This window comes from Apteryx mantelli, chromosome 12 (genome assembly GCF_036417845.1).
Source record: "Apteryx mantelli isolate bAptMan1 chromosome 12, bAptMan1.hap1, whole genome shotgun sequence".
Taxonomy (NCBI): Eukaryota; Metazoa; Chordata; class Aves; order Apterygiformes; family Apterygidae; genus Apteryx; species Apteryx mantelli.
The window spans coordinates 11,696,262-11,840,440 of NC_089989.1; the positions used below are offsets into that span (position 1 = coordinate 11,696,262).

At 44.1% G+C, this 144,179-nt stretch overlaps 2 protein-coding genes across 4 annotated transcripts; one reads left to right on the top strand and one right to left on the bottom strand.

Moving 5' to 3' along the window:
* Nucleotides 1–31,843: 31,843 nt before the first annotated feature.
* Nucleotides 31,844–99,194, bottom strand: POC1A (POC1 centriolar protein A). 2 transcript variants are annotated; one of them, XM_067303194.1, is made up of 11 exons: nucleotides 99,130–99,194; nucleotides 97,143–97,227; nucleotides 93,979–94,150; nucleotides 89,910–90,089; nucleotides 88,560–88,667; nucleotides 87,003–87,118; nucleotides 81,462–81,595; nucleotides 66,899–66,967; nucleotides 63,574–63,672; nucleotides 46,327–46,464; nucleotides 31,844–32,132 (listed from the first exon to the last, which is right to left on the bottom strand). In XM_067303194.1, the coding sequence occupies exons 1-11, from the start codon at nucleotides 99,145–99,147 to the stop codon at nucleotides 32,034–32,036; spliced, it is 1,218 nt and encodes a 405-aa protein (XP_067159295.1). In that variant the 5' UTR covers nucleotides 99,148–99,194; the 3' UTR covers nucleotides 31,844–32,033. The 2 variants fall into 2 exon arrangements, with proteins under 2 accessions (XP_067159295.1, XP_067159296.1); XM_067303195.1 differs by lacking the exon at nucleotides 88,560–88,667.
* A 33,783-nt stretch (nucleotides 99,195–132,977) lies between these two features.
* ALAS1 (5'-aminolevulinate synthase 1) lies at nucleotides 132,978–140,410 on the top strand. Of its 2 annotated transcripts, none has more exons than XM_067303197.1 (11): nucleotides 132,978–133,059; nucleotides 133,214–133,446; nucleotides 133,877–134,089; nucleotides 135,074–135,229; nucleotides 135,303–135,543; nucleotides 136,042–136,226; nucleotides 136,858–137,037; nucleotides 137,239–137,403; nucleotides 138,502–138,770; nucleotides 139,278–139,440; nucleotides 140,014–140,410. In XM_067303197.1, the coding sequence occupies exons 2-11, from the start codon at nucleotides 133,239–133,241 to the stop codon at nucleotides 140,172–140,174; spliced, it is 1,941 nt and encodes a 646-aa protein (XP_067159298.1). In that variant the 5' UTR covers nucleotides 132,978–133,059; nucleotides 133,214–133,238; the 3' UTR covers nucleotides 140,175–140,410. The 2 variants fall into 2 exon arrangements, with proteins under 2 accessions (XP_067159298.1, XP_067159299.1); XM_067303198.1 differs by having other exon boundaries at nucleotides 135,321–135,543.
* Nucleotides 140,411–144,179: the final 3,769 nt, after the last annotated feature.

Below are 144,179 nucleotides of genomic sequence, written 5' to 3' on the forward strand. Positions count from 1 at the left end.
CCTCTATCACATACAAGAGCAGGCAGCTATAAATTTGTCTCGGGCATCCTGGCATAGGCAGGAGGATATGACAAAAAACAGAGTCGGCAGTCTGGGCAGGGTGAGCCGGGATGCCAGCAAAACTGACTCTCTACCATCCATGGAAAATCCCAGTGTTGTTCATCTGCAGTGCACAGCACCCAGTCTGTGTGCGGGGCCCTTCAAAAGGTGTGGGGGAAAGGACTGCAGAGCCTCGGCGTTCCTGCTAGCAGGAACGAGACAGCTCTGCTCAGGTGCCGGAGTCGGAACAGACACCTATCGTGCCCGAGCTACTTGATCTCCGTGAAAGCCTGGCCTCGCTGGAGTCAGCAGCAAACCCCACCGTCTGCCATGGAGCCGGGATTATATCCATGCAGTATTTCAAAGAACCACCTCTCCCCCACCCCCATCCACACGCACTTACCTTCTTCTGCAGTTTCCAAGTGGAGCATTTCTGGCAAATAAAAAAGTTTTAATTAGGACAGGACGAAATACCTCAAGTGAGAAAAAAATTACACGCAAAAAGTGGAATGTTTTCCCTTATTCCAGAAATTAACATGAGGCACTTCTTTAAAAAGTTCTTATGGGATTAACTGGAAAATGAAACATTTGGCCTTTTCGTTACTTTTCCTCCTGTTTTCTTTCACTTTTCAGTGACAAAATGGGGAAATAAAAACACAAAAAAAGAAAAACTGTTGAAACCATTGGAAACCATTTAGGAACCTTTCACTTCCTTTAATTCCTAGAATACAGCACAGGGGGAAAACTTTTTGAAAAGATTCAGGGAAAAAAAAAAAGCTGGATACCACAGATCCTTGCCCCTCATGTTCTAGAGAGATTGCCAAAACTTACTGATACTTGAAGAATAGCTATTAGCACTGAAACTGTATCGGTAGTGGGAACCTTCAAAGACTTTTTTAAATACTAAGTAGGTTTAATTTGACTATGTTTGTACCTTTTTATGTTCACATTCATGCCATCGAGTTTCATTAGCATGGCTGAAACTTATCATTTTGGCTTATAGCTCTCAAGAATTAGAATTAGCCTCACTCCTCCCTATCCTCCCAATAAATAGAGTCAGTAATATTCCTCCAGGCTGGGGCCAGCAATGAAGCCATGTGATCACTTGCAGCAAAGATACGTAACTGGGAGTTGTCATTTGACTTCCAAACAAAGAGAAAGTGCAATTTGAGAATAAACTTTCACTGAGCGACTTTCCATCGTGACTAAATCCTAGATAATCACGGATCTGTCTGCGGAGGCTCCGCTAACAAAAGAGGATGCATTCATCAATTACACGATTTGTTCTGATCGTTCACTTTGTTAGCTGTCCATAAATTATTTGGACGGCCAGAGGATACCAGCTTCAGAACAAGGTCTCCTCACATACCCCAGACCTATGCAGAGAAAACACATAATGTGAAACATACAGTTGTTGGCATGAATTTAAAGGGAGAGGCCTGCTAAATCAGCTGCATTTTCAACAGCAAGTTAGTTGTGTGTAGCTTAACGTGCTTTAAAGGCGTGCTTTAGGGGTCCTCCAAGTTCCTGCAAATCAAATGCACCTAAAACCAGAATGGATTCCAACCTAATTCCAGAGGTAACACCACCTACTCACATGCCAAAACAGGGAGCAGACAGCTCGCTCATGAACGTGTCTCCTTCATGAATATTGCAATTCCAGAGAAGGAATTTTGTGCTTGGGTGAAAGACTGCTGAAAGTGATCCAAGCTAAATTGAAAGCGAACCCAGGAGAGGCTTTGAAACTGCTGAGAGCAAGCTCCCTTCAGCATGGCTGATGGTGAAGCCTGCTTCTGCTTTTCACATGAGCTGAGTGAGTCAGTGTGTTACCCAGGTGATGTGTCAAAAACACACAGACAACTCATGGCTGTGGCACAGGGAACACGGAGAAGCGGTGGCAGCAGAGGGGGAGAAGTGCAATCAACCACAGTGTATTTTTGGTCCCGAATCTCCACGACATTTGTCAGTACTAGGGGACTGACCTTTCAGCTCCCTCCGAACATAGTGATGCTGTCTGGGTAGGGTGGTATTCACCCCCTGTGCTTCAGCCCCGGATTACAGACCAGATGAGGTCAATGGCCTTAGACTGGGGTTTGGCATCCGCAGCCCTTCATCGCCTGGAACTGGCAGCTAGTTACAAGCAACACAAAATCGGCTCCTTCGCAACAAAACAACATTTATTCATGAACAGGTATGCAGCATGATGAGCAAAGGTCCCCGACGAAGGGCCATAGGAATGAGTTTTACCAACACCCGAATCCTTCCCTGAAACCTTTTGCGAGCTTCCCTGAGCCACGATACTCCACCTGTGCTAGCCGTAATTTCTGCCTCTCTCCGTAAGCAGCTGCCCCAGGCAGTGACCCACAATCCCATCCGCCCACCGTAATTACACACACTATCGGAGGTTTAGCACAACCATACGCTTTGTGCTGGGAAGAATCAACTTTGCCAGCTTGACTGGAGCCAGAAAGGTGGGTTTCCCTTAGCCAGGGCTCCTGAAGAGGCAGTACCTTTGTCTCTATTTGTTTCCCCTTGGCCCCCACTGGCAGCTTCCTTTGATGTTACCCTGTGTAACAGGGGAAGACCAAAGAAACTTCATGGAGATGCATTTGGTATTCTCAGAAAATAACAATCATCCCTCAGTGTCCTCCCCACCGCTGACTGTACCATCTGTCTTCCCTGGTTCCACTTTGGGATAGCTCAGATGCCCAGTATTCCAAAAGCCACGTACACCCCTAAATCATCGGTCTTCCGTAAAACATAGGTATTTAAGTGAAAACTATACTTCTAAACCCCTTAAGGGATCTGGGCTTGTAACTAAACTAGTCAAGGAGAGTCAAGTTTGACTGTGTTGAAGGGGCTCCTGCCTTTAAAAAAATGTGCTAAAACCACCATGCTGGGGTCAGAGGACTCGTCATTTTGGGTGGCTATGAACTCAGCTGCTATGTTGATGGTGCTGGATAGCAAACAACCAACAGTCACGTCACAGCTTCATTTGAAAGACTTCCAGAGATACAAAACAGAGCCCTTGGACTTCAACACACCCTCCAGAGGAGGGGACCAAGGTCAGGACGTCGCAAAGATGTCATCTGCCAAGCAGTGTAACCCCTGACATCAGCCGCAGCCCCTATCTTACTAGCATAACACGTGCCATACGCTCTGCCTCTCACACCTGATCCCCTGGGATGTTAGCGAGTCCATGACAGTGGGAACATGAACCATGCAAGTCCTGTGGTCCAAGGATCCTTTAGGCTTTGTCTTTGGTCACCTCCCATGACAGAGGGTATCATCTCGATTACTCCAGCAGAGAGGCAAAGGATGGACCAGGGTTTGCAGAACAAATGGACCTTTCTATTCTCCACCGAGTCAGCATTGCTTGAAGGATGCTAGTAACCCTGCTAAAAGTTAACAGAGCAGCTCTGTACTCCAGCCTGGCCACAGCAAGAAAGTAAGCGAGCAAGCACGGTCTCATTTTCTTCACTGGCCAAGCCAAAACACAGTACTGTACAGCTCTTGTTTTCAGAGGATCAAATTCAAGGACTGCGTGTGAGCTTTTCCCATACCTGAGTGCCTGCATTTGGCTCATGACAAACAGCTGTCCCAGGAGTAGACTCCAAACTGGATCCCACAGCAACCTTTAAAGCCACTTCTAAGAAAATACACAACCAGTATGATCACCCTGTGGATCAGGTAGAAAGACACTCTGGAAACCTGCCCTGTAGCCCTTTCCATACAACCTCCCTTTAAATTTAGCTCCTATTGCAAGTTTGTAAGAGATCCACTTGGCAGAGCAAAACATCACAGAAAGCTCGCCCAAATAATCATCATTAGCATTTACAGCACTGCACAAAAGGCATCCCTAGCCACTGGAAAGTCTGCCTTTCCTGAGCCAAAACGCTCCTCTGCAAGTCATTTGAGCCCTTACCTCAGAAAACTCCTTTCCTGTCTGCACACACAGAGAAGCAGCTGTAATCTGACATTATTACAGTCGAGCACGTGCCGTTGCCATGGAAATGGCTGCGATGCTACGGAGGCGACTGCGGCACGGCCAGGCACAAGAAGGGAGCACAGACCGGCTTCACAGAAGATTGCTGCAGGAAGAACCCGCTTGGCCAAGTTACTATAAAACCCCAACCAACAACAGCAAAACCCTGACCCTCTCAGACCAGAGACAGAAGGACTTCACAGCCCTTCTGAGCCCTCTGAGTAGGACCAATGGCGCATACCTGGTAAACCCTTGGAGATCACTTGACATTATCTTGGTAGCAATATGGCTCTTGCCATGTTGTTATCAACGCACCTGCTTAATTGGTTCCATCAGAAAGTCATTAATATCCCTTATCTAAGTGAGCGAAATGAGAAACATTCCCAAATGTTACTACTTCTTCAGATGATTATTTTCAAGCTCTTGGTCCCTTCAGTCTCAAGGGTTTGGCCAGGCAAGTCATTCGGGGCAGTCCCACAAGGATGTGATTTCACACATCATGTGGAAAAAGGGAAAGCTCCTGCCACTAAACAGCAGGATTTCTCGCAGCCCAACACCTGCTGCCTCCTCAGTTTTGAACCTGCAGGGTGGAAGAACAGGAAGAAATGGAAAGGTCTAACTGCCATCCTCATCCTGCTACAGTGGGCAACCCTTGGATCCCAGTCCATCGGGGATATAGAACAACCCACCAAGAAATTAACAGCTGCCTTGAAGCGACCAGGGCATTTCCACAGAGCCCAGAGGACATGTTGAAATGGGGGCAAAAAGGGAGGACATACATTCCAGAAGAAACCCTGCTTTCTTAAGCATGATGCATTGGAAACCACCTGTGCTTGGGAAGCACAGCCAAAACCACAGATTGCCAGTGGCTGAGAGCAGGGAAAGGACTCATCTACAAATGCCTTTATTCTTCTATTTATCCCCAGCCATCCCTCATGGTCACTGCTGAAAACAGGATAATGTGCTGAGAGACTTCCAATCTGACCCATGAGTGCAGTTCTTATCTCCTCCCTGAGGACAGGGCTTAAGCCCTGTACTCGGTAGGGCTGTGGAGAGCTGCACAAAAGGGTCACAAATGCAAAGCTTGGGCCCTAGCTGTGTCTCAGTGCCGAAAGGGACCATGCGCAGTGCTGCGAACTGCTCTGTGGGGCAGGGATGGAGAAAGGCTGCCCTGGAGCACTCGCTGCACAACAGCAAGAGCTTTGTCAGCAGCGAGAGATGCAGAGACAGACAAGTCCTGCAAACCTAAGGGGAGACCGGCCTACTAAGATGTCAAACAAAATGAGCTCTATTGCATCTGAAGCAGACTGTGGAGGAAACTGAAAAAAAAATTTGATTCACTGAAAACAGAGAGAGAACAAAGCTTCAGCTGTCATGTCTAGGACACAAGCAAAAATTCTCCTCTAATGCAGAAGGAAGGAAAGGCATCACAGTTTCAACCTGCCCACTGACATCCAACTACTCTGTCATCACAGGGTGTAGGGTGTGTGGGGGAGTAGGAAGCATCAACGCTCCAAACCCCTCACCCTTGAGCAGCAATGCAAATGTGCTGGCTTGGATGCACCCGGCGCCACGTCATCATCATTTGTCTCTTCATCTGGGCAGGAGTGCTTTTAACATCCTCCCATTCTGGAGCCAGCGAGAGTTATCTTCCAGGCTGGGGTTTGGCAGGCAGAAACAGTGGTGAAGGTAGAACCCACATCAAGCAGATGCCTTGCTGCTGCACCTCTGTGCCTGGACTCCCAGACCGCACGGCTGGGCACCCCACTCGCAATTACAGATCCTCCAGTTTCTTTGGCCCTTTCATCATCCCAGACATGCAATACCAAGCAAATCTGACAACTGCTTCATTTACCTTCAGGAGAGTTGAAATAACCTGACCAATATTTATAGCAGCAAATTGAGCTAGTAGTGCACTGACTGCTTTGAAAAAAACAGCTGAGGCTTTTCTGAGCCCAAGATTATTTATTATTCATCAAATTGGATTCCCCTTCCTCAATTTTTTGCATTTTTTTCTTTTCCTAGAATACGGATTTTCCTGTATTTTGAGGTTTTGCTTAGGGATAAAAAGGAAGATGCAGAAAGGAAAAACAGGAGAAAGGAAAAAGGAGGATAACAAAACAGAGCATTTTTAAAAACTGGAAAATTTTCAGCAAACAAGATTTACCCTCACAGGAAACTGCAGAGGAAAGGACATCAAAAAAACATTATGCAAAAATGTATTTCCTTTTTACAAACTACTCCACAGATAAAAAACTCAGTTTACACCAGAACCTCCACCAGAACTGAACTGTTACAGCTGATACAAAATGATGTCCTGAACTGGCTGTGGGAACAACTCCCCCACCTCCCACACAGACCAGGAGGAGCCATCTGGAAGGGCTGGAGTGAAGCATGAAACGCATGAGGAGGCAGTCACAGCCTGCCTGATGCAAGCTTCCTGCTTAGAGGAACTTGCTCCTCTGTCATTCATCCAGAGCACATCAACAAAGCCTGTTGACCACAGAGCTGTGAGAAAAGGATGGGATCTGTAACTGAATTGCCACATCTACTTTCTCCAGGGTTTGCCCATAAGTGAGTCATGCCAAGAGGAGGCTTTGAGCATGGTCTGGACCTGGGCAGATAAAAGTAGCGTTATTTGTGTTCATTTGCTTGAATTAGCTAGAGAGAAAAGTGCACGACGCATCAGTCCTGCAAAACAAACACTGCACCATAGAAGACTGGCTTACCCAGAAGAGATTTCCTGGGAAATGATCTCATTCATGTATCATCTGCCCAGGGAGGAGAAAACACAAAGCAAGAACCAGCCACAGCCCTAGGGAGCCTGCAGCCAGCCAGAAGAGAAGTGGCAAGGCATGGGATGCCCTGAGAGACCTGAACCCCATAGTGGCAGCAGCCCAGATACACTGGGGTCTGATCAGAGAATCAGGACTGTCTCTGTGGAAAGAAACAGGGCCAACCCCAAAGGAAGCTCAAAGCAGAACTACAGGATCAGTTCTTGCTGGGATAGCTTTTCCCCGATCTTCATCCTCTTCCTCAGGGAAAGACAGACCCAAAGCAGTATGCAGCATCTGTCTTTGAGAGGTCAGAGAGCAATGGATGATCCCCCTTCTCCAGCATCCAAGACACTGGAGGGTACAACACTGAAGACTGAAACCAAGGAGATGTGCTCAGACCCTCCTGCTCATCCTTTTCGAGGTTTCAGACGTTGGTGGTGCACTGTCATAACAATATCCCATGGAGGAGATATTGTGTTGATCCCTGCAAGATCTGCATGAGACCTGGGGACCTGCTGGTGTCCAGGGGATAGTCCAAATAGGGGGCGTTGTGACTAGCAGCTGTGGGGACACAGTCTCACACAGAACCCCTGGCTCCACCTGCCACACGGACAGGGTGAAAGCTGCAGCCCAGCAGCTCCATGGTTCCCCCCATCATCCCCAGCATCTACCCTTAGATCAGGCTTGGCCCAATTGTGACAGAAGCAGAGACATTCTCTGACCCCATCAGCTCCAAAACAGAAGGAAAAGTGCCCTTCTGCCCTGTGGAGCCAGGCATGGAGGGCTCCTTCCCAAAGCTTCAGCTCTCTCTGCTTGGCTAGCAGGGATGGCCAGGCTGTTTGCATTGACCTCAGCTTTCTCTCTAACAGTTTCAAGCTGCCTTTGCCTGCTTATCTCAGCTCTCCTTCCCCACCTCCTGCCAGGGTCTCCGAGTTCTCCTTCAATCCCAGGCTCTTCCTGGGGAAGAAGCCCCTTCCTTGCTGAGACAGCCATTACTATTCCTTTCGAATCTATCCTATAGGAGTGCTTTTTTGTTTTACCTCTCAGGCTTTCTTCGACAACCACTTTTATGGCCTCCTCTGATTTCTGCAATGCACCCAGGTCCAGAAGAGGGAGCCGCAAAGAACAGAGATACAAAAGCAAGGCAAAACCTACTACAAATACTTCACCCCTTGGCAACTTCCCTACCCAACTGGCCTGACTGCCTTGCTCATCTGTAAAAGGTCGTGATGGGCACACGGCCCCTGCACTGGGGACTTGATGCCATGGGACCAGGGTAAGGATTACCCAAGGAAGCGCAAGCGTACATTACTACAGTGCTTCCTAGGCTTGAATGGAGGAGAAAAAAGGCTTGTTAATGCCAGGAGAATTTCTTCCCTGACTGGAGCCCTTTTGGAGAGCCATCAAAAGGGCCTGCATACAGTCAGTCAGGCACTTTCTCCTTCCCTGCTTACTTTGGGAATGAATACTTTTATCCCTGTGTTAGAGGTAAGCTCCTCTGTGTTCCACGCACTAAGGAAACATGTCAGGTCAAATTCTCCTGTCTCTGGGGCTTAAACAAGTGGAAGTTAGAGAGGCATGACCTGAGTGTCTCTCTCTTGCACACAATCAAAGAGGAGGGAGAGAGTAAAGGAAGACAAAAGAAGTGGCTGAATGAGGAAAAGTGAGTTCTTGAGAGGGAGCTTCATTTCCGTGAATGAGTTTACTTCATCAGGGATCAAATCCACCAAGAAAAATCAAACCCAAAACCAAGATACAAATATGTTGGCAGGAAGAAGGCTACAGAGTAGGCTTAGGATGGAAAACTGAGGAGAGGGAAACAGCAGCTATTGCAGCAGGGAACATGAGTGGAAAATGAAGAATCAGGCTGAGACAGATGCCAAGAAGTGCAAGGAACAAGCAGTGGAAACAGACAGCCCAAAACGACAGGCAGACCATAGCACATCATGTCAGACACGATCAATAAATAATTACTGATGTTTTACACTTACACAGAGCTGTATTGTCACATGTCAGCACCCAGCAGGTGGCACAACACCTTCACTACACTTGTCCCCAGTGCCAGCAGCGCCAGGTCCTCCAGACCAGATCTCGGTCACGTCTCCGTGTCAGAGCCCCTTCCCTGTTCATGGAGATGCACCCAGAGGCAGGCCCTATCACCCATTTTTCCCTTCAGACACAGCCAAAAGAACGACACTTTCCTTGGCAGGGGCTACCAAAGCTCCCAGCAGTATGAAATTCAACAACTCTATGCAACACAGATTGATCTACTATTAAGTGGGCCACTGAGGGAGTTGAAGGTCCCAAACTTCAGACAGACCAAAACTGATGTAGAAAAATGCCTGATGATGTATTCCACTATTCCCTGCAGAGTCTAAACAGAAGGTCTGTACATGATGGGAAGGAAGTCTGATTCGAACGGTTCATTGCTCTGAACACAGCAGTGGCAGCTGCAGTGCCTGAGACATCTCTGCTCTGGAGCTCTCTATCTGATTTATTTGATCAATTTTCCCTTGCAGCTCAGTCCAGGGCAAGAATTTGCTTTTCTACCTGAAACTCACTCACTATTTAACAGCTCCATCAGTTTTTATCAAGGCAGAGAAAGAGGAGAAATCTCTCCTGGCTGCAGGTTGAAATCGCTGGGGTCCATGCCTCACTTTGGTCTCTCTGATACCGAGAACCCCTTGGTCGGAGGGCACAGTTGGAGACTGCAGACATAAAGCATTTGTCAGAGACATCCAATTTGCACTGCCAGCTGGCTGCCACACTCGCCTTGCTCAGAACCTCCCCACCTACCTTATCACCTTCATAAACCTGTTTTTTTAGGAATCCCCAGCCTGGCTGTTCAAACACAGGAATGGCACTGCACAGAACAGAAACTCCCTCCGTTTGCAAGGAAAGCAGCCCATGCCTGGCTCAGGCAGCCAATAAAAACCTGCAAATGGTATCAGGTTCCTTCTTCATCCTTCCCAGAAATCCACAAGACAAACCACCCACTCCAAGATGGGAAAAAATGCTGGAGATGGTAAAGAGCTGATAAAGTTAGGGATGAACAAAACCTTGGAAACCTTCCCTCCTCCCAGCAGGCCCTTGTTACCTGATCTTACCCGACAAAGATCATCCCTTACACAGGAAAGAAGAATGTGTCACAGATCCCCACAGTGGGAGAAGGGCTCCACTGTAAGAGATGCTGTTCTGCAGCAAACACATTCATCTGGCCTCACAAGGAGCCTACTTATGTGCTAATAAAGACAGGAAAGACCCTGACCGAATTCTGATTTCCATTCTGACCAGAAGGCTGCATCAGCCTTCCAAAACTCTTGATGAAGGGCCAGATCACTTTGAAAGGGACATCACTAAAATTAACAAGTGGTTTCCTCATCCAAACCCAAAGGGGAAGCACATAGATTTGGTTACCTGGGCAGGTAACGTCACAGTGAAAACTTTGCAAGGCTGCGATGTGTGATTTAAAGATACTTTTCCTTCCTGACATTTTAAAAATGAGCTCTAATGTCTAATAGTGCAATCATTCGGAGTTTAGTTCCTTCATCTCCATGGACTTCAACACAATACAAACCGAGTAGCTTCACACTTGACTAAAAATGCACTGTAAACATCACGAGCAGGATTTAGGAGTTGGGCAAAATCGATTCAGATCTTGTCAGAAGCAAGAGCAATTTGAACCTGGATTCAATCTCAAGGGTGCTCTGGCCAAAAGGGAGAATAGGAACGACCCCAACACTGCCCTAGCAAAGTAAGCCCAAGCCTATAATGGTTTCAGGATAAAGGTAGGGACGTTTTTCTGTGACTTTGCTATTCACCAAAGTCATTCACCTAACTTCAGTCTCAACTGTAAAAGGCAGTAGAACCTGGCTGGCAGAAGATGCCACCTTGATAATGTTACAGAACAACTCCCACTAAAGCACTCACACACACCCTTCCAAAATTTCCACCTTTGGAAATGAAAATTTTTCCCAGTGCTATCCAATGGGAAGTCTTCTATTAGGCTTCAACAACAAAAACAACAAAATTTTGCCTTTTTGGAAAGCTAAAAACAACTAATCAATAGCAAAGAAAGCAATACAGAGAGTGAAATTTATCTTAAAATTTGCCATAAGCTCTAAAGAGCTGTGTGCCCCTTTGTACACAGTACAACTAAGGATGTCCGCCACACTGTCAATACAGAAAATTGCTGCTTGGAGCATCCTCCATAATATGCCTCTCTGAGTGTATGAAAAAGTCAGCTGTAACATAAAGAAGGGAGATCAGAATTGCCTTTAAAAGAACAATTAGATTCAGATCGTATATATTACACCTTACACTTAGATTTCAAAATTAACTTGCACTAAAGATGATTGATTATCCCCCCAGCCCCCCAAAATTTCAACCAGATCAGAGTCCGCAGTCAGCTGAAAAACGAAGGCAATTGTTACTGCAAAAGTTCCACAGTGCTACAAACCCTCTTCTGTCCGCACATGTCAAAATTTAGGGGAAATCAGAAGAGACGACTAATTGGGGAATGCAATATTGTAACTATTTCCACCAAGATGCTACCTCTTCTTTGCCCCACTGACTGTGTAGCCCTGCGCTGTTCACAACCTACCTGGATCCAGGGGAGAGGGAAGTTTTTGTGCATAACCTGAACTTTAACACCTCTTTGGGCACTTTCCTGATGGAAGGACATTTCATTTTCCACCTACAACGAATATCACACATTTCCAAGAAGTGTCGTTTTTGTTCGCTACGTATAACTACTCTAACAGGGCTGGTCCTTGGTTTCCTGGGTACCACCGGGAGATAGCAGTAACAGTGCAGTGAAGTGCGAGTATCCTACTGCCAGGATACAATACGAGCATGTAAAGAATGGACCTCAAAGACTGAGCCAATAAGGCAGTCAGGAAAAATTCCTGTTGCCCTCTGCTCTGGTTCTCACATGCTCAGCATGAAAATAGCAACTTAAATCTGCTTCTTTTGGGATATCGTTAGTTCTGCCTACATTTCTCAACTGTGTAAGAGCTATCAACTAATGTTTCATTCTGATCTGTCTCTGTACCTGATGGGACTTACGCTACCACAGCCCACAGAGCACTGCTCCCAAGGACACTAGCTCCTTCAGCCTAGACCAGCTGAGTAAGCATTTGATAAATGCTGCAGAGATCTCTTCCAGAAAACCAGGGCAAAGCTGAAGGGCCACACTTCTTTCCCTTCATTTACCATATTCTCACCGCCATTTTCTGTTCCCTGGTGTGAAACAGAGCAAATACCACTGGGGCTTTAAGAGTACACAAAGACCACAGTCACAGGGTCCAGGGGAAATTAAGTGGTGAAATCAGCAGGTCCAGAAGCTTTCCGGAAACATCATGCACCAACGACAAGTACTTGCAAGCTTTTCTACACAGCCAGTTGTCTGTTGCTTGCCTAATCACACCACAGCAGCCAGCTGGTAAACTCATTTCTACTCAAACCCTGAAGCTTTTGTTACAGAAGACACAACTGAGGACATTTAGATAAGAGATAGCATTTAGATAAGAGAAGGTATAATCATCTTCCAGTTATGCCTCCCAACTCCATGCAGTCTTATCTGCCTCCACAACCAACGTACCAAACTGATCACAGAGACCACCAGAGCACTGCTACTGCTCTGCCCCCAAGGGTCCCACTGCCCCAGAGCCAAGGCACCAAGAGGCCCCAAATTAACGCAGGGCCCAGTGCTGAGAGGGGATCCATCCCTCTGGACATGGTTGCTTTTTGCAGAGGCCCACGGACTCCTAGCACCATGTTCAAAGCATGAACCAAAAGGAGTGCTGCAATGTGTGCACACCACTTAATTGACTTAATCTGCCCTTGATCTGTAGTTTATTGTCTTGGGGATGGTTTAGTGAACTAATTCTTCCCCATGGGGGGAGCGAATGTGCTGACCTCCCCTGTTTCCTTCCAGCTCTGTAGCCTCACACAGTGATACAGGCTCTGGGGGAAACTAAGTTGCCAGTTTAGCAGGTCAACATCACAGACACAGATGGAGGGAAAGCACTGCACGTTTTGTACTCCTCAAACGATTAAAGGCACCTCCTCAATCCCTCTGCTTCACAGTGGTCAGCTGGGGGTAGCGGACACACTGCAGGTCCAGCTGGAGAGCCTGACCTCTTGGGTCCTTCTCCTTGCAAATTGCAGTGGACTCTTCTCATGCCCTGTGCCACCCTGAGAAATGGTGAAAGTTTGGGTATCATCCCAAACATATTAGAGAAGGAAATAACACTGCCTGAGCAATCCACTTCGTGCAACTCAGGGCCAGAGGCGTAACATGAATAACCACAGCAGATCCTATCAAGCACGCACTTATCTCATCAGTACAAGCTAGGTGTGTTAGGCTTGAAAGGTGATTTACTACTGCATATTACCAGGCAACATACTGCGTGGCAGAGCTTCAACCATCAGCAGGTTTAAAAAAAATGCATATTTGCACACTGTTTAACAGCAGCAAATGAGTTTCCTTTAAAACATTGTACTGCACAGACACAGTGTGAGAGGAAACCACACCAGGCATTTACCAAACACATCTACATCAGTTTCTCATGCAGTGCTTTTGGAGCCTCTCTCATTCTGCCACTGCTAATGCAGAATCTGAAGGTAGAAACAACCCCATCAGGGTTCAAAATAGATCATGATTGGGTCCATTTCTACAAGGCCTTATTCTTTTTTGTCCTGACTCAGCAAAAGGCCTGTCCACCTTCCCTTTTTCAAGGAAGGAAGGGTGGAGAAGGGGAAAAAAGTCCGTGTCTGTACAGCAGCCCCCACATAAATCCTTACCCTGTTCACAGGTATCTCCTCTGTGCTGTTACCTGAGCTAGGCTGGATTCAGCTCCCGGTACCTGAATGCACGGCAGTAGCTTTTTTTGGGCAATGAGAGAAATTGTCTTCTGCATGACAACCTAAGTACTAAGCTAGATTGTACTGGTTGTATGGGATCTTGCTGCCTGCCCCTCATCCAGTCACTTGTTACCTGCTTGGGGTGGCTGATTCTCACTGGGTTTGGCTGAACATAATCAATGGGTGGGATAGAGACAGGAGTGGTGGGAAGGGAGATGTGTGGAGGAGGGACAATGATCAGGGATTTTTAGGATTGACAGCCTGAGAGAGAGTGATAAAAGGCTGGGAAGGGATATTTAAGTTTGTGATTTGTGCCTAAAGCCTGCAGCCAGGAGCACCGAGGAAACAGTTCTCAAAGTGGTACCAAGTAGTCCATTCCACATCTGCAAATGCTCAAGGAAAGGGGTGGCTGTCAGGAACAAATCCCATTAGCAAATCATGAGCATCTCTGGGGTTAGTCAAGAAAATTGATTTGAAGAAGGGGCATATGCCTGGTGAGTCACCCAGCACAGCATTTGGCGGGGAAAAGGCCTTCGCTCCTTGGATCAAAGAGAGAAAACTTCTGTGACTCTCAGAAAATGAAACCAGAAAAGCACCATAGAGAGATCTCAAACAATCTGACCATGACCAAAGGATTCAAAAATCTATCCTACCCTCAGGGAATACCACTGAGAAAACCAGTCATGTTGCACACAAAAGGAGAGGGAATGAGAGGGAAGCTGTTTTCATGTAGGACAAAGAGAGAGATGGATCCATCCCTTCTCAGAGATCTCTAGTGAAGCCATTAGGCAATGTCAAACCACTGGGAGAAAAGGAGGGAAGAAATAAGTCATAAAATCCAAGTGTAGAAACCAGATTGCGGAGAGTCAATAAGGGAGGAGGTTCAGTGTGGGAGACAAGAAGGTCTCTTGAGAAAGCATTTGAGAGATGAGCCATAAGGTGCACAGGAAATCAAACAGCACATGCAGCTCTGCACCTGGACTATGGCCCAACCAAACATGTTTCAACATGGCCATGAACTATTTCCTCAGCTAAACAAGGACACTGGTGAGGGATGCGGGTGACTGTGGGAACCTGTCTTCAGAACACTGTTCTGAAGCCTTCAAGGAGACTGGCTCACCCTCAGAGCAACCCCTATTTTAACATTCATTTGCTCCTCCTGGATTGTGTTAATGGAGATGGGAACATCACCACAGCATGGACTTCTTGTAGCTTTCTGACAGTTGCAGGCCTTCAGCATTACCTCAGCTCAGCAGGTTCTGCTCACTTCGATTTGACTTTCACACCACCCCTTTAATAGAAATATTATCCCTATCTTTCTATGGGAGAAAAAGGCTTAGCTCTTCAGGGCTCAGTTCAACTCAAGGCACGAAGTGCAGAGCCAAACCAAACTCTCCCTGCAGCATCGTCTCTCCATCCAGCGCCCAAATACTGGGGCGCCTTCCAGAAGGCAAAGCCACCAGGGATGTGCAGGATGGCCTGGCCAAAAGAAATAAGAACACAGGTGTTGATCTTGGCTCAGCCTCTAGCTAGCTCATATATTGTAGCTGCAAAAGCACAGAGCTCCACACAGGCTGCAAAAGCCATCTGAGACAGCGGCAAAACAGCTGGATGGTCCAGCCATGCTGCAATTCCAGTGCCAGCAGCATGCTAGCCAGCCAATTTAAAGCAAACCTGGGTCTCTGCATGCAAGCTGGAGATGCAGCATGACCGCATGGGGACAGACCTTGGTTACACAGTCTTAAGCAAGTCACTCCGCCTTCCAGTGAGTCAGGACTGCTGTCCATGGGGGGTGGTTAAAGTATTCTCTCTCTCATCTCACAGGGCTCTGACAAAGATCTCAAAGATGCTTGCACAATGCTGCGATTATTTGACATGCTGTCTACGTGATGCTTTTCATCAGACAGTAAGGCTGAGAAACCTACCAGAAGAGAGGTATATGTGGAGATCTGTGAAGAATCCCCAGCTGGAGGAAAGGACCATTTCCAGCACTGTCCAAGATTTTCTCAGGTAGGTGGAAAGAGAGCTATAACCCAGACTCACTGGTGAGACCAACAATCCAGCATGCAAAAGTCCCTCCAGCCCTGCTTTGTCAGGTCCAGCTCACGGGACTGGCCTCCAAAGCCTTTTGCACAGGGGAATGGCAGGAACCATGCTGATGATACAAAACTGGGAGGAGTGGCTGATACACCAGAGGGCTGTACTGCCATTCAGAGAGACCTGGACAGGCTGGAGAGCTGGGCGGAGAGGAACCTCATGAAGGTCAACAAAGGCAAGTGCAGGGTCCTGCCCCTGGGGAGGAATAACCCCATGCCCTAGGACAGGCTGGGGGTTGACCTGCTGAGAAGGACCTGGGAGTCCTGGTGGACACCAAGTTAACCATGAGGCAGCAATGTGCCCTTGTGGCCAAGAAGGCCAATGGTATCCTGGGGTGCATCAGAAAGAGTGTTGCCAGCAGGTCGAGGAAGGTGATTCTCCCCCTCTGCTCAGCACTGCTGAGGCCACATCTGGAGTACTGTGTCCAGTTCTGGGCTCCCCAGTACAAGAGGGATGTGGCACTACTGGAGCAAGTCCAGCGAAGGGCTACAAAGATGATTAGGGGACTGGAGCATCTCTCTTATGAGGAAAGGCTGAGAGAGCTGGGCCTGTTTAGCCTGGAGAAGAGAAGGCTGAGAGGAGATCTTATCAATGTGCATAAATATCTGAAGGGAGAGTGTCAAGAGGATGGGGCCAGACTCTTTTCAGTGGTGCTCAGCGACAGGACGCGAGGCAACGAGCACAAACTGAAACACACGAAGTTCCATCTGAATATGAGGAAAAACTTTAATGTGAGGGTGACAGAGCACTGGAACAGGTTGCCCAGAGAGGTGTGGAGTCTCCTTCTCTGGAGATATTCAAAAGCTGCCTGGACGCAATCCTGTGCAATGTGCTCTAGGTGACCCTGCTTGAGCAGGGGGGTTGGACTAGATGATCTCCAGAGGTCCCTTCCAACCTCAACCATTCTGTGATTCTGCGAACTGACTCTATTCCCAGCCAATGAACAGCCCCTTCCTCCACAGGAGGACTCTAACAGACAAAGCTCACCTAGAAAGGATAAGAAATCCTCATCCATTAGTACAACAAAGAGAAGAAAGATTTACCCCTCACATCTGTAGAACAGGCAAGGATGACCCCAATGCCAGTGAGCACATCTGGAAAGTTAGGGTGCTCATGTGTCTGGAATGGCTCCTAACCAACGTCTCCTTCTTCTACACACTGATTGCCCTGCACCCATCTACCAGGGTTAAGCCTCTAGGCAAGGACCTCAGCCAGCAGGCCTGCAAGAAGCGCATGAATGCCAGGCTGTGAGAAACAAAAAGCACACAGTTCTGATAACATGATTTAGCCAGACTCAGTTCTTAGCAGAGGCCACAGCCCAGTAAGTAGGAGCAAACTCAAAAACCAGACTGAGTTGGCCCCTCAGGCAAAATCGGAGACTCTGCTGGGCTGCCAACTGTTAGATGGGCTATGACTGTGCTTCCTCTCTTAAGGTTTCGTGGCCATTGCTTTTCTTAGCGTTCCTCTTTCCCTTGTTCACAGGGGGTTTCTGGTAAAACATAGCTAACCCTTCAGAAAAACGATTGTGAGGAACAGCACCTACACAATGGACTTGGTCCCCAGTGGAAACGCTTTCCTCCAGTGAGACTGGTATTCCCACTTTAGGGTGAATGATCCCAAATAGAATCCAAACCCCAGCAGCTCTCCAAACAGCCCAGCCACACACAGCTGCTGCTCTGTGGCACAGGTCTCAGCCTGTCCTTTACACTTTCTGGGCCTGCATTCCTGCTCTGCCCCCCAGTCTGAAGTCCGCATGATTTCACCGCACGATTTCCCTTCTCTTAGGCAAGGACCCCATCAGCCAATCTGACTACTGTTTCCCAGAACTGTTTTCTGGCTTTACCTGGTTGTTGCACTACAGAGTGGTGAGAACTTTTCTATCACACGCCCTTGCTCTGAGACACACACATGCTGTCACATCGATGGGCTATACTGGCTTATGGACTTCACCCCTGCACAGCAAGAGAACAAAGAGCACAAAATTAATCCCACAATCCCACAAAAAGCCTCCTGGAAACATAATGCATCTCCCACACTTCACACTGGACTGCAACCAGCCCCTCCATCGCTTAAACACAACAGGACCCATCTGAACGCTACCAGCCTCAGGGACAACATACAACTTGTCTTGCAAGGATACTAAGCAACTTTATTTCCTGCCAGGATGTAAATTTAAGGAAAGATTCAGGCAAAAGAAGAAATCAGTGTCGTGGCTCAGAGGAAAGAAGGCACTAAAGTTTTTCTAGCACAACAGTCCTGCAAACGATTGCAAAGATACTGCGTTGAGTCAAAAGAAATTTCACTGCTGTCTTTTTGCACACACTTGTTTTACATTTGGATCCCTGCTCATAGCTGATAACCTCTGAAGGGGCCTCCTAAGTCATCCAGCCCCAACCCTAGCCCTGCACAATTTCCATATATGTACCGGATTGCCGCTCCAGTGAGGTAAACTTTCCAGGCAGCCAGCTGGGAGTTCACTGCACACTCTGTGCCACTGGGAAAGGAAAATAAGGGGTTAAATCCCTTGTTGTAAAAACCCTTTGGTTTAGACTTAGTGCTTGCACTACCCGCACAAGGGCTAGTTTTGACTAACATCAGAAATTTCAGCTGATTTATTAGTTAAACTGGTGCAGATCGACTTTGATGGACTGTAGCAGTCTTGCTTAGAATGTGCCAAAGAATTCACTTCAGCTGAATCAATGTAAGTCTTTTTAAGGAGAATTTCAATAGAGGCTGAAAGTGAGAGCAAGAAGAATAAAAATCTTAACTGAAATACTTAAACCATGTAAAATTTCTCAGGGGATGAAACCAGGATGTGAGCGGGAAAAAGCCAAAGGGGTCCTAAGAATAGATGTGGCTGATGCAGGGCACACATCAAGGTGTCTGAAGAAGCCATGAAACAAAGACAGGAAAACAAAATTCCATTTTGAAAATAACTGGGGTCACTGAAGATACTGTCTGTCTTCCCAGGTGAAGGAATCCATCCTCACTGCATCCACACCTGTGCACACCTCCCTCAGCTCTGTGCAGGATCAAGGGGGTCAATTCAACCCCACACAAGTGAAGACAGTGTAGCTGACACAGTAGTGACTGTGCCCTGAAGCTCATATGCTCTCCTCTGCCAGCAGAAACTCCCTGGAGCAGGTAGGGGCAACATGATCTTCAGGTGGTCTGTACAGGTCCAGAAAGGGTTGTCCAAGAGCACCTGGAGAATGAGCTTGTATTTTGTGGCTGAGTAATGAAAGAGAATGTGATGCTGTAGCCTGTTAAGGAGTGACTGGGAGATTCAGAGTTGGACAGAACAATGAAGCAATCCCATTGATAACCACAGAACACAAAGAAATGCATCTACCACTGGAGGAAAAACCCAAAATACTAATGACAAAGTGCAGCTCCTGCTGTTAGATGACTCAGGCGCTAAAAGGCCACGCTCTAGCCAAGGCTATCGAGCCTTATTCAAAAACCATGGAGACCTCTCTGCCCTCCTGTCCTAGGATTCACAGCCAACATCTCCACCCAACCTAGGAATGAACTGCAGGGAGATGCCTCCAAGGCTGCAAACCTAGAGCCTCCTAGGAACCTTAAAGAGGACTGGCAGGGCTGGCATCTTGGCCCAATGCATCAATACAAAGCAGGATTAATAAATAGAGGAATAATAAATAGGGGAAACTTGGCCAAAACCTTATTTCTAGACTGGAATCTTGCATCCCAAGCCATTTCGCATCCAGCATACCTGGGACAGAAGACACACGAGCTTCATTTGCCTTAAAATGATACAGAGTCACCATTTCCAGGCTATTCAGAAACTATAAAAATACATGAATGAGAAGAAAGTCAAATGACAGTGAAAGAGGCACACCCAGCTGCCATATGTACTACACAACACACAACAGGACTTGTGCGATGCCCAGGGCTAAGAGCATCATGTGGCTCTTCCCCTGGCTCCCAGTACTTCTGATAGAGTCAGGTACATACAACAAATTCTTCCAAAGCAAGAATGAAAGATAACAAGTGTAATCAGAAACAAGCAGCAAAGGAGTGTGAAAACTCAGGTACCTCATCTCTCTCTCTCACCCTTTTTTCTGGCTTCTTTATGATTGGGAAATATAGCATAGAGAGCAGAGCATCTATTCCATTTTATTTTTGATTGTTTTTTACTTTAGAAATACAGTCTGCTCTTTCTTTCTTGAATGAGTCAGTGATGATTTCTAACTTAAGGATTTAATCTAGTGACTCTCTTGGGACATAACCAAAAGGGCAGCACGGAGAAGACTCAGCAAAGCCCCCAACCCAGCCATTTGTTGCATTTCAGAATTTTGTGTCACTAGCAAAACTAGATTGAAACAAAAAACTCATTAGTTTTAAATTGCCTAAAAATCTCTTCCTGACTCAGGTCTTGTGATTCCTCATCTTTTAGCACCACACATTCTAGTGAATTGCCTATCTGCTTTTCAGTGCAACTACACTGGTCTCTAAGTTTCTGAGGGCTGGCTCAGCCAAGACACCTCATACAGACACTGCATTTCACAGTCACATCAGCTGACCCGCTCAGGAGCTGCAGCGCTGAACAACACTCTCAGACTTCATCATGCAAGAGAAAGGAGCCAAAAAAGACCAGGAGATCTGTTTGCCCATCACCCTTCAGCTCCAATTAACAGGGCAGGGCTAGGCCACTCAGCCCTGAAATCAGCTCAGAGGAAGCAGGGCAGCTCTGCCAGGCCAGTCGGGTACCACGCACATCCTACACGGTTGCCAGAGAGCCAGGGCTGACAGAAGGAGCCCTGGGACTTCCTGGAGGACCACAGGAACCATCAAGCCAGGGCCCTTGGCCTGGGCTAACCTGCCTTGCAGTCCAGCTCCGCGGCACAGCCTGGCAGATGAGCTGTGCTAGCTACAACTCTCCCTGATCCAAAAATACAATTCACTGAAAGCCCTGGGGCAGTTCCTTTCTTGTGGAAAGCAAGGACACCTGGGGAGGAGATGCAGTCCGGACCCGACATTTCTCTTCCCTGAAGGAAAGAAAAGTCTCACACTGGCCTGTCCAGACTGCAGGTTTTCAGGGCCCTGGAGCTGGCAGAGTAAAGGTAGGTTACAGATTGCCACATCAGACAGATGAATATGCCACAGGCCATTACCAGGTAATACAGTCAGGCTGATATGGTTCCAACAGTCAAAAGCTTGTACTCTGGTTGCAAAGGCTGAGGGAAGCTGCCTGCAGTGAACAGTGTTTGGTTCAGGGCAGTGGAAAATTTGATACAGCCTCTAGCATGCTGTAACTGAGCCATCGCTTCAGCACTCAGACAAGGAACCTGCTATTCTCCAAGGACCAACCTTTGAAACAGGGTTATCCACTGCCTTCTTTGCCTCAGCTGGCCAATCTATTTGTTTCCTGTATTGAGGCAGACAATGATCTCTCTGGAGTACTTGCCAACTTCCATTTCGGATTTGTACAGTCCCTAGAGCAAAGATGAGCGTAAGTACAACTCCAGTTAAAAGGCCTGGCTCATGCCAGGGACAAACACCTCGCTTTGCAGGCTCAAGTTCTCCTACCAATGCCCTGCTTTCTTGTTCCCTTACACCCCATCGCAGACCACCCATGCAATCTGACACATTTCTGGGCTGCCCAATGCCTGGATCCCCTTTCAGCCACAGGTTGCCTCACTCTGACTGGCCAGTTAAGCATTTTAAACAATGGTTGGTTATTTTGGCTTATATTTACAACTGATAAATTAAAACCAAAACCACAAATATTGGCTGGAAGCTCTAATCTGTCCCCCACTTGCCTACAGTGCTCCAGAGCTAAAGTCCTCTCCTTGACTCAACTCACCAGATCCAGCCACTCTGCGCATTCCCAAAGCGACCAGACTTGGGTCTGAAAGCATCCTCAGGGTGGGGGGGAGGAATCAAGTATCCTGAGAATAAAAAAATCGAGGAGGCAGAGCAAGAACATGGTCCCTAAGATGCTTTTGACTGCCCTGGGATGCTTTCCAAGCCCACAGGGGAAGCTGCACTCCTATGTGCATTTTATGTTTTGCTCAATAATCAGCTTTATGGACTCGAAGCATTTGTAATTTCGCCTCTCACCTGCTGAAATCCCATCGTCGGTTATCAGGTCCATATTAGATCTTGCTCTCTGCATTGGTCTCTCTTTCCGGGTTAGGAAACAACCACACACGGGGCATGTAAGTGCTGCAGTCTGACTGCTGAGAAATTCCTAGAGGATTTAGATGCCGAGGCCTGGCAGAGGGGAAACCTGCAGGCCACCAAGTACTGCTGTGGCACTGAGTCCCTGCTCAGCATGCTGGAGCTCTCCAAACACATCGTCTGGATTCTCCAAAGAAGTTTCCTGCATTGGAATGAGGAAAAGGGAAGGAAAAGTCTCCCGCATTTCCAACATGTAGCTTTCTGTTAGCTGTCACCTAGAAAAGCTTGATGCTGGAAGTCAGCTGGTCAACAACCCCTCCTCTGCAGGCTAACTCACTCTTTCCTATCCCTGCCTGGTCTGTAGGGGGAAAGGGAAGTCATCAATTCCCTTGCATGGAGTCTTGCTGGACAGCAAGGGAGAAGACCAAGTCCTAGTATAGTTGTCCCCCTGGGCAAATCACAGACTGGCTCAGGGAGGGGACAGCACATTAAATAAGTACTGAAATAAGAATCACATTCATGCTTGTAAAGAGGTTCCTGCAAGGCCACACTACGCACTTACCTCTGGGGTTTACGTTCTCACTGCACCGGTGGCCTTATTAGCCGCTCTATCAAGAACAGACACGCTGGCTTGATCAATGGTACCACAGTCGCCATTCTTTCGCTGTTTCCTCCACTGTCAAGCTCTCTGGACAGCACCTGCCATGCCACAGGATCCATTTCAAATTGATCTTCCAGGTGGGACGAAGCTTTTGCAATGTCTGCAGTGGAGATAGACAGGCATTTCTGCACCTCTCAACACAGCATGCTAGACAAGAAGGACACACACAGATGCCTTCCCTCAGTCAGGCCTCTCATACACCTTGTGTGCTTTGATTCTTTGAGACATTCAAATGCAATAAAAGTTAGAGTGCTGAGAAGGTCTAGAGAGGCAGCACCTCCTATTAAACCAGCAGATACAGGTTGGGAGGCAAAAAAGAGGCTGTTAGACACACATACCCCTCCGTCCAAGTCCAAGATGAAAGCAGCACCTTTCCACATGAAGACAGGCTGAGAACAATCTCTCCACCCTTAGCAACCTAGTGTTGATCAGCTGCCCAGTGCAAGAGAAAGGGCAATGGAGCCTGGAGCAAGTGCAGACGTTCTCCAGGGGGTCACTAATTCCTGTGGCACAGGATGATCTCTGTGGGCCATCCATAGGCTGGCTATAGGTACAGGCTTTTCCCAAGTAACCTGAGCAGCAGTAGCACTGCAGCTGCAATGCCTATCCCAAAGCTTTGGGTCCCAGGGCAATACCAGAGCAGCTTGTTGCAGGATGAGGAGCAGCTTACCCAGCAGCTTTTTAAGCAGGTCTGTGCAGTGCCATGGTGGATTAAAGAAAGATGGTTGTAGCAGACCTTGATTTAGCAGTCATCCACTTTCTGCTGCTCCTTTCCCATCATAGTAAATTACCAAGATATTTACATCTAAAAGGCATCCAAGTGTTTTACAGCTAGCCTGGCCCCTCCTCCCAGTTCACTAAGTAGCCAGAATGCTGGGGCCAGAGCAACATGCTCACTTGCAGAAGCGGGCAAAGGGGCTTTCTACTTAAAAGAGGGGAAAAAAAGCTACTTTCCTGACCACCGGGGCCAGGCTGGAAAGTCCAGCCGGCACAAATGCACATAGAACATGCCGCCGTCTTTCCACTCCCCGCTGCTCCCATGGCAGAGCATGGCACAATCCTGGTGAGATGACCGCATGCCATTTCCAAGTTCCCTCAGAACTTTAATAGGTGGGAGAGAGGGAAGGAAAACAGCCCCCAAACACCGTGCCGATTTTCTTTGCTATTAAATATAATCATCGCTGCTCTCTTTAATCTTTGCTTCTGCTCAAAGACCTGGCCACAAAGGAAACACAGTAATGAGAGGCAGGACAGAGGGATAATTGCAGCAAAGAATGTAACCTCTGAAACACGCTGCTGAACTGCACACTGAGCAAACTAGTCATAGCAAAGGGGCAGGGAGTGCAGCAAAATCCCCTGGCCACAGGGAAAAGAACAGGCTCATCAGTATCAGAATGGTGGGAAAAGGGAAAGGGAGCAGAGCCAGAGATCTGCCCACATTGTTTCTTGAACTGAAGCAAGCAGACCTATTCCTTTTGCAGGGAAGGACTCAGCACTAATCCCAAGCTCTAGATCTCACTCGAGCAAGTTTCACTAGATTAAAACATCTTTTAATTTGTTAGTAAGTGGGTGGCAAAGTTGGCTCTAGGCTTAGGCAAAGCAAATAGCCACAGCTGTGCTGCCTGCTGGGCCCACACCAGAGCCCTGGAGAGCCAGTTGCTGCGGCCAGACCCTCACCCACGGCCTGGGAACAGCAAAACCATTGCTGAATTAGAGAACATTGAACTTCACTGCTGGCTGCGGCCTTTCGCAGCACTGGGGAGGTGATGGAGATAACTCCAAGCAGGTAATCATTTCTGGGTAGTGCGAGTGCCAGAGGGGATGTTGGCACAAACCTCAGCAGCTCTCGCTCTGCCTAGAGATGCTATCACAGAGAAACCCTACAGAGGGGAGCAGCCAGGACCCAGGGATCCACCCAAGCACTGGCTCCTGACCCCACAAGCAGCTATCACAACACAGGAGAGCTCCCCAACCCCCTGGGGAAGCGAGGCCCACATGTGCCCCCACCTCAGTGCCCTCCAGTCATGCCCCATCAGGTTGCAGCCCCAGGCCTCCCCCCACCTCATTCCCTGTCTGGACTGACCCACCTATAGGTTAGAGCAGTTTATTACCTAGATCCCAGAGCCCAGCCTGAGGACTAGCCCAGAGACTAACAAGCCCCATGACCTGGTAGCAGTAAGAGGCAGTTTTCCCCTGAGCCCCCCTTGGTCCTGCTGCCTGATTGCTCCATGGTTCTCCTCTCCTCCCACAGTGACCCCTGCAGCCCCCCCAGCCCTCCCTCAGGCTCTGTGCCATTCTCCAAGGATTTACTCCACACAGATCTGTGCTCCTGAGGCATTTGACTTGTCAGAGGTGCAGGCAACCTGCTGGGATACAGACTAGCTGCCCTTTGACTCTAAGGGAGCAGACACTCATTTGCAACAGGAAAGACATAGAAAGAGGGGAGAATAAATAAACACTTTCTCTTACTCTGCTCCGATGTTTGCAGAAGATGCCTCTATCTACATCCCCAGCTGGTGTCGAAAGACAGTTCTACACCAGCTGGCTGAAAAGCAACAAGCTGGTTCTTCTGCTGGTTTAGGTTCCTTTAAGAAAGCAAGTTAATGCTGGGCTGTTGCCTGTTGAACCCTGGAGCCAGGAGAGCATGGGTAACAGCTGGGCCTTTGCTGACACCAGCCCATGACCACACCAGAGCAAAGCCAAAGCTTGAGGTCCCTTCTCCAACTTGCATGAGCGCAGAGAGAGAAAGCAAAAACAGGGTGCTCCCTGACCACACCTTGGGCACTTCTGGCTATCCAGGGGCCCTTTCACCAGTGTAGCCTATTGCAAAATGCGGTTGTGAGGTATATCACTGCTGGCTGTGCCAGCTGAGACTGCTCACTGCTGCCTTGTTACACAGAAGACTTGGCCTTTCCTGTCTGAATGGAAAGGTTGGCAAAGTCACAACTTGGAAAGCTGCGGGCCAGTTTGGGGCTTAGGCCCCTAGAACCAAAGGGACATGTAACCTTGCCAGTCAAAAGCCTGGGCTGCTGCAGGTGTATTAGAAGATGACAGTCAGGACAATCTTAGCACAGACATGAGATGGCTTTGTAACATCTCGTGCAGGGTGCTGCACATGAGCCATAGACCTACCTGGCCTCCCCTCAAAAAAATCAGATCAAACAGCCCTATGAACTGCCCCCAATTCTGTAGAGCAAAATGAGTACGCCTAATACCACCAACACAGCCACCTTGGTTAACGGTATCTAAAGAATTTTCAGTGTCCTCTGCAGCACCCAGGTTAGGTCTTGCTTCCCCTCTCCTGCCTGGGTTGCCAAATTTAGAAGACCAATCCCATGGCATCTATTCCTACCCCTGCCACTGCTCCACCATGTGACTTGCAGGTACTCAGGCAAGAATTTCTGATTTTCCCCCATCTCACCCGAGATGCTGTCAAGATGCTGCTTTCATGGACAAACCTCTCCTTTGTGTTCAGGAGAGTTCCTCTCCTTCTCCGAGGCAAAGACACTTGGCTGGTGTAAAAGGCCCTGCAGGCAGGGACATTTTCGCATTCTCATCAAGCACACCTTGCTCCAGACACTTTGCAGAGAGTGTTCCTTTTTAAGATTCATTGATTTCATAAATAATAGAGTAAAGGAAAGAAACACATCTTGTAAATATACAGGTCAAATAATCTCTCCCTTAGGAAGCAAACAGGATCTACAAAATAACAACCCAGCAGGTGCACATTGATCCTTAAGCAAAAGACCAAGTGGCATTAAAACAATTCCTTAATCTACTTAATAGCACACTGGTACACCAGTATTCAAACAGATCATCTTGAGGGGTCTTGCTCCACAAATCCGCAGGCTTGATGCCTGCATTTCTCACAGAACAACAGTCATGAAGGTGTGGAAGCACTAACAGCATTTTGTCACAGTATTTTATTGAAGACCAGATTCTTAAAGAACAGTTGTGTGAAACAACCACAGCCTTCCAGAGAACCTGGGCAACCAGAAAGCAGAAGAAAAAAGGATATTCCTAGGTTTTCAGAGGATGAAAACCATCTTGCTGCTACCTCTGGTGAGCACAAAGCAGCCTGTCGCACTGTATGGACCAAGTATAACAGCAGGCAGGCAGTGCCTTTCCTGCTGCTACAGTATCTACACGTGGCTGAGTGGATTCACAGATAGGGAAAAGCAATGACCCCTACCCCTGATCACATTACAAGGAGGTCCTCGTCACAGAGGACCTCATGGTACTGAGCACACTCAGAAGCCGGGGGGGCTCATAAGATCTGCCCGTTTCAGCTGAGCAGTGAAGCTTCCCCTCCGTAAGGAATACCTAGCTACTTCAGGCCGACGTACCGAAGGCTGGCTTTGGCCTTGCAGCAGGGGTGTGCAAATGTGACAATGGAAACTTTCCCGAGAACGGCAGACTGGGTGTTTTCATAGGCCCACACGAGGGGAAGTCTGAATGGAACAGCTCCCAGACAGCTGTTAAGAAAATACTCACAGAGGGAGTGTAAAAAGGGAAGTGAAGCAATGCTAGTGCTCCATCCAGACAACTATTCAGCTTAACCCTTTCAGTCATCAACTGAAAGAACAGCTGCCATCAACAGCACGCTCCAGGCAGCCACAAGCTCTTGGAGTAAGCAGGATCAGCCTTTATATGCACTACTTGTTGGACATTTTCTGCAAAAACATCCCTGAGGCCTAAAGGATTGTTGTGCCATGCAGACTGCCACCATATCCTCAACTTGACAGGTGTCCGAGGCACAGCAGTGAGTTATTAGCTGCATGGAAGATGCCTGTAGGGAGCAGAAACAGTGAAGGAGAATTGAGGTGACAGGTTTTTGGCACTGGGTCACCATGCTGATTTAGCCTAACTGTTTTGTGACAACAAAACTGTGGGTTTCCAGCTGTATTGCTTTATTAGGGAGGCAGGGCTGGAGTGAGTATAAAGAAAGCTAAGGGTAACCTCTGGGGAAAGATGCCGTTCCAGACTGCAAATTTGTAGTGCTGTGGCCTCAGGCAGTGGTCACTCAACCTGTTCCAGCTGCTGCTAAGCAGGCAACGACTTACCCTCTGCCAGAATATCACCAGTTGTTTATGATGCTCATTCCCCATCAGAGATCACCCATAGCACTCTCTCCCAACATGCTGGCCTAAGCACGTACTCCTGGTCTTTGCTTAGAAGTGATCCCAGTTAATTTCAAATGCTCGTTTTGATTTCCCCCCCTTAAAAACAGGTCGCTTGCACAGACCCTGGCGTGGGAGCAGTTACATAAGCCCTTTGGCAGGCTCCTGGCTTCCAGGAGAGAGACAGGAAGAGGACAGGAGCAGCGGTACCTCTTTCTTGTTCAGCAAGCAGGTGACTGTAGCCTCCATCTGAAAACCCTGATGACAGCTGTCACTCATTCTGAATGGCAGAGAGGTGGTCAGCACACATTCCCCAGCAGCACCGGCCCCTGTACTATGAGGAAAGAGAGGAAGTAAAGGATGCTAGAGGCCTGTACTTTAGAGGCAAACTGACCTTTCTCTTCCCTGACACACAACATTCAAATCTCTAATTAGCTGTTCAGCCACAGAACCTGAATCTCTCAAAAGGAAGTAATTTATACCACTGACAAGGAAAATGAGGGACTAAAGAAGGATGTCTGCGGGTAACAGCAGTTCTGTTGCAGAGCTGGAAACAGATCCCAGCTTTCCCAAGACTCATGTGAAACTTTCTACAGCAGGCTAAACCCAGGTTAAATATACAGATGAGCATCAAGAGAGAATCTTCCTTCCCATCGTATTTCCTTCCCATAACAGCAGCTGATCAGATCATGCCATTTGAAAAGCACTGGCACTGCATGGGAGACCAACCGTTCCTAAAACAATGAGAAGAAACATATTTCTGCTTTCATGTCATAAGTGACAAACCTTTGCGGAATGATTTGTTTCCCTCCCCTCCTACTCACTCATGTTTCAAAAAACACTTAGTTCAAAAGCAGATCTTTTAAGACATTATATAAGTGGTTTGTACCAGGAAATTGGCTAGTTTAAGCCCAACAAATTAGATCCTAGTTGGATTTTATTTTCTAGTTAACTGGCAAACACATGTCCAGTTGTGACACTGTGACAGAGGATTCTCCTGGCCATCTAGCTTCCAGGCCTGAACAGTCAATATCACAGTGCTCTGTGTTTTTGCCTATTCAGTTATGAGCTAAACTGTGGTATCTGTCCAATTCCAGCTCCCAGACAGGAAGGAAAGTGGGCAGTGCTTGAAGATTCTTACTTTTTCACAGATCATGATTATGTTTAACATGCTCTGTACTCATAGCAGCCAAAAATCCATTTGCAGCAGCCTTCAGGCATAGCCAGTTTCCCCAAGGGCCAATCTCGGCACAAAGAACTGTTGCTAAAAGTTTAGTGAGGTCATACGTCTGGCAAATGTAATGGCAACAAATTAAACTACTTTTTTAAGAACTTGGCTTCAAGTGTGCCTTGGAAATCCAAAACAAAATCCTTAACTCTTTGTAGCCTTCTCCTGGAGAGATTTCATCACCAGCAGTTTTCAAGGTGAGCTGTCCTCACACTGTAAAGAAGCAGCCTCAGTCCAGAGACGTACAAAGTAGTCTTCCCCACTCAGCTATTGCACTGCTCCCTGAGTTAACAGCTTCACAAAGCAGTCATTGCTGATGCTCCCAAGTCGAGAAAATGATGAGCGTAAAAGCAAAAGTGGATTTAACTCACTCTGAAGCCTATTTTGTCCTCAGCTCTCAAGGTATCTGGCACTTACTGGACAAAATTAAGCATGGAACTAGGGACAAGAAAGACAATGGCATTTGTGCTCCTCAGATTTTTAAGAGTATTGCTCAACATTTATGTATGTTGATTATTGTATGTTCCACACACTGCCTGTGTCTAGTAATACACCCCCTTTAGAAGTACTGGTACTTGGTAAGTCCTGATACCCCCTCTTCAGATAAGAGGTGGTGAGGAGGGAAATGAAAAGAGAGCAAGTTACTGAGATGCGGGACAAGGGAACTATTGAGATGAGAGTATTGTCGGAAGAGACTCCCTTTATATTATCTGTCTTGCTACAGAAATCATATAGTTTCTTAGATTGCCCCCTCCCCTGTTACTCCCCACACCCATAAGCTATAGGTTATCTTTACAAAAACATGTTGTAAAGATCAAACGAATGCTTTGAAGAACTTGACTACAGAAAAGCAGCTTTCCCTGCATTCCACTAGCTTGCCTTTCAGCACCTGAGCTTCTCATCTATTTTAGAAGCACAATTATCTCTCAAATGGATTCGCTCAGAACATCTGAATGGAAAAAGGGTCTATATCAAATGCATCCAAATAATTTTTATTGGCATTCTCCATAAAACACCATATACAAATTGCTTTTGTGGTCTTCAAGACATTAGAAATTACAATTTAAAGGAGGAGAATGCTATTTTTGAAAACCAAGTTTAAAAATTGATGAATGTTGAAATAACTTAAATTTTCCTCTCCTCTCCAAACCCCTATCCTCCCCCAAAGGTTAGTCCAGAACATTTGGGATCAAGCTGATAAATCAGGCTCCTGCAACACATTTTTGTCACTGCTTCAGTCATACCAGATCAATGTAGGAATAGCCTTTTTCTAGCAGTAAATAAGCCTTACCTACTTTTGACTCCCCTTCTCCCTACCCATCAGCATCAGGACGTAAGTAGAACTGCAATGAAAATGATGTCAGTCTTTCAACAGAAAGCCACTGAAAGCTTATAGCAAGAGCACCAAAGAATATCACTGAACTGATTCCATTAGCTTAATCTAAGAGAAAATAATGATTTTATCAGACTCGGAGCTTGGAAACAGCAAACAAACAGCCTGTGGTTGAGCAGAGAGAAATTCAAATTTATAATCAACCAAATAAGCTTGGAAATGAGAAAGCTCTTGGCTTTATGCAAATCAAAAGGAATGAAATATTGTGATAATGCCAACAAGAAGTTCTTAGAGATGTGGAAAGTACCAGAATGGAAGGACATCAGAAACTTTCTGGTGGTGGCAGGGGAATGCAAACAGCCTCATCCGGATGGAACTAGGCAGCTCTCAACAGGATTAACACAGTTAAGACAGTACAGGCAGACACAGCCTTCAACAGAAACAGGTGCAAAAAAACCAGGGCTGGCCTTAAGATCAACTAAGCCCTGTGTGAAATAAGAATGCCAGCCAGACCTCGGTCAAGCTTCCACAACACCCACTGCACATCTGGAGACAGGAGGCTTTGGAAGCTGTGTGAGTCTGGAACATGAGCAATGATGCGAAGGGACAGCCAAAGGCAGGAATTGATGTATACTCATTTTTAAGGGGTCAGAAAGACTGTATTGAGGAGCGTTTCATTAACTTGGAGATGGCCAATTTCCTGCAGCCCATTTCTCCAAGAATGCAGGTAATATTGATCAAGGCAGTTTATTATAAGAAAGGAGATCTCCAGTGCACGTTAGCAGAAGAGGTGTTGGAAAACAGTATCTCCCAGAAGTCCAAATTCTTATGAAGCTACATATTGAACACCTGCTAAAGACCTGAAAGAAAGTCTTGGAGGAGCAGAAGGGGGAGCAGGGGAAGAGTGTAGGTGCGAGTGATGAGCTATTCAACTGTGAAAACATCTGCAAGATGACTGAAAAATCAAAGGTATTCCAGTGTGAGAAGGAAGAAGTTCCAGGATTGCAGCAAGTGTTCTGCTATTTGGTTGCCTCCTCTTTCTCCCCCCTCCTCTGCTTTTAATTTAAAAAACAGACCAAGACAAAGCAAAAACCCCTTGGGATCCACACCGTGCCTGACTAGCTAGAGCATCTCCTCCAGCCTCAAGCAGAGCAAATCGTTTTCCACGCACTGCATGAGGGAGCGGGTTAAATCCCACCCATTAGAACAGCGTCTCTGCACAAATATCATCTGGTATCTAAACTGTTGTGTCAGATGCTCCAGCAACCATCTGGGACTTGGGTGAGACAACCTTCTGCAGGCACCAGCCATTCTAGAACGTCACCTATGAACTCCCACTACATCAGGCTGCTCTGCACAAAATATCCCCCCAGGAACTCTTTGCTTGTGACCTATAGCCAGCATACACCTCAGCAACAAGCCTAGTACCGTGTGTGTGAGACACTTGGCAATTCCAAGATGTTTAAGCACTTTTAAACTCACTCCACAGCAGCTAAGGCATAAGAGATGAGACCTTGCTAGATAGTCCTCATACCACACTCAGGCTACTACAGTATCTGGAAAACACAAGAGATCATAATCGTTATCCATGCTTATGAATAAAATCCTCTTTTTATTTTAGTAAAGTAACAAAGCTTTGTATTTACAGATACAATAACTGTACATTTCAATCAAAAATTGGTTGCTCTCAAAATAAAGCAAGTCATACACACTCTGTTAAAAACACAAACAACCAAGCCTCAAACCTCCAAGCACCTTCAGCTTCAGTTCTCTCTCACAAAGTCAGTTCACTTTGTTTTGAATGATTTTCTGCTGATTCTCAAGACATTCTTTCAGCTTGTCTTCAGTGAGTGTCAGTCTCTGCTCCAGGATGGAAACCGTCTGCAAAATAAAAAAGTTGCCACTGAACCACTCACAAAGACAAGCTACACACTGCACACAGACTGACTACAATCAGTGCTAAATTCAGGTAGTATTTTGAGGTATCTCAGGGCTATGCTCCTGTATTAGCATTTTAGCTGGGCTCAGCCCCAAGCAACTTCAGTCAACAGTATTGGCAGATGTCAGGTGCCGAGCTCTCCTGTGAGCACAGCACCACGCATCGATTATAAGCACTTAAGTGCTTTCGCATTGGGGTCTGCACTCCCTTTCCCTCTCCGACAGGCTGTTTGTAAGGTTCTGTCCTTCCACATTCAGAAGACACCATGGTTTTTGAGCCATCAAACACTTAGAAGTGTTTTTGTGAACAAGAGGTAAAGGTTTATGAGTAGTTCTTCCCAGTTTTAGCTTCGATTTGTCTTAGCTTCCCACACTTTTCTCCCCTTCCTGAATTCTGTAGGTTTGTTGAAATTACAATACGCAGAACTTACCTGACAAGCATGATGACAAGTAAGAAAATCCTCCCAGTCTGAGGTAGTGCAATTGGGTTATGGAGGGGAATTAAACCAAAACTGGCAGTCTAAATATTTCTGTGTAATTAAGTTACCTCAGAAAGGACTGCTGCATCTTTCTCCTAGAGCTGAAATCATCATATACAGGATCCACAGGAAGAACATTTTAACCACTTGACAATAAAAGCCTCTGCTGAAAACCTTTTATTGATCACTTTGAGGTAATCAAGGCAGCTAGCTACACAAAACTGCTTTCCAACTTCCAAAAACACCACAATGATAATAGATGACGATTACATTTAATGTTTTAATATCATAAACTTATCAGCAACAATCAATAGTTCCACATTTTGAGCATTTTTACTTCATAAATAACATCCTCTGTCAAAAACAAAGGATGTTCACAACCTTGGACTTTGATAAAGCAACCCAAATAAACTTGGACAACCACTATTTGTATAGAAGTTATACATAGAAAGCCTTTTAATAGCACATTTCGTAAGCACATCTCTAAGTGCTTGACAAAAGAAAGCAGGTCTCATCATCCCCTTTTTACAGCTGGGGAAACTAAAGCACAAAGAGAGGAAATAGCTTGGCTAAGGTCATTCGAGTGACCAGAAGTCTCCTGTAAAATGATTTTGGAAATGAAAGAAAATGGTGGGGGATGAAGAGAAAACACAGATGTGATACAAACAGAGCATTAAACACTATGCAAAGTCATTTCCCCTCAGCCACATCACAAAATCACACATCAACAACGTCAGAAAGGACTTTGCATCACGGGATTTGCCAGTAACACACGCCTTGCTTTCCAAGCAAGGGTTCAAAGCTTATTGCTACCACAAAACAGCCACTAACCCGCGCTGAGGCACAATAGACTCCTGCTGTGGAGTGTATCATTGCTACAACGGCAGCAAGTTTTACCTGAAAGAACTGATTTGATTTACTTGAATATTCCCCTGGCCTACAGCACTAGCATTATTTTGAGGGTTTTCCTCTCTATTGCCACTCCTTTCGAGGCACAAGAAGTGCAGCACAGAGAGAGGCAGACCCAAACTTGGGGAGCCACCAGGTAAAATCCCAGGTGCCCCAGAGCCAGCAGGAGCTCTGTCATCTATGCAGAGGAGACAGGATTTCATCCGTTTTGTATCCAGCCAAGCTATTGCCCAGTGGCTGTCTTGCAGAGGTCAGGAGCAAAGCCGATCAAGGAAGAACACAGCATGCAGAATGTGTACTAGGGCTTTACAGGAAAGATCTTAGCCTGGAACCAACCAGACAGAGAATGAAAATCAGTGGGGATCCTGGTTTTTCCATTTAAAAAGAAGACCTAAGTAACTCAAGACTCAGTTTTTCATTTAAAAGGGAGAAAAAAACCCATTGCATCAAATTTCCTTTCAGAAGCTAATCAACTGAATTCATGTCCTGGTCACACTACCCTGCTAGAAGCAAAGCCCCAGATTACTTGCGGGTCCTTCATTCCCTGATTTATTGCCAGCACGACGCTGCCGGTGTGAGCTAAGCACTGTTGCACACAGCATGGTAAAACAAAATGCAAACAAAGTGGATTTCAGAAAATGTTGAGTTTGTGGGAAAGGTCGTAAGGAAAATGTTTTCTGCTTATATTCATACACAGTTGCCCTGATAATAAACTTGTGGTGAGTATTTTTTGGAAGCTAAACATGGAAAAGGAGAAGTCAAAAAATGAAATCCTGAAAATCCAAAGTAGAAGTTGACCACGGCAGTTCATTTATGTTCGAATACACGACACCCAAAATATAAAGGGCATCTGAAATCCCAGGAAGGTAAGGAAAAGTACAAACGCTGCCCAACCACTATTATTGCTATATTGCAGCTCACACACAAACAAAAAGCTACTTTATTCACAGCTGACATTTTACAGTATTTCCACATTGCTATTTATAAACCAAGTCCCTGTTGGTAGGCAAATTAAACTGCACTCATTCAACTGCTACATGTTTTTGCTATTGCATTTCAGAAGGCACCAAACTGACAATTAACCCAACGAGGAAATACCATTAGCTCGATTCAATGAGAGTTCACTTGTGTCAAGTTTGCACTCAATACCTTTCTCTGTACCAAGATCCTGGCTTCCTATTGTGTCCTAAGCAAATTCTGTGTCTCCATTACACACCAGGGAGTAAAAGCTAGATAATTTATATTAGAGTTGTAGAACATAAATCGGCAGAAGGATAACAACTTAGGCTTAAATAAAAAGAAAAATCAACCTGATTTTTTTTAAGGAGTATTTCTCACATTACAGTAGACACCTTTTAAAAATAACATACTGAGCCTTATTACAAGCACCACAGCAGAATACAGAATTTTTCCCCCCCACAAAAGAAAACTTAATTAAATCACTTCTAGCAACCTGCACAACAGTTTCTGCAACATTTCCCTTCATTCATCTTCACACACTTTGCTTAGAAGAGTCAATTTTTTTTTCCTCTTTAGAAATGTTCATGAGAAATTATGATAAAAACATTGCGTCCTATTTACTTTTTCAGTCCGGGGAATATTCAGCTCCATCCTCCCCATGACACCTGAACAGAAGCATCCACTGGTAACATTTGCTTTAACGATGATCAGCCCCCTATGTTACTCCTTCACATTATTTTTACTCCCTCAACCTAAATAATAATGGTGATTTATGATTCTGCTCCAAGCCCCAATCCTGCAACAGTTTCAGCTTTCATCACCATCTCTTCCTTAATTCATGTTAAATATTTCCCTGCCTCATTAAGCAGTAGAGAGGGTTTAACCACTATTAGCCTCAAGGTCGAGCTTTCGCAGAGGCCCTCCAGGGGCAATCAGGCCACCCTCTTTTGAGGACTAAAGATAAGGAGAATCAGGTGCTAATTGAAGGCCAACCTAAACCAGTTCAACAACTGCCAAAGGAAACCTGAAAAGCAGAGTCAGGAGCAATCAAGCAGCTCACATTAGCTGTCCTCAAGGTACAAAGCTTCAGTGGCCCTCAGATTCCCGACTCCTCAAAGCACCCAGCAGCAGAGCAGCTGAGAGGAACGACTGAAGCCCCTGGGGGTAAGCGGGAGAGAGAGCGGTCCAGACAGATGGCTGGTCATTAACTGGGACAGCACTTAGCCTGGAGCTGGGGCTGAAGTGAACAAGAGCATGGGAACGCCAGGCCCGGCGCGCCGAGGGATGGCTGCCCTGCAAGCAGAAGGGTGCAGATCCTGCCCTGGGCAGCGTGCAGGGTTTTTCAGCATGCCAGACTTGCACCGGCTCTGCTCTAGTCAGCACAGGCAATAGCAAAGAGCAATACAGCAACATTGCTCCAGTTGTTAACGCGTAAGGGGGGGCCCTGAAGAGCAGGTATTCACACACCTGTTACTCACACCAGGTAACGACAGGATGGCTGTGCCTACAAGCATACCAGCACACCTCCCGACTGCCGTGTAGAAGTGCTCTTAGCTATGTGCAGGCAGAACGTTACACGGCTGCTACGCTTCTACTACAGGCATCATTAACCATTTCATAACATAAAAATCTCACTGTCCATTGATCTCTAAGTAGGTAGAATTTGTTTCTTAGCTTTACTTAAATACAAAGATTCCTAAAATTCAGTCCATGCCGACTGTTACCAATTATTCTAAGCATGTGCTAAGAATGATTTTGCAAGGCACTTACGTGTAATGTATCAAATAGCATAAGAAAGAGCATTATTCTTCTACCTCTTAAGATTTTCCTTCCCATTTCACATGTTAATTTATGAAAAGAACATTTTTTTCGTTTTTAATCCCAAAAAAGCACCTGCAAAAGAACAGGTAACAAGCACAGAAGTGCTATACTGGGATGGGGTGGGGAGGAAATCTATCAGAGACTTTCTAATGACAGTTTTGGATACAGGGATTTCTAACCACAACGCACAAAGACATTGGAATGATTATATCTCTGTACTATGAATACATCATTATTTAATTTTCTTCATAGTATCATCTTACAGTGATGTTAGAGGTAACACAGTGGCCTGCATTTTTAGGCTTAGGGCAAGTAACAGTGAAAATTAGACATGCTTTATATCACATATCCATACCAGCGCTTTTGGCAGGATATCATGAGAAGCTGCATTTAATCATCACTCCGACAGCTAAGGCTAGCACATTCAAAACAATGGCTGATGTCTTAGGATTTATTCTTCTTCACCATGGAACATGGCCCAGTTGTACTTGGGTTCATTCTGACAGATCAGCTCCACTGCTCAGGTTCAGTAGTTCGTTATTGTCCTAAGCTACCCAGGGAGAAACTATCCAGTTTACCTCTTAAGGTTTAAAAAAAAAAAAAAAAAAAAAAAAAAAAAAAAAGGATATTTTGCAATGTCTTTATAGTCTCTGTGCATTCCTCAGTCTCCGCACTTCACTGCGCTCATACAAGGAGACACTTAGGGACTCCTCTCAAGAGGTACATCGAGAAAAGCAAAATGGAAGCTCTAACTATCAGACACTGACAACGAACAAAAACCTCACTGAACTGAGCTTCTTGAAGCCTTACAAATAGCCTCTCGCTCCCCCCACTGCAAGTAGGTGAGCAGAGAGGGAAGGAAGCACAGCAGAGGAGGGAGAATCTACCAAGAGGACAGATGGCCTACGGATTTGCAGAATGAGACTTGTCAAGTTTGACCTGGACTTGTATACTTAAGAGCTCTGCTTTCTGTAAACAAGGAGGCCAGCACTAGTTTGTTTTAGAAGAGCTAACTGCCCAGCTACACTTCTGTGGGTTACTTGGCTTTCCATAAAAGGGTCATTTCAGAGCAGATTTCAGTCCCAAACAGGACCACAAAGCAGAGCAAATAAAGTGCACCATAATGACACTACCTTAGCATCTAAGGAGCCGCAAGGGTTCTTCCTCAGCAAATGCTAACAACTGGGTTCAAAGGTACCTCAATACCTCTAGGGCACAAATCCATGACAACTACAGACCATGGCCTGCTGCACAGCCTTTGTTACACCTATTAGCACCATACTGGAAAGTTAAAACAGTCTTAGAGGAAAGGAGTACAGTTGCTACCATTTGACTGCATCAATTGAACGGAGTAATAGCTGCACAAGAAGTCCCCAGCTATTACACGCAGATGTCGCTAAGATGATACCTCAAACACCCACTAAATGCCTTCCTGAACATACACACAGTCCCTGTGCGGAGACAGGAATTAGCAGATACCCAGGTAAATTAAGCTTGGGAGCCCTTTCTCTAAACTAATTCAACGAGTGAAATAAAATACCACAAGAGTCATTTGCATCAGGGCAGCCATATCTATGTTTGAACACTTATAGAAAGAGTTATTAATTCATTTTACAGACAATAGTTAAAAATACCAAAATTCAGTTGCAAAATTAAAAGGTTCAGAGGAGAACTTGTGCAGCAAGTCACTCTGAGGTTCAAGCACGAACCTGTCCTGTAAGCACCCTATCGTACTAAGTTTTGCCCTGACTTGCTGTCAGCCTCCCTTCAATCTCAACAATTGCATATAGTGAAACTCAAAGCAGATCCCTGCGCTACTGCTAAGCTTACTTAAAGAGAACTAGTCTGTCCTCCTTAAACACGTCACATACGAACACAGGTTTGAGACAGGCCAGAAACAGCTGCCAACATTGCAGCCCTTATACCTCTCAATAGGTTTGAGCAAAAGTTGGCATTTTAGACAAACCAAGGAAGTAAGTCTCATATCTGAATGCCTAACAAAGCACAAAGCCTTCACAGTTATTAACGTTTTACATTGCAATCATATGAATGCAAGGCTCTTTGCATGCTGGGACAAGCCATTCTAGCGGTCAAAGTCTTAATCTCAAAGATCAAACACACAATTAACATTTTTTTAAAATGCGAAATGATTTCTAAAGAAGTGATAGCTTCTTGTCCTTTCATAAACTAAAACAAGATCTTCTACCCCAGAGACACATTAAATAAGCTTTGTAGCTCTTCACAAGCTTACTTGTTTTGAAAGCAAACACTAAAGAAAATTCTCACAAAGAGTATTTGCACAGAATATTACACAGACTGATTTAAGGATACCATATTGATTATTTCAGAATGAAGATGATCTTTCATTTAGTGCTTTAGTCTTTTTCTCCCTCAATCCTTCTTTAATGCAACTTCATAAGTCTTCATGTGTTTACTTTGCAACATACTTCAATTTCACTTTCAATTTGCACTGTAAAATGCTAAGTCCCAACGCAACTAGATGACACTTTCTTGTTCAGTGCTACTGCGCAGTCAGGAGCTGGAAGTCCCAGAAGCACACTTGACATGGTTTTCTAGACCTGTGTTATGCTTCATGTTACACATCCATATGGTATCAAAACTGGCCCCATTTTCCTTACCTTATGGAAGTAGGCAAAAAGTTCAGAGCTTAAGTCCAGGCATTTCTGTAGGGACAGACAGTGATGGTCAAGCACAGTCGCTATCAAGATGCTACGCACTAGTTTACCAAAACCTTCAATGAGCAAACTGCTTACTAAAGGGCAGAGGAAAAAAAGGCAAATAAACAAACCTCCCAAGGACCCAGACTTCTGACAGTGCTCTAGTCGCTTGCCCATACTACAAGGCACTGGCAGATTTCACCTCCTCTCGTGAGCTGTCTGCCTAGGGGACAGAGGCCAGCCTTGCAAGCACCTACTTTTATGAACCTCTCCAACATGCATAAATCAAGTCAAGACCTCTTATACACACTCTGGGACAGTCAGGCTCCCAAAGCTGCCTACTGCCCTTCCTCTCCTGAGAGCATTTATGCTAAAATCAGTGCTGCTGAGGAAGCCTTCCCAGTAGAATCTTTGTTACTGCACACAGTAATACAAACCCACGTTGTTCTGATGCTGGAGGACCCCACACTGCTGCAAGAGCTCCAGTGTATTTCTTTCTCAGTTTTGCTTAACCCTGGAAAAGAGGTCGCCTCTCCCTGTTGTGTCACATGGATTAGGAATATGTCACAAGGCCTGCAGAAGTACAAACACTATCCCTAACCTGGCCTCATCAGGATCCCTACGCGGAACTCCAGACCTGCTCAAAAAGCTTTGCGGCTAAATGACTTTGAAGCGTGTTCTCTAATGCAGAACACAAGCTCACAGCCACACCAGTTCTCTTCAGCCAACAGTCAACCAGCCACTTGTTACTAGCAATACTCGTAAAGGATTTTTGATGTTTAGCAACCCAAAGGACCAGACAGAAGGGAAGAAAGAGTTCTCAATTTTGAAATGAGTATTGCTCAACTACCCCCACCCTCACCATTATCTGCTGCCATCTCTTCTTCCACCTCCTAGCATGTTCCAGTTTCTATAGATGCTTGAATCACAGTTAAATAGTTCTTTAACTAGAGTACAGAAGCAGCTTTGGCAGTCCTGTAGTAGACAATAAGTACAGAGACAACACTAATTGTAACACTCACAGTACTAGTTGCTCTTTTTCCAGTAGGAAAAACACACAGGGTTACCTAGAAATTGCAGCATTATTGACTTTGTCAGGCCAAGCAGCATGGTCAGTAGCTATATCACAGCGACCGAAGGGACCCTGGAGTACAAAAGGGGATCTCCCTTTCTACTAAATCAATCTGAGGAACAAACAAGATGAGCCACAGGCTCTGCCAGTTGTCTCTATATCATGCAGGGACACAAAGCATACAAGCTGTCTGCAACCATGTTGATGAGCCTTTCAATTTGCATTCAAGAGCCGCCTTATTAAAGATGTTTCATCACACATCTCTATTGCTTCAGTCTTGGCAGTTTATCAGCCAGTGCCAAATTGCTGGCACTTACATTGGGCCCTGCAAGTTTCTGGAAGGGAATTCGTGCATGCTTCTGCTCAGGTAAGGGCAGTCTCTGCGGTGCAGAGTCTCCACAGCCATAGGGTTAGATCAGCAAAGTACGGAAAAAGGAGTTTGGAGACTATGTTTCACCATCTGGTATGAAAATACAGGCAGGTCTGATGAGCTACCAAGAGATATCCAAGTACGTACCATGAGAGCAACCTTACAATACACAGTTTAGCAGCCCCAAAAGACTAGAGGTTTCCCCCAGCCACAATCATGAGGGTGAGCTTCAGGAAGACTTCTCTTTTTTTTTTCCTTCCCCTGCCTCCCAGCCTACCCTAGAATGGTGCTGAACAAATCACTCAGTAAAATTAACCCTGCCGCTGGCACCCAATGGCTGAGTAACAGTTTTTATTAAGCAAGTGTACCAAAGGATTCCTCTTCAAGGTCTGCCTGTGAAAACAAACCGTGGAAGGTGCTTAGTATTCCTTCCCATTGCAGACTAATGCAAGTTGAAGGTCCTCTGAACCTCCAGGGAGACAATGAGCATTTTTGAGAAGCCAGGCTTTGGACAGTGTCCTAGAATGCTAATAACAGCAGTATCAGTAGGAGTGCATTTTATTTAGGCAGTCTTAGAAGAAAGAAAAATCCATTTGGATCTAGGCTGACGGAGATTTTGTAACAAGCGTATTTTGGAAGTGAATTTCAGAAAAAGAGTAGCTCTGATGTTACTATACAGAGGACTGGCAACAACCAGACTGTTTCATTTATTTTCATTCCGAGTGAGAGATCAAAGCTCCTGCATCTCCAAGAGATGGTCCCAACTCATAAGAAACGGCCTCTATGTCCTCTAAATTAAGATTTAAAAACCAAGTTTCTCCAGTATTTCACCAATTTTTCAGATGGAAACTTTTTTTTAATGTTTTGGATTTAAAACAACAATTGCTTTTAGAATAAAAACCTGTTTGCATTTCAAAGGTTCCCCCCAAGATACTTTTTTGCTGGGACCTCTTGTTGCCAGTGGGTATGCAGGTACTGAAAGCAATATACAAACCATGACATTTCTGCCAGGCACAGGTAAGCAATGCTTAACCAAAAATCTGACCTATTGACTCGTAACTACTTGAAGTCAAAAGAATTTATTTTACTAAACCAGTTGTTTAATCTACATTCAATACCTCTCAGAAGAGAGTGGTCATTCATTCCTTACAAACACATGCTTTGAAGACCATATCTCCAAGTAAAGACTAACAAATGTGATTTTTATTATATGCATTGCACAAACACCTTCGATTTTAATTAAAAAGCTTCCCACTTGTCCTCCAAGCTTTTTTGGTACTAAATAATTTCATTTAAAAAATTCTTCTCCTCCCTCCCTCTGCAAACTCTTCTGGAATAAGTGAAATAATCCTTTAATCTCACATGAGCTAGATTGTCCTTTGGTTCTGGCTCGGATTATCTCAGGGATTTATTGAGTCTTCTACGTTTCATTGTGCTATTTTCCCCCAGCTTCAATGCAATTAGTTTTGAATGTATATGAAACTGTTTCCTGCGGGTGGATTATCTCAGCTATTTATGATTTCTTTTATGATAACCTGATTCCGAACTCTTCATCTAGAAGAAACATCTTTCTTCCCACATAAAAACAGCAATTTTTTTCCTCAGTGCCTATTGCATACCAGCACTACGGATCAACAGAGTGAATGTGGCAACTGCGGGTGTTTGGAATGAGGGCAAAAGTATATAAACCCTTTAAGCTAATCATTGCAAATGCAATATTCCAATGTGGCCAAGATGTTTATTCTTTCATGATCCTCTTTCAGAAGAACTGCCAAGCTGCATGTGCAGGAAATGCATTTGAGGCAGCACACCAAACAAATTCTTAATACCTGTTCCATTTTGGCTCCAGCCCAAAACACCTTTCTATTCTATAATATTAAGGAATGAGTTATTCAAGGGAAAAATCCTTTTATTTTCCCATAAAAACTTTCATATTCATTCACATATGCACTGAAATACCAAGACCCAGCCTTTGATTACAAATACTTGATAAGTGTTTTGCCATTTTCCTCCAAATCATCCATCTGAAATGCCCGTAAAGAACAGGATTTAAGAATTATTCAGACATTGATAAAATATTAAGCTGCAGGAAAGGGAGGAGCAAAGCATGCATGAGGCACACTCATTATTCATCTTCCTCATTCCTTCATCAGATTTGATTTGCCAACTTTCCTACAAAGGGCACCACGGTACCTTTTAGTAATTCAAGAACCACTGGAAACAATGGGTTTACGTCCAGGTCTTAACTTCACTCCATCCCTCAAAGCAGCAAAATCATTAAGTATGTGCTCCTCGTCTGAAAAACAGAGTCAGAGCCTGACTTCTTTATTTGCATGTAAAATATGGCCTACAACCCATGTTTAGAAAAACATGAGGAATCTGTGAAGTGAATAAATAAGTGGGACCTCTAGTGACTCTGTCAGGTCAGATTAGACTATTTCCTTATAAATAAAACAGAAAATGGGCTGACATAATTCTGGAGAGGAGGAGGGGAGGAAGGTTTAATTGAATCAAAGACTAGTTAAAAGAAAACTGCCAAAAATCCTTAAGAATCAAATCATAGCAAGATGTTAACAGCATAAAAATGAAGCTTCATAAATCTGAGGGGACTCGTATCTATTAGCTATAACAGTTGTCGCTAGAAGTGGTATACAACAGCCACTAGTCTCTTCTGATACAACTTTCTCTAATAACAACTGAAGTGCCGGGCTGAAGAAGCAAGCCCGTTCAAGTGCATCTTGCTGTGCAGGGCATAATGCCTCTACAGCCTCAGCATTTCTACTTGCAGTTGGTGTCTGGCAGGAAGAGACCTCTTAATAGAATAAAAACAATCCTGCTGTCTCCAAGTACCTGACACTCCACTTCATCTAGAAATCTATTGTCAATGGAGGGAAGGTACGGATAATTGGTGCGCAGCGGACAATGCAGCTTCGAGTGTGCAGGCCAGAACAAAGCTGTGCATTGGCAAGAGATGACCATGTTCAGCTGATTTCTTACTATTATCTCTTTCCAGTGGAAAATTTTCAAAGAAAACACCAATGTTTTCTTTCCCACTTTTACATTATGTGAAGTTTTGCATGATAAACCTTGAAATGAAGGCTAAAAGAAATATTAGAAGATGAATAAATTACTTTGAGATTTGCACAATTTCCCAAAGTAGTTTATCACATTATGTGTATTTATTACATTATGTTAATACAGTGTTGGAAACTATGAGAACAAAGAGAACAGGAACTAAAGGTATTACACATTAGGAATATATCCAACCTCCCACAAAGTTATAATTCCTGGAAAACCTTGGGATGACTGTGCCAAAAGAGGGTTTCTGGAAATATCATGGGGAGTCTTGTCTTTTCTTCTCAACGAAGAAATAGCTTAAACTGTATGGTTCTGCTTATGTCATTACTGCTCCTTTTAAACAGACAACACTCAGGAATTATGAGCCAACGATTTATGACAGAGCACCACAGGAGACTACTGGTACATCCTCAGTCTTTCTTCAAGAAGGGAAAAATCCTGTTGCTTGTTATGTGTTATTTATTTATGAAAGCTTTTGTTTTTAAAAAACAAACAAACAGTGGTGTCTCTCTTTCACAAAAAGAGGTCAGCAAACCCAATGCAAAACATGCAACATTAGTTTGAACCTACTGCGCATAAGGAGCGGCATGCAGTTGTGCTGCAGCAGAAACGACTAGGGAAGATGACCAAATGAACATCACTAGCTGCTGTTTGCGTTTCACTTGGAGACTGCAGCTACTGATGGGCTCCTCCATGGCGCCTCTTAGTCACCGTCTGCTTGTTTGAAAGGGGATAACAGCAGCTCTGCCAGACCTGCATTCCCTTCTGTGTTACAACCCATTTCTTGCGCCCGCAAGAAAAAACAAAGTTAGCTATGCGAGCGGACATCTTCTAGAGTTACCTTCCACAGCTCTGCCTAGCTAACTGCCTATGTCCCTCCTTTTTAAGGAATCTCCTTTCTTATTATAAGGATGAGGACTTCTTCCATTTTTATTTGCTTGACTTTGACGGTTTTGTGTTGGTTTGTTTTACTTCTATATATCAAAAACAGGTGCAATATTAGTAGAGTGAAAATGGAGAATTATGAAACCATTTCAGCAGTACACCAGACAGATCTACTTGTACACATGCATTAAGATGGCATTAATAGCAAAATACAACATACAAAGATTAGAAGCAACAGGAAATCAAGTACTATAAGGATGACAAAAACACTACAGTTGTTGTATGTAAAGTTACTAGTCAGGGCAGCTTTTTGTTTTTTTACTATAATTTCAGACTTATTTCCAATTTTATCCTATAACCTACTAATTTATTCCTCCCCCACTGATCTCAATTTCTCTTTCTGCTAGTCTTAAAACAACATTTTGAATTTTCTACAGTTACACAATAACTTCTAGAGCTATGTTTGCATTGCTTATATCTAGTTTAAATCCCACACATACTGTTTACTGGAATATTTGCCTCCTCTAAACACCTATGAAGTTGAAATGGAGCCATTACACATTCATCATCAGAACTGTGGATCTGATTTATGTAATGAGAGATAAGGATCACATTCCAACCTTACTCGGGAGACAAAAACAGTAATAAAATATTCTGTATATACACTGGGTTGCATTTTAATCACAAACATGAAAGTCCAATGCCATACAATATTTTTTTTCTAATGTTCAGTGTGTTCTAAAGAGTACAGAAAGAGTGCTTTCTTGTATTTCTGCCAATGAACTTACATATCTTCTGGGTTTCACCCTACACTGTTTTAGACTGTGTACAATTCTGCAATGTTTTATATCCTTAAATTAGATCTACTTCAGTCCCCTGTTGTGCTCTCCAACCCATCATCTTACATTTTTTGACAACAAATATTTCCCTCAAGAGCAAAGGCCTAACTAGGACTACTAATCAGTGTTCAACACTGTGTTCAAGATCTGCTGGTTCTTCCCCAGAATCAACACTAAGAAAAATACTCCCAGAAAAGCCCTCCCACACAGATTTTCCAGAAAATCACCAACGTTCACTATCCCATGCTTCCTCCCCGCTTCTCACGTCCCTCAAAAATACACAATGATATTCGATCACAGGTAATGGTCAGAAATGAACACTTCCCAGTTGGAGTAATGAGCAGCTATTTGGTTAAACAAAGCATGACTCTGTCCTCGAGTTCTTACTAAGCAAACGTATCATGTGTTAGATTAACACTACTGGATAGTACTGTTCAAGTAGTTGGAGGGTTATCCACCAGTTTAGTGAGTGTCCTTAATGCTCAGCATTATTTAATGACTTTGAGGAAGAATTGTACGGTAATGCTTCAGCAAGGGCTTAGTTGTTTGTTAGTTGTGGGTGAGCAAGTGTGTCTGAGAGATGCGGCATGGAAGGGCCCAGACTTGCAGGTGGGAGGAGAATACTGCAGAAATTGGCCTGTGTAGCTGAAGGTGGGGTGGGGGAAAGGAGGAGGATCTCAACAGACTTTACCTATACACTGCAGTCCAACTGTGTAGGGGAAGGAGAGACATTACCCACTGAAGCCAACTCTAACTTCTGGCTAATCTAGCCACTCTTTTAGGCATTACTTTGGCTAAACATTGGCTAATAGCAGAGGGTACCAGAGCTGGCTCAAGCAGCTCTCTGCTGCACTGCAGCATAAAGGAACTGGGGGAAGAGTAGGGCCTGAGCTGGAAGTCGATGCGAAGGAACTGATAGAGATAACCTGCTCAAAGCAGCTGAAAGATTTATCAATAAGCTACTAAAAGCAGAGATTTTGAAATAACCACAGTTTTATTCTAGGATGCTATTGCAAAATATTCCAAAACTAAACAGAACTCCATACCTGAGTCAGAACATCCAGCTGTCCCACAATATGCTCTAGAGTATTTGCAATGGTCTCCTCCTCTTGCTGCTGATGGTTCCTACCAGGATCTTGAGTTTTAGTCTTCTTAAGATGAACACCACAATCCATTTCTGATTGCTAGGAAAATAAACAGACGTAATTTGCTATTGCAATGCAAACAATTGGAGAAGGTTTCTGCTTTATGGAAGAAAACTGTAAAGCACAATTATTGCTGGGAAACAATCTACACTATTAAAAGGAAAAAAAAGGAGAGAGAAAAATAATTGTTTACTTTAGCCACAACTGGAAGGAGAAAAGCTGCTGCAGTCTTGTCTGCCATTCCAGGGCATCTTGTGTGTGTGTGTGTGGGGGGGGTGTTCTTTGTTTTTCTTCAAAAACATCTTCATCAGGAAAGGCAAATTGTAGATGTCAAACTTGCAACTCTCCTGCAAGCTTCAAATTATGTACATGCAAAGGGCTTTGCTCATGTACTACATCAGCATAGATTATACAGGTAAATTGAGACTTTTTGGAGCCATATGGAAGTAGCACATCTGATTTATAAGAATTAAGTAAACTATGCTGATAAGACTCTCCTATTATTTCACTCCAACAGTGAAAGAAGTTATTGCACAGTACAGTAAAAGACTCTCTCCATGTTTGTTAACTGTAAGAAGTCAAGGTTGCAGTAATGTAGTTAAATTCTGCAAAAGCTAAATGTTCCAATATGCATTAAGTTGAAACAGACACAATTTTGATTCAGTCATTTTAATTTTGTTTATATCTTGAACTGGTTCTCCCTCCTCAATGAGGTTACAAGAACAAGTTTACTTTGAAGTTTCAATTTCAACTATTTTAGTTATGCAAGCTTGAATATTTCATTCAGAATTAATTAAGTTTTTAAAACAAGCAGATCTTTACTAGAGAACTTATTCCTCATTCTTCTTTTTCTTTCAGAATTGTATCTTTCTTCTAGAACAAACACTATTTGCATTATTTATCTGCATTACCACCAGTGGAACATGTTCAGAGAAGTTCATCTAACAGAAGAAGGCAGCCAACTGAATAAGCAACTGCAAAGTGTTTAGTTTCTTAATATACGTTAAGAGACACAATTTGAATCTAAAGCCACGATCACAGCACTCAGTGTCATTCTTCCACGGCCTGACGACTGGTACAGTTCCATTGTGTGCACTTATTGTTCATGTAAATGACTGAAGTTTGCAAATCAACAAAAAAGGAAGGAGTTTTGACAGACTGAAAAACCCTCTCTAAAAGTTCTTGCGTACACGTCCATTAAATGAGAAATGAAGAGCGGCTTCACATCTTTGTTCACACAGTATTAATGAACACATATCTGATTAGCACTGCATTTTCCTGCTCACTTCTGTGTTTGATGCCAGGCACATACACACAGATAACGATGATGGAACTAAGCTGCAGCAAGATCTTAGCCCATCTCATGTAACTTCAAAAACAAAACAAAATTATTCAGTGCCTTAAGAATCAAAAATAATTCAGCACTGCTTTGCAGAAGAAGTCTGAATACTGCTGAAGTTTTCAGATTTCTTCAGTAATCGCACTGTGTGGGACCCAGCAAGCCTTTCCGCTGCAACCCTGATCCAGCACCACAATCACACAAAGCCCACCCAGATCTACACACAGCCAAGTATCACACAGCAAGTATTCTGTAAGGCGCAGGAAAGGAAGGTAAAGGTTTAGGAACAGCTCAAGGGCTACAGATGACAACTGTGCCACAAGGATCACCATGCTACACCACAGGCTCGGGATGCAGCTGGATATCAGGCGGTACCAGCCATGCCACCCTCTGCTAATTTGCTTCCTCCCAGTTCCAGCAATTTGGATTATCCGCAGGTCCTAGGTCAACACAGCCCACGCTCTGAGCCACATTACATAGCCCTGGCATGGGAGCCTCACTTGAGCTGCTCATGAGCTGCAGGTGGCCCAAGGGCCACAGGTTGCTCACTTAATCAACCAAAATGTACTCTTGCACAAATGAGTTAAACCCAGCTTTACAAGAGCTGCTATTTGCTGTTTAAAATTTTAAAGTAAAAAAGCATAACAAAACACCGTTCAACAGGTAATTAGCATAAAAAGTATATTTTCTTGTTATTTTCATATTTGGACAGGTAACTTTAGGCCAGTCAAACATGGCACAGCAGATATTTGATTGAGCTAACACTACATTCAACCTGCACTTAAAAGCCCCAGATGATTATGAGCTTTCCACTTCAAAAACCATTAGAACAAGCTGACTCATAGAAGCAGAGAAATGACTGTACCAACATATTTTCTCCTCTATCTTTAAAACATATGTCAGACAGCTTTTCATAACAAGCAGTTGGGTTGAACCCAGATTTAGTGTTCTCTTTGCTACCTCACACAGTCCAGAAAGTTTAAGAGTCTGGTGTATTTGCAAGGGCAAAACTGCATAGATGTTCCCACAGCTGATGCATTAGGGGCAGATGCTCCCTCATCATGTCAAGAGTTGAAGCTGGAGGCAGCAGCGGCTGTTTGTCACAGACACCAGAATCTGCTGAGCAGCCGACAGGCTACATGCTGCCACCATGAAAAGCCAAGCAAGCCACCTCCACAAAGCCTGTAGGAACTGTGGGCTCCCGAAGGTACTCTGAATGGCAGTAACCCTCCCAAAAAGCATTTGAAAAATAAAAGCATGACAGCATACTACCCCATTTCCAATACCATAGCTGCCCGAAAGGTCACTTACAGACCACTGTCATGATCAGGAAGACAACCTGTAGCTAGTGCCTTCAGCAATATAGTCCTGTGTTAGGGCATCTACCTAAACCAGGTACCTATTCAGCCAGCAAAATAAAAGCTATGTCACTATGTCATTAAGAGTGACTTCCAAAAGGGAGGCTTTCTACTAAGCAAGGTATTTGCATATTCAGTTCTAGAAACAAGAAAAAAAAAAAAACCCACCCAAGCACATCCTAACCTCCCTGCCACAGCAGGTGCAAGAATCAAGCATCCAACATCCACACTTACAGATACCACTTTGAATTGCAGCCCACAAAGTCAGGCAGAGAAATATGAAATCTGTTAGATGCATCTTCCTAATCATCCCACTCACTCTGACAGCATGAAGCTGCAATATGAAACTTGGGTCCTCTCCAAGTAGGCTTCTCTGCGACGGGCCCTACATACAGCATTCCACAAGAGTTAAGCTGGGATTTGCCTAACCAGGCCATGTCCGATGCAAGGTGCACTTCACAGAAAAAGCCTGCAAGCTCTCAGCTAGTCATAAATGACAACAACAAAAACTCCCCCACCATTGCAAGGCGTAACTGCAGCCCGCGATATTCAGAACAGCAGAGGGACAAGAGTAAAGGATCGGCTGACAGCCGGCGAAGCCAACGTGGATGCACACGCTGCTTCCTCGCTCACCCAGGCACAGCACTTCCCTTTTTATGGGTTAAACCAAAGCATTTGCATTCAGGCTCATTTGGATCAGATTCCAGACAAATAATTAGACTAAAAATTCAACTCACTTTTTTGAAGAGGCTGAGGAGCCTAAGTATGAATATTTGCATCGACACTGCCTAAAGCACGCCCCTCTCTGCCATTAGAAGCCTCAGGAACAAAGGAGAACAAGGATACCGTGGCCTTCCTACCATGACTTCAAGGATAAAAGCAGGGTTTTTTAATCCTTTTGGGTTTTCCATACCAAAGTGCCCATTCATTAAAGTCAACAAAAGCTTTGCCCACATGAGGAAATGCAAGCAGAGTTTCACAGGGCAGATACTGGCGTGCTTTATAATTAGTTCAAATCTAAGCAGATCTCCAGAATTTATTTTGGCATCCATTTGAGAGAGATGACAACGACAAATTTAAACATTTTTATGAGCTAAAGAAAACACTCCTTCGTTAAAAAATTGGAAAGAGCCTGTACAGTGACTCAGAGCAACAGGTTATCCTCCATAAGCAACTAGCTGCACTTCTGTCACGGTTCAAATACAGCAGTGACACTGGTTGAAGCTGCACTCACTATTAGGCAATAAACTTAACTATTAAACTATTAGTGCATCCTCTGAATTTGACAGTGCTAAGCATCACTGTAGGTTTCTGGGGAAAGCCTTGCCCTGACGTATTAAGGGAAGCCAAAAATGTTCAGAAACTTTCCCTTAACAGCCAAACTACAACCTGTGCCTATCACTGCCTAAACGGGCAGTACACTTGACAGAAAACATGCACCCAAATGAGGAAGAACTGACTTGCCCCCAGATTGAAACTGTTTCCAGTTTTGTAAAGGGGGCTAAAATAGCCCCATTACTGTCCATCAAAAATGAACAACAACTAAAAAACCCCATCACTGACCAAACTACAGCTACCTTGGTCTTAACAGCAGCATAAAGCATGTGGTGAGCCAGCCACTACCAATTTTAAATTCAAGCTGATTAAAAAAAAAAATTGCAAAAATACAGAAAGAGCCCTGAAATATGCATTGGCTTTACGACTGTCTCGGTACTGACAAGCACCACGATTGCACAAAGAGGCACCTGTGCTCCCATCTGACTCAACTGCAAGGTAAAGCGCCAGATGAGCGCTGGGGAAGGGCACCAGAAACAATGACACTGCTGTAGAGGTTTAATCTATTTTAGTCAGAGTTCAAGTGCATGATTTATTCAGCACAACTGAACAAATGTATCTGCCATTAAATATCTTATTACAACATCTGCTTATTAAGCGCTGGAAGTATAGCGAGAAGCAGCTGAACATTAAAGGAAGAATGGATAAGCAGTTTTAGAATACAATACAGCTCTTAGTGACAAAGGGAAAACAGAAGTGATTTATTTATAGCAACCACTTAAAGACAGCACAGTGCAACTACTTGGGGGAAGGGGGAAATTCAGCCGCCTTCGTTCCAGAGTCCGTTTCTGAAGCCTCTGATGAAAACGGTTCTAACCAAACAGCATCCGAGCCAGCTACTACCACACTGATCCGGGGGGGCAAATATGAACTACAGAATACATATACATCAGTAGTAAAACTCCGATGGACAATGGCAAAAATGCCATTTAGCTTTCTAAATGCTGATATTTAGAAGACACACTGCCAGGATTACCACCTACCTGAAAATTTTACACCTACTAGTACAGAGTAGCATTCCTGTAATTAGATCTAGATGAAATATTTCTCCTTTTCCCTTCTCTTCCTACCCTTCCCCACCAGAAGAGAGGAACTGAGGTCAGGGTTCTTTTCAACTTTACCTCTAGTCACTTGAATTAAGTTCTGCAGTGCATATTTCCCCCCCCCCCCCCATTAAAAGAATAGTATATGACACCAAGAATTAATTTTTAAAAATCTAGAAAGATGGCATTGCCTTTAAGCAATGCATAAATCCAATGCATTATTCAGCAAGGGCAACTAAATTCAATGGCTTAGCTAAAACTAAAAACAGGAAAGGATTGGAGGGGGGGAAGGTAGCGTATGCTGTCTATTTGAATCCCAATTCTGCTAATCCTAACAAAGGAGAAATACCAGCACATTTCTTCTGTTTCAAGTAGTCATTTTCGCCACAGGTAAAATGATATTTTAACCGTATTCACAGAGAGCAACAGTGACATCCAGTGGAAGCCCATTAGCTGCAAGGTAAACTCAGCAGGAAGGTCAGCTGGAGTACACCATGCTGCCTTAGAGGACCCATTAAGAACAGGGAGGCAACCTCACTCCTTCCCTGCTAAGTACAAAATAGCATGGACCGAACATGGATATCCAAGTCCAAACACATTTCCCTAGATTGGAAAGCCTTTCTCTTCAAGGTAGCACTGGCACTGCAACTTCTGGACTAGTCATACCTGCAAGACTGGCACTATTCCATGTCTACTCTCCAGATCAGCATATAGTAACAGCTATGGTTAAGACACATTAAATTAGTTTTGTGAAACAATTCACAGACCCACAGCTCGTCTCCGCTCACCTCTTATCCTAGCACTCCGTTTGATAATGCAAGAAAAGAAGAGAAAGGAGGCAAAAAGAATATTACCTCCCTTTTATTTTCATGTGTATTTCTACTTCACACCGAGGGGCAAGTGGGTTAGATATGCAAGAGGCCAGAAATGTTTGACAGACTCCTTTTCCTCACTGGTGCCAGTAAAAATACCAAGTTAAAACATTTACACTTGCCACACCGATAGTAATGGGCATGTCCTTTCCTAGGCCAATAAATACTAATTCTGTAATCACCCTCAGAAATAGGAAGAAAAAAAGAAAAGGTTAATAGGTATATCTCAAATCTCTTTAAATCCCAAGGCACTCTTGTGCCAACACCTAAGTGGACCGCTGGCAAAGGCAGGCAGACGGTACAAGGTTTATGTATTTTAAATGAAGACTCATCATACAATCTAGCTCTACTGACTAAGGTGCCAGGAAAGAAATAGAGGTGACAACTACTGGCCAGTTACAGTATTCAAACATACATGAAACCAGCCTATTCATAAAACAAAAGACTGCACTTGGACTGGGTTTTATACTTGCTTACAAAAACACTAGAATCCCATCTCTGAAAGTGCCGCTATTCCATGTTTTTAGGCCCAGAGCAGATTCTCACTCTAGTCCTCTTCCCTTCAAATGAGCCTTCTTTCCCCACTTCCTCATTTCATCTACCAACTTCTTCTGGTTCACTGTTGCTTCTCTGACTTATCTTTATCTTCAATAAATGTCACTTTTTTAAGACAAGTGTTACCATCATGTTCTTTGAGGTAAGATAAGGTAACAAATATCTGCCAAAAGCAACCAAGCTACAGGCTGTCCACGTGTTTCAGTTGGTTTGTCCCAAGCCCCACTACAGTATGGTATCAGTGGTTTCTGTGTGCCGGTTGAGATTCAGCTGGCATCTTCTGTGCTGTGTATTCTTTATTTCATGCCAAAGTTGAAGAAAGTAGATTCTGGCATTGATTTCCAAACAGGAGTATAGCCGGCACTTGAAGGAAGAGGAGTCACAGCTCCTAATAAGCTCTGGCAAAGGGGGGCGAGGAGAAGATCGCAGTCCTGGCAGAACAGATAACAGAGCTAGCACTTCCAAATAGCGAGTTAGTAATGCAAGTCAGTATTAATTCACTGCCTCACTATGGAATAAGGCTAAAATAATGAGAACTAATTAATGTAATATTCAAATCCTTTCCCATTTGAATTACATTTTAAATAGCTAAAAAAACCTCCTCAAACAGAGAACACATACTGGAAAACTTTGCATGGATTACGTTTATAAAAACAACAATGGCATTTCTGTAATGAGTGAAGATGTGAAACAGTGATGCCACACATTGAAAGCCTGGTTAAAAAGAAAACTTTATGGACAGGCAAAACAAACAGCTATCAGTTGCTTTAAAAAAAATAAAGCAGTTCTGTATTTATTGAGAAGGAAAAGCTAACAGCAGGATTCACCTTCAATATTTCAGATTTGTCTTTTCCTAGACATTTTACCTCCCTTGACCAATTCCCCCCCTCCCACTGTCCCTACTATTTCGTTAAGAGGTGCAAAGAGGTTTTGGGGGAATTTAAGATGGAATAATTAAGCTTGGCTGTACAAATGATGCTCAACTGGCTATCCTAACATATTGCTCCTGGAGAATAAAGTCACCGAAAAACAAGACCGAAGGGACAGTTTTGTATGGAAACAAGGTAGTATGGGAACAGAAATATAAACACAAAAGCCGTCAAAAGAACTTGCACTGAATGAACATCAAGCTTGCTTACTTCAAACTTGCTTTCTGGCCCTGTTTAAGGCCGCTTTTGGGGAAGCTCCCAAAGAAAAAGCTGCCAAACACAGAAGCAAAGAAAGCATTTATCTTCAGTCTTGAGCTAACTATGGGCTTTTTTTTTTTTTTTAAACACCAAAAGCAACAGTTTCCATAGCAAAAAGCAAACACACACAGCGGTCCCATGAAGTATGAACAACAGCTTCTATGTCATTTTGCTCATCAGAATCATTCATCTCTTTGTAATGAAGCAATATATATGAATATACATATACACATATATATCAAAATATAAAGAAAGAGTATATATATTTATAAACACAAAACAACAATGTGCTCATTTGTTATTTCACTCATTTCAAGTTTAGATTTTAGCAGAAAAATTTAGAGTCTTAAACTGTTAAGGCTTGAAGCCGTCTTCATTCATCTCTCAAAGCTGACACAGAATAGCAGCTTGGAAATAAATAAAAATCTTGCCTCTGTCTCTTCTCCGAATTATGACTCAACTATTAAAACAAGCCACATACAGCAGCAACATAAGTGGGTGAATCTACATCAGCTAGCCTGAAATGGTGCTAAACTAAAAAGGCAATTTTTATTCTGACCCATAATGCCTTGTCATGACTTGCCTTATTTTGTTCAAGAATCTTAACACACTAGAAGCATCAACTGTTAACCAAAGAACAAACCCACTCACTGTAAGAAGAGAAAAGTGAAAATCTGATCCTCTTATTTCTGCAAAAATCTTGTCAAACCAGAACACCGCAGAAGACAGATGTAACTATACGGCTGCTTGCATCTACTAATCAGCAAAGTTGTTACAAGTCATTCAGAGAACCTTTGAAAGTCAAGCTGACAAAGCCTGCATCCCACCTTTGCCTCTCTAAGCTGTTTGTTAATACAAGATGGAAAAACCCTGATAACCAGTCTGCAGTGAGACGCAAGAAGTGTTAAAATTCAAAATCATTCATTTGTCCTGCACATCCTTCCCTAACTCCATTGACTGTTTCAGAGAAGCAAACTCAAGAGTTTCAGGGAAAGAGCAGCAGCATAGGGACAAACCCCATTAGCTTGTGAAAAATTCAGTTTTATCCAACAACAAAAAAAGCTGTAACATACACTGTTAATGGGCTAACAATTAATATCTTCCAGGAAGAACCTCCGCTCTTATCTACTCATGAGGTAGACACTGATTTCATGGAGTGAGAGAAGAACATTCATTTGGCTCTGATGCAGTTTCCAATCAAATTAAGATGCAGAAAGTCAGAGATCTGCAGTGAAACTCCACAAAGAGCACAGTAAACTGATAGAGTTAAACAATTCTGCTTAGATAAATTCAGGCTTCCTTATATGAAGAAACCTGGTACTGTTGCCAGACTTCATTCTTCAATGAATTAGAGATGGACTGCAGGGCTCATCTGGATCAAGTCTTTTTAATGATGAATCTGAGAGGTTACCCACTCAGTAGTGGCCACCCACAAGGGACTGTGCAGCAACACCATACAACATTGATACCTTCGTGTCTGATGTTCTGGATCAGAAATAGATTATTTGTACCAGGATAAAGGGGATCAGACAAAATTTGGCAAGAAATACCAGATAAGCCTGTAAATATACAATATAAGATCAAGCTTGTATCTCTGTTATTAACAAGAATACATGTATTTATAAATGAATTAGCCCTTGGGCAGTGCACTTTCTCTGGCCCATGCTAACCATAATTCCTACTAATTATACTAGTCTTCCATGGGAAGAATGATTATTTTTCCAGAGTTCATGAGAATGTTGATCCAGACATTAAAAGATCAAGCACACATTCCTGACTTGCCATGTTTTCTCACCAAGATAGCTCCTTAGTCAAATAAGTGTCCAGCACCTTTTGGGGTTAGAGTTTATGCCACTGTAAAGCTCTAGTTCCCAGTGAGATGGAAAGAAGACACCACAGGAGTACACTTCCTGCACAGAAATGGCTACTACATGCTTTGGGTAAAAAAAGAAGAAAAAAAAGTCTTAAGTAGTGAAATGTCATTGTTCTGGATCTCAAATAGTTTACAAATACAGCCTCTTCAGGCACAGGTCAAGGGAAAGACCACCCTTAGCCACATTCCAAAGAGGGAGGGAAAAGTACAAGCCTTTTCTTCTGCGTTCTCCTCGCACCTCTCCATAAAAATGCAACAAGGTCACTTGTTACAATAGGCTTCCAAGAGCGGGCTTGCTTCCGTGAAAAGCAGAGTAAAAATGAGGCAGCTGTGAGTAACTGTCTGCAACTGCACTGCTTGTGGAAGATTTGGGGCAGAGGTTTTCAGGCAGTTCCTGACACTTGCTGGCATCTTCTCATCAGTTCTAGTAAGACTGCTGCCAACCCTTATAAAACTTCTGCTTGGATGGCAGAGCAAAGTAGAAAGCAGTGGAAACATGGACATCTTGAGCACTTATCACAAATGTTCTCTTAAGTGAATAACCTACATACCTATTCCAAGACGACCAAGACTCGCTATTTACAAAACTTCCTGGAGTGGGAATACATCCTCCTGAGAGACCCCAGGGAAATAAAGTGACAAGAAGCAGGTCAGGGAAGGGGAAAAAAAAAAAATTGTTTTGCAGACCACATTTAACTGGAAGACTGAAGGCTGGATCCCCTGCTGCTGATTACCAGATTCCTCCCTTCCAACTCTTAAAAAAATAAAATAGGAGGGGGAGCAGATGCAAACTACAGCACATTCACATTCATTGGCAGAGTTGCAGCTCTTCAGTTCTTAATAGCACAAGGGGTGCTGAACTACATGAAACTGCCTTCCCAGGAGGGGACTGCACAGAAAGTAAAGAAAAAAAGTACAAAAGCATTCATAAGTATTAATGGATACCAAAATTAGAGACAGTTACTGATTTGGAAGCCAAAAGGTCAGAAGTGAAAAAGCACATCTGGCATATGAGTAATTCCAGAAGAATTTATTTACGTAAAGAATGACTGGCTAACAGAATGAACTGCTACAGCCAGCACAGAGACCACTGGCTAAGCACAGAAGGCACTCGAGGTCAGAAAACACGAAACAGAGGGAGCAAAGCCGACAGGTAGATTTGGATACAGAAGTTCAGCTAGATTTCAGTAGACATAAGAAAACTCGATGGTCACTTCTTTGCATACTTTTCTTTAAGAATAGTTTAAGTATGAACTATCATGGTTGTGAGAACACGTTTTTACAGCAATTTCTTTTCAAAGAAAAAATTAGTTTCCAGAGAATATAAACAATATTGAAGTTATATGAAAGTGTACTTACTGAGACAGCAAACATAAAGGGCACAACACCCTTTTCTTCAGGAAATTCATTATAGTTGATAATTATTCAGGCTCTAGTTTGCTCAGGAAGGATTTCCCAGTCAAACTAAACAGGGAGAACCATGCTGAAATGACAATCTCCCCATAAAGTTTCATGGGCTATACAAGAAGTTAGTCTCCAAACCTATTCAACAAAATTATTTTGGAAAAAACAGACATGGAAGAAATAAGCATCATCCAATGCCTTCTGAAGAAAAACTGAAATCCGGTACTGCAGAAAGACGCTTGAATGCCTGTCTAAACCAATACACATTTGAGGAGTCAGGGGCTATTTACCTTTCATTTAAAAGTCCCATCTGCCAAAGCGGTGGTCTTCCAAGGCTTCACTTTGTTCACATTGCAGATGACTATGTCTGCTGTGCCATTAGCTCTCACATTCGGTAACTCTGCAATTGAGTACCATTTATCTTAAGAAGAACAAGATATTTAACACATTTGTGTTCTTGAATTTTAAAAGAGCAGAAACACTTCCTGGCAGAGGAATGACACAGAGGAACTTTGCACATCTGCTTGTGTGAATTCGGTTTCCCAAACCATCATACCACAGGATTACCTGCTTTTGTGGCTGTCTCATATCCGCTCACATGAGTGGGTCTCTCTGATTCACACCGGGAGCTGAAAGGTAAGCAGTGTCATTCTGAACTAGGGTAACTAACACACCTGCTGGCTGTACTGTTTAGACTAATCCTACAGCTTACTTACAAAACCAAAAATTTGCACATATAAGACCTCTCTCAGGAAGAATAATGTTGCATCCATGTACAGGGTATGTTTAGGTTACACGGCTGCAGAATCCACAACCAAAGTGGCAAGACACACACACTTTGCCATCATCTCCTGTAAGGTTATCTTCTGCTGTACCTATTACCTCTCTCACGAGCATCCACTGAATTTGAGATAAGCAAACAAACCACATACACCACTTAAACCGTGTCCATCACTGCCTTTTGGACAGTTGAAGCCACCCCCATTAAAGATAGTTTTGCTTCTGAGGTACTGACTCCTGAACAAGTTTCAAACAAGTTTCTTAGAAAGTTAAATACAACAGCAAAAAGAGCTTCAGAAGCTTAGACTGAAAGTCTCATCAGCCTCATTCTTTGCAATACAGTACTCTCCACGAGGAGTTACAACACGCCTAAGGAAGGCCTATATTTAAGCATGACTTAAAGAGTCTCTACATCAATTATATTTCCTATTTTCCATAACATTGTGTGAAAAATTATATTCACCAACTTAGCTCATAAGACACTTCTTTTATTCACCATTTTCAGGGTAGCTTTAGATAAACACCCAAGCACTTTCTAAACGTTTAACTGTTGATGTGACATCAACTGTTCAGCATTTGTCCCTAAGACTTTACCATACACAGTCTTCTTGGAATTAGTCAAACAATAGCAGCAAATCTATCACATAATGAAATAAATGTTCTTCTACGCTCATGTCAGTTGTAAACGCATGTAGAAAGCTTTCCTTGTATTTGAGAAAAAAAATCCATCATGAAAACCCCAAAATAAAACATGGTTACCTACTCTCTGGAAAGATAACACTGTAGGATTAAAGACTATATATCTCAAGTAAATGTTCTTGGATCTGATATGTTGTGAAATATGTTCTTTGATCTAATCCTACAGAACTCTTTATACAGTTCACACAGAATTGCTGACCTCAAGGACAAGCATATGACCCCATATATATGCAATCACATGCAAAATCTATGCTTTATATCTTGAATTTCCTTTAGTGGTCCTCACCTCTCAATATTTCAGCTTAAAGTGTGAATTTACTCTGACTCCTTAGCATCTAGATCAAAGCAAACACCCAAATGCTAATAGGATCAAGGCACAGGACTGTAAGACTTCATTTCTTCCCATGAGCTTCAGAGAGCATGTATGCAGGGGTGCTTGCCCCTGAACTTGGGGTTTCCAGGCGCTTACTCAATACTTAGTAGCAGCAGCTTTAGTATTCACTATCACTTTCCTGTCTATGTCTACTCTACCATAGTCATGACTAATTGCTGCTCATCAACGCCTTCTCTTTCACTTCCATCCTGCTTTGAAAGTAAAACTGCCATGTGCAGGGACAAATGGATCTCCCAAACCTCATATTTACAGAAAACACGAGCAGGTGGGCAGAGCAACTTTCCAGCTCCTATTGCTGCAAACAAGCCCAATACACTGAACCATAATTAACCAACTGCCTGAGAAACTAGCATCTTCCAAAGGCTGCAATCTCCATCTACCTATTGAAATGAAAATCATTTTAGAGCAAGTTTGTTTTCAAACTCATCAACCTTGACAGTATTTCATGCCCCTTTTATCCCACTGGTTACTAAGGATTCTTTTTTTCTTCTTACCCATCTCAATGCCAAGCTAATTTTGACATCTGCATTCAGTTACGCTTTCTTAGCACTTGCGCATTAGTCTGATTCTCTCCATGAAAAACTAGATACAAAATGGAGTGTATTTACATAGCCACTGTTTTGATTAGTATTTATGCTTTCACAATGCTTAAGGGGTGGGGAGGAATCCCACAACTATACATCACAGCATACGGTCTCCTCGGAAAAAAGTACCTTCTTTGACTTCGGTAAAAGGTGAATAGTGATTCAAGATGCGTCAAGAGTAATGTCCACATATTTAAAGAGTACTGAAAAGGAGCACTGACAGTCATGACTTTGGGGTATAGCTACATTTAAAAGTATGTCTGCAAAATCTCTGTCTTATTTAAGAAGCAGAATCTTGACACAGCAACACGGCAGTGGAGGAAGAGATGAAGCAGCTTCCCTTTTCATTGAAGGAAAGGGTGACTTCAGCATGAATCCAAAACCACAGGTTGCAGTTTTAAGCCCGATTTTGATGGGAGAGAAGCAGGAGAAATAAAGCTGACATCAACTACACAAAACCCACCTGCATAAGTATTTCATTTTTAAAAACAAACATTTTGCTTAAAACAAAATGAAGCCCTGCTGAAGAGGACTATACAGTCAAATAACTCTTACAGTTGGTTGTAGCAGTGACAGTGCTTGTTAAAAGGAGTCTAAAATAACACATTTCTAAAAGAACTTTACTTGAAAGAAAAAATAGACTGCCATGAATGGACACTTTATTATGGAGTCAAAGTTTCCATGTTCCATTTATATGCACATTCCTTAAAATAATAAGCCAAGCCATTTTCAGAGTTATTAGCCTCTTTTTAACAATGAAGAACATTTCATATAAATTCTAAAATTAAACTTAATCGCTGGGATTCAATACAAGCTCTTAGACTACATTGTTTATTCTGTATCTTCCTCTTCTAACTTTATATTAAAACAGTTTGATTGAAGTGTTGCATTCTTAATAAACTAAAATACAAGGATACTGAGGACTGTCTGTCTTCACATTTCCACATTCTCATTAAGTCTAGTCAGCCATTAGCAGAGACTGTATAGGCCCTACCTTCGCATGCTTTACGATTGTTCTTGTAGCAGACAGCCACAGTATGGCTGATACCCCCCAAAATTAACATTATCTTGATTTTGGCAGCACAGATCAGACTGTGTAGCACAAGAAACAGGAATTAAAACTCCATTTCTTTATAGCAGAACAGAGCTGCACTACAGTTCCAAGGCAAAACAACAACGTTCCTAACCACTTCATGAAAGGCAAGAAAACTGCACAGAAGAGATCGCACCGTTGCATTGCATCAATAGATGATCCATTTTAGTTGTGCCAGCTACCACCTACAGAGCTCTCCATTGCTACTACCTCCACCACTGCTATGTAACCAGGGACAATTTTACTGTTGAAGGCAGTCAGAGGGTTAACTTACAGGTCCCCATTCATGCTCATAGCTAAATTGGAAGATCTATTGAAAGCATCATTTGTACTGCTCAGACCAAAAGATAACACCACATTTACCCCAGGAATAAATATGAAAGAAAAATCCCACTGACTATCACTCTCAGTTTGATCTTCCAGAAGTTACATGTAATACAAGAACTTTCCCACGCTTTTTATTCAGGTACTACCAATGGGAACAGCAGCTCCCATGCTGCATGCCCAAGCCAAAGGTGGCATTTGGGTGTCAGTTCAAATACTGTTTTGAAGTAATTTAGGTCCCCAGAACAAAGTATGCCTCTTTGGCACGCTTCAACACAGATTCACTCTGCCCTCTCTAAAAACACAACACCTGGTCCAACCCAGCTTATTAAGCCCCTCGGAATTTGCAGTTCTCGGCTTCCCATGGGCTCAAAGCACAAGTAGAGCAAATCCTTGTCAATCAACGATACATGACGTGGACTTGCTTCTCAGCAGTACACAAATACAAAAAGTTGGTCCCATCAGCATCCACGGGACATTTGCCAAGTAAGCTGTTTTCCACAGGGGAATGCAGCTGTTTGAGGAAAGACAGATGCTTGGGTGGGGAAGTCATTATTCAAGGGTTTTGTTAAAAAGTTACCTTCAATACACGTCTTACCAGCTGCTGACAGAGGTTCCAGAATTAGCTAAATTTTAGAAGAGAAGGCATTTCTTTCCCTTCCTTAAATTACCACTGAATAACATGTTCTGGTAATGACAGCTGTACAGATTGGGGTAATCTTACTGCAATATTGTATTAGAAGATAACTTGTCAACATTATTTATGCTATTGCTAGGAATACTACCTACTGAAAATGGTATTTCTTCCATAAAGGTTTTCTCTGTCTCTGCTACATTTCAGCCCAGAATTATACTATGCAGAATATCTGAAATTAAAGCAGATAGAGTTCAAAGTTAGTCCAGCTCAATGGGCTAATAAACAAAGATGTCATTGGTTTCATGGCCTGCAAAACCTTAGGGTTAGGATACAGGAGAAGAGGGAAAGGAAGGTGTCGGTTTTAGCCAAAGCTAGCCAAAGACCAATATAGACTTTTACCTCCTCCCTCTTTTTATGATCACTTTCTAAGTTTCTCTCCTTCTCACCCAGCATTGCATTCTCTGTTTTCATGGCTTCTCTTGACAGAGCACTGCATGTTGCAAGGCATCAGGTTTACAGCTGCAACAAGTTACACTAGAATCTTGTCTGTTACAAAATACTATGACTATTCCAGCACTTCTAGCAACGGACTGAAGTCCTGTTAAAGTAAACACGCTACTATATTTGAGAGAGAACATATTCTAGCAGCCCAGTAAAGAAGAGCTAAGCTGATAAGATTATGGATGTTATCACAGAGCAACAGATGTCACTTAGAAGCTTACCTTTCAATTAAGACACACCACAGATGCCTAAACCTACTAGTTCACAATCTAATTTTTAGCTTACCACACATTGAAGCAGATGTACCAAAATACAGCCACTGTAACAACGTATTCCAGAATCCTACAGGTATACTCAAACACTAAAAAAGTCCAGAGTGATACAACGCAATACAAAAATTTAAGTGAAGCATCACTGTGTGCAAAAATTATAATTCATATAGCCAATAACCTTAAACTGTTACTTTTGTAATAGTCATGATGTCCAACATCAATACTACACTTATACCAGGTGCATCACGCTGATTTATTCAGCTGGTGAATTCATCCATTAGGAATAGTCTTTTCACACATGATTCAGGGAAGGGATGTGTACTGATGCTGATGCCTCCAAATATTTTGGAACAAAGCTCTAGTACACTATGCCACCTATTTCTAACTTACGTTAAGTCTCTGCACAGATGCCTTGCCTCTGCTAGCCATTAATGAAAAAATATTTTGAACATCTATTTTCAAGACCAACAGCAGCCTAAACGTTTCATTTCAAAATTGACTTCAGTTGTTACTAATGTCTGGGCTTCCTCAGGTATAACATTGTCCAAGCCTACCACAAATTCTTGAATGTGGTGAAAAATGCATATATATGCACTACATGTATTCTCCTTTTTCTAACATATCGTTATACATCATTTTCTTTAATCATACTTACTTTACAGAAAAACAGAAACAACACCAGATTCATTAGTAACAGACTTCCTACAACTCAGATTCATACCAAAAAAATAAGATGGCTCTATAGTTTGATTGCCTGAAATAGTCACGTTTTGTAAGTTACAGAAAACTTTCAGGAAAGAAACTCTGAATATGTAAATTCTTGCACTACTGTAGCAGAAAATAAGCTATGGAAATTGAAGTGCCTACAGTCAGCACTGATGAAGTTATGCTGACCTACCAGGCTGTGATGGGTCCCATCCACACTAGCGCCAGACTTCTGTGTTTTCAGCACATCACCATAATCTGCTGCATCAAAGTTAGTCTTCCATACCATCACCTGCAGAAGAAAGGCAAGTTGCTAAGTTAAGTGTATCAAAACTTTCAGTCTACCTTTACTTAAAGGTCAATTTTGTCACCACATCAGAGAAGAGACAGCAGATGCACACAAAAGCCTGCCAAAGGCAGTTTTACCATTGATCAAATCACAGAAAGGTTGAGATTGGAGGGGACCTTTGGATATCATCTAGCCCAACTTCCCTGCTCAAGCAGGGTCAGCCACCTAGAGCAGGTTGCCCAGGACTGTGTTCAGACAGCTTTTGAATTTGTCCAAAGATGGAGACTCCACAGCCTCTCTGGGCAACCTGTTCCAGTGCTCAGGAACTAAACTAAAGATTGTTACTTGTAAATATGTTACTGAACACAGATGTAGCACAACGGAGTTCTCAGTGGGTAAAATGACCTCTTCCAACATTCCTTTGGTCAGGAACATCATGGCACTAAGGCTACTTAGAGAACCTCAAAGCAACATGTGGAATATACCATTAAGCCACGAGTACATTAAAATACTATGTTCTACATTATAGCACTTATGAGTCACACACCAAACAGCTAGTGCTCGTTTTTTTTTCCCCTCCAAGAGAGCCATTCTCAGAGACCGGAGAGATTAGTACTTCGAAACTTGTATTAGAGATCTTAAGCTATTTTGCCAACTAGCTACCAAAAGTAAATCCTACTTATAGGCACCTTCTCTCCATAATGCAATAAGTATCTATTTTAGAAGAGATGAGGAGCTGGAACCGGGCCCCCTCTAATATATTAACCACTTCAACATATCAAGCAAATCTATGGAGTAAAATCCTTCTTCTGCAGTTTCTGCCCTTCCTTTCCATGAAATACACAGGGCCTTTTCTTTTGTACTTGCATGTTTATCCAGTCAGGCCATTCCACTGTGTAACAGAAGAAAAGACGATGCTTTTTTACTGTACAGATCATGTCTTCACAGCGAGCAAAGGTGCTACTACAAAGACAGACACTGCTACATATTCTAACGTGAGGATTAAGAGAAGAGCAACACAGCTCAGTGAAGACATGACAAAAACAAGTGCCTGCTCATACCCCTACCTGGCATTAAAGTCTGTCTATATCTTCAGCAGGGTCACCCATGCTAACTACATTAAAAACTAACATATATTTGCAGCACAGAGTGCAAATGACATTTCCTGATTTCAGTAGACTCATACAAAAGGCCAGTTAACAGTTCAGTAATTAATATGTCTTTTCAGATGGGTCATAAGCACATTCCTTCACATAAGCAAATTCCTTCACAAAACTTTCTCACTGATCTATAGAGTTTTTCTTGATTATCATTATTTCTCATTACTTCCTCTCAGGTCCAGAAGACAGTATTCAGTGAGGTCGATTCCAATGAAAAAACTTCGTAGACTATAAACTAGCAATCTAAGACTAATGTTGTTTTATAATACATACATATATTGTACGTTAAAGTTTTTTCTCCACGCATGAAAGGGAGCATTGTCTGCATTTTCAGATACAAACCCAACAGGAGTGGGGGAATTCCTTCACGAAAGCTAAAAACAGGAAAGTTACAGCCAGTCTTCCCAACGCACACCTTCAGAAAGGTATGCAGCTTTGAGCCGTAAAGGAACCAGCTTCCAGAGAAGTTAGTATATGGTCAAATGCCATAAACATACCTTTTTACAAAGGATCTTCTGGGGGAAGCTTTACCATTCACTGTCTCATTTTAACAGTAGCAGGAGACATTTTAAGGGAAAAAGTCAATCTCATTTGCAGTGAACATTGCCTTATAGAAAGAAATCCCAACCCATAGAAAGAAAAAGAAGGATCTGATAGAACAAAAGCTTTTTAAAAGAATGTCCTTTATACAATGGAGAAAAGTAGGCTAACTCATCCTCTTAAGCTACAAATCAAAAGTCAGCTTTTTGGCTATCAGAGCTGGATATAAAATCCTGTATTCCAAAACAGTCTTCTTTCCTATTGAAAATAAATAACAATAAATTGTTATATAAATGCAACTTCCAGCATCACCACAGCTCTTGAGGGGCAATGAAACAGTAGCAAAAGGCACATTTATTTCTTGCGTTAGATAAGCATTTCAAGAGCAAACCTTAATAAAGCGACCCCAATATAATTTTATAAGACAAAAAACTAGATGCTCTTCTCTCTCTTTCTCTCACTCTCTCCTTTGAAAGAGTCTGTTTTAAAAGCTTAAATGAAAAGTGGTCTTGAAGAGACAGCGCAGAAAGCTATGCCATCTTTCTTAGCAGGTCTATAAAAAGGAATTAAAAAGTAACAGCTCATAAAACTGTCACCAGCTATGAAGAACACAGCAAGTCACTTCAGGATGGTACAGACATATTGGGTATGTTTTTGCTTCACCCCACTGACAGCAGAAAATAAAATCCAGCAGCTTTTATGAAGAAATGTGAATCCGGATTACAACCCAGAACCAAAGCATAAGGAAGAGATACCTACACAACTGCTTCATCCACAAAAAGCTTCTACACAAAGGGTACCAGCAGGATGAGATACCTACGTTCTCAGTCCTGGTGCACACATGGAGCTCAGCAGAGAAAAGTCCAGCTCTGACCCCAAAAGTCGTGCAACTGCAGCATTCGCACAGCTTGGCAGCAGGCTACCATTAATCAAAAGACTTGCAGCCTATACGTGTGTCCAATCAGACATGAAACCATCTGGTCTCAGCACTGAAGATGGCTTAATATCAAATAAGATTGACGAGACAAATTTGTGGGAGGAGGGGAACATTGAGAACTATGAAATACAAGGCCCCTGCACTGTACATCAGTAGAGTATGGAAGACTATTTGCAAGAAGTTCTGCCTGCTTGCCTTGTCCTTACGCTTTTCCCTCAGAATTAGCCAGTGGCAGATGCCAGAGACAATCCTGGGCTACACGGATCTTCAGGCTGACTCAGTGCAATCGTTTTTACACTTGTCTAGCCGAGTGTCCAGCAGCAGCCAGAAGCAGATGCCTCAGAAAAGCATGTAAGAAACAAGGTCTGTATATAAAGTAATATTTCCTCTGTTGTATGTACCTCACTTCCAACCAATTCAGCTTACATGCTTCCTCAGTCAGGAAAAACTCTACGTTTAATAGCCCGCGCCATTTTTTTAAACAGCTGTTCTCTCTTTAAAAGCAGTAAGGTGCCTAGGTACACTAGCATAGGTATTAAGAGAAAACAGCAAGAACAGGGCACATAATTATTAAATTAAACCACTCACATACCTGTTCATCAGAACCCCCAGAAGCAAACAAGTCTCCCGTTCTTGAGAAGGCTACACAGGTGGCTGGCCCCTGTGAATAAATTTAAGGGATAGATTAAAAAATAATAATAATAATGTTATAAAGCTTTATTTACTACAGCTTTACAAAATACTTTTCTTTTGACATCAGCAGTGTAAAGGCAAAATTTAAAAAGCTCTTATCAGTCAGGTAACTGGCCCACAATTAGCATGCTAAGCTTGCTGGCACTGGGTTACCATTTCCCCCATTTTTCATGGGGTTTAAGATACCTAGCTTTGCAATATTCATGGCATTAAGACAGAGAGGAACAAACTAAGTTTTATGGCTTCAGCCTTTTCCTTGTTCCCTCTCGGTCATTCTCTCTTCCCTTTAGAATTAGCATGTCCTAAAACTCCTACCTATCTTTTGAAAGAGGTGAGACTGTTTAGTTTTGTAAGTGCAGCCTTCAGTTAGGGACCAGAAGAAAGCTTGCGCCTAAGCCACCTTTAGGGAAAGGTTATAAGGAGAAAAGGAGGTTTAAACACACACAGAGTACAGCAAACAGTATTGAGAGAGACTGTTAGGATAAAAAATATCCCCGCTACTGACAGTGCTCAGCATTCACAAATCGTAAGCCATGTCCCATGAAAATCTGGGTTTTTGAATCACAACTTTGAGAAGTGATAAATTCACCTTCCAGACTCCAACTGTCAAGCCTTCAGATTTTATATTTTCCAAACTCCTCTTCACAGCATGAGTACTAGAAATATGAAAGAAAAACCCACTAATCCAAGATTCTCACACAATCGTATGTAGGTGCCACATACTTGTGCTGGGGGCCACAACTTTAAATGTTATTCAAAACATACAGGGTACTGACACCGATAGACAACCTATTTCGTGGACTGTAGTGTTCAACAAATTCACCATAGGCAATGGCATCTTTCTCTCTGCACACTTTCCTAACAGTATTTCTTTGAAAATATACAGCTGTCACTAAGGGACAGCACAAAACACACGACTAATGCTGAAAAGAACCAATAGGTAAGGCTAGATGATTGCGTCCCAGGCAAGAGGTGAAAGATATTCAGTTCTACGGCTTCAGTTTTCTAGCACAAACTAAAAGATTTAATTAAATGGCATTATATGCTTCCTATATATTTCTAGGCCATTCCAGGCAAACTGCTCACTGCAGAAGATCCAAGGCTTAAAGCTCTCACAACTCCACCATGGCCTAACTTCAGAACACACCTGACCAACTATCAAAGTAATCAATTAATTTGCACATGTAAGCCTCACATATCCAATTTTTATAAGATGGCCAAGGTTAGCAGCATTTAAGTCAAGGAATCTGTACAAGCAGAACAACTGAACATACATTTGCTTCAGTGTTCAGAGTAGAATCCTGTTATTCATTTTATTTGAGACTTGGGAGTCAAGAAGTTTGCAAAGCATAAGACCACTGTGCTCAGCACAGGAGGAAGGAAGAGACAAGGACCTCCGAGGAGCACTAGAAAGAATAACAGAAGAGCAGGTCACTGAATGGCAGACAACAGCATCAGCAGGACATACCTGGTCTTGTAAATTAGCTTCAATTTAAAGAGTACTACAGATTACAGTGGAGTTTGGCAGGAGGCAACTGCTCTCCTTTGGATACCAATTAACAGGACAAAGTCAATGCAGGGGTGAACATCTGAAGCTACTGGAGATGACACCACAGAAGCACTTCTTCACAGACCCTCACGTGGTGGAGGATGTAGGCAAGCAATGACAGAGGCTTCAAACCAAGCAGGCACCAGGCACCTGCAGCAGCACAAGAGAACGCAAAAAGCAGGCAAGCACTACTTATGGCACAGCTGCTTGCTCTTTTCAAGCTACAGGCTAACAATCTACGTAGACTTATGTCAGCTGTCAGGTTTAAAACTGCTTTTCTCTTAGCAGTAGTTTTACAGAAGAGAAGCCAGAACTAATGCGTCCATGATCATCTTTGTATAGCACAGACCCTTGCATTTGAAGACGTCTCGCACTTAAAACAAGCAGTCAGTTCCGAGAGACTTTAAACAGTCTTGTCTGTTCTTTTTCTGAAGCAGTGGTTGAGCAGAAGCACGCATTTCACACCACACACCTAGTTTAATACGTTTTCGACCTTTAAGCAAGCACCCAGAAGAAAGCACGCAAGAAGGATGAGGCAGACATTTCCGAGATGCAGCTAAACAGAGTTGGGAAATAGTTATGTGTGTTAGAGCACAGACACAAGAGACAAACTGTTCAGCTGGGAATAAACAGCCAAGAATACAGAAGGAAGTTTTATGGCAGCTACTAAACACATTATTTCACAGGCTGTCTTAAGCCAAAGCTTTTGCCTGAGCTGGAATTAACTTTCCGGAGGCTGCATATGGCCAAGTTTGCCGGGAAAGCAAGCTGAGCTTGTGACAGGCTTAAAGAAAGAAAACACAAATATATACTTTCTGACGGAAATAGAGTTATCAGCCTTCAAGTAACACTATGGGTATCTCTCAGAAGGCAGGTAAGCAGCTTCTCCTCACCCTGTATCACACAGAAGTACTGTTCTAATACGACTTCATGTCTTCCCAAAGGGCCTTCCATGAAAACCCAACATTTCTGAACCAAGTCATTTCTAGTTTCCCTTCTTTCTCTCATATCCTAAAAAAGTGAATTCATCTTTAGAAATCCTGAAGCAAGACATACACACAAATGATTGCATTTGGGATAAATGCCCAACACTCATTGCAACTCGTGCCCCACAGTCCTCTGTGCTTTCAAATATGCTGGCGTAAGATAGTGCTGGCGAAACTAGAGTCTCAACATGTTCATGCCATGTTTGAAGAGTTTTAGCCTCCTTAAAAACACTTTCCGATACTTCCATGCCATCATTTCGTCTAAAGTGATTTCAAAAGGTTTGTGGCCTTCTAATAGCATAGATCATCTCATTATGGAATACCAGCCTGAATTGATCTAGCTGCAGTATTTTCAAAACGCATGCACAATCATTAGTGTGACTAAGCTTGTTCAGCTAACACAGCATTAAATGGCGCAGTTATTTCAAACCAACGACACTGTCATCAACAGACTGAGACAAAGCGTACTTCTGCCCTCTTCTACTCCCACCTGCTTTCCCCCTGCACCAGGAAATGTTCAGCGCTCTAATCACACTATCACTCATGGAGATTCTCTAAAATAAAATGAAAAAGCAAAAGACAGATATGGAGAAAGGACAAAAGCAAGTACATAAACCCCAAAATCTACACTGTGGTGAATATTGCTGAAAGTTAAAAGTTTCTGAATGAAGTGGGAAACAACAGAAAGGCACAATTCATAATGTCTGTGCATTATCAAGGTATCAAATGCTGTATTTGAAAAATTTGGTTCTTGAAGATACGGAAGTTACACTCTGACTGTAATAAACCAGCAAGGGTCAGGGCAGGGGGGAAGGAACCAGTCGAGATGTTGCTTGAGACAAAACGTTCAGGAATGAGCACAAGCGAGGAACACCGGAGAACAGCAGTGTTTTGCAAAATGATTTCATTAGTCTCTAAATATTTCAGTGTATTTAGACAAAATTTAGCACAATTTACAAATCACATCAAAACAGGCCGTGAACTGACTCCAAAGTCAGGACATTCTGAATGGAAGAGGAGTGGGGGCGGAGGAGGAGGTTCCACAGAACATATTCCTCCCAAAATAGAAATGGGTATCAAAGGCAGAATGTGCCTTTAGAAATTGAAATAATGGGAACAAACAAGTCAATAGACACAACATCCTCTACAGATTTGTTGACATAAATTAAGTGAAAAGACTTTTTGCTACATACACACACAGCACTCCCCCCGGATATAACAGGTTTGCTATGGCAACATACAAATAACTGTTTGCCAAATACTCTTAGAATTTAATATAAACACACAAAACAAAAATGGAAAAAAATGCACATACCAGTGATTAGACACAGCCTGACTTGCAATCGTTCCAGGTAAGAGATGGCAGAGATCTGACAAATTTGTGACAAAGTCCTGGACAACAGGTATGTGGTTGGAGATTGAAGAATTCAAAGCTTGCTTGCTTCAGGTATTTTTTTTTTTCTTTAAAGTTACTATTTTGCATTTAAAATATTGTCAAAGTGGTGGTCGCACATTCTTCTCTCCAAGCTGTAGGGAGAATTTTATGCTTTGTTCTCTCCAGTGCAGCTAGAACATGCTGGGCTGCAGCAACCTTCTAAAGGCTCACTTGTATTCTTTTCTCTGTAGCAGGATATAAATGCCCTTTTATTAGTATCCCCAGAGTGGTCAGCACTTCTAGTTCTGCATCCTCATTGTTCTAGGTGCTGCAAGAACTAGAAGCTGATAGCATCAGTCCCCAAATTCCTACTGTTTCTTGCCTTATCAGCTTAAGCAACAGAAAGGTGCAGAGAGAAGAGGTTTGATAATGAGATACCAAGTCAACCTGAAGACTGTTGAGCTTTTGCGCACCTCAGAGAGTGAACTTTCATGCACCTCAAAGAGTTTGAAAGGATAATTATAGTTTTGGTGATACTAGGAGACAACTCTGGAAAGTCTGAGGGAAAGCATAGAAAAGAACAAAAAGTCATGCATTTGAGAAGTTGAGTGGAAAGAACATCACAGCTAATCAGGATTCAATCCATCTCCCCCAGTGAAAGAACAATACCGGGTAGGGTGGAGACAAGCCCCAAGGTGCCTTGAAAAGGACAAATAGCATTGAATGCAAAGAAACTGGGGAGCCAAGAGCTACAAAAGGAAAGCTAACATGGTCAAACCTAGTCCTTTGCAGCAGAGTTCCCACTGAACAAGATTTGGACAAGATCAGCCGGTCACAGCATGGTAGCTGAAACACAGGGTGACACCAGTTCTAGCTGCACACACAGGTAAGAAAGGTGAGGCACAGCTTCATATTACGCAATCTAATTTAAGTGCTGACCACCAAGAGACAGAGATTACCTTTTCCTTTCCCACCTCCATTTTCCCACCTCCTACTGATTAAAGCTAGCAGCCACAAGGCCGTTATTGCTCTAGCAATCTGCAGTTTGATCAGTTCACACAAAACAAAGTGCGGCCTTAAGAAACGATGCACAGAAAGATTATGAATGACTTCAGAGCAGTCTGCATTCATCAGCTAGAGAGATCAGATCTGAAGGCAGCATACTGCCTTCAGATCTTACAGCACTGAATGACTGGCAGGATGTTAGTAGCATCCGTAACAATTGAGAAAGGGATGACAAAAGACAGCAGGAATAGCATTCCTGAAAACAAAGCTTTTAATGGTAGAGCTAAAAAACAGATCTCTGAAGAGATACTGAAGAGACAGGTCAAGAGTCCTGGAAAGGGAGAAATGGAAATACATCTGGAGCAAGAGCTGTAGCTGCATACAGAGAGCAGATGAATGAGAGAGAAAGCCCTCTTGAACCTTACACTTCCTCCCTCAAAGAACTGAGGAAGGACACAAGGCAGAGCGCACAGTTTCAAGAACAGCAGGGCCAATGCCATCAACAGTCAATTCAAGTCAAGAGAAGACAGACTTCTGAGCTTCAGCTAGGATAAAGCTAAGACTTTAGCTTTAGCATAACAGAAGAAACAAGAGCCAGACTGGAGAGGGTCCAAGAATAAACCATAAGTTTAATGATGCGCATTCAGCGAGATGAAAGGAAAGGCAGAGATGAAGGTAGCTGGAGAGAAGTGGGGTCAAGGATGCTGGCAGACTTATTTAAGTTCTTGAAGAAACAAATGAATATTTACTTAGTAGAGAAGAGACAGATAACAGAGTAAGCGAGGCACCAAGAATTGGAACAAGGGATATCTACAGAATGTGAACAGTTGAATTAAAGTAGAGTTTCCTCTTCTGCTGCCCATAAAAGGAGATGTAAAAGAGGGAAGTAAACAAGCAGTACATTCAGTCAGATCCTCATGGAAAAGATAGCTAGCACAAAGAGGAAAAAGGAGATACGAGTAGTGACGGAAGCCTGAGAAGAAATTTGGAGGTGGCAACACAGGCATGGGATTATCAGTTTAAGGCATAAAAAAATAAACAGAGCAGTCATTGTCACTGTTCAAGGTGCTTTCAACTGCTCCATGGCACAACAGAAGAGGGCAAGAGGGTAAGCAGACTAACCTTGAAATGACAGAGGGTAGAGGAGCAAGGGAGGGAAAGAATAAGTGATTGGGACAGTTATGAGAGTGACAAGAGCAAGTGAGAAACCTGATAAAAGCTCCAAAGTCCAAAGGAATACAGAGGGCCTGAGACAAGATGCTAGATGACCTGCATCTTTCCCCTATCACTTGGTTTTAGCAGCAGAGAGATCAGTGAGAACAGTTCAGTGAAGACTAATTGAAATTAAAAGACCTTTAGGTAAGGTGGAGAACAATGAGCCAGTGTCTCAGGTTCAGTGATGAACTGCAAGCAAGGAAGCACACACCTATGAAGACCTATTCAGTCTCAACACAAAAGATGACAGACAAGTCTGGATACACAGCAGAAAAAGAAAGCTGAATTCAGAGAGGGAGACAGAGTCAGGAAGAAGAATGAGGGACAGGAAAGGTGACAAAGCTAACACAACTTGTTTCATAATCTTGTACAAGATACAGCATGAACCCTGTAGAAGCAGCAGCAGATAGGAAAAGCCAAATTTTAGAAAGAGACTTGGGGAGGGGGGGGAGCAATGAGACAGCCAGGGACGTTTGTTGTCTTTTACGAACAGCACAGACATTCCAAAGACAACGCAGGGGGAGAGGGTATCAGCATAGGCATTATGATGGCAAGTCAAGAGGCACAGGGTAGAGCTAAGTATTGTCCCCAAGTAGAGATGGAGTGGCAAGCTACAGTGGGTGTAGAAAGAATCTGCATTTCTTCTGGTAAGCAGAAGAAAAGCGTCCAGATGAAAAGGGGCAGATTCCTAGAAACTGCACAGTGAGGTGGTAACACAAAGGAGAGAAAGGGAGAGAGAAGAACCAAGGAAAAAAGGACAAGGAGCCAAAGATGGCAACAACAACATGGACTGTTTTCATGTAGAAAACAGCTCTAGCAAGAAGTCACAAGGAGTCTCAGCAGACAGTTTTGAAATGTCTTGTATCACTATATGGAGCGCAATCTGCAGCCTTGCGCCTTGCCTGGCCAGACAAGAAAGTGTGCTGCAGCTAGCATAGGGAATATTAATGCAGCTTCCCTAATATATTGGCACCTTATAATTGAATCTTCAGTAGCTTTTTGACTCCAGAAAGTTTAAGTTCAAAAAAGCCCAACCCAAAACAAACAAAATGCAACAAAAAACAAACCACAGGAAGAACGCAACTCATTTGTATTTATAATGTTAATCTAAAGCCTGTGGCTTATTCTTTGTAATGCACCCTTTTCTCTTCCTGTGCTGGTGCAGTTCTGTGTGGCCCAAAGAAGCCCTCAAACTCTTTAAAGTGGGCTAGCCTGCATGCATGTCAATGCCACCTATGTAGAGCTGGCAACAGGCAGTAAAGGAGCACACCTGCTTCCTGTGCACCTGCTCACAATATCTTGCTTTTTACTCAGCAAAGCAGAGAGCACTTACACCGCCCAGGTAGGTGGAATGCAACTACTTCATGGTTCAAGCTAAGGTTGCTTGGAGAATCCTAACTTTGTATTTTCTGGCTTCCTATTTATAAATATAACCATGCGGATGTTTTCCAAATACTTACTGAGAACTTCCATTCCCCTAAGGAAGCTGTCTGGAAATGCTCTCATCGGACTGCTCCAAAGGGCAGACAGACACAGCACACATACCTGCTCTTCACTAACAACTATCTGGAGGCGACTTACGGCCCCGAAACCTTCCGTTCCTGGATGATGACTCAGGCCCAAAGGTGGACCTACATACCAGCTCTGTCTCTCATCTGTATGGAATTAGCCAAAAGTACTTCACAACTCGAGGCACTCAAGAATGAAAATACGCAGCTCTGTACACAATGATATTTTGCAGCTGCAAGATGTCAACTCCAAGCTGCAAACTCCTGTCTCTAATGATCCTTCTTCTACGAGGGGGCCAGCTCTGTTACAATTAAAGACAGCAATGTAAACTTGGCAATCCTCCCTATGTAAACTACAGCTAATCAGCTGGTAACAAATTCCTGGCACTCCAGCAGTTGCGTCAAAGTATGTCTAAAGGACCCTAAGTCTTTTTTCTTCAAGTGTCCACTTTCATGCAGCCTTCCCAGAACAACAGAAAAGCAGTCAGCTGTCAGAATAAGAACCAAGTCTGGGGCAACATATTCACCCATACAAACTCACTTCTTAAGAATGTCTTCAGAACAGGCTGCTCATTTGGTGGCTAACATTCCTATAGCCCTCACTTAAAAAGGCAAATCTACTTAATGACCAAGAAAACCACACACACTTCAGTTTTAGCCACTTGGAGTTACTGGCAGAAATCACAGTGAGACTAGGAAAATAAAAAAAAAGCCCTCAGTATCAAATAGACTCAGTTTATCTAGCAGCAGAGCAGGCTGGATAGAGCAGCAGCCAGCAAAGGAATCTACCCCAGCAGCTTCCGATGGAAGTGGCACTCACTGTCACTGCTTGTTGGTTACAGGGAAAGAAACACAGAACATCATGTGTTTTCAGTGGAAAAGGTACCTGTTAAATCAGGCATTAAAAAATCCTACAACAATATAGCACACAGCAGAGTGAAAGCCATCCCAGGGCTCTGCCAGGCCTGGTTCTGCAGCCTTCTTAACCTAATGCAATACCCTTAAAGAGAACCAGAAAGCACTACCAGCCCCTTTTGTACTTCCATTTGTTTCCAAGCAGAAGGAGCTGTAAACCCACAATGACAACTGCCCCTCAGTTGTGCCAGTGTCAAAGCATTTCCAGTGCTTGTTAGATGACCAGGAAAAAGTGACAGACAGTATTTTATTGATCTGAAATAGTAAAAAAACCCATGCAGTTTTAACCCAGCTTCTAAGCAGATGATTCAGAGGCTTGGACCCAGACCGACCCTCTGACAGTAGATGCAGCTCTACAGGTCTCAGGCTGCAGGGAGTGCTTGGGGCCTCTCCAGGAGGCCTGGGCTGGCAGTCAGCTCTCCTGCAGGAGGTGTGCTGCTGTTGACGAGTTGTGTCATCAGATAAGGGAGTTACAGGAGGAGGGCAGTAGGCTACACAGCATCCGAGAAGATGAGCAAAAGATAGACAGGGTATTCTTGGAGACTGTACAGCTCCAGGAGTCCCAACCCCCCACAGCAATGGAGTTGCCGGAGGGCTCTGTGCTGTGTGAAACGGTACATCATAACACCGTAGAAGAAGGCTGGAAACTGGTCACTGCTCATGGGAGAAGAAAGGCTCCTACTCCTCCCAAAGACTTGCAGCTGAAGAACAGGTTTAGTGCCCTCCAGGATGAGGAGGAGATGGGCATGGCTGCCAGGGAAGCAACTGGGACAACAGACCCTGTGCCTTGCCGGAATGCCCGGAAGAAGCGGCGGGTGATTGTTGTGGGGGACTCCCTGCTGCAGGGGACGGAGGCACCTATCTGCCGACCTGACCTCATGTCTAGAGAGGTTTGTGGCCTGCCAGGGGCTCGCATACGAGACGTCATGGAAAGACTGCCAAGGCTTGTCCACGCTTCGGACTATTACCCACTGCTGCTCTTCCATGTGGGCGCCAATGACACCAAGGGCAAACTGGAGACCATCAAGCAGGATTTCAGAGTTCTGGGGATGGTGGTCAAGGGTCTGGGAGCCCAGGTCATCTTCTCCTCAATCCTGCCAGTGAGGGGGATGGATGAGAGGAGGAGGAGACAGACTTTCCAAGTTCACGACTGGCTGCGCCGCTGGTGTTGGCAACAGGGTTTTGGTTTCTACGACCATGGGACCCTGTTTGAAGATCGACAACTGCTGGGGAGAGATGGGATCTGCCTCACTAAGCGGGGCACATGTGTCTGCCAACAGGTTGGCCAACCTGGTAAGGAGGGCTTTAAACTAGGAAAGACGGGGGAAGGGGAGAGTTATAGTGCCAGAGTAGTTGGCAAAAGACAGCTCAAGTCAGGATGCCTCCAGCAGGTGAATGCAGCCAGGGAAGTGCGCATGGGATGTGGCTATGGAGGATCCTCTTGTATCCCTCCTGGGAAACCTGCATGCTCGATCACCTCTCTGAAATGCCTGTACACCAATGCACGCAGCATGGGGAATAAACAGGAAGAACTAGAGATCTGAGCGCAGTCGCAGGGCCGTGATCTCATTGCCATTACAGAGACATGGTGGGATAGCTCGCATGACTGGAGTGCTGTCATGGCTGGCTATGTGCTTTTTAGGAAAGACAGGCCAGGAAAGCGAGGTGGTGGAGTTGCTCTTTATGTGAGAGAACAACTGGAATGTACTGAGCTGTGCCTAGGGGTGGATGAAGAGCGAGTCGAGAGCTTATGGGTAAAAATTAAAGGGCAGGCTAGCATGGGTGACACTGTTGTGGGTGTTTACTGCAGGCCACCTGATCAGGAAGAGGAAGTCAATGAGGCCTTCTACAGACAGCTGGAAGTAGCCTCACGATCCCAGGCCCTGGTTCTCATGGGGGACTTCAACCACCCTGATATCTGCTGGAGAGACAACACAGCTAGGCACAAACAGTCCCGGAGGTTCCTGCAGAGCATTGGTGACAACTTCTTGACACAGGTGGTGGAGGAGCCAACAAGGAGAGGTGTGCTGCTGGACCTCGTACTAACAAACAAAGAAGGACTGGTGGAAGATGTGAAGGTTGGGGGCAGCCTTGGCTGCAGTGACCATGAGATGGTGGAGTTCAAGATGCTGCGAGGAGGAGGCAGGGCAATAAGTAGGATCGCAACCCTGGACTTCAGGAGAGCAAACTTTGGCCTCTTTAGGGACCTACTTGGAGGAATCCCATGGGTTAGGGCCCTAGAAGGAAGGGGCGTTCAAGAGAGCTGGTTAATATTCAAACATCACCTCCTCCAGGCTCAAGAGCGGTGCATCCCTATGAGTAGGAAGTCTAGCAAAGGAGGTAGGAGACCTGCATGGATGAGCAAGGAGCTCCTGGCAAAACTCAACCAGAAGAAGGAAGTCTACAGAAAGTGGAAAGGGGGACAGGCCACTTGGGAGGAATATAGGAACGCTGTTGGAGTATGCAGGGATGCGACGAGGAAGGCTAAGGCCCGTTTGGAATTGAATCTGGCAAGAGATGTCAAGGACAACAAGAAGGGCTTCTTCAAATACATCAGTAGCAAGAGGAAGACTAGGGAAAATGTGGGCCCTTTGCTGAATGGGGTGGGTGCCCTGGTGACAAAGGATGCAGAGAAGGCAGAGTTACTGAATGCCTTCTTTGCTTCAGTCTTTACTGCTCAGGCCAGCCCTCAGGAACCCCAGACCGTGGAGGAAGGAAGACTTTCCCTTGGTCGAGGAGGATCGGGTTAGAGATCATTTAAGCAAACTTGACACCCACAAATCCATGGGCCCCGATGGGATGCACCCACGAGTGCTGAGGGAGCTGGCGGATGTCATTGCTAAACCACTCTCCATCATCTTTGAAAGGTCATGGAGAACAGGAGAGGTGCCTGAAGACTGGAAGAAAGCCAGTGTCACTCCAGTCTTCAAAAAGGGCAAGAAGGAGGACCCAGGGAACTACAGGCCAGTCAGCCTCACCTCCATCCCTGGAAAGGTGATGGAGCAGCTCATCCTGGAGGCCATCTCCAAGCATGCGGAGGACAAAAAGGTAATCGGGAGTAGTCAGCATGGCTTCACCAAGGGGAAATCATGCTTAACCAATCTGATAGCCTTCTGTGATGGAATGACTGGCTGGGTTGATGAGGGGAGAGCAGTGGATGTTGTCCACCTTGACTTCAGCAAAGCTTTTGGCACTGTCTCCCATAACATCCTCATAGGGAAGCTCAGGAAGTGTGGGCTAGATGAGCGGACAGTGAGGTGGATTGAGAACTGGCTGAATGGCAAAGCTCAGAGGGTTGTGATCAGCAGCGCAGAGTGTAGTTGGAGGCCTGTAGCTAGCGGTGTCCCCAAGGGATCAATACTGGGTCCAATCTTGTTCAACTTCTTCATCAGTGACCTGGATGAAGGCACAGAGTGCACCCTCAGCAAGTTTGCTGACGATACAAAACTGGGAGGAGTGGCTGATACGCCAGAGGGCTGTACTGCCATTCAGAGAGACCTGGACAGGCTGGAGAGGTGGGTGGAGAGGAACCTCATGAAGGTCAACAAAAGCAAGTGCAGGGTCCTGCCCCTGGGGAGGAATAACCCCATGCACCAGGACAGGTTGGGGGTTGACCTGCTGGAAAGCAGCTCTGTGGAGAAGGACCTGGGAGTGCTGGTGGACACCAAGTTAACCATGAGGCAGCAATGTGCCCTTGTGGCCAAGAAGGCCAATGGTATCCTGGGGAGCATCAGGAAGAGTGTTGCCAGCAGGTCGAGGGAGGTGATTCTCCCCCTTTGCTCAGCTGTGGTGAGACCACATCTGGAGTACTGCATCCAGTCCTGGGCTTCCCAGTACAAGAGGGATGTGGCACTACTGGAGCAAGTCCAGCGAAGGGCTACAAAGATGATTAGGGGACTGGAGCATCTCTCTTATGAGGAAAGACTGAGAGAGCTGGGCCTGTTTAGCTTGGAGAAGAGAAGGCTGAGAGGAGATCTTATTAACGTGTACAAGTATCTTAAGGGAGAGTGTCAAGAGGATGGGGCCAGACTCTTTTCAGTGGTGCTCAGCGACAGGACGCGAGGCAACGAGCACAAACTGAAACACAGACAGTTCCATCTGAACATGAGAAAAAACTTCTTCACTGTGAGGGTGACAGAGCACTGGAACAGGTTGCCCAGAGAGGATGTGGAGTCTCCTTCTCTGGAGATATTCAAAAGCCGCCTGGACGCAATCCTGTGCAACGTGCTCCAGGTGACCCTGCTCGAGCGGGGGGTTGGACTAGATGATCTCCAGAGGTCCCTTCCAACCTCAACCATTCTGTGATTCAAGAAACAATCATTTTGTAGAAGCCCTTAATTTAGTACAGCATCAGCCTAAAAAGGATTTTGTTGCCTTATTCTGAAGGTTTCCATTACCACAATCAGTTCTGGAATAGCTGTGATTCTCATTCAAAATTAAACACTCTTCCCCCTGCCACTGCATTTGGCCAGAAACAGCCTACAGTTTAAAGGAAAGAATTGAAAGCAGGTTCAGCTTACTATTTAATAACCAAGCACATTCCTTCTTGAAGGATGGATGAAGGGTGTAATGATACACCCATCCTTTTCCAGATAGCTACTTCCTAAGCATTCACTTGGCCAGTTAACACAAAAGATAAATATGAAAATGAGATTTAGGACAACAGTTAAAAACTTTATAGCCCTGCCTGATGTGCCTAACCACTTGCTCCAGTCTTCAAAGGAAGAAAGTTTTATGCAGTTGAGGTGTATGTTTTGGGACAGCCACCATTCACTCTTTCCTCCACACCTTTTTCCCATCCTTTCTAACATTTGAACCCCTTTGGACAGCTGTAAATCAGATCTTTCCATGAGGTGGAGCTTTAAGAAGAACGAGATTATCATTTTTCCATTGAAATTATGAAAAATGAGAGAAATGTATTAATATGCACAGTGAAAGAGAACTTATAGAATGAACTCAACCCTTTCCAGACATCAGACAACGCAATCACTAGACATAAAGCCACAAGAAGCCAGAATAATCAGTTTTGCAGCTTACAGAGCTACTGTTACTGCCTAGAATTCGCCTATCCCCCTCCACCCCCAAACAGCTTCAGGCTGTGATTTTCCCCAGCTAGCTTTTGGCATTTTACAGCTCAGCCTGAACTTAACAGAGACTAGTGGGTTAAGAATTTGTTTTGTTGCTTTCGAAAAAGGAAAGCCTTTAAAATGGGCCTGCTTTTTCCATGCCTTTGAGACCCACTCAGCACAGACAGTGAAATTAGGCTATTTGTTTACATCTAACATTTAAAAGAACAGCTCCAAGCATTCATATAATAATTAACCTTACAAGCAACACATCCAGCAGCATAGCACTAATAGGTCAATCAGCTAAATCTAACCAAACAGCAGCATTTATCACTTTCAATTAATTAATTCAGCCAGTAAACGAAAAGATGTTCCCAAAGCACACCCCAAAATACATTTCCTCCATTTTACCACCACTGTCCTTAACTGCCTGCCAGCTGAATTGCATTTTCTTTCACAGCATCCTGGCCAGGAAGCCAAGTGCTATTTGCAGTGCTTTAGAGAAAGGGAGACAGCCAGAGCTGAGGTACAGAGACTGCATGACAGGCCCAGGGTCACAGGACCTGGGGAACAGCATTGACAGCTTGCCTCAAGTCTTAGGCTTGCATCCTCAACACGGGAACTTCGTTTCTGTCTTGTTTCATCATTCTCTCCATTCCTGCCTTATCTCCTTTCAACCCCATACTCCTTCCCTCCAAAACAATGATGATTTCAAAAGTTTCCATTATTTTACACAAGGACATTTTCAAAAGACTCTGGTCATGAAGAAATCTAAGACTCGGTCACAAAGTTGTCTGGTATGTTATGGCTTTGTACACTGCTGTATAAAAGGCTTTTCCTTACCTGGTGACCATGAAGAGTATACAGAAGTCGTCCTTCTAGCAAATCCAGAATCTTAAGAGTTGAATCATTGGAAGCAGTAACCAGATAATTTCCAGAGGGGTGAAAGGAAAGACTGTTTACCACAGCACTGTGAACTAAGAATGGAAAAAATGTACACAATTATCATTGAGACCAGCTTACATAATAAGCCCAAGGCAAAATAATAAAATAAGGTACAAGCACATTCCATTATTCTGTTATAAAGTTTAACAGGAAAATTATCATCGGGGAAACATTCCACAGAACTCTTCAAAGCATTGTAGAACAAGGGCTGTATTCAATTCTTCTGAAAATGGGCACTACTTTACTGAAAGGAAAAGAAAGTTTTGCCAATTATTCTTGAGACTTAGCCCTTCAAAAGCTTCCAGTGTATCCCTGAAAACGTGTCTGTGTGCACAAGTGAGCTACATGATTCTGATCAACATATTTTACCACTGGGGAGCTGCTTTTCTCACTCCCAAACCATTTTAAAATGAAATCTCTAAGTTAGTACATTGAGAACATTAAAATTACCATGAAAGACAGACCCAGAATTGGCTTTGTTTATGTTCTTTTTGTTTGCTACTTGACTAACCAGAACTGGGTTTAAGAGACACTAGGAAAGAAATACCCGCAACTTGAAAAAAATTGTCCTGTGCAATTGAACAGGATAAATATTATTTCTTCAGACTTTCAGTTCACCTCACTGAAAATTTTAAAATAACAAGTATGAGTAGACAAACTATTCAGAGTATGAATTTCCAATAAAGCAAGCATTCCTGCATGAAGATGAAGCCAAAGAGTTATTCTGAAGAGAGCTAAAGAAAATGCTCTAGGAAAAAGTCAAACTCACTTTTTAAATTCACTGTAACATTAAACATTTACCTAATGTATGTTTTTTTTTCCTGAATTTTTTAAAAGTAAGCTGCTGAGCATATTTATTTATGGGAACATGCAGTACTTCACATATGCACAGCTTTTTGAGCGTATGTGACATTATAAAATAGTAAAACTATGCTTGAAGAGTTTTGGTTTGTTTAAATATCTAATTATTCTTAATTATACTACTTGTTTTCCAAATGTTCTGGTATCTTGAATCTACTACTACTAATTCAAAAATAAAAAATAAAAAATAAAAATCTAAACTTCCATTTCCTCAGGAGTTTAGTATACTGGTATACTTATATATTTAAGTATACTAGTATACTTACTGGTATAAGCTCAAATTGCATGTTAAAAATACTCCCTCAAAATACAATTTTAAAGACACAGCACCAAATTTTTTTTTTTGCAGATGTGGATTTGAAGCAGAAATCTGAAATAATCCTGCTCAAGTGTAAAACAGAATGCACCTACTTTTAAAGCTCTCAGAAACACTAGATATGTCAGCTTAAGTTCTTAAAGATAATTCCTCTTCACCTGGACTACTAAAAAAAAAAAAAAAACCCACAGGGAAAAAAGTCTTAATTCATCATAGGTGACTTCTAAACAGTTATTCCTGTAGGTGAATCCTGCCTCCATCACAAAGCTAGCTCTTCTCTCCCGCAATGACATTATATTATACCTTAAAAGATAAAAAAGTATAAGTGGAGTTTTTCCTCCTGAAAAAGACAGCTAAATGCATGTTTCTACTTTGAATATTTTATTTTGAATAGCTTGTAATATTCCTCATCCCTTTAACGTCTATATTTGGATAAAGGCAAGCACATACTCTGTCAACTAAAGCAAGTTCTAAAGGGAACCCCATCCGAAATAGATGGAGATAATGATACATCCTCCAAGTTCCAGAGAGTGAATAAAGTACTTCCAGCTTCGCCAAGAACCTTTTCAGACTGGAAAGGAATCACACCGGTGGTGTGCCTTGTGAGCAGTCACAGCTTCTGCATCCAAGCAGTTCTTGGCTGCCGTAAGCTCAGAGAAAGCTTTATCCATCTTCTGCCTAACCAGCTCAGACCTCCCCCCAAAGCATTCAGAACAGCACTCCCGGAAGCTCGCCAACAAGTCCTGCAACCCCAGTCCATTTCATGCTGTAACCACTGGATCAGGTGCAGCCGGAGGAGATCTCTCCCACTGACTTGTTGCTACAAGTTCACCCTTTCGCCATACAAGCCCTAGAAAAATAAGGGCCAGTTAAGAGACTGACACTGTGCTCAAGCATCGTCCTTGCACATTAACTACTAAAATCGAGTCATGGCAACCTACTGAGTGACTGAACATAACTGTCTTGAGCCTAACCATGTGCTGATTACATAAAAGTAGTAACACCTTAGGAACCAACTGTCAGAAAATAAATTGGGATGGATTTGACATAACCATGGTCCCCAATGAACAGATAACCATCATTCAGCCCCTGTCTAAAATGTAAAGCTGTACTGATTGCTCTTTCAAAACAGCAGTGAAAAATAGGTTAGGGCTGTTTCCGTGGACCTGCAGCAGATGTGCCCTACACACATTTTCACACAGGGAGAACAATTTTGGGTAATAAGCACTGGCCATTTTTTGTAGAGGTTTAACTTGCTGTACCAAAGAAGCAACCAACAGCTAGAGGTGTGAATAAAGCATTTGCCTATTCTCCTGTTCAGCAAGCGTGACCAGAGCATACTTCGCTTTGCTAAAACTCACCATACAAAAGGTTCTGCAGTTTGCTTTCTACTTCCAACTTCCTTTTACAAACGCTGTAGTTGGAAAAAGTATTGGCAACGTGAGTAATACAGCTAAAAGACTTAACAGTTTTGGAAAACAAACAAATTTTAACATGCAAGAGTCTGTGGCAGTGTAAACAGGAGGGACTACTTATCTATTAACTCCTCAGTCCAGTTTAATCTTTAAAATGGATTCCATTGAAACTAGTCAAAACTATGCACTGGTTTATCAATAGTATGACCTTATACTGAAGGAAGAGGTGCCCTCTAGTGGAATTAAGATAGCAACTTCTTTGCCTAGGAGACCATGGAACTAAATGAGATTTAGCTGAAAGGCATGCTTATAAATCCTTAGAAGAGCAGGACTCACAAACATCTTCAAAGCAACAAACTCTGCAGCCACAGTTGCATAAAATGACTGCATATAACTACCTTTGTAATTTATTGGATTCCTTTGGCTTTTATGACTATTTCTAATTCAACATTTCATGCATAATTAGGATTCATACAGTAATAGCTGTTAAAAGTAACACTCAAAAAAAATAACACTTCGATAGCAAGAGTGCCTGACTGAAATGCTATTCAGTAAGGGTGGGACACAAGGGAAACAATTCCAAGACACAAAAATAAATCTGGCAGCCAAATCTAAGCCACATTAGACTCAGACAATTTAATAGCAGTAAATGGAAAGCAGGAAGAGATCATTTCTGAGCCAAGTAATACTGTGTCTGGAAACAAGCATTGCAGATCTTGCCACTGCTTAAAAGCTAATAAAGTAGGGTAAAGGATTATCTGCCACTGTTCAAGTATTTAAACATGCTACCCTGTTTTATCAGCAGAACTTTCAAAAGGTGTTTCAAAGTTTTAATAAGGGTCACAAATTAACAATACTTATTACACCAACAATCACACTTCAGCATATTTGGTGTTGCACTGATACAGTTACAATTAATTGGAATGACCATCATTAAAAGGCTTTACTTCCACTAGATTTTAACTACTAGGGAACTAGAAGTGATTGTGAGTCTGTGAGAATAACTGAAGAAATTAAAAAAAAAAAAAAAAGTCACTTTATATTGGAGTTCTAGGAGCTCAGTCTGGTTTAAAATTGAAAGAGAGCTTAGAGTGCTTGGTTTGACCACACAGGGAGAATACATTTGATAAAAGGACCTTAAATTTAGAAGCCGAGAATAAAACAAAATCAAGTTGCAAGAAGCTGATGCTAGAAATAAGACATGACTTTTATCCAGGAAGAAAACTGTTCCAATGATGGTCATGTCACTATCAGCACTTAACGGTAAGACTATATCATCACAGTAGTCTGTCTTTACCATATGCAAAGAGTGAAAGAACAGCCCTCTCTATACAGCAGAAGTACTAAAGGATTCCAAACTTTGCAGACTTCCTAGCAAGCTCTTTTTGCAGATCTCTTTTCAAGTTTCTTATGGAACCCAAAGGACTTTCATAATCTTAATAGCTTCTCTGCAGATAATCTGCATTTGCTTTGAGATGAGTAACTCCCACTGCTCTCATCTGCATCAGGAGGTCTAGTCTTTCACAGGTTGCTGTAAAGAAAGACAAACAGAAGAACTCTGCTCTTTAGACCTTGCTACAGCTTACTCTGCCCTTCTGTATCAAGATATAGGGAAACTAGAGAACTCATATTGAAAGAATATGCAAATTCTTTCACTGCCTGAATGAGTGAGTAAAGAGACATATATAGTCTAAAGACTTCAAAAAGAATTATATAAAGCCAGGACCAAGAGCTTTAATTTAGAACTCAGTTTTTGGCTTTGAACTTACAAAGTTAGCAAGAATCAACTGCAAACTAAGTAACTACTCTGCCTTTTCTGCCTGGCATTTGCTGCGAGGCTGTAGCAGCAGGAGTTCCCAAACTGGCACTGTATGATGTGGATGGCAGAAAGAACAAGATACCAAGCTCCAAGCCTATCTCTCTGGTATGCTTTATTAATATGCTGGAAGTGGTCTTTATGAAAAGCTAACAGAAAATTAAGCTTAGTAAGCCATCTGTACTGAAAACAGTGCCTGAGAATGCATGGATTTACAAAATACTGTGGCATCCTTAAAAAAATCATTTGTACTAAAGGAAAGAAGGGGTACATTAAAGTTACTAATATGCACAAAACAGTACAATTAAACTCAAAGAAGCTTACAGGGATGGAAAAGGTCCTTTGTTACTACACAGTTCTACCAACTGGCAGCACTAATCAGTTGGACTGGAACAGGTAATAGGGTGGAGTTGCCACGTGGAAGCTAAGGGGAAAAAAAGATGTAGACTCCTACACATAGGGCAAGCTACGCCAAGGACAAACCAACCCTAAAAACCAAAGGAGACACTGGAGGGGCAATTGTAAACATGAATTATGGTCTAGATTTGCAATCTATTGGTTTTTATTTTCCTCTTCTCTTAACTTTTTATAATTTTCTCACGAATAACTTAACCTTTTGCTTTGCTAGAATGAATCCGATTTTTCCATAAGCCTATCTGGTGGCAAAGGCCACATCCTGTCTATTGCGCATCATTTCTTCAAGAACAGTAAATACAAACCAAATTGCATTGCGGATAACACCTCTGCACACCTGCAACATGGGACAGTTTTAGTGTTGGGGATTTTTTTTGCATTTTTTGATGATGGGTAGGGAGGAAGAAATCAGCACTGAGGTGTTTCTCACCAGTATGGCATCAATCTTGGGGCTAATACAAAGCAAACCATAAGGTCTGGTGAAAAAAGGCTTCCCTGGCAGGCCTAAGTCAGCGCCTTTCTGGAAAACCAGCAGGTAACAGACAGTCCTTGGACTTCAGATAACTCCATATTTTAATATGGAAAGATAAGATTTTTTTTACAAGATCTTAACTTGCCTTGATAATGTTGGAGAAGTCTATTCATCCTAACGTCCCACACCTTCACTGTGTTATCTGTACCAGCTGCAGCAATGCATGTACCACTGGGATGAAAATCCACATGATTCACAAACCTGTAAATTGCAGTTAAATCCAATGATTTACATTCAACTCTTGCTTAAGATTGGAAAAGGTCTTTTCAAGGAGTGAAGCGACATCTTAATACATTGACCATTATGGAAAGGAGGAAATTACTTAAGAGGGATTCGGCAGTATGAAGTATTTTCAAGACCTTGCTTATAATCCTAAGTAGAATGTAGGATCATATCTAAACACACCTATCTCCAAAGTTTTGCATTACAGTTGTAGGAGTTGTAGATTAAAGCCTCCTGAAGTTTGATGGGTCCAACTGTTACAACATTTTCAAGTGTTAAAGTCTGCATAATACATGACTTTTAATAAATTAACAGTATTTCTAGACTGGTGTGTACAAAACTCAGATTGTTCTGTTATTACCCTTAACTAATTTTAAGATGGAACTTCATGAATTTGTGCCTGAAATCATATGTTGCCACTTAAAAGATAGCAGGGCTGAGACCAGATTTCCTTCCGGACTTGTATGCCATCACCTTTTAATTTGGACGTATAACTAAAATAGAACCTTTAGAACCTTCAATGAAAGGCACCTTTAACACCTCATCCAATCCATGCAAGAAATTAGGTAAGATAAATAACACTGAGCTCTTGTATCAAATGCTGAGGAAGCTGAGAAATTTCAGTTGGTTGTTTGGAGAATCCACGTTCTTAAATGCATTGGAAAAAATAATGCTGCCTGAACATGTCTTTAATGTCATGGTATATTATCTCAAAGCAACAGAACTGTGTGCTTAAAAACAATTCAATGCAGCAAGAAACCAGAAAGATTCCAGTCTCAGTTCACTGATGACTTGTTCTGTATTTCTGGACAATTTAACTTCTGCTGTGGCTCAGCATTCCCTATCAAAAAATATTCCTGCATTCAACAGCCGAGTAGAACACAAAGTTTTTATTTAAATAACTCTTTAGCATTCTCAGGATCAAACAAATAATCCAGGTACCAATCTGTCGGTACACTTCTGCTCTTAGAATTTACTTCATCAACTGAGAGCACAATAAAAGTTTGACAAAGCTAGAAGAAGGAATTGGGAACTTAATTATCTCCAAAAATGAATAATAAGAATTAAAAACAAACAAACAAAAAAAACCCAAGGCTTGCCATATTGGACAGTTATTGAAACTGAATTCTCAAGGTCCCAATCTGGACAAGTCATAACAAGATCAAAGCAATTCTGGAAGCTTTTTGAATCACGTTCCCCACTGGCTGCTTCTGTAATAAATGCTAAAAGCTAATTTGACTCCATCTATAATGACATCCACATTATTTTCAAGCCCAATGGCAAGAGACTGGGAAAAACGATTGCCAGGACAAGAATCATTTCTCTTACTGCAGCCACAAAAAGCAGGTGCACGTTCACCAGGCATCCCCGTTTCAGCAATCACAACAAGGCTGGTCCTCGCGCGCTGCCAGGTACTTACCCCCCGTGCTCACAGAAGGAATGTATACATTCTCTGCTGGTTTTATCCCACAGCTTCACAGTTTTGTCATCGCTGGCTGACACTATTAACCGTCCATCAGGAGAGAATCTAAGACAAAAATTACAGCACTTAAGTGCCCTCCCCCCCAAAAAAGTGTATAGGGTCAACTGGATTCAGCCAGCTGTCAAGTTATGCCAGTAAACACACCTCACTCTTCCAACAGTCACACTGGTATCAGTGAGACTACAAATGCAATTGCCACAGGTTGAGGAAAAAAGCAACCCCTAAGTCCTCAAACTACCCATAAGTCCACAAGTGCATTAAATTACCCTCAAGAAAGTCTTCAGTCTGACTTAAGATCTCCTAACCTACTTGTTTTAATTTAAGTGCATCTCAAGTTGTTTCTATATCCTGATTCCAAACAATTCCTGTGTTTGCCACAAGTATTTGAAGTAATAATTACTCCCAAGATAGCAGCTACAGTAGGAGAATGTATTAAGCTCCCATCTTAACCTTTCATACACAAGAGGACACCAGAAACGAGCGCATCTCTCTAGAGGCATGAGTTTACAGGAGTCTCTAACTGTAGAATAAGATGCATATTGGAAAGCAGTCTTCCTGCTCTACTGTGGGTATCTACAGTACTACCAGTTGCCGCCACCACCTGGAAGAACTCTAGTGGACTTATCACCTACAGAGAAACTATGGCTTTACCCTAAATACACACATACATAAAGTTCCTCAGAAATCTGAGATGGATACCTGAAAACCAAATTTTTAAGACAGTTAACAGGAAACAATGCTTCTATTTTGGCAGTGCTTCCAGTATGTTATGTGCTTTTTTGTTATCATTAGAAAAAGCAAGACTATCACTAGGCAGTCCTTGTGAATGTCTACAACAAATAACTTCACATACCAAAACGCTTATAGATGATTCTCTTCCTGTTCTCATAAGTGTCCTCCTTCTCAAAATAAGGGAAGGCACGAAGCACAGATAATCATTTTTAAATAGAGGCACGACAAGCCTAACAGTAACCAAACTGAGATCATATATAATCTCTCATTCTGCTTCTGTGGCAACTTTGATGTATAAAATTCTCACTACCAAGTAAAACTGAAACAAGGATCAAATAGCTAAGCAGGAAAGCCTGCTTTAGAAAAGATGATTAAAGAAATACAAAATGGCTACACAACTATTATCTGAGGAATCTCTCTGTAGCTTAGCAATGTCTTTCAGTCAATGGGCACATTTGAATTAGCCTAAATAGAAGCATGTTACACAAAGTCATCATGATGCTTGACTTCAAAGGACAGATCACCATCACTATTTTTTCAGAAATCTGTACTTACTTGGCACAACGAACCCAGTTTATGTGTTGACTGAGTGAGAATAGAAACTTCTGCCTGTGAACTGTCCACACTTTGACCGTTTTATCATCGGAAGCTGTAACCAAGGACTGGCCATCACTGGAGAAATGAACGCTTCTTACAGTTGCCGTATGAGCCTTGAACACAGTAGATTCTCCTTTGCTGTACAGAATGAAAGAATATGTTGAAACTGCCTAATAAGACAGCAAAGACACTTCATATCTGAAAACATTAAGTTTCTGTATGCTAACCAGTACTATTAACCATTATTTTTATAGGAACTCTATGTTTACATTAGGAAACAAATATTGATCAAGCCTGTATAGTTCCACGAGCTTGTTCAGAACATACAGTTGAAACAAATTGTTCTACTTTGGTACTGGAGCCCAATCCAACTTGAAACAATCTACATGGCCTATAAAGAGGCAAAAACGCCAATTTGTGCAACTATTTAAAAAAAAAACAAAAACCCCCCACATTTACAGAAGCAACATCAATATAAGAAAGAGGCTAAGATTCTATACTGTTACCAGCTCCTTTACTGCAACGCAGGTAAGAAGGGAGTAAATGGTTTCACAGTTCATTCAGATAAATTCAAGCAAGCAACTACTACTGTAATGGCCTATACTCCAGCTGAACGCTTCCTATACAGAATCATACAAGAAATAATGCAATAAATTTGGAATGCCTGACATTATACATAATTGAGTAAAGCTACCATTAATGCAATCTGGACAAGACGAAAGAAAAGTATTACTAATTCTTCTTTCTCCAGCATTTCCCAATAAACGTAAGGGATTATTTTTCTTGTGAATAGATGCAAGACAGGGTGCAACGGATTTCAGTATCCAGTAGGTGTATTTTGGATCAAGAGTCACGGAACGTCTCTACAATGTCTACTGAACTACCACGAATGCAAAATTCACAGACAGAAGTGAACAACAGAAAAACATAGTGGTTTGTTCCCTTTTCCATTAGCATTTAAACAGTCAAGTTTTATAGTGAGGTTGCTGGAAAACCAGAATCTCTCATTATACACCGAATTCTACACGACTACGGAAACTCTAAAAGCAGAAAATCAAAATACTCTATACCTTCCAACAATATTCCCTCCCTCTTCAAAAAAAGGTCAGAGCTGCCTAGTTTCACTTAATCCTTATTTGCCAGAAAGCAAAGAACAACATGAAAGGTTGCTTCTTTGGAAAGTTTTCTTTTTGTCAAAAAACACAGAACATCCCCAAATCTGATAAAAACTTGTAGCAGAAACACAAAATGGCAAAAATCCGTAAATATGGCTTGTAAAAATACAAAACTCCAGAAGAGAAGTCCACACACGAGGGTAGCATTAACTCTATCTGTAACATGCTGCCCTTGAAAGGGACTGCAAGATCTCAGATTCTTCAGAAGCAAAGTCCTGTTCCACAGACAGGCTGTGATACATGTAATCCCTTGAAATTCAGAGTTTGCTCTTCTACAAATACCAGGGAGAGCTTTCCTGTCTCTTTACAATCCATTTGTGCACTTGCTCTAGAAGGAAATAACAGTAATTCACCAGTGTTTCAGTTCCTTCACTCAGCTGGCTTCAAAGTCTCAGTAATTCTGGAAACGAGCAACAAAGAGCATTTAAGAAGATTAGCAATCTTTTTTTTCAAATGCTTCTTTTTAAAGACTGATATGGACATTGCTGGAAAGCATGATCTCTCAATAAAAATATGACTTTCCTCAAGCAGAATACCTTCAACAGCAAGGCTACTAACTTTTGTGCCTTGCTAACCTCAGATTAGCACTTCAACTTTTTAATTACTTCAGCAGAACAATAGCCACCTTCTGCGTTTTCCCCTGTCAATAGGCAGAACGCACTCCTTTTAATCACACTGCAAAACCTGCAAGTCAAAGGTTGCAATTCTGATTCAACCTCAATGCCTGTTTTTTTGCTACATCTAGAGAAGGTAAATTGACAGAGAATACTAAATAAGCACAGATTAAAGGAATACCGTGGTGCATGGCAACGTGACTGGAATAACAATAACTCCCTTTCCATGCTGGCCCTTTTCTGATGTGACAGCTATAGGTACAGCTTAGACCACAGAGCGCTCACATCCCCAAGCAACTAAGATAGCATCACCCAGCACAAATCATTTAAGTTCAGTTTTCCCATTACATCCCAGTCCTTTCTTACAATTTATACGTTGGCGGCCAAGAAAGCCAAGAAGTTCACTTTATAATTTATTTTCAGCATTACATATATTAGCAGCACAGCACTGGAAATAGTAAAAAGATACTGTCAATCTTTCTCTTTATTCTGGATGGATGAGCAGCAAGGTTAAATTTTAATTGAATGCAATTTACCTGGTATCCTTTAATAATGTATATGCTAGCATGTCATTCTGATTATTTCTTTCAGGGAAGTTTAACTAAACTGAATTATAACTGAAATTACAAGCTGCACATTTTAGTTCTACTTCACTATAAATCAAGTTTAACTTTATCCAGTTTCTACCATATTTATAGTATAGTCACCCATCATTATGAAAGCACTGTGACAGTTCTGTAGTTAAAGGATATATTGGAATTTGCAATAAAAGCAGGGAATAAACTTTTGTCACACGTGAATAATTGCATATCTGCCCCAGCTGTATAACTCACTCGGAATACAAAATGAATGTTGGGTATTTACAAGAGTTCAGGCATTCTGGCAGTTTCAGGGGAGCAGCTTGATGGTTGGGCATGGGGAGAAGTGGGGAGATAAACCTCATTTAGCTTGGAGCAGAGAAAAAGTATTGCTCTAGCAAACATTAGCACAGATTTTAAAAAGCCACTTTCAGAATGTATCAGTTCCATAGCACAGGCTACTTTAGGTTTAATAAATCATCAAATTCATCAAAATCATCAAAAAAGCTTCCAGTGGTTGATCACAACCAGAAGAACTCAACAAAACCAAATAACCAAAAATGTTTTCCCAGGTTCCTGAAGCGACATGTTTATAATAAACTTGGAGGGGGTATTAAATCTGTTTTCTCTAACACCACACACATCAGGGCTGCTTCTCCCGCGGTTCCAGAGACAATGCTTCTGCCGTCCTTAAGAGTAGCAATTTACAAGCTCAGAAGCAAAGAAACCTCTTTATGTGGCAGTCCATCCACAGAGAGGATTCCACAAGAAGAAACACTGGCAGCTGCTTTTCTGCATCTCAGCTACAAAAAGCTTCTCATTACTGGGAGCAAAATCATGTTTTCAAGTAGAATTTTGCAGCTCTCTCCCGACTGCTTTGTATTTCAATTAAATGTTCCTTACTGAAGAGACATATCATGTAAAACACAACATCACGGACTAGAACAATACAAGTTACGAGACCTTTCAGCCAAGGATTATCAAGGACTTAAGCGTTAATGAATTAAGCCAACCAAACTCTCTACTCAAAAATGGAAATTTCATAATTATATAGGAAAGACAACAAGGTACACAAATGGTAAGTAAATAGTTGTTAATCACATGCAAGCTCACAAAAATGTCAAAATACAATCAAGGTCATCTTCTATCTTACTAATATGCCATCCTTCACTATCAATGGAACACAGTTTCTACCTTTAGACCAAGAAATAAAGATTAAAAGCTACATAAGTTTGGTGGACTACAGCAAGCAGGCAATTTAGTAACCTCTACCCTGATCACAGAACAGGTATCTCCATCACTAAACCCCAACTTGTGCTTCAGCACCTTACTTAACACTGGCAGAGAAGCAAAGGAGCAATTTGCCAAGAAAAAAGACAAGGGGAGGGAGGGGAAGAAGCATCAAACAGCCATTGCTGAGTTATATTAAATGGCTTGTTATATTAGCAGAAGTTAATACTGACACTCTAAGCTTTGCAAAGGATTTTAGTTTCATTTTCAACACTTTTTCAAGACCAAGTTAAGTTACCTCTCCTCTGTCAGAACTGCCAGGTAAAATGGTTGTCCATTCCTTTAAACAATTCCCAATTCTAGACATGGAGAACTGCTATCAAGAAAAGGGAGAAATCTCAAACCATAGTTAAACTTAGTATATACTTACACACTGGGAATCCATAAACGAACTGTTTTATCTCTAGAGCCTGAAGCCACAAGGTGGCCAGAGGGTGAAAACTGAACACACATCACTGCATCTTTGTGGCCCACAAAGCGATAGGCTCTCATCTGAGGTCTCATACTCCAGATCATCAAGCACGAATCCATTGAGCCACTTGCTGAATTGAAAATGGAAAGGAAAAAGAAAAAACACACAAAAACAAGCTTACATTAATTCTTCTCCAGTTACACTTAAACTATCTTTCACACTCAATTCAATATCACAGCTTCCAGCAATCTCAAGCACATTGTCCTTTGAGCATTAAACCTTGTTAACATGTTGCATATTGTATATTAGTAATTCAAACAGAGTCATGTATCAGATGGATTGACATTTCTACCACTAAGAGTCAGTTCATGCAATAGCTACAGAGGCAAAAGCCATGCAAAAGTTGCAAAACTTCTAAATAAACACACGCTAAGGAACCACATAACCTTCATCCATAGAATGCTTATCTCATAGCTTTTCTTTTTTATTGGGAAGCAGTCCCTCTACTCACACCCACTTTTCCATTCTCATGTCTACTTCTACCCTCACCTGTTAAGAAGCCCAGTAACTGCAACTTGCCTTTACTCTTGGGCTCCTGAGAAAGGGATGGAACAGAGCAAGGGCCTGCTCCTAACAGGAAGAGTAGAGAAAGGAAAGGACCAAAGGCAGAAGAGAAGAGAAGGGGCTGGAGGGAGATCCCAGAGAGCAGAGATTTGACTTACTGAAATGAGGCTGTCCCCGAGGACAGATGCTGCTATTCCAAGGTCTCCCTCAGCAGCAGGAGCAAAGGGTCATGCAAACAGGAGGCAGAAATCAGGTGCGCATGCTACACCTGCTGCAAGCATAACTTACCCCGTCTTGTTCAACACAGGCTGCCTGCTTTGCCTAGCATCCCTGCGGGACACACTGCTGCGGGCAGATGCCGGCTCTCTTGGCCAGCTCCAACTTGACAGCAGCACATTTTTCAAATGAGAGCTCCCAGACTTCCCCATGCCACTGAACTTCATACAAGCTATACACCTCTCCCTGTCTGAAGGGAGAGAAACTGGTCCCTGCCAAGAACACTAAGCAAAAATTTTCCCAAATGCAACTTCATTTCAGTCTAAAATTCCCCGGCTCAGGTCCCAGTACCAACTCAGCACAGGGGAAACCGAAGAGTTGCTCTTCCCCTAAAGCCTACCATGCCGTGCAAGTGTGCAACACAGGGATCCTAGTGATTTGCAGAAGGGCAAATATATAGCAGGGGCAACCTAGCAAAGAGAAAAATACTAGGTGGCAAGTCTCAGAAAAAGTGACAGTAAAAATACCACTTCAAATCAATTTTATGCCTAAATAACAGAAAACTTTGTAGATTTTCCACAGGCAAGTACAGGGTATACGCATCTTAGCCTGCCAACAAACCAAAGCTGCATCTGTATCTCCCTGCCCAAGTGCCAAGTGGGGCACATCTCCAGGGAAAGCTTAAAATGCTCCAAGGAAAAAAAAGGATCAGTTTGATGGTAGGTTCTGATACTGCAGTAGGATAATTACAAGGAGATTTCAGTTCATTAGCATTATGGCAAAATACCAAATAGCTTTTGCTGGAAATGTCCTTTTATTTCACAGTCATTTCAACACAAAAATAATAGTTATCTCTTTTCCTGCTATCGATTCAGGATTAATATATGCCCATTTCAAACAGGGTCATTCATTATGCATGTCCCCTGGGGATGGGGGGGAAGAGAAGTCTTATCTATTTGTCACTTCAATTGAGTTTTTTTTTTTTAATTTTGTTTCATGCAGGCAACATCTTTCCTTAAGGATATTAAGATTTAAGGGGAGACAATATCAAGACATTTAAACTTTAGTTACAACTACACTAAGTCACTGTCTGGTAAAGATACTAAATTGCAATACGACAGCTTCCCCAGTTCCAGTGCTACATAATTTAAGGAAAATAATGCTCTACCATCTCAATAAAGCACTTGAATAGGATGCTGGTGACCTGTTGACAGTAACTATTATCATTACTGGATTGAGCCAACAATCTAATGGAATAACAAAGACCTAGTCCTTTAGGTCTGGTTGCTTTATTTTGGGGGGTGGTAAAGGAAGGAAGGTGGAGATAAATTTTATAAACCTCCTAGAAAGAGTCAAGTATACGTGACTGACCTGACAGTAACTAAAGAAAAACAATTCTTAGAATTTGTTTCCTTTCTTACTGGATCTCATGTATAACGAATACCAAGAATAACACTTTCATGATCTAGTAAGAGGAAGCCAAGGCCCATGCGCTACTTCTGAAAGGCCAATAGAAAGCAATGCTAAACTACATTCAAAGCATCCTTGCTAAACAGATTTGTACTCTCTGGATAAAGTTTTAGGGATCCACAAACACAATCACTGATGCAGATGCAGAATGAATTATTGCTCTGCAAGTAAAGATGGAGGGAGTGGAAAGAAAAAGATAGTAGACAACAATAAAAACAGCAGAAGGTATTCCAAGACTGGGGGTCCAAGATGAATTCGATTAAAATTAATTTCCCTCCAACTTCCAGAGTGTTTTGTAGGCTGCTAGATCAGAACAGGATTATTACAGGTACCATACAGCTACCTATAGCTAGTGGTCTTCCATCATTTCTGCCTTACTTCTCTGCAAGCCAAAGTGATGTTCTCACACATCCACCATGCATGTAGACTGCTCTGAGCAATGACTTCACTAAAAGCCAAAAAACCTACTGGTTCCTTCTCAATGCACAGCTGAGAGCTGACTACAGCTTGGCTCAGTAGATAGCAACTACGACACAAGCCTTGGCATAACCAGTGGAAGATGGAGGAGGAAAGACTCTTGTGCAGGGGAAGGAAGAGTAAGGTTTTACTTTAAGCGTACTACTTGAAAGCATGGCACGTGAAGTGACATGCAATGCTAGATGCCCCTAAAGCTCTAGCAGGATGCACACAATCAACCACCTCTATGTTTAGCAGCACAATTTTTTAAAGCACGCATAGAAACATATACCTCTTAAACCTGAAAATAAGATATTTGCTCTTTTATAACTCAGTACCTCCACAGCTCCCTTCATTTAACTGAGACACATTCTTTCTTTATTTCCTGACCATCAAAACACAGAGAGATGATTTACCCAGTTGTTTCTTATTGAGACTGAAGTCCACACTAGTGACAGCATCTCTGTGGCCTTTGAAGTGTCTCTCTAGGGATGGATCTTCCTAAAAGACAATAATGTTTAGAGACTATAGATTAAGAGCTATCTTGGCACAATAAAAGCATTTTATTTTTGTGACAAGCTAACCAAACCATATGTTCATGCCATGCAAGCCCAAGAATTCGGGGCAGAAAACCAGCAAGTTCTAAGACTGTTTATGCATCCTTCCTCCCTGATCCTAAGTCAATATACTCCCAGTGAATTAAAGTTCTTTACTCTGCTTTTCACGCTGCTGCCAGACTGATTCCACAATCCCACGAAAGCATAAAACAAGTCATGGTCCTATACCATAATGCAAGGACTCAGATACTCAGCATCTTATATGAAATACCTGGCAAAAGAAGCACTTGCAGGTAAGACAGTCTATGATTTAGCACGGCAGCCTCATAAAGAGATAGGATGTGGGCTGCCCAGCTCCTCAAATGGATTTTAATGTTTTCAAATGGGTCTATGTCTCCCACTAACACCTTACCTCATTGCTACAGATATGTACATCTCGCAATACAAATTGTGAATTTTGCATATATTTACAAGTTTGAAAAGGGAAAATTATCCAAGCTGATATAACCACCTAGATCTTAACAAACTTGTGCAAACCATTTGTACATATCTGCAAAATGCTTCCCACTGCTCCTGGTGCAGAGACACCAGAGCTGGCTTTGGAACAGATCAGTCATGTTGATGCACCACCTGAGCAAGCAATCGAGCACAGCTTTGTTCTTACAGCTGCTCAGCTCAGCCCAGATGTAGCCAAGAGCTCACTGTTTGCACAAAAGGAACAAACTTGCAAGAGTTAGCATGCCCATCAAAACAGACAGGTAATATCAGAACAACAACAAAAAGGACTGACTGCTACCATTTCCCTGTGGCTGACACATGCAGTGTCTCCCTACACAGAAGGTTCCAGCAAAGGCCAAGCAAGGGGGGGGGGGGGGGATCAGGTGAAAAAAATGCAGAGAGAACCATTATAACAAAGTAAAAGATTTGGCCAAGCTTCAGAACAGGTTTATCAGTTCCCAAACCCCACTCCCATTCACACAGACTGTTTCTCTGGCAGCGCAGCAACTGCCTGCCCCCAGCCTTCCTCACCTGCCCCCTACAAACACAAGAATTAGTCTGTACACCCACACACCATCTCCAGCAGACCACAGCACCCTCTCAGGCCCCGGCCTACTCCCTCCCAGAACATGACCACAGAATCCCCCCAGTTTGCTCCAGCAAAGGCTCCAGCTAACCATAGTTTCCCCCCCCCCCCCAAGTACCCCACCAAGTGTGCACAAAAAGCATCCAGGTTCTGAAGAACCAGGCTCCACACGCCCAGGCCTGACCCTCCCCACACCCACAGCCCAGCCTCAACTGGCCCAAGGCTCCCCCTAACCCCAAACCTGCCCCCCCCACCACACTCACACGCCTACACTAGCACCCCCCCAACCTAGCCCCCACCCGCAGCCCAGCCCCAGCTGCTCCAGGCCCCACTAAGCCCAGGCCTGTGCCCCTGCTGCACAGCGCAGCCCTGGCAACACTAAGGCCTCCAAGCCTTCACCTGCCGCACAGCCCAGCCAAACAAGGCCCAGGCCCTTCTCCCCAGCACAGCCCAAGCCCAGCAGCACTACGCCCCCCAAACCCGGGTCTTTACCCCCGTGCAGCCCAGTCTCGGCAACGCTAAACCCTCCCCCAAGCTTAGGCCTTCCCTCCCCCCCCCAAAACCTGGGCCTTGCCCCACACACAGTCCAGCCCCGGCAACACTAGACCCCCCCGCCCCGCTGAGCCCAGCTCCGGCAGCACTAGCCCCCCCCCCCCCAAACCGGGGCCTTCCCCCCTCCCTACAACCCAGCGCCAGCCGCACCAGGCCCAGGCTCCCCCCCGCACAGCCCAGCCCCGGCAGCCAAAGCCGCTTCCCCCTCACCAGGCAGGCGGCCGCCATGACACCCTCCCGCGCGCCGCGATTCGGTTTCCGCGCCTCACGCGCCCCCTTAGTAACGGCGCCCGCCCTTAAAGGGGAGCGCCCGCCCTTAAAGGGGAAGGCCGGGGCGGCCCGCGCCCTCCGACGGGAAACAGCGCCCCCTGGCGGCGGCGGGCGGCGGCGCTCCGCCGGCTCCGGCCCTTTCAAGCGGGGCGGGGGGCGCGTTGGGGTCCCTGAAGTCCAGGAATGCACGGATTTCTCTTTCCTGTGTTTTACAGACCCAGCTTTAGATTCTGTCAAGCACCAGATTCCTTGCTCTTGATCATCTGACAAAGGGGGCATAACCCTTGAGGCTGAATCTGGACCAGAAATGATTTGCTACTACACCTAACTAAGAATTAAAAAGAAAAAGAAGTTTCCCTGAATCAGGCCAAGCAATCAAGCTCTCCAATTCCCAGAAAGAAATTCATCAGGTATCTTGCTTAAACACATATCTGTGCCTTTTATAACTTTTTTTCTTTTCTTTTTTAAAGATTAACATCTTAATTGTCTCTTGATGCAGAGAAAAAAACATTTGTTTTCTTAAGGAAAAGAAGAGTCAGATGGATGGTCTGACAATTTCAAACCTCTTCCTCCTCTGCCAGGAGCTTTTGCTTTGGGCAATGTCCGAACGCACCTCTCCCATGGCCAGCTACAGCTTTTCTTTTTTTCCTTTTTTTTCCTCCTCCCTGGAACAGCAAACACTGAGACAGTTTCAGCGCCTGCCACCCCCAGCGCAGCCGTGACTTGTCCCTGGCGGCAGCGTGGGCCGGCCGCAGCACCCAGGCCTCCCCTCCCTGCCTGGATTCCAGTGCGTGGGAGAGGGACTCGAACGCCCCCGAGGCGGACACGGGGGCCGGAGCGCTGCAAGTTTCATACGCAGTCGCTAGCCCACACGCGCTGGTCACGCTGGCCTCTGGGGTCTCCTGACATCCCTGGTGGCCACAGCAAACCAGTCCTGGTGCAACCCAGGTTGCCCCGGAGCCAAAGCCAGCACTGACAGAGGCCCAGTGCTGGCCCAGGCACTTGCACATTAAGACTGTGCTCCTCTGGGAAGTTGTCTGTCCTTCTCTCCTGCACTGCCATCCTGTGGTCGTTAGTCTGCTGGTTTAAAGGTGTTTGCGTCTGAGCAGCTCTCCATTTGCCCCATTCTTTGAGCTTTTGGGTCTGAAGAGATTCTCTCTCCTGCAAACTTGGTCTTTCTGTCCATACAGCTATGGATCCCGCTGTCCCTGGAAATCTGAGGCAGTTTCCAGTATAGCTTAATCTGTACCTCGTGAAATTCTCTGACATTTGAAATATTATCTTTTGTTTCTCTGAACAGAAATAAACCAGAATACACAGAAGATGCTAAATATGCCCTCAGTGCTAAATAAGCATTGTACAACCCATTTGAGAGAAATATGAAATCAGAAACATGTTGTGGTTGTACTCCCACTTACAAAAGTATCAGATGAGAATAGTTGCTTTAATTGAAGGATTCCACCATGAAAAAAAATCCTCTAGATTATGCAGTAGCAGCTTCGACAGTGGTCACAAAGCAGCTTTTGAAAGTGCAGGTACCCTAGCGGGAACACATGCTTCACTTACCAAGTCCTCATGGACTTACCCAGTCCTCAGCCACGGGAAGCCCCTGTAGAACAGCAATACCCAGGGCAAACAGCCGCCCCTCAGTGAGGCACTCACACGTGCAAACTCTAGAACAGATTTCAAAAAAAAAAAGCATTAAAGAACATCCGCACAAAGGTCTTTGAAAAACAAGAAGCTTTCAGGAGCAGTGGGTATATGTCAGATGCTATGGTGGAGAGAACAGAGGACTCACCATGGCCCTGCTTGGCCACGGCAGTCCTGGCCAGGATCTGTCCCAGCATCTGCAAATCTTTGTGGCATTATCTGCCCTGGGTTTTGTCAAGATGAGACTTTCCCCTCCACAAACCATGGCTCTGGTTAACCCATTCGCAGCACCTCAGCGGGAGGCAAGGACCTCAGCCCATGTGTCAGCCAGCCTTACACCAGGGTCACACCCGGCTGAAGTGACAGGGCCAGGAGCACAACTCCTGCTTGCTTTTCTTTAAACGACCACCTGAGGGCAGGCTGAGGCCTTTTCCAGCCTTAAGCTTTCTTTTCTTACCCTATACAGATAGGGAAATAAAGTGGAAAATCCAGTAAAATGCAACATGGTTTCACAGCCAGCTTTTTTTAAGATGACCATAAGTCTGGACAAAAGAAACGTGTGAGCTAGCCTGTAGTACAGAATAGACATGATGCTTCGAAGTCTTAAACAGAAGATGGGGATTAGGAGAAGAATTGCAAGGTAAGAAAGAAACCGGCTAAGGGAGGCAGTGATGGATGGTGCTGACAGGGGACCGGCTGCGGGTTTCTAGCGGAGCGTGGGGATGGGGCCACCACTGCTGCTCCGCACATCGCAGAAGAGGATCAGGCTGTCACAATACCCTGTCTCGTATCCCTGCCTTGCTGGGTCCAGCGGCCAGGCCCACGGTGGGGCAGGTGCACCGGAGCACCTGCAAAGCTTTTCCCCAGAAGGGCAGTGAAAAGAAGGAGGAAGCAAGTCCAACCAGCCCACTGCAGCAATGCTTCCCAGCCTGGCATCTCAACATGCTTCTCAGACCCCCTGGAAGAAGGTTTTCCCCTTCCCAGGAGGGTTGGGGATTTCCCTCTGGGAACACTTTAAAGAGGAAGGACAACTCCTGATTCCTCCTGTTTCTGCTCCTCATCCTCTCCCCTCCACCCAGCACTGGCCACTTTCTCCTGCAGCCAGGCACTCCTCAGCATTTCAGAGTCAGCATCACCGCACAACAGCCGACCCCAGGAGCCTGCCAAAGCCCATGGGGACCTCACTTTGGCCCTCACTCGGTGACTGTGGTCCCCAGCAGAGGGGACCTGGACCAAGTGGCTCTCCAAGCAGTCATGCAGCAGCAACCCTGATACACATCTCCATCCTCTGCTTTACCAGCTGCATCCCACAAACTCTCACCCCCTCCCACAGCAAAATAAGGATGAAAAGTTAGAGGTGGGTGAAGCATGATCTAAAAGACCTAAAAAAACCAAACAAAAAAACCCCAACCTAATTCAGAGGAGACCTAGGAGAAAAATAGAAGGTTGTCCCGACAGGAGTGGGGAAACTGCAGGAAGAAGAGGGAAAGCAGTGCTAGGGAGCAGGGCATCTGGGAGGCAGCAGGAGCGAATCCAGCACACAGTCCACCATACTACCTGCATAGTTCACAGAGACCACTCTTTTCTCTTGTAATTTCCTCTCCTGGGATAGAAGGGGTGGATATTTACCATGGAAGGCACTAAGACAGAGACCACATCTTAAGACAGTTGGCTTTTTTTATTTTCCCCACATGAAGATCTCTAGTTACCCAATTGCACTGTTCTCCCTAAAGCTGAAAGCAAGCGTCTGTAGTACCCTGCCCAAAGGGCTAACGTTCCTTCCTACGGCAGCTGCAATGACAACACGCCCCTTGATGTCTAGAGTTTGATGGAGCTGGAACAGCTCTCTATAGAATGAGCCAAGGCCACTGTCTTCACTGGAGGGATTTAGCCAGGAATACAACTTTTGCAGAGTCAAATCCTTCTTCTTTGCTTGGGGCCAAAGAGCTTTTCTCTGATTATCATTTTAACTAATTAACCATACATCATTAAGAGCCAAAATAAAGGCAAAACAGAGGGAAGCCTTTATTACATTCTGATATTGCCAGAAGCATCATCGTTTTGTATTCTTGTTTCCATTTTACTAGGAAAATGTTTCCAGTGGAAGCATTTCCGGTGGAAGAGACTGTTTGTGTTTGGATGTCCTTTAGTTAGCAGCAGTGCTGCTGGGAGCCTACAGTAAACAATGTCATGTTTCCTCTGAGAGCCTGGCACCACAGATGCCTTGCGAGTGTATACGTGGAAGCAATGCCATTTTCAGATTGTTACCTCCAAACTGCAGTCTCTTAGCAAGTCTGAAACCCTTTTGAGATGCTGGAAGTTTTCTTTGGATGTCAGTTTAAGACATGCCAAGGAGCTGGAGCATAAGGGTGCCTGGGCATTTGTCAAAATTAAGCACACTATTCATTGCAGGCTGCAACGGCTCAAAGAAGCACCCAGACACAAAGTCTTTTCCCACATACCAGATCTCTGCTTCTTCTGCAGTTCCTCCACCTCTGACACTGATGTAGGACAAGGCTTAGTTTGACAATTTTCAGTCCACAAGTGACAGACAGGAGCAAGGGCTGACCCACAACGTCAGCATTCGTGCATGAGGGACATGAGGAATATAAAAGTAACGCAGGCAAGTCCTAGAGCCTTTCAATTTCCACCTCCCAGCTCACATCCTAAACATTATACAGTAATTCCCAGTGCATCCTTCCCCATAGGTTAATTTTATGACTGTGACACAGGAGAAGCTCTGGCTGAGCAGATGCCTTGCTATTTGCCACCTGATTCATACTCAGGAGGCCCATCTCCCCGCATTTCCAGCCCTGCTGGGGATCTCGACCAGTGCCTCTCTGCTTGCTGTATAACCGTAGTGGCAGGAGCTGCCCAGGTAGTCCCCACGCTCTGCAAGGAAGCGCTCCTGAGCGGCATGCAGCTCCTTTGGGCTACAAAGGTATTGCTCATCATCAAATCCACACAGAATTCAGGTCAGGTAGTTCCTGCCTGAAATTACAGCTAACCCTTGACTTCAAGCACAATTCTGAAAGCACTGAACTTCTCACTTGAGTCTCTTTGGTCTAGCTTTAGCAACTAAACTGAACATTTACTGCTTCTGTATCTCAAACCCAAGTTCTCACATGCTCTATCAATATTTAAGTTGCTAAAAACACCGGTCTCTTACATATTTTTGCAGTTTTAAGGATATGCTGACTGGGGGACAGTGCTGGGCTCTAGACAGCCACAGTGAGAGTTTTTCCTGGAAAAGCTGAGGTTCTTGATGAGACCAGGGATGGGAGGAAGTATTTTCCACCTACAGAAGAAACATCAAGTCACCAGCAGCACTCTCAAAACAAGGTCATCCCGTCTCCCTGATCACTCGCAACCTCTTTTCTCCTGCTCCCCAGAGCGTACAAACACCAGAAAAAGTAGTATCTTCTGCTTTATATTTCTATCATGGGATTTCTAATTAAATAAAATCTGTCTCAGCTCAGCCAGCTGCTGACAGCTTCAATAGCAGAGACCCTTAGCATGAGGATGGGATGGCTTTAGAAACTAGAGGCTGAATCTCAGGGCTTCACAGTTTCTCCTGTCTCAGTGCCATCTTCTACTTCCTCTGCAGCTCAGCCCTCAACAGGAAAGGGACCATGTTCTCTCAGTACACGACTGGCTATGCCAAGCATTTCTGGTGGGGTAAATAGGAAGAGTACAGGACTGATCCTCAGGTGATGCAGTTTAGAAGGAAGAGGCACTCCTCTATCCTAACCTATATCTTCTTTGGGGGCAGAGCCCTTAGAAAGCATAGGTTAGGAGCACAGCCACATGCTACAGCATGGGTGCTCAACAGCTGTTTCATGTCCCATCCAACACACCCTAGAGATGGGAGCAAGGGGCTTGAGCCCCCTGGTCTGAGCATCCTCAGCACTGCTTTATGCAATTCACAGCAGAACTAGCCAGCTGGAGCAGAACCAAACCCTACAATACTTTGGAGTACATCAGCCCACGAGGCTGGGATGGGACAGCCATCCTGTTATGGCCACTCAGTGTCTGGAGAGCACAGCAGGGATTTAAACAGCATAAGCAGGCAGCTACATGGAGCCAAAAATCACAGGTAAAGATCAATGTAGTCCAGAGACTATTGGTCCATATGAACTATTTCATTGCTGTTGTGGAGCAGCCAGCAGTTGCAGCCAGCTGTGGAAACCAGGTCCACCCAAGGTGAGAAGCTTTACAGCACCTGAAGATGTAGCTTCTGGCTGACTTCACCTTCCCAGGGCACCAAGCCTATTCTTTCACAGCCCATAATTTTTTTTCCTCCCACTTGTCTTTGTAATTATTTTCTTTCCTTAGGGAGTTGAGAAAAAAGCCAGCAGAACACAAAATCTTTTCCTCAAGTAAATCTCTCACTGACCTACATGCACATTTGTTCAAGCAAATATGGAGAGATTTGATCCTGTGTAAGTGGGTAGAGGGGAGGGGAACAGACTTGCTATCAGAATTGATCTTTACTGCTGTTTAACAACTAGGCAATGAAGCAAAAGCCACCAGAGTTTAAAGAGGAAGCTCAGCCAAAGGTCACCAGGCTGTCCTAGGTGTTCATTATCAGAGCCTTGTGAACTGGGAGGAAGGTAACATCAGCTGACTGTAGCAACAACATGAAAAGGCTGACAGAGCCAGTCACCCTTCCTCAGCTCCCAGCACGGAAGGGCTCTTTCCTGTTGTAAAGCAAAGAGCTGGCAGAGCCTAGGCCCTGGAGCAGCTCAGGACAGTAAGAGAAAATTTGTCTGTCTCAGATATGAAGCATCTGCTAGGCAGAAAGCCAGGTAGCTCCCTCTTAATTGCAACTTAATCTATTTTATTAGAGGCCTTGTCTTCACAGATGATCTGTACTACTTTCACTGTTCATCTGTATAGGTGGAATGGTGGGGGAAGGGGACAGAGACACACTGACACTGGGATACAACTTATCCTGGAGTGCAATTCACTGCTACTGTGTGTGAAGCTATATGGTCCTTAAATCCCTGAAGAGAGGTGGAGGGAAGGGAGCTCACACATGTCTACTTCCTGAACTGGCCTAAAGGAGAAAGATGCAGAAGTGAGAAATCCCCGAGGCTGGATCTGGCCAGAATCCCAGCAGCAGCTTTCTGAGGCAGAGTTCTTTGCTGAGCATCTATGAAGTCATCTCTGACCAGTTACACTGGTCCTAGTGTCTTAAGCCACTGTGAGATCTTCAGACCCGTTAAATGAAGGTAGATCAGAAGCACCTTTAAAATACCTCCTCATACAGATGGCCCCAAATATAGAGCTATTTCTTTTGGACAGATTTGCACCTTTTTCCCATAGGTTTCCCCTTCCCCAGTATGGATAAGACCTCTCTTCCCCACATTACAGGCTAGCCCCAAACTACTTGGCTCCAGAGGCATTTATTTAACCAGAGCCTTTATTTAACCTTGGGTGCTTGCTAAGCAAACACAGCCTCTCTGCTGGGCTTGCTGAGCAAGGACATGCAGGTGCTTTCAGCTGATGGACTCTCTCTGGTGCAGCCCCCAGGGGTGGCCGCAGTTCAAACTACACTGAATGCATGAGTGCATCAACCCAGGACCCAAAGCACAGAGAGATCAGTACTAGGCAAATGCTATCTGAGTTCACAGGAATGAAGCCAACACCTCTGGGACCCAGAGCTCCCCACCCTGTGCATGTGTGTAGCAGGAAGCCCCCAGTGCCCTCGCTGCCCAGCATCCATCTGCACCTGGCAGGGACACGACTGCAGAGACCCCACTGCTGGGGCAGACCCGACTGGAGCGGGTAATGTGCACAGTCCAGCACCACTCTCCTAATACACCGGAAAGGTAAGTGTATTATCAGCCTGAACAGTGCTAGAGGAACATGCTTACAGCTCTTCATCTCTCTCTGTAAGGCTGATTACCAAGCAACTTTGATCACTGGGCTGAACCAGGAATTCCAGGGGTTTAATCATTAGCTCAATTATCTTAAAGAGCCTATTATTTACACTGGACAACTCTCCCAGCACATTTAGCCTTAACTTTGAATCACAGAATCTTATGGAAAATAGTTGTCCCAAAACATCTGAAGTCCAGGTATTCAGTCTGCAGACTAGAGGACAGTATCAAACTGTCCCTCCTAAAGGGTATCAAGTTTCCAAGCAAAGTATTACACGGGAAGAGCAAAAAGGCTCCACATCCAGCCACATGCACAGGAGAAAATAGGGCTTTCTAGAGAAACTCTTGTCAATATTACTGAGCTTGGGCCGCACAGACAAATGCACAACAGTCTGCTCCTTGCTCTACTCTACGTTCCCAGGGACCTTGCACCTCCTGAGGACACAAGCACGTTGTCTGCTATCCTTTCCACACCGTTCCTACTTGCTATGGAGGGGAATGGCCGATCAACAACCCCGGGAGAAACTGCAAAACAAGACCAAACATCAGTCACATTTGCTGCCTTTATGTGCTGAAGGGAAAGATTCAGTCAATTGCTTTGGATTTGCCCCCACTTCTCCATCCACATAGTACCCAGTCATACTGCAGGCCCTGTTTTTTCTTTAACATTTTACAGAGCAATTCCTGCTTATATCTCCACTTACTGATATCTTCTGCTTCAGCTAAGTTCTCCTCTCCGTGTCTCACCGGGCCAGGCTTCAGCCTCCAGCCTGTTCAGGATTTGAACAGAAGGCCTCAAAAGATTGCAAGCAGCAATCTTGCTCTTTCAGGTAAAAAGATGAGAGTTGGTCCAAATCATTGAGCGTGTACTGACTCTTGGGGAGACCTTTCGCAGACAGAGGCATGCTCATCCTCACTTTGAGCAGCCCAGTTGCAAGAAGGTGTTATATAAACGTAGGCACTAACAGAGCCAGGACTTGTTACAGCACTGCCAGTAGCAATAGGACCACAATTACTAAATCCAGACCCCTCTGCAGTGAGTTTAACTGCATGAGGGGACAGTGGTCCTTTGTATTTTCAAGCCAGAAGCTGGCACACTGGGCAGTCAGACCCAGAGAGGCAGCGTGGCCCGCTGCCGGCCAGGTCTCCCAGACCAGTCACTTCCCTTCCGTGATCATTTGCCTTCCCATGTCTTATCCTCAGAGACAGAGCCCAGTGCCTGGCTGCTGCTTCATGCAGTGCCCAGCAAAACAGGATCCCAGCCTTTGCTGGGGCTGCTCAGTACACCCAGGATATTGGCACATGTTTGTGCTGGCATGTCTGTCATGCTAAGGCTGCTAAAGAACAAGTGGGCATATTAAAGTCACAACTCTAAGAACAGGGTTTTCCCAGCCTTTCAAGTTCAGGCTACTCCAGTGTGTTATTTCTGTGCAGTGGGGCCTCCTCCCCAGAGGCAGCTACACTACAGCAAGAAGGTAATGCACAACAGCTTTGGAGGAAAGGTGGTACAAGCAAGGGAAAACAATTTGCAGCTAGATGTTGGCCAACTTGTGATCCACTGGAGAAACATCTGAAAAACTTTGTCTGCACATTTTTTAAAGCCAGGCACAATTCTCCCATCTCTAATGACTGAAGGGCTGCACAATAATTTGTAGACACCTCAATCACTAATAATTATTTTTGCTGCAAGAAAAGCATAAGGGGCTCATGACAGAAGAGCATCTTTCCCTCTCGCAACATTGCTGAGCTGCACTGCACCTTTCAGAGGAGCCCATCCCCGCATCACCTTCTCCCCAGCCTGACACACCAGGACAGCTGAGCAGTGCCCAGCACGGCTCGTCGTAACCTTTGTCACAGCCACAGGGCATTATATAACCACGCCAGGCATCCGTGTGCTCCAGGCATGCAGCGCTGTAACAGGCTTTGACCTTTCAGAGCGCTCCCTCCCTGCGCGTTGGCTGCTTCGTGCCCTTCAAGCTTCAGCCTCTCTAGCTCTGGAGGAGTTTATTTGGGAGGAAGATATTTTGGCTTTTGTTTCTTATATTTGACAAGAAGAAGAAGAGGTTGCACGAGGAAGTTTGCCCTGAAATACCCTCTCTGAATTTGAGGAGCCATCAACAGCTTTTCCTGAGCCAGCTTCGCTTGCGTGACAAACTGTATTGACCCAATGCTCTGGGCCCTGGCACAATACCCATAAAACTCTTTCAGGCCAGCAGTTAGAGATATGTGAACAAGGACCCCCATATGCCCCAAGATCTGTCCTGCAGCTGGAAAAGCACCCCAGTAGCAAGTTAATCTTACGAATCTTGCTTCTGACAAGCAAGGGGAAATGGATTCCCCTGTTGAAACACATTGCAGCAAGCCTTCATGTGCCACAAACCCTTTTAGTGCCAGAAGAATCAATGCCAAGGGCTGGTCTACAGTGCACAGTACCCGCGCTCCTGCTTCTCTCGCTCCCACGGCCCCGTGTGTGGCAGGTTAGCTGCAGCATTTTACGTGAGCTCTATAACAGGAGAGGCTATTTCCAAGGTAAGAGAGACCCAGCAGGCAGCTCAGAGCCCTGAACTACACTCCAGGGCTCACCCCGTTAACAGCCCTAGGTTACTGTTCTCTAACAATCTGTTTTGGGCATCAACTAAGTTTGGAAGCAGTGCTAAAAACAGACTTAGTGCTGTTCATGCCAATAAATGAAGAGCTTGTCAACAGGGAGATTCACCAGCAGCAGCACAAGAGAGCAGCACAAACATTACTGTGTAAGATTTCCTGTACAGAATGGCTTACATCTAAGCATGCATCCTTTGAAACACATTGGACTGCACTGTAAGAGAGCTTCAACACTGCATTAAATGCTGGGGAGGGGGAGGAGCAGGGGGTATTCTGCTGTTTAAATTCAGATTTTTGCAAGTGAGCTTGAATCCTAATCCTGAAAGCTGAAGCTGTTCTGAATTCTGATGTATCAAGTCAGCTAACAAGCTAGTTCCTAACATGCTCTCTCCCTTAAAAAGTGTCCACATTTGGCTTCCGGCTTTCACTTTTCCTCAGGAAAGTCTCAGCAGTTCAGGCTTTCTCCAAGGGGGAAGCTCACCTAGTGTTCACACAAGCCAAGGAGTAGCAGCCACTTTGCCCACCTCTGCCTTCAGGAATTACTTGTTCCTTTTTCTTCTGGAAAAAGAGAGAGAGGAGAAAAGGAGCTGGGTGTCCCAGGAAGATGAACAAGTCAAAAAGAAAAAAGAGAGGAGCTAGAGCTCCAGTGAGTTTGAGATGTGCTGCTTTAGGTGATTCTAAGGTGTAGGAGAAGCCACTGCCTCCTGCAGCACCTCAGGCCTCCTCTGAAGGATTTCTTTTCCACTACAAGCTACTCAGCCCCTACACTCTCAGTCTGATTCACTCCCTCTTTGGGAGCAGAGTCATTCCTTTGTCTCTGCCTTCCAGCTCAATGGCAGATCTGCAATGTGCCTGACAGATAAATTGTGCCCTATCAAGAACAAGTGAATTCTTGTCTATCACTGTACCTTGATCCAATGTACAAAATCTTTTTTTATCAACTCCTGGAGATGTGGGAAGCAGCTGGAACTCAGGATCCTTGGGAGGAAGGGACAGCTTATCAACCATCTCAAAAATAGAAAGGTCAGACTCAAACCAAGTGACGCAAACAAAGCCCATAACCCCTGCCAGCAGCATGAGCAATGCAAACAGTGGATGCCTACATCTGGAGAAGAAAGTTTTTCCAGTCACAAGCAGAGGAATGTGTTTTAAGCGGCTGGCTTTTGGCCTTCTGTCATGTTTAATCTTCCAAAGACAAAACCAAGTGATGCTATATCCTGCTTTATGAAAGTGCTGGGAAGGGGAGACAGAACATATCCCAGAAGTCCAGACCAGCCCGAAGGGAGAGAAGAACAAACGCTCTTGCTCAGCCTGCAGCCCATATTTACCTACATATCCCACTACCACAGCTTGTACGCTTGTCCAAACAGGAAATACCTGCTGGACTTTGGGCTGGGCTCGAAACAGCCAGAAGGAGAACATGTTCCAGCCAGATTATGTCCACACAAAGATGAAGCGCTAGGTGCCACACAACCCAGCGCTGCCTGAGGTGCAGCCGGGTCACCCAGCAGTGCTCATGCCCTGCTGAAAGCCCACCTGACCACTACTAGATGTAGTATCATACTCAATTGCTCTTTATGGGTGCTTAGTCTCTTTAATTACCACCACAGCACAGAAGGACCAGCCCATCAGCTGATACGAGCGGGCCTCACAGCCTCCACCACAGCAGCATTCATTTACGCCGGTTCAAGAGCCACATGGCCATTTCTGGTTTTCAAGTTAGTAGTAACTTTTAATCCGTGCAAGTGTAAGCAGAAGCACAAAATAAGGAAGTGACCCACCAAAAGCAGTCCAGTGTGAGGAACTTCGCTAGAGAGCTAGCGCACAGAATAGCACTGCCTGCTCAGGCAAGTGTCACGCAACATCAAACAGAAGAGAATGATCAAGCACTGTTTCAAACCAGGAGCTTCATTTACAGAAGACAGTAACTCTGCCAGGCACGGGCATTAGCTGAACACTACTCTAATTAGAGCCAAGGTGCCATGCCAGTTGTTTCTAGCCCCTGTTATGTTTTTATTTACATATATATATATATATATATATATATATAAATTTTTTTTAAACAAGTTTTGGGGTATTTTGCATTTTCCTGCAGAACTCCAGTGTCCAGTTTCAGGGGGCAGGAAAATCTCATGCTAAGAGCTTCCAGTTTTTTGCCTAGGTATGCAGAATGATCATCTCAAGCCTAGGTGCATCACAGAGGCTCATGTCTAGAAGGCAGAGGGAAAGACCCTACTTGTACCACTTTTCAAGTAATCAGAGGGCTTAGGTCAACTTCTTGAACAACAGGGGTTAGCAGCATTTAGTTCTGTTGAACAGAACTCCTGGGTTAATTTTTCTAATAAACAAATGTTTATTAGAAACCGCAGAAGTACAGGGAGGGTTAGGCTATTTCATTTGCACCTGTCCTGACCTTCAGAGGGGAAAAAAATAAAAAAGACCCCTTCCAATGTAATACAGTTGCCATAAGTACTTACTTATACCATAACAAGAGATGTCAGAAACAAGTTACTGATATCACTGGATACATAGCCAAAAGGAAGCTTCATGCCTCTCAGACTGAGCTGCAGAAAAGACTGGCAAGTTTTATCACGGTGTGATGGGATATGCTACCCGAGAGTTGAGAGGGCAGGAAAATACAGCTGACATGACCATATAGTACTACTTCTTTGAAGAAAGTACTTTTCCAAATGCTATAGAATTGTCTAACTCATTGCCAAGTTCTGGAGCTAAACTGAGCAAGATCATGAAATGGCTAGACAGGTTAATGGAGAACTGGTTCACCAGCAGTTTCAGGCTCTATTTCCCCAGCTTTATCCTCTGGCTCAGGGGATTTCCAGAAGCAGCATGCATACCAGAGACTTCCCCTAGTGTCTACTACTAGCTAGATGGACCTTTGGTCTGACTCATACGTTGCATGTATTCAGCTGAGACTCAAGATGTAACACTGTACTTTTCACAGCATATTTGAGGCTTAGCTCTGTTTACACAAAACACAGCCTCCTGGCCTAGTGTTGTGGGATTTTACAGACTTGTTTCGTAGACTGTCTCATGTGTTTAGTTCTTCCTTCTGTCTCCTGTGAGCCTGAACGGAAGACAGGCCACCATCTCCAGAGAACAGACACCTCCACACAGGGCTGCTCCGCTTCTTGTTTGTGGAGTATTACAACACACTGTGCAAACAAACAGTCTAACCTCAGATGAAACAGACGTCTTAGATAAAGCCCTGTGTTAGTCATGCTGATGTGGCAATCACTGGCATCATGGATAAAAACGACCCAAAGAAGAGAACTATGAGAACCTGCTGTCACTGCTTATTAATATTAAACAGACTTCTGACAGTCTTGCGCTAGTTGTGCCCACCTGTTGTTGGTCATCTTAGCTCAGGACTACACTGGAATAGATTTTCTGCCACACCTCTGGAGTGGGCTACCTTGCTATTACAACTTTAGCCAGCAAAAGCATGTTTTTACGGCAACTGCTTTATTTCTGCTTATTCAACAGCTACTGGAACAATTCCTTGCTGCTATAAAAATATACCCTCATTTCACCTCCAGATAACATAATTGTAAGGTAAAGGTTCCTGGTGCCAACCACACCATCAGCTTTTACATTGGAGAACATCTTTGTTCAGGATGGTACAACACCAAACGTAGATCCTGAACGGAGCTGTGGTTACTGCCCTCTGGCAGAGTTAGCACTTGTGATGCTTGCTCTAGGTCTGGACAATAAGGAGAAGTCTCTAGCATTAACAAAATTCACCAATAAATTCATTAAATTGTTTTAAGTTAAAAGTACCTTTTATTCGACACCCTCCCTTTGGTGCCCCCCCCCCCCCACTTCCTAAGTGAAATACAGCTGTGCGGATTCACAGGCCCAGGAGATGTGATGCTCTTACAGCTTTTGACCTGATGCTTTTATGCAGCAGAAGAGGTGGAAAGATGACACAAAGCCCATGCATGTGAATTGCTTAACCACCTTTTGCAGCAGAAAAAAAGCAAACCTTTTACATAGTAAAAGCGACAGAGAGACAGTTTATTTGGCTAAAGCAATAGGGCAGGGGGATAAACTGAGATATCTGACTCTTTTTTTTAGGATGTGTGACTAGTTACACAGATTGTGCAGCTACTCCGTGTCTCTGCTCCAAAAACAAGGCCACAGAGAAAGAGATCCAAGGCAGCTCTAAACGAGGAATGACTGCATTGTGTCTCAGCTCTTTCTCTGGGTAGAAGGAGGGATGGGGCTTCTTAATTTTGTTGGCATAGCAGTCTAGCATTGCTAGGCATGGCCACAGCATGATGCCCAAACAACAGAGTCTGTAATAGCATTACTCTGTACTCGGACTGTTTGCGTGCATTCTTTGTAAATAAACAGTGACTCATAACTGATGGGCTCTGAAAAGCCAGGGCAGGGGTTAGAACACAAGCTAAGTCATCATCTTCTCATTTGCCCAAAGATACCATCACATCTAAAGGGACTGACTGCAGCAAGGTGACTCCAGAGAGGAAGCAACGCTGGATGCTGAGGCCAAATTCTCCTGCCCGTGCTTGCCGTGAGCAACACCTTGCTGAGGCACAATCCCACAGCATCACACACTTGCTCTGGGAGCTCGGTGGCGTTCAGTCTAATTAGCAACAGCAGCACAGGCCTTGCAGCATATCCCACAAAGGTAGACGTTCGCACTATAGTCTCACCCAAAAGTACGCCATCTCCTTGGAATTGCGTATGCCATTCCACCCTCCACATAGCTACACTGAATTAGCACTGGGCAAGTGAAAAATGAGCTACATCTTTTAGTACAGCAGATACTAGAGAGAAATTAATGTTTAACTCTTGCCTGCCTCATACTACTAGCAAATAATTGCAGGCAGTCTAGAAACAACTTGATGGTTTCTCATTTGGAGGACAGTGAGCACCTTTGTTTCCTCTGCCATCCAAAGAGCTCCATGAACCACAGAACTAATGAAGCCTGATCTTGTATGGATTTAGTATTTGGACAATTAGTTTCCCCATGGATTTTTTTTTGCCTCGTGGCTACTAAGATCTGAGTCTGTTACAGCCTCTTATTTAGTCAGGGTATTCTAAGGCCTCTGTCCTCTTTCAGTTTCAGGAGTCCTGTAGGAACCTTTAAAAGCCTTACTGTTCTTTAAGTTTTTCACTGAAGCTGGCCACCATGTTCAAAGTCATGTTCAACTGGCAGACAGTCAGCACAACTTTCTTGTCAAGTCTCTTGTCATTATGAAGTTCAGCTTAAAACAGATGGAAAAAGAAACCAATAGTGAATAATACAATAGAAGAGAGTCTAGCAAAAATCCTTTCAAACCCAAAAGAATTGCAATACCAAGTTTTAAACAAAGCAACAAATCAGAAAATTCTTGCTTGTAGCATACACACACCACCTTGTCTCCTCAGTTCCCAGAGATCAGCCTGAACCTCCAAGCCAAACAGCTTGAACAATCTTGATGTAGCTACCAGATCTTTAGATCTGAATGCCCAAACAGTAGTGAAAGTCTTCAGTCCAAATCTGGAGTCTTGTTCTTCTCTTGTGAACACTAACTAGCTACAAATGCCTAGCACAAAACCTCCTGTCACAAGAGGAGAGTCAGTCCTTTATCATTGCAGCCCATCACCCTGCTGGACTGCCTGGTACCACAGGAGAAGCAATAGTTGTATGTAAATGGACTGCTGATTCATGCTGTGACACTGGTCTATTTTCTTGTCCCCCCCCACACTCTCACCCTGCACAAGCAAGCTACAAAGCCAGTTTAGCCACTCTGCACCCTCAGGACTCTCCAGCTGCAGGGCTGTTCCAGTACAAGGTTGGTAGGCTGAAGGACTATATGACATTCCCAAAGCTGGGCCACCCCTAAAGAAGCACTTCAGGAACAGAGTGGCTCTGAACCTACCAAGTGGAGCCTTGGTACAAGTCCAATGCTGGACATCTGGTTATGGCGTTACCACCCCTATTTCTAAGAGCGAATATACAGTACAAGAATTCTCCCACTGCCAAACAGCACGCAGCACACTGCCATACACTTCTAAGGACAGTGTCGGGATGTTAGAAAAGGAAACATGAGTTGAACATGAGCTAGCAATGTGCTCTCATGGCAAAGATGACCAATGGTATCCTGGGCTGCACTGAAAGAGCACTGCCAGCAGGTTGGGGGAAGTGATCCTTCCCCTCTACTCAGCCCTGGTGAGGTCACATCTGGAGTGCTGGGTCCAGTTCTGGGCTCCCCAGTAAAAGAAAGCCATGGATTTACTGGAACAAGTCCAGCTAAGAGCTATGAAGATAATTAAGTGACTGGAGCATCTCACATACGAGGAGAGGTTGAGAACTGGGAGTGTCTAGCCTGGAGAAGAGAAGGCTCAGGGGGATCTAATCAATGTGTCTAAATACCTGATGGGAGGGTGTAAAGAGGATGGGGCCAGACTTTTCAGTGGTGCCAGGCAACAGGCACAAACTGAAACACAAGAAGTTCTGTCTGAACATGAGGAAAAACTTCTTTACTGTGAGGGTGACAGAGCACTGCAGCAGGTTGCCCAGAGAGGTGGTGGAGTCTCCATCCTTGGAGATATTCAAAACCTGAGTGGATAGGGTCCTCGGCAATGTGCTCTAGGTGACCCTGCCTGAGCAGGGGGTTGGGCTAGATGATCTCCAGAGGTCCCTGCCAACCTCAGCTGTTCTGTGGTTCTGTGAAACAGAGGCACAGAAACCTGCTTAAGGCAGCCACCCAGAAGAGTGGTAAGCAGACCTTGGGACCAAAGGCCATGGGTCCCAGTCACACGCTAGCCACACCACAAAAGGCACTGAAGAATCTGAGCCTGGATTTCCTTCTACAGCTCTCCGAGTACACAAATGGGCAGACTGGTCAATATAAAGCGAGGTTAAACCTGACAGGCACATTCCAGTGATCTCACCTGTAAGCTACAGTCATGTTTTTCGTAAATGCATCTCTGTTGGTCTGAGTGAATTACAATGGTGCTTCAGTAGCAATCAAAATACAGAACTCCAGGAGATTAATATCCATAGCAGAATACCAAACATACTCTCGTAACATGAGCTATCCAAGTTTTTCTGGGACTAAAGTAATTAGCATGAAATCAAAATTTCAGCAGCGGGAAGGAAGAAGATATTTTCAGGGCTTTGGTAACCTTGGGCCAGGGCTTGCAGCAGGAGAAGACAGGGGATTCGTGTTTTTGAGGCATCCATACCACTGTCCTGCTACTGCTGTGGAACTCCCTCCAGGCAGCCTGAAGCCTGGCACACATCTCTTCCTTGAAACAGAAGAGCTGTAATTTTCTTCCTGGCACTTTAGCACAGATACTTCATGCCCACAGTGGAAGAACTCCTGGTTTTTAGTCTGTATCGAACTGGTTTCCTCTACTGCAGGTTGATGTAAAAGTGATTGTTGCTTTTTGGTGATACTAGAGAAAGTTTAGCTGAAAGCTGTGTAAGAGCTCCTTCCTGCTTTAAAAGCCAGCCCCACCAAATTGCAACCTGAAAGGCACACTGGATTCGTTCCTTTGCAAGTACTACAGTCACCACTAACAGTGCTATGGGCTAAAAACTGCCTGGCAGTTACCTTGGGCAGATCCGTCCTCAGATTTCATCCTTACCTACTTCCAGTTTTTTTAGTTAATTATTCCCCACAGCCCAGCCCATTCAGGACTAGGCAGACTAGCAAGCATTTATTTCTATCCCTAAAGAGAGCAGTAACACCAAGCAGCAGAGCCCCTGAAAGTACTCTGCAGGTGGATCTCCTGCCCAGGCAGGAATATATTCACCCGTCCATTGCATGGGCATTTCCCTGGGTGATCCCACTCCAAGCGGCAGCAGCCACAGAGCACACTGTGCAGAGCTCCCCGAGAAGTCAGTGGCTAATTACTGGCTGTGTCTGTTGCCTGCGCGAGTTGTAAGGTTTTGCCTGGTTTTAATTAAGCCAGCTCATTCTTTTTTCATGAAGAGTTGAGAGGGGAAGGATATCCTGCTTACTTTACTCAGAGGTCTCTGAAAATACCACGTGAGCAAGCGGGCAGTGTGCAGCTCATCAGGACTAAAGTAAGTGCCACTGCACTGGATGCCGAGACCTCCACCGAGCACGGGGTCAAGCCCCGGGCAAGTGCAATCCTGCTGGTGCTGTGGCAGGACAGCAGTTATGAGTTCCCAGTAGTTCACACAGCCTGATGATCTCCAGGTCCAGGGGAAGCTGGCACAGTTGACAGAAAGCAGCAAGCCACTAGCTGCAGGGACAGAGCCAGGGGCTGCTGCAATCTGCCTGCAGGCTGCAGAAAGAAAAACAGAGCCATGCTAAGACCATTTATTTGGGTTTCCAGTGACCTCACCCATCTCCTCACTCTCCCTGGACCCAGTGGCCATCTTCTCCCCATCCTTGCCCTCCTGCCCAAGCTTCAGTAACAGGCCAGCTGAGCTCTTCACTAAGCCCCCTGGGCAGTCCTGTGGGCCACTGCACCACCCTAGAAGTGGAAGCCAGGACCTGAGCTTTGGCAGGGCAGGGAGCACACAGCAGGGAGTGACCCCAGGCTGCAGAGAGCTCACTGCAGCACCAACAGCCAAGATCACCCCACAAGGTACCTTACTCCCACAAGCACCCTCCACTGAGATAAATTCAAATAAAGGTTCTTTCATTCACAGGACAATTGCTGCTTGCGAGTCAAGTAACTGGTGGGACAGCTACTTGTTAGCAGCCCGGATTTATATTCAAGAGCAACACTAATGTTTGCTTTCATAAAGACCCTCTGTGTTTCAAGACAGCTTCTCCAGTACCACAGCAGTCCAACATCATCTGAGGCTACAGTAACTGTTAAACTGTTGCCCTGTGGTTTGGGTGAAAATCTGCATTAAACAACTTTCAGGACTTATCTTGAGATGAGCTAACCAAAGTTGAGCAAATGAGAGATCTGCTCTCGCAACAGAAAGCTGTGTGAAGCCCCAGGCCACACAGACCTTTGCCGACTCCTCCATCGCAAGAAGTCAAATCCAAGTGTTGCCTACCCTCATCTCCTATCCAAAGCAACACCAGATGTTTCCTGAGGAGGTGTGAGAATCCCAACTTGCTTCCTGCATAGGTCTCAACCTGACCTCCAATACCTTGGGACTGGTCTAAGCCTGGAACATGACACCTGTTACTCCGGTTCATTGCACCACCACGTAGCCTTGCTTCCCGCTTAATAACCTGAGTTAGATGCTCCATCTTGTTAAATTTATGGCCTCACCAATTTCTGGAGTCAGTGAGATTCACATAAGTAGGCTCAGCTGATCAAAAGTTAAAATGATTTTTCACAGACCAATAACCCTTTAGTTAAGCCCCACCATTTCCTGGATACAAACCCCAGACAGGCAGGAGATGTGGAAAACAGGAGGTTCTCCCCACCTGCGATACAAAGAACAGGTTCACAGACAGTCTTGGGTAGCTACTTGCTGCCACCAGCCATGCTGGAAACAGTAACTGTGCCCAATGTATTTGTGGATTGAAAGCTGGACTTAAAAATGAAAAAAAAACCAAAAAAAACACAAACACACCACAGAAAAAAACAGGGGCAGCCTTCAAAAGATCTGCTTGTCTCACCCCTGCTGTGGTATTTAATATTGTTGGAGAACTGCTCTATGGTAGGGTCTCATCTGCTTTTCTTCAGAGTGGCTGCATGCCTGTCCAGGACAGGTGCACTTGGCAAGTTTATGGAGATGGTTCATACATATCAAATGAGCAACTCTCATTCAATAACCACACATTTATGAGACCGTTTCCAAACAAAGCTTTCCTCTAAGCAAAGATAACAGGCCATCCTCAATGTGCTTACCTTTAATACATGTCAGTTCCAGTGCTCTGCCATCTACAGCACGTAACAGCCTCATTGTGCAAGGACCCAACACACTGACATGACAATCCCAGCCTCAGGGTACCCCTCCCCATCCCCTGTCCGACTCCAAAGATGTTGTGATAGGAACTCTTCCTAATTCTAGCTTTGAATAAGACTTCCAAGCTGTCTGTGGTACGCTGGCAGATTGCATGGCGCTGTCTTCAAGTAGGATACATGCCTGCCTGCTTTCTTAATGCCCTATTTTTGTGTGGGCACACAAGGCATGGGAGCTCTCTTTACCCTAAGTGAAAAGATATCATTCAGTTCAAGCTTTCTTCGGTGCATTACTCCCTACAGAAACCCAAAGGATGGCCTTCACTCTCTTTTATTGTGGCATGATAAGACAAGGAGGACTGCCTGCCCTTGAGTGAGACAGCTAATAAATATTACAACCAACAGGCCATGCCTTGGAAAGCCACAGAGCTCTGACTTAAAGACACAGATTTAGGAGAGGGATCAGCAGTCTTTCAGAAAAGGACTGGCTTTCTTTCCCAAAGCAAGAATTAGACTTGGTTTAACAGCAGCCCATGAGACACTTTGTCCCAGAGCTGCAGATGATCTGCCCAAGTTGCACAGAGGTGAGGCACAGGGCTCCCCAGGCTGCTGAGCTCCAGGCTCAGCAGGTCCAGCACTAGCACCCATGAGCCACTATCCACCACAGGGTGCTCTGACTCCCCCCTCCCAGACCTGCTGCACAGTGGTGAAATCTGCCCAGAGAGTGGGAGAACGTACAATTCACCTAGCAGGTAAATAAATATGTTGGCACAGTCCTTAGAGAAGCTAGAACCCAAGAAGGAAGTTTTTTCAGTGCTTGGCCTTGCTGAACTGATAGACCGGGAGTCAGAGAAGACCTTCCATGCTCTGGATAAGGAGTGGCAAGGCAGGGAAATTGGAATCTGTGAGAGAGATCTTCATATATTAAATAGAAACCATCAAAAATCAAGATGTTGAAGCGTGGGGAGGACAGAAGTCAGAGACAAATGTACATGTTGTTTTATCTAGACAGCACAGGATACACTGATCTAAAATGAAGACAAATGATTGCAGAGAACGGACCCATATGTAAAAAAAAGAAAGCAGCTCCACAAGAAACAACATTCTGCAAAAAGATCAGTCATGTCTTCCCACACAGAGCAGCTAGGCTGCAGGATCGCACAGTGAGAAGTAGTAGGAGAGTCTGTGACAGGAGCCTCCTGCAATTAGAGAGGCTTAAAACACGCAGACTTAGCACATGGGCTGGACACAGCACCAGCACAAGCACCCAGTGAGGGGGGCTCAGCCAGGCCTACGACAGCGAGCAGTGACGTAACTGTGATGGGGACATGGGAAAGGGACACAGGAACACCAAGCTAGAGGGGGACAGGCCCTTCTGCTCTCTGCACAACCCACCTCTCCATACAACTCTTTGTCTCCAAGAACCCGGCGTATTAATGTCATTTCCTAAAGGAACACAATTTATGTGATCATGCTATCTCACCCTCTGATTACTCGTGAAGCCCTTAAACGACTTCAGCTTCTCCTTCTGTCAAGCTTGTTTGTCTCAAAAAAGTCAAATTCCTACAAGCTTTGAAGGGAAAGAAATCCCGCCGTGAGTAGGTGGAGATGGGAGCCATGTTAGTGCCTATGTTAAGGAAAGAGCTGCAGCTGTTCTGCGTGGCTCCTGCCTAGCCAGCAAACACATATTTCCCCATGGAGGAGCAGTCAGGGCACACGGTGTCTCCAGCCCAGCTAATATTTAGGGGATACGGGAAAGAAACGAGGATATACAAGGGGTATATATCAGAGTTTTTGCAATAAGGGCAGGTATGAGTGAAGTTGGACTTCACTGTAGCTCTTGTTCGCAGAGCAATTTGTTCCTTGCTTAGGTTACAGTCAAGAGTTTACACTAAGGGCTTTCTTTTCTCAGTGGGTATCACAAGGTGTCAGCTCCACTGCGTGAACAGGAAACAGAGCAGCCCTAGGGTAACGGCACTGGCAGAACACTCAGATGAATTTTGGTTCAGGTCCCAGTTTTACTATTGGCATCCAGACGCATTTCCTTGTTCTGTGTCCCCTTTTCACCTCTGATGGGACAGGCTTGTCTCCCAAGAGGGACTACTCCTCCATCACACATGGAACAGGTCTCCACTGGGCAACACAAATCATGCAGACACACAACCAAGACAAGACTGGCAGAACTGACCTCCTCATTACTGAAACCAACCCCAAGAACAACATTAAAGGACAAACAAACTCTGCCCACTAACCAGCAAGAGCCAAGTCCCCATTTGCTACCTTAATGCACTATTCCCACATCACAGGGCTTGCTGGATCCTGGAGAGCTCGCCTGCTTTGAGTGCATCACACGTCCCTTCACCCCCTCTGACTGCTTGGTTCAGGATGTGTGGAAGGCCAGGCTGCCTCCCACCTCCCCCCAGGGAACTTTCCATGCTTTTCCAGAAAGAGACACTGACTAGAGGAGCTCTATTAGATTTCTCCTACTTTTGAAATTGTTTTGTCCCTTCCAGCTGACGATGACCTACATAATAAACAGGTCACTGGAACACGAGATTTTTTCAGAGGCAGAGAAGAAAAGCCAAGCAATTCCCTCACTGTGTGTGCTTCTGAGGACAAAGTGAAGCACTGTTTCCCAGGGGTCCTATTCAACAGCCTCCTCTACGCTCAGCAGCCCAACTCTTCCTATTTGAAATCAGTGGGATCCCACTGGGGAGACTACTGGACCCTGATCAGAACATCAGGCATATTAAGGACTAGCTGCAAGGGGGGGGGGACCAAGGAGAGCTTCAGGGACATAAATGCTCCTCACATCAACTGTAAACATGCCACGTGCAGCCCATACACACAAGGCGGTGAGAGCCCAGGCAACAGTCTGCCTGCCCGAGATTCAATCAGTTGTGCAAGGCAAGCTCTCATTGAACAAACAGCAAAGCAAGAGAAGAAGAGAGCAGAAAGGAGACGTGAAGGGGACAAGTCCCCACCGTGATCCCCTCGGTGCAACCTATCCCCAGCAGAAAGACAGCTCTGGCTGTAGCAGGTCTGCAGATCACAGGAATAAGAGACCTAGTCATTCCTAGCTGGAACACAAGTGCCCTACCTGAGAATTTGGCAAGCAAGGGGAAGCAGGGTTAGAAGAGTTTGAACTTAACTTACTTCCCAAGTCATTTCTGCTCTGTTACAGGAAGCATTTCTAAAGGCTCGATACAATAAAGTACCAACTGGAAATTAGAAGGAATTGAGTAGCCCTGAGAGAAGAGACACCTTGGCATATCCCTTCAGCAACAGTTTGGCTTAAGGTCCAGCAGCACAGAAATGGACTGTTTCAAGATGTTGTCTCTAGCACCATCCTCCCTAATCTTGCATCTGATCTCTCTCCCTCTTCAGCCACCCTCCCAAATGAGAGACAACATCAAGAAAGATGCAGGCCAGCATATTTAATCCCCATATCTAACTAGCACACTGCAAGCAGGAAGCAGCTCGCTACCTACTCAAGGGTAAGGCAAGAACCTATTAGAGAAATGAATGTAATGTGATCCCGCCTGGGGCTCAAAGACAATCCCAGAAGGATATACAGAGCGAGTAAGCAGAGCAGACAAGGGTAAGAAACTCTCTCAAACAGCCCGATGGCTCAGAGAGCTCCTGTAACAATAGTGCAAGCCTGGTAACTGGGTCACAGTTATGATCCTTAATTAATCCTGAAGAGACCCCATCTGCTACGTGAAACGTGACAGATAAGGTAGCTCATTAAACTCACAGGTAGGCCGGGGTAACGCCAACCCTAGGCTAGCCCCTGGAGGTGCTGGGACAAGATCCTGTCTGGCAACGGCGGCTGCTTTGCCCAGCCTACTCTCTGCCAGACTCTTAGCCAGCAGATGCACCACTGCAAATGTCCTGATCTGCTTACATCCACTGGCCACAGAGAGATGAGCTGAGATAATGTTGACTGACTTTTCAAGCCCTGCTTCTCTCACCTGAGCAATTAGAAAGCAGGCACCATCAGCAAAGACAGCAAAACCAAAAAGGGCTCCTGAGAACTCAGCACAGAACAGGAGCACTAAAAACAATGCTTTCAACAGAGGAGCGTGTGACTAAGCCTGACACTGACAACTGTTGGGAGATGGGGGCAGTTTAGTACTAAAACCACGTCTCCAGAGAGCCTTGTTAATGGATCACTAGTGCTCACTACCACCCCAGAAAGCACTGTATTCAGCATCCTTGCACAACTGACAACACACCAAGCTGAACAAAGCTTATCAAAGGTTATCAAAGGGTTTCTCAGACAGTCGTATAGGTGGCTTGGAGCAATCTGCAATCCCAGAGGTTCCCAAGGGAATCCAGAGAGTTTACCTCCTTTGCTCACCTGCAGAGGAACAGCACACTGGCTGGTCAGGCCGAGTACCAGCTTCTCCTCTTCCTCCCTCAGCCAAAGTGCAATTCCAGAAACTATGCGAACCCTGAAGATCCTTCTCAATTTCAATACAAGACAGCACATGGATCCAGAGAATTGGCTCACCTCTGTTGGAGTTGCTGGCTCCTGTTTCATGGCCGAAGTGGTGACTGTCTCCACACAGGTACCTCATCCTCTGTCACTGGGTCTCAGTCCTGTAACAAGTTGGACAAGACGAATGTGTGTGTCGCATGTTCAAGCCTGGCCTAGTAAATCTGTGCTGGTAACTGCATAGGCTGCTCAGCTCGGCACCTTTCCTGACCACTCACGCTGAGCTTCCCAGTTCTCCATCCCAGATGCAGGAGTTCAAGCAATTGCTGACATGAGATAGAGGATGCACCTTCCAAAATCAGAACCAAGTCTAGCCCTAGCACAGGCAAATTTACCTCCTCCAAGACATCGTCGCCTTGCAAAATACAACTTTGCAAAAAAGCCCTACCTCACACAAGCCCAGACAGAGTTTGCTCAACATAGTCACACTGGAGGTAGAAGAATTAATTAAGTAATGAATGGGCTGTGAAAAACTTGCCAAGAAAACCCAGCTGCCTCTCTGTTTATTAGATATTGAAATAATTCATGCCAGTTGTGTTTATTTGCAGACTTCAAGGTGCCAAACAACAGAAATGCAAAGCATATCAGGGCTTTTGGGGAAACAGTTCAGCCACTGCTTAAACCCTAGCATCCCAGTAACAGAACAGCCTTGCGCAGTGAAGTTAAACTGAAAGTTTGCTTGTGCTGCCAACTGCTAGAGAGAATCTGTTACCCCTCACCCCAAATTACCTCTACGTGTAGAGGCACCAAGCCCCCCCCCCCCACACACACACATTCTCATGCAGCTCAGTGCTCTCTCCCTGTTTGAGCCAGGAGAGAAGGGGAGACTGATTAATTGGCCTTTTATCAGTGCTAAGAGGTAAATGTCTTAGGAAAAGTCTCCTGTCTTAATATTGGACTTTTTAATTTATTTTTTAATAAAAACACTATACAACTTCATGCTGGAAACAAGATGCAGCTTTTTAAGAACATGAACTTTAGCTTGTTTTTTCAAGTTAGACTTTCAAGCAGAGGAATAGACTTGTTAAGACTAAAAGTCTTTAAAAGTCAAGGTTGGAGATACTTCCAAAAAAAAAAAAAAAAATTGCAACAACCACACTCTAGTTTTACTAGAATCTTTTGGGATGGCTTACAGGAATTGTTGGGCAAAGTGCTGTAACTTGCAAGTCTGAAGAGACTAGATTTTTCTAATGTATATAAAAGCTCCCTAAAACTAGCAGAGCACTATATAGAACCTCAGCACACATGGCAAACCAATGATCCACACCTAACACTAAGCCAGCAACCCTTATAACTCTCCTCTCCCTTTGTCTTTCCTTACAACCAATTTGACATGAAAAATCAGACATGGAACTAAAGAGAATTACTTATGCCTGTGCTTTTATTTGTGCTGTTTCAGTCTTAATTTCTCAGCTGATCCCTTTCAACTCTTTTGCTATGCAATGTTTTCACTTCCATCTCTTTCTAGGAGATTCCCAAGAATCAGCTTTTTCTTCTTCACCCACGGCTGGAGCAACATGCAATTCCATGAGAAAGTACATGCATCTTACCCGATACTAAGTGGAGAGTTTCCTTAAAAAAGGCGTTAGAGACTCCAGGTTCTTTATCAGATGTCTCCTAGAGATACAACAGCAACACATTAAACTGTTTCCAATTCTTTCCCACCACCTCAAGCCAACACCTGCCTAAACTAAGCTTGATCAACACACCAAGACAGAAACTTTAAAAACTTGCTCCTCTGGACCCTCTAATACTGTAGATTACAACTGGAACAGTGTTCAAAGCAGCTGGAAAACTGTCAGGTCAAATAAACTACATCAAGAACAGGCTGCCTCCTGGGTCACAGTACCCCAGGAACCTCCCACCCCCAGCTGTCCTGGCTGGTCTTCGTTTGTAATCCTCCCAGTGCTGCCTGTGCTCTTTGGCAGGCAGGGTGGCCTAGGAGCCTTGAAAGCAGAGGCCAGAGCTTTGCTAGTCATAGGCTGTGTTTGTAAAAAGTGCGAATGAAGCATTTGCTAGCTTTTCCAAGACTTCAGTACAAAGGCAAACTAGGAATGGAAGCCGGGTATCCTGGGACTAGATTACTCCAAGAAACCTGAATATGTTGCAGAGTTTCTCTGGTCTGGAGGTACGATGTTCTAATTTCCTTCCTTAATATTTAAGCGCTGGCCCCTTCTCTGCTATTGCCAACACTCTTCTCATTTTAATACCTTATCAGTGCCCTTCTAACTTTATCTGTAATCTTTGGAGCACGAGGAGAAGGAACAGGTCTTCTGCCTCAAAGGTTAAGCAACGCCAGCTAAAGCAAAACAGCATAGCAAGTCCCATGGGCAGAAGGAAGCAATTCTGAGACTAGGAGATAGAAAGATTTGCAGTGGAAGGGACTGGACACCAAGGAGTCTGTAGCTCATCCTTCCAGCTGTTTGCTGTGGCATTACTCAGACTCTCCTCGCACTCAGAGGAGTGGGTTTGGACCTGTGATCTTTCATACTCCCTATCACCACACACATCCATGCTATTTTCCTCCCTGGAACATCATCTCTTACAAGGGAGGCATCCTTCTTTCCTACTGCTTGGCCACTTCTCTCACCCTTTGGATTATTTCTTTCAAGGAGCTACAGCTAGTTCTTTAACTATAAAGTTTCCCTGATGATTGATGGGAACAATAAGAGATCAAAACGCTGATTTACACTTCCCTCTGTTTCTGTTTATTGCTTGCTTTCTCCAAGAGAGTTCTTAAGACTCTTTCAAGGAAAGCTATGTCTAATGCTGTACAATAGCCAGATAAGAAGAAAAACCATCCAGGCAACAGAAGAGTCCTGTTGCTTCAGTGGCTACTGCTTCCTGGGGTAACACACACCAAGGAATTCATGGTTTGGGTCTAGGAAGGAGAGGGATTCTTCCCCACCTTCTCACATCACCAACAGGTGTTTCATTCTGAAATACTTTTCCCTCTATTAACTTCACTGAGATATCATTGATTCTTACAGAAAATATTAAAATACCATACATGAGAAGAACAAGCTTTTGCTGAAACAAACCACAACAACTAGTCTTGCTTATAGTTGTACTGTACCTACAGTAGGCTTTTCAAGGTGACAGCATTTTGGAAACCCTTTCATCTGCCCAACAGATGTCAGCAACAGCTAGGCCTTCACAGGATTCCTTTATCCTTATTTCCTGGCTGAAAAGGCAATCTTATCTGTATTACTCCACCTGGAAAAAGAAAGTAGTGTATATATCTGCAGGAAACAGAATAGTACTGATTAAAACCTGGTCAAGTCAGGGAATCTCCATTTTGACAAAACTATACCAATTCATACAAAGGATTTAGCTTACCCTGTAAAACTGTACATGGGGTGGTGACTGGGGAGGAATGAGAGCACTTGAAAACGCTATTGCCTTGTCAGGTGTCTGCGTGGGGCTCACGGAACAGGTATAGAAGTCAGGGATATGATTTTTACAGGGTGGGAGTGACAGAAAAAGGTATGTCATTGATTTCTAGCAATCTTCTGATTGACAGAAGAGTCATAACATGGCAGTGCTTTAAAAAAAAGACTGCCAACGGGCCCCATCACATTAAACTCCTACATGCCTGAAATTCCTCCAGCGTCTTGCATTTTCCACTGCTTGTGTGTTGATTTCTTGTTTTCAAGGACTTCTACAATCCTGTCTCTGCTCTAACTGCCATTTTTCTGTCAAAGCCCAAGCTCAAGCACACCTGAGGAGCTGTGGTAGTTGCCCAGAACTACCTGGTGTAGCAAAGATGCTTTACTGTGTAAACATACCTTGAGCTTCTCTCTGGGCCATTCATTCAGACAGGGAAATTACATGCGTTTCTTTCTCTCCTCAGTCAACGGTCCTTCCTATTTAGAGAGGAGCAGGCTATTTACTTAAGAGATCTTGAATTGCTTTCTGAAACTCCAGTTACAGAGCTTAATTTAGGAGCAAAGTCCTTTCCCTACCCTCTCACCCCTTTGTACAAGATATACTCAGCTTCACTCTCTGGAAAATACTTTTCCTCTCTGCTAACCACATAGGGCGTTCAAGCTCTTCAACTGGATGTAGAAGGTGATATCTCTGCCTAAGGAGGCAAGGAGGAAAAAGGTGGACTGAAAGATGCAAGAAGAATGACAGGCTGAAGCCCACAATAATCCTAACAAAAATATTCTGGTTGGAGCCTATTGGTCCTTTCTAAGAGAAGGAAGAAAAGAATGTGAGAGAAGAACAAACAAGGGTGTGATTGCAAATCACTGTATGTGAAGCAAAGCTAACATTAGCTGGAAGAATTCTTGTATCAGTTCCTGCAATGTACTGCAAACAGCAAGACAACCTTGAGGATGCAAAATGAAAAAGACACTGCTGTATGATTTCCAACTCTGAGGCAACTTGAGGAAAGTCAAGGAGATACTCTGTAATTAAGATAAACCACTGCTGGATGTGTTAATCAGATGGGCTGAAAGTTGCAGCAGCCCTAATGTGGGAGTAGTGTCCTCCAGCAGAAGGGCAGAGTGCCTGTATTAGGGTGGCAACAGCTTCTCCTGTCCCACCTGAGCATGAGTCAGACTGATGTAATGGGGCTTGCTGAGCTACAGAAGCCCTCTGCATCAACCAGCAGCACCTGGGCCTCGGCAGGCAGGTAAGAAGGATCTTGACCCAACACACTTGTGAGGACCTACATGAAACCCATGAATTTTAAAAGGCATCCACTACACTGGGGAGAAAAACAATCTGGCACATGTCTGTATGACCCTAGGTAAGGAGCTTGCCCATCCGCTGTCTCAAAAATGGGGGTGCTGCTCACTCACTTTCCAACAGATATCACATGCCTTAACATTCAGCACCTCTTCCAGTTTGACTGAAATCTCGGTAGATTACATGGTCACATAGAGAAAGGAGCTTTCCTATTTTGTCATGTAAGGAAAACATGGAGAGCACTTGATCCAAATGAGGAGGAGAGGGGAAAAAACACTAAAATTCAGTGGGAGGAATTTTCACTGTGCTGCCACTATTGCAACCCTTGAATTTTGCCTTAAAAGGTAAACAGCTTTCTTAGAACTGCTAGTCTCAGCACTGGAAGTGGAAATTCTTAGATCCAAGCATGGAATTTGAATCTGGATTAAATCCAGATGGCAGGATCACATCCACTCCTTTGGAAAATTCTGATCTCAATATAGATAACGTTTTGTGTGGGGTGAAGGGGGATTGTTTTTCTGGCTTGCCCTTTTGTGACACTGAATGGGTGGGAAAAGTGAGGAATGCGTGCAGCTCTGATTCAGGAAGTGGGAAAGAGGGATTAAGTTTTGCTAATGGTACAGTTGCATGCTTTCCTTTGGATAACCTGGGTGCAGAGGGGCTTTGACTCTTGCTTTTCTCCTGAAGAATCTAAAGGCTTCTTTAAAGATCATAAAATCCATTCAAATTCCAACAGAGGAACTAATTGCTGACAGATGTGAGACTGGGTTAAGGTTACAAACTGCTGGTCAAGTTCCGTTTCTAGGAATATTAGGAAATCTTGTTAGAGAGAAGAGAGATGGCAGAAAAGTATTTTTATGGTAATTTCCAGCTCAGTCTGTATAGTAAACCAGTAACATAGAAAGAGACCATCTTCAGCAGCAACTTTTCATGGACATCTGCAGAAATCAACTTGACCTTGTGGCAGGGGATTTTTTTTTTTTCCTCTTTAGACTTCTATATGGGAACCACTTTCTACTGCTTCTCATCCACCTCCCAGATTGCTGGAATTTAACCTTTTTTCCCCTCTTGCAACTTATTTAGCAAACAAATAGACAAATCATCAGAATGGAATGGGCTTTAGAAAACTAAAATCAGCAGAGACCCTCTGGGTAACTGAGCTTTTCCCCTGCTGCTACATCACATGAACCTTTCAGGCAGATCGAGCTTCCTTTGCAAAAAGCCAGCGGGTATTCATAGCCTCAGTGACTCTTACCAGAAGGCTGTTCCCAAACACAGTTACAGCCAGGAACCACCCAAATTTTAACCTAAACTTCTTCATGGCCAGCTGAGTAAGAGTTTGTTCTCACAGCAATGTCATCCCCTCAGCTTAAATCATTTTCCTTCTTTGGTACGCACTACTCTGTCCTTTATGTATTCACAGGCAGCGACTCGCTTCTCCCGTGCCCGCTCCTCCTGACAGGCATACGTCTAGTTTTCCTCTCAGGGTGAGCTTCCTGTTCCCCACTTGGCTAAGGTACCACCCCACGCGTCTCTGTCTGAAATCCTCTTCCTGGAGTGTAGCAACCAGCATTTGCATGGCACTCCAGCTAGTTTCTCCTCAACCTTTTAGGATGATGGTAATACAGCCCCACAATTAAAATCTTTAAATACCATTTAATTAATCCACTAAAGCCCTAAGAAATTTTAATTAATGATAGCTTTATTAGCATTTACTTCATCTTCAATATCTAAAACTCCCAAAGTGAGTGAACACGCAGAGCAGCAGAGAGAACACACTTTCCCCCTAATTTTTACCACTATTTTTTCACCACTTTATTGCTCCTAGAGCTCACAATCATCTCTGTGCACTGACAGTGACATTCTCTTTCAGCAGCTCCCCAGGATAAGGGTCAAATTTATGTCATTTCATTGCTATTTAGGTCTGCGCAACTTCGTCATGTAGAAGGTTAAATAAATTCACCAGAAACAAGCTCTAAAACAGCGTTATTATAGGGTCCGATTAATACCACAGACTCTAAGAAAGTTTGACAGGAAAGCTAAGAGTTTGGCACCATTCGGAGATCTCAGTATCTTAGTCAAGGTCACTTTGTCTCAGCTTCCAACCTTGAGTTATGTTTGGGTAACAAGCAGATGCTCTTCAGGCTCATTTACTGACCAGACTTCATATGTTCACTTCTAAATCTAAAAGCATGAGTTTCTCTATTCCAGCAATAGAGCAGACTAATGCACTTCATCCCCAACCTTGCAACACAGTTAAGATGCTACTACTAAGATTATTAGGATAAAGAAGCATTATCAGATTTCTGTGGGATTGAACCTGCTGTGGCAGGTGTCCATGCAGATGAGCTTCAGTCTGTTGCACTGCTCTGCCAGTGTACTTGCACAACAACTTTCTCTAGTGCATCTTGCTGTTAATGAAATAAGTATTCCTTCTGTCCTTCTTGAATTAAGTAGCATGGTCACAGAATAAGAGAAGTATGAGAAGAGAAGGAGAAATATTGTTGGCATGCTATAAATCAAGCATATAGGACTCCATTTCTGGTGTTAAAACTGAAATTAATCCAAAGAACACTGGAATGATCCCTTAGGTTCAGAAACATAACTCTGTGCTCTGATGACATTCACCACATATCTGCACAGTAGAATTTAGTAATGTTTCCTCATTTTTTTAAAATAACTGATGTGAGCAACAGCTTGAAGGTAGACAGTCAAATGTTCATGTGAGGAAGCAGCCATCCAAAACACAGATCAGGTATCTTTAAGTATCTTTTTTAATAGCTTATTCACTATTATGTTTTGCAATATGTAAATACTTGAGGTGTGTAACACTAACTGAAAGCCAGTTATGAAAAGAGAGCTCTCTTCATGAACAAACTCAGCTAATAACTTGAAGCACTGTCCTGGTATTACCAAGTGACCAAGACTGTTGCTATCACAACCACTGCACAAGCTTGGATCAAATACTGTAGCCTTAGCTTAATCATTTATTTACAGAACAAAACAAAACCGCCACAAATGCAGTTTAATGATACCCACTGAAAAAGGACTGTAGCCTAATGGTAACTTCTGCATTATGTTGCTGAAATAAGGAGTCAAATTTATTATTAAAACTTATTAATCAATGCTGTCTTACATTTCTAACAAGCAAGAAGTGAACTGTGTTTAAAACGCCCTCTAGCCCTATTAAAACCCAAATCCCATGCCTCTGCCTTGTAAAGCACTACTTATTTTTATTAGGGCTCCACGAGGAATAAGCAAGGGCTGAACTCCATTCCATTTCCTAACTCGGAGCTTAATGACACACTGAAGTTGACAGTGATTCTGCTGTTTAACTTTGGTTTGAAAAACTTGACTTCCTCATGGTCTGCTTATTCAGGCCATGAAGTTTACATATTGCAACTAGCATCTTCAAACTGAGTCAGTGATGAAGGCAGGATCAGGCAAATATTCTGCTGGTCCTCCCCCTGCCTTCTTACAGAGGAGTTATCTAAAGATTAATTTGTAACATGTAAATATTGACCAATACTTTCCTAGTGCCTTGTGCATCTGAACTCAAGAGTTCAGCAGCCACAATTCCAGATAGGTTTTGCATTTCCCTAATCACTATAGTACAAGCGCCTTCTAGGAACCAGACAACCTGACAACACCCAAGACGTTGGTCAAGAAGGAACTTTCAAAAGAGCACTCCTCATAAAATCCCACACTTGCCACTAAAAAAAGTACTGCTATCTTTTAAACTACCTAAAAGCTGGCTTTTGCCTGGGTGAGAGGATGAGGGAGGCATTATTCTGTGTGAATGCTGTTTTCCATTAAATCATTGTTTTGCAAGATGAGGAAAAAAAAAAGGCATCATTTTTTTTCTCTCTTGATTCTTTCCACGCTTCAGCAGTTAATGTCAGCTTATAGAGCGCTTCCTACAGTTAGTACTGCTGCCACTACAATGGCTGGGTTTACAAGGAAAGCTCCTGCTATCATAAAAAAAGCACAAAATGAGATGAAAAAAGGAAAAATAAAAAAAACTTGTAAGGGGATAAACGGATAAACTTTAACGTTCTCTGCAGACCAGAGGATGCAGGACTCAAAAAAAAAAAAACCCCAAAACAAAAACAAACAAAAAAACCAGCAGAAAGTAAAAGAAAATAATTTTTTTTAACAAGTATCTTATTTCTCTTTAAAAGCTGCGCAACGGCACACTAGAAAAACGCGAAAGCGTGACCAGCAGCGCTGGAAAACCCGCTGGGCTCCTCGGGGCCGCAGGCGAGGCGGGAAGGCCGGGACCCTGCGCCCCCACCGCCCGCTCCCCCAGCTCCGGGCAGCAGCCGCGAGGCGCGTCGAGGCAGCGCCGCGCTTCCTCGGGCGACGGAGGGGGCAGCGCTCGCCTCCTCCTCACGAAGGGGCGGCTTTAGGGGCCCCCCGGCCTGCTGGGCCGCGGCAAGCGGCTCTGAGCCTTCTGGAAAACAAGCGCTGCGCTGCCCCAGCCTGGCGCGAGGGGGAGCCCGGCCCCCCCCCCGCCGCCATCATCCCACCGCCCCCTCAGCCCGGCCCGGCCCGCGCCTGCGCCGTGGGGCGGCGGCGGCGGCAGCCGCAGCGCGCCTGCGCCCTGCCCGCCTGGCCTATATAGGGAGCGGCGGCGGCCGGCAGCAGGACCGGTGTCAGGTAAGGCGGCGCCCCGTGTCACCCCCGCTAATCCCCGGCGCGGGGCGGCGGCGGCGGCTGCCTCCCTCCTTCCCCGCACGCGTTTGGGGGGCGCCCTGTCGCGACGGGGCCCCTGTCGCGACAGGGCGCTGACGCCACTTCCGCCCTCCGTCAGGCGAGACGAGACGAGAGGAGAGGAGATGGAGGCGGTGGTGCGGAGCTGCCCGTTCCTGGCCCGCGTGCCGCAGGCCTTCCTGCAGAAGGCCGGGCCCTCGCTGCTGCTCTACGCCCAGCACTGCCCGCGCATGATGGAGGCGGCGGCGGCGGCGGCGGCGCCCGCCGCCCGCGCCCTCGCCACCTCCGCCGCCCGCCGGCAGCAGGCCGAGGAGACGCCCGCCGCCCGCCGCGGTGAGTGCGCGGGGCGCCTCGGAGGGAGGCCGCCGCCGGGGAGCGGGGCGGCCCGGGCGCCGCGCTGGGCTTGGGGCGCGGCCCGGTGCCCTTCCCCTGGAGGGCTCGGGCTCGGGCGGAGGAGCGGGAGGTCAGGCTGGCGGTAAGGGCAAGGAGCGGTAACTCCCCGCGCGGCGTCGCCCCCCACCCGGGGTGAAGCAGGCGAGCGTCCTCCCCTTCAGAGGGCGCGCGGCTGTACTAGCATCTCAGGTAATCCCGTGCCCCTGGGGGCTTACTGCAGTTTCATACTTGTGTAAATAAGGCGCAAATGCTCAGTTAGACACTTCCAACTGTCTTGTGCCAAATTGCTAAGGAAATAGATAGAAAAGCTTAAGCAACTGTATCAAAATGATGGAACTGAAGTCTTCCCTTCCCTCCACCCCTACCTCAGAGGCCAAAAACACCAAAGATGTGGCTGAACAGAATACAAGTGGATCCCAGCCACCTGCTGGCCACCCACCTGCTGCTGCTGCGGGCCCCCCGAGCTCTGCTACTAAATGCCCATTCCTGGCAGCTCAGATGAATCATGGGAACAGTAATGTTTTCTGCAAAGCCAGTCTAGAACTCCAGGAGGACGTGCAGGAAATGCAGTCGGAGAGGAAGGGTACGTATTCTCTGCACTGAAGCATTCGCTTCTTTCAAGAGCTTTGGGTGCCTGACTGCTCTAGTGCATGCCAAGTCTTAACTACCACCATTTAAATTATGTGGGTAGGACTATGGGAGATTGCACACTGTTGTAGGAGAATATGAGTGTTAATGGCATACCAGCTATATTCTGCAATGACTGCCCAGGGTGATTTTGATGTGGGAGTAGCACCCTGGTTTTAAATGTGCGAATCAAGCTGTAATGCATGCGCCTGAAGTAGATGTTTAGGACTCAAGTGAGCTTTACCAAAGTGCTGGTGTAAACAAAGTGGTATATTCAGAGAAGATAGATCAGGACAGGGTACTATGCAAGTAGCAGCACAAATCCAAGCTGGAAAGCAAGCAAGCAACCTTTTTTGTTTTATGCAACAAAAGGATGTTGGCAGACTTGCAATCTTGGTGCAGAAGGGCTGTCCTTCAGAGAAAAACTTTTGACAGAGTTTTGTGGAAAATCACCTTTCACCCACATCAGTAAAACTTTGCTGTCTTTCTCAGAAAGAAAGCTTGTTGTACTTCTCTGGTTTTCTCTGTGGCTTGGAAAAAAAGTTCCCTACCAACTGAACAAAACACTGGGAATGAAAAGCAAGCTGTAACCAGAACTCCTGCCTTCAGTTAGCTATGTACCAACTCTTTCAGATGGAAACTGTAGCCTTATAGAGTAGGTTTGCTAGTCAGGATAAGCCAGATGTGGTGTAAGGAAATTACATGTTGTATTGTCATTGATTAGCAAGCTAGCTTTTTCCCTTTTGTCTCATACAGTGCAAAGTTTAAGCAAATAAGATAGCTGATCCCAACAGGATTGCGCATGGATTCAATTACATGCTCTTAAAGAACAAAGGGTTAGAGAGTCACTTATAATATTTGCCTTGCTGGACTCATAACTTACCTTTTCATTTTGTTTCAAACTAATTAAGCTCACTGGAACTCTTTACAATGTCTGTAGGTACAGAATTTGCCAAAACACCAACCAGTTCCACAGTGAGGAACACTGAGACTGAGGGAGAAGAGCGGAGTGGCTTGCTTAAGAAGTTTAAGGATATTATGCTAAAGCAAAGACCAGAAAGTGTCTCTCATCTGCTTCAGGATAACTTGCCAAAATGTGAGATTAATTGGTAAAACCCCTGTAGCCTGTTTTCTTGTGATTGATTTCTGTGTACTTAAGTCTTATTCAGCTTATTGTCTTATTTCAGCTGTGTCCACCTTCCAGTATGATCAATTCTTTGAGAAAAAGATAGATGAAAAGAAGAAGGATCACACTTATCGAATATTCAAAACAGTGAACCGAAAGGCACAGATCTTTCCCATGGCAGATGACTACTCTGATTCTCTTATCACCAAAAAAGAGGTGTCTGTATGGTGCAGCAATGATTACCTGGGGATGAGTCGTCACCCTCGTGTGTGTGGAGCTGTTATGTGAGTAGTGCTGTGCTCTTAAGAGGCAATTACAAGCTACAGTGACATATAGAAGCTTTTGTAGAAAGACTTCTTTGGAATTGATTTTTATACTGTACTTCATAAACTAGTTCTGGTATTACTCTTTCATATATTCAAGTCTTAAAGCTTATACTCTTCTCTTGAGCCACAATAGGTAACTTAGTTTTTTTCCTCCCTCCAGGGCTGCAACATAACCTGTCAGTCCCTGACCCTGCTCCTTGAATTTCCTCAGAAGCCCCCAAATATTACCAGATAAGCTGGATTGTATATTGCAGCTATACTTGAGACCTTATTCATTAGCTTATTGAATCTCCGAGTTGTGCAAGTTGCTCAAAGACCTTAAAAGTAACGGCTGCTTTTCACAGCCAATTCTTCTTAGAACAATACAGATTACATGTAGAATGTTTTCAGCAATAATCCTGTATTCATCCTTGTGTTGCTCAGTAACACTAATGCCTCTCTTTGGGCACTCTGTAGGGATACACTGAAACAACATGGTGCTGGAGCAGGAGGCACAAGAAATATTTCAGGAACAAGTAAATTTCATGTTGATTTGGAAAAAGAACTGGCTGATCTTCATGGAAAAGATGCAGCACTATTGTTCTCATCTTGCTTTGTAGCCAATGACTCCACCCTCTTCACTCTAGCTAAAATGCTGCCAGGTGAGATCTCAAACTGCATCCCATGTTTACTACAAAGACACAACCCTGTACTCCTGTTGGAAGTACTTTCACAACTGACTACCCAAACTTGAGAATTCATCCTACTCAGCCAGAAAAGTTTGAATGCCACATTTTTAAATTCTGTTCAACTCTGCAAATCATAGTAGCAGCCTACTGAAACTGAGGTCCAGAACCTAGGAGCCCCAGAAGGAGTTGGGGACAAAGGGCTCCAATTCTTCTGCTCAGACATTTGAAACCACCTAAAAATGAGGCAGCAGGGATTTAGTTTCTTCCCATCTGTGGGTGTGAACTTTTTTCCCTTTATCCTTCCCCCCTATAGTCCAGGACAGGTTCATTTTGTTAGCTTCAGAATTTAAGAGAATTAGACAGAACACTAAGGACCTGTAAAAACTCTTCAGTATTTCCTTAAGATCAATTTTGCTTTAGTTGAAACACTAAAATAAGCCTTAAATATCATTTTTGCTTAATAATTTAACTTGGACTTTTGATCAAAAGCATTAATTTTTAGAACATGCTACCCTTGATATTTGGACACTTCCCATACATAACATGATGCTGGGAATCAGTTAATGCTCTCTGTACTTAAAGTGAAACTGGGTTGTTCCCTCAGGCTGCGAGATTTACTCTGATTCAGGAAACCATGCCTCCATGATTCAGGGGATTCGAAACAGCAGAGTGCCAAAGCACATATTTCGCCATAATGATGTCAACCATCTTCGAGAATTACTGAAGAAGTCGGATCCGTCTACTCCTAAGATTGTTGCATTTGAAACTGTTCACTCAATGGATGGTAAGGTAGCATAAACCCATCTCCTTCTTGTAGTGCAGTTGATGCTCAAATCATCTACATTTTAGATCTAAAATTGTAAAATGCTGTAAGGGTTGACATGAAAATAGTCTTCTGAAATGCCTAGTGTTTGGGGTGCTTCTAATGTGTATCAAAGCTGAGTACAGGGAATCTGAAACTGCTAATCACTGCTTTGATTCCTAGGTGCTGTCTGTCCTCTGGAAGAGCTGTGTGATGTGGCCCATGAGCATGGGGCGATCACTTTTGTAGATGAAGTGCACGCAGTGGGACTGTACGGAGCTCGAGGAGGCGGTATAGGAGACCGGGATGGAATCATGCACAAAATGGACATCATCTCTGGAACACTTGGTATGCATGGCCTGGCAGCTTCACAGGGCTTATGTACCTTAAGTCAGCAAAGCTTATCAGCAGCCAAATTAAGTGGGTTAACTCAAAATTAGTCTATTCAAGTGAACTTGCTAGGGATTTAGGGGAGTTGGATTTTTCAAAGACTCCAAAGGATTTAAGTATGTGTCCCATAAATTTTCAAAAGCATTTGTGTTGAGCTACTTATGCTGCCTTACAAACCAGTTAAGGTAGCATTTTTATTTAAACACGCGAGCAAAAATCCCCCAGTGGCATATTGTACAACTCAAATGTAAATTCAGGTGAGAATGCTAGTATAGTAGTAATCTATATTTAGTAGTACTTAGTTCTTTTATGTGAAATGGAGTGTTTCTAATCCAGAAACCTGAGATGGGGAGTTACGTAAAGAGATTTGACAAGAACTGAAGCAACTGCTGTTATTTGAATAGAATGCAGGCTCTGGAGTAAGGTTACTGCTGCAAATGGAAACACTGTTTAAATCACTTCCAAAACATTAATATAACTTACCAGGAAAGTTCATGGCTTTTAAGCTTGGTAAGACTTCTTAGTTTAGTAAAAACAGAAGAGTTCAGCAGGCACCCTGGTTTTATTTGGGATTCTCTTCTGGTACCTGAAGAGTCCCCAGTTTTTGGAAAGGGGGACTGGCATCTACCATGTAATCACAGTAACCCCTGTGCTCCTTAGGAGCACAGGCTATTTCTAGCATTCCTGGGACAGATTACTTTAAATCTGCTGAGAGACTTAGTGTTAGTTATTTGGGGTCACTACTGAAGTCAGTGTAGTTGATACTTCTGCTTATAGGATCTTCCCTAAATCAGAACATAAATACTTGATAGAGGGTTTTGAACTGTCCTTGCTTTGTAATAACTAGATCTGTATTACCAGGATTGGTTTAAAAAACAAAGCTGCAACATGTGCTGAGTTAATACAAGATTAGTAGAGGGAGGGCTGGAATTGTTGCCTGCCATGTACTTAATGTAGTCAAAACAATTTGCTTCTTCAAGTAAAACAAAGTACAGCTATACTTCAAGCCATTCTAAAGGGTGGAAGGAGTAAGCTTGGCTGCCTTTTTCTTTTCAGGCAAAGCATTTGGTTGTGTAGGAGGGTACATCTCCAGTACAAGTTCTCTAATAGACACTGTGCGGTCATATGCTGCTGGCTTCATTTTCACAACATCCCTGCCGCCCATGCTCTTAGCTGGCGCGCTAGAATCTGTCAGAACTCTAAAGAGCACGGAGGGGCAAGTTCTGAGACGCCAGCACCAGCGCAACGTTAAGCTTATGAGACAGATGCTGATGGATGCAGGGCTTCCTGTGGTGCACTGCCCCAGTCACATCATTCCAATAAGGGTGAGTACGTAGGATACCTGTGACAGAGCCAAGGTGCCTGTTTTCCTGTCTATGATCACATTACATTTCCAGGTTATTAGTAAAGGTTCACAAAGTTGAAACCCATGCTAATACCCAGCAGTGATATGCTAGCAGTCTGGCTTTTATTCTTTGCCTGAAGAATAGGAATGTGATTAAATTAACCTCAGCCTGCTATAAATTCTGCTTTAAAGCAGAATGATAAAGTGTATGAAACCTGCAGTCTAACACTATACAAAAAGAAAGGAGACAACACAAACAGCTGAAGAGTGCAGGTATGAACAGCTACCTGCTGAGGTCACAGTGATGTGCCCTTAGCCCCAGAGGGCACTGCAGTGAGCTTTTAGCCCCTCTTTTTGCCTTGTGGTTTATTAACAGGTGCAAGGAAGAGCAGTCATGTTTGATTCTTTTGGCTAGCTAAGTTGGTTTAAGAGTTCTGTCACCTTGCATGTTTTAGTTAATCTTGTAATTAGCCACTTTGAATTTTAGGTTGCAGATGCTGCTAAAAATACAGAGATCTGTGACAAGCTGATGAGCCAGCACAGCATCTATGTCCAAGCAATCAACTACCCCACAGTTCCCCGTGGAGAAGAGCTGCTACGTATTGCCCCGACACCTCACCACACCCCTCAGATGATGAGTTATTTCCTTGGTGAGTGGATTCTTGCATCAGTGTGAAGAAAATACAAGGGCTCTGTATGCAGTTTTTCTTCTAAAGATGAGACTAGGAAATATTAGTTTGACATCACTAGCTTGAACAATGTCTTTTCACTGCTGCAACACTCATACTGCCTACTTCTGTGCTTAGCTTCCTTTGGAGCATGACTAGTGAAAGCCAGTGCAGTGCAACCTAGAGTGCAGCACATAGAGCCCAGTGCAGTACTTGATCTAGCATGTTGTGTCATTCAAACCAGTCTTCATATTTATTACATGGAGTCCGAAGAAACCTGCTCTCCTCAGCTGAGCTGTTACCTTCTCTTAAATGTTGATATGTCCGGGGAGACTAGCTGCTGTTTGATCCTGTGAGAAGAGGCAGTATAAGCATAGCTGAGACTTAATTGCTGCCCAGTCACCTAACTCCAGAGGTGAATTATGTCACCATGAGTTCCTGTTATGCCTTTTCTTCTGCTAGGAAAACACATACCAATCTCACATGCAGCATTTCTCTAAAGTAATCTGGTGTCCTAAGCAAGAGTTGTTCTCAATAAATTTCTGTTTATAACAGAAAAACTGCTGGCTACATGGAAGGATGTCGGTCTGGAGCTGAAACCACACTCTTCAGCTGAATGCAACTTCTGCAGAAGGCCTCTGCATTTTGAAGTGATGAGTGAACGGGAAAGATCCTACTTCAGTGGCATGAGCAAACTAGTATCTGTCAGTGCTTGAAAGTAATGGTGTTGATCTTATTTCTGTCTAGTTCTAGCACCCAGTCAGTAGCATTTTTAAATTGCTTAATAAGCATTTTAATCATAGTTGAAGCACTACGCTCTGAAAATAAATTTCTAGAGCCATTACACCCACTTGTATTCTTTATGCTTACTTCTCTATTTAACCTCCGTAAGCAGAGCTGAATTGTCAGTGGTTGGAAGAGGATCTAGTGGAATAAAAAGTGGTCTACAACAAAGCCTTTCAGCTGAAGTACTGCCTTTTCAATGAGTGTAAGCCAGAACAGTACTACAAGGGATGGGTTTACCTGCATGAAAAGGGGAAGCTGATATTTTATAGGTCTATACAAGCTTCTACCTGAAGGCTTTTGAAAAAAAATGCAGATGCAATACAGTATACACACTAAAACATAAGCTTTTACTTGTATTACAGCTTATACTACAGTATTTCCTAAATGAGATGCATTTTTTTTTTGGAGGAGGACATTTAGAATGGGTTCTACTAGGTGCTGCCTCACTCTGTTACACACTTCCTCAGCTAGCTACAAGCAATGTAGTCTTCCCCAGGCCCACCCTGTTGGGTGGTGTTTAGCCTGGCAGGTTTTGTACCCAACTGTTTTAAGAGGAAAAAAGTGATAATGGGATTTTATAAGTGGTGTTTTGTGACTGTTTGATACATGATTAGAAAACCAAGGTGGAAGGGGGAGGATATAGTGTCTGGGAGAGAAGGGCACCTTTTCCACTGTACAGGTTGCAGTGGATGCAAGTTGTCCCTGGTTGAGGAAGTTAAGGCTGGAAGAGACATGGGCAGAGCCTGCATGTGCTGTTCTCCAGTGCCCTCAGAGCTAGACTTTAGTGGAAAAATTGCTTGTCAGTAAACAATGCCTAATAATTCATGTCTTTGGCAGAAGTCATTGCCATAGAACATCAGTGCTGCTTTTGCAACCTCTGGAAACTTAGCACAGCAGTTAATAACAGGCCTACTGAACAGGGGGAAGTAATTTTGTTTATATATATATATCCAGAGGTCAATATTGGCATGAAGTCTAGCACAAAGTGCTAAGTTGCTTCCTTCATGCATAGACATGTCCAATAAATGCTACAGTGTAGTCTTCATGAGTCAATTAACAGCTAGTCTGTCAAGGTGCACTTTGTTTCCAGGGTATAAAAAGCAAGCCAACAGATAACATTGCTGCTCCTCAGCATTACCAGTTCCTGTCCATCAGTCCCTAGTGATGCCTCTGGCAACTGCCTATCAGTGTTATGCTTGTTTCTAGGAGTGCATCTGCCTGTAGCAGGCAAGCTATGAAGCTAAGAAATTATATCACAAATAGATACAGTTTAGGGAGACAGAAGCCCAAATCAGAGCAAAATCATCCACTGCATAAGTTTGAAGTCACTAGTAATTTAAGCATGTACTGAAGCACACCACTCTTCTCAAAAGAATTCCTTTCAAAACACTTAACTCCCAAGGTAAATAGTCAAGCTATGTTTAAAAAGCCCTTTGCCAACCAGTGAAGTGATTATTGCTTGAAATAATGGTTGCCTATGTCATGTGCCTGTTCTGCAAAAGGGTGTGTGTTTGGGGGGGGGGGGAACAACCCTCTACCAGGCTTCAGGATTAACTTATTACTTCAGCTCCATTGCTAAACAAGGCAGTTTAGCAAATGGCACAGTCAAATCTACCACCAGATGATGGTATGTGCAAGCAGTTGCTTTGCTTTTCCAAACCAATTAGCTTTTACATGCTGTTACATTATCCTGATCTTACTTAGGCAAATTCCAGTGCTATTCAAGGAAAAATACAATGCGACACCGTGGTTTCCTTGCCTTGCAAACAGTTTGTGCCCTAGGATTGAATGAATACGCATCTCCATTACAGATCTTCTCATTATATACTAGGTCATATTAGCAACCTGAGACATCAAATAAAAGCCACAGATCCTACACGAACCTCTCCTAGAGCAGAGTGTCCCTAACATAATGTCCTCTAACTGCCATTTTGAACAGCTAGCATAAGCAGTATGTATGCGAGGGGACATGTTGCCTAGCACGTAGCCGTAATTTCTGATACTACAAGGTTACTTGCATTTCTCATTTCTTCACTGATAGCATGCATAATTGGCCCAACAGACTTTGCATACCAGTTAATAAGCCCAAACTTTGGTTCTCGTTTTTGTAGCAATTACTTTTCACTCCTCTGTACTGCAGAGGAGAGGATGCGAGAGACAAAAAAGGGTACCAGCTATCAGAAATCTCTAACAGATAATTCCAAGTTAGTGGTGGAAGGGAACTGGTTCCTGAGATTCAAAGCTAGCTATGTTTAAAATGGCAGCAGCACGACTAGGTTCAGCACATGGCAGTTCATACTTCTGCACCCATTACATCAGATGTGAAAAGTTATCTTAAATTCTAGTGCCAGTAAGGGTGTGAGAATAGAGCCCGTGTGCGGCATGAGGTTGGCAGAAAAGTTTGTCACTTAAGTGCAAAGAATGACAAATCCAATGCCAAACAGAAAGGATCATTTTTCCACATTGAAAAGGACACAGAATGAAGAAACAAATACATATTGTTTCCCAGCAAACAAAGCTTGAATGGCAGATTGCATAACTAGTCACAGTTACATAAGCATTAGTTTGATTTCTGGAAAATAATGGAGGAAGTAACTGGTAAAAGATGTTCAAACTCCAGGACAAATGGTCCGAAGCAGTGTCAGAGTAAGGAAGCAAGAAACAGCTGTAAAGTCACTGCTAGGATTTGTTTGTGGAACCACAGGGGCAAAAATAATCCATTTAGTGGAAAGTTACATAACCCTAATCTCCTACCCTCCTCAGTTTCTCAACTTATTTCCTCAACAGGGAAACTCCAGGCAGCACAAGTGGGTACAAGCACAGTAAAAACATCCCAAATGCAAACAAAAACACCTGTGTCCCCAGTTATCAGAAGGAGGAATGCACCTCTCACTAACAGGAGGTAGTCTGAAAAGTGCGCTCTCGTTTCAGCATAGCCATAGGTCATGGAGGCCAAGGGCTCATCTCAGGAGATAGGTCTGTCTGTCATCAACTAGTACATGCAGGAGTCTGGATGCAACCTCCTGCTTATCATCCCTACACTGCCACTGCTACAAGCTGGGGAGCTGGAATGGGGGAAGGACTTGCTGTATTTAATCTCATGGTTTGTACCCTTCCCTGGGACTGACAGGGCACTACCAAGGACAAGGTGCCAGGCTAGGCAGCCCTTTGCTGTGACCCAGTATGAAGAATAGTTCATTATGAGAAAGGAAACTAAGAAGAGAGAAACCAGTAGAACAAAAGTTGGCATGATGCTTGCAGAAAGGAGCAGGCATGGAGCAGTCCATTGATGCATGACTCCAAACTGCTCCACGAGCAGGACAGAGCGGAGCCTCATTCCTACGATCAGCATCCACTTCAACCACCTTGGCTCCCTCTGCCACAGCAGTGCAGTCCTGCCATTTCCATCCCCAAGCCACCAGCTGAACAAAGGCTGCCTGTGCCTTTGCTCACCAGCTTCCAAACCAGCTGCACTCTGATCAGCCAGCCTGCACTTGCTGGGTAGCTGGCTGGCCAAAGAAAACATCTAGCTACTGAGGTAACCCTGTATAAACTGTTAATGTTCATGAAGCTTCTGGGACCTCCGTTTCCTGCAAAGCCTCTAGCTGTGTGGTGTAGGTGGCTGAAGATAACCAGTGGGTTCAGTTCTGAAGGAGGAAAGCAGTATCACGAGCTCATGAACTTCATTTATTTTGGAAACTAGACTAAAAATATCCCATCAAATCCCACATGACAAGAGAACCCACTATGCTTTCTAAGCCTGCAGACAGTTCTTCCTTCTGCACCGAGCCACGCGCTCCTCTGCAAGGCAGGATCTGTCAAGGAAGGCGTCCTAAAACCACCAGGGCAGAGAAGGGAACCAAAGGGCCACCAGCTGGCAGATAACCCAAAGAGAAGGGAAGACATGAGCATCTGCTCCTGGGAAAGCACAACAC

What these genes read in the sequence shown, in the direction of transcription:
- POC1A (XM_067303194.1), bottom strand. An exon ending in TCTCAATAAGAAACAACTGG is followed by an intron (nt 94,151 to 97,142) that starts GTAAATCATCTC and finishes TTTTCAATTCAG; the next exon opens with CAAGTGGCTCAATGGATTCG. An exon ending in AACTGGGTTCGTTGTGCCAA is followed by an intron (nt 88,668 to 89,909) that starts GTAAGTACAGAT and finishes TTTTTGTCTTAG; the next exon opens with ATTCTCTCCTGATGGACGGT.
- ALAS1 (XM_067303197.1), top strand. Translation starts at nt 133,239, where the DNA reads ATGGAGGCGGTGGTGCGGAGCTGCCCGTTCCTGGCCCGCGTGCCGCAG. An exon ending in TCAGGATAACTTGCCAAAAT is followed by an intron (nt 135,230 to 135,302) that starts GTGAGATTAATT and finishes AGTCTTATTCAG; the next exon opens with CTTATTGTCTTATTTCAGCT. An exon ending in TCTAGCTAAAATGCTGCCAG is followed by an intron (nt 136,227 to 136,857) that starts GTGAGATCTCAA and finishes TTGTTCCCTCAG; the next exon opens with GCTGCGAGATTTACTCTGAT.